This window comes from Panulirus ornatus, chromosome 3, assembly GCF_036320965.1.
Source record: "Panulirus ornatus isolate Po-2019 chromosome 3, ASM3632096v1, whole genome shotgun sequence".
NCBI classification, from domain to species: Eukaryota; Metazoa; Arthropoda; class Malacostraca; order Decapoda; family Palinuridae; genus Panulirus; species Panulirus ornatus.
Window position 1 is genome coordinate 1,780,553 of NC_092226.1, and position 112,500 is coordinate 1,893,052.

The 112,500-nt window shown below is 47.3% G+C and overlaps 1 protein-coding gene across 1 annotated transcript; it reads right to left on the reverse strand.

Moving 5' to 3' along the window:
- Positions 1–36,731: 36,731 nt before the first annotated feature.
- LOC139763940 (uncharacterized) lies at positions 36,732–90,219 on the reverse strand. The gene is made up of 6 exons (XM_071690419.1): positions 90,029–90,219; positions 72,294–72,488; positions 71,443–71,626; positions 59,133–59,337; positions 45,753–46,004; positions 36,732–40,437 (listed from the first exon to the last, which is right to left on the reverse strand). The coding sequence occupies exons 2-6, from the start codon at positions 72,462–72,464 to the stop codon at positions 40,188–40,190; spliced, it is 1,062 nt and encodes a 353-aa protein (XP_071546520.1). The 5' UTR covers positions 72,465–72,488; positions 90,029–90,219; the 3' UTR covers positions 36,732–40,187.
- Between the last annotated feature and the right edge of the window lie 22,281 nt (positions 90,220–112,500).

The window sequence follows — 112,500 nt, forward strand, 5'->3', positions numbered from 1 at the left end:
GCACGGCGTACGACCACTGAGCAAGGCTTACGACCACTGAACACGGCGTGTGATCACTGCTCACGGCGTGCGACCATTAAATGATCACGTCAGAAATCAGGCCAGTATATCCAGGAGTTGTAACGTCTTACTCAGGGTCGTACACCGTGGTCAAGGGTCGTAGTGTCGTGGTCAAGGGTCGTAGTGTCGTGGTCAAGGGTCGTAGTGTCGTGGTCAAGGGTCGTAGTATCGTGGTCAAGGGTCGTAGTGTCGTGGTCAAGGGTCGTAGTGTCGTGGTCAAGGGTCGTAGTGTCGTGGTCAAGGGTCGTAGTATCGTGGTCAAGGGTCGTAGTGTCGTGGTCAAGGGGTTAACAACCCAAGCTATGCTGCCTGTTCCATAATTCCAGGGTTTTCACGGTTCCATAATTCCAAGGTTATCAAGGTTACATAATTTCAGGATTATCAACGTTAAACCATGACTAAGGTTTACTCTGGTTACTTTGTTATGATGGGAAGGTGTTTAAAGATTATTAGAATAAGTAATTACAAAGATTATTTTGAAAATAATAATAATAATAATAATAATAATGATAATAATAATAATAATAATAATAATAATAATAATGATAATAATAATAATTATAATAATAGTAATAATAATAATAATAATGATAATAATGATAATAATAATAATAACAACAATAATAACAATATAATAATAATAATAATAATAATGATAATAGTAATATTAATAATAACGATAATGATAGTAATGATAATAATGATAATAATAATAATGATAATAATAATAATAATAATAATAATAATAATGATAACAAGACAGATTACTTTACTAGTTGCAGGAGACAATGAGGTGGAGAATGTGTCTCGTGAAGCAGTCATGAAGCAGTGTTGGTGGTGCAGTAATACAGGTTCTGGTGATGACGTATGGCGGCAGTGAGGGAGATGCATGACCACACATCGTTCCCAGCCAACCAGCTAGCCAGCCAGCGGCAAAACCACACTCAAAACTGTGAAGGTTGGATGATTCGAGGTCTCACTCGGGAATGAACCATACAGTGAGACACCACCTGCTTCTTCTTATAGTCAGAGCTCAAACCAGTAATGTACATATATTAGTACACGTCTCTTGCGTACTATATGTGGTGTACTACACATGGTGTACTATACATGGTGTACTATAATGTACAGAACGGTGTTTGTACTCGCTCGATTACCTGTACCCGACTGGGATGGTGGTTATCACTGTGTTAACCCGAGCCATGGTAGGCTGAGGACCGTTAGCGGCGACGCTCCGTCCAGACACAATGTTGACGTCGGTCATGATGATGGCGGACGCCAGGGTCGCCCCTCATGATGACTGGGTCCAGTACTCTGGGAATGGTGCCGACTCTGAGGCCTCTCTCTCTCTCTCTCTCTCTCTCTCTCTCTCTCTCTCTCTCTCTCTCTCTCTCTCTCTCTCTCTCTGAAAATACTACAAGGAAGAGAAATGGACACTTTTTCTAGACTGATTCAGCGTTTCACAAAATAGAGTACAAGTGTTTATTATGATCAGTAATCAACAGTCTTTATCAAACTGGGAAAATAGATGAAATGGTTTGTAACTTACATGAAACTCAAAGTTGTGGGTAAGAGAAGCATGTGTGAGGTGGAGACGCTCCCTCTCAAGAGAGAGGAGTACCACAAGGAACATTATTATCCACAATGGCTCAGGTGGCAGAAGGTATTGATCAGTACGTGACGCCAGAGTCAGGAAAATGATAAGAAAACAAACGAAATTACAGGAGGACCAGATCATAGCTGACGAATGTCTGCAAGAGAACCTGACGGAGACGATGAAGAAAACTCCAGGGAAACACATCATGGTGGCTGTTACCTGTGGCCGCTGACACACGACCAACAGGGAATGACCCAGGAAGTCAAGACAATCCTCTAATGTTACCGTGAGTAATAACAAACATGAAGCAAGGAACACATCCTTACGACAGTACGATCAAAGCCGTACAATGAGCGGTATGATAATGAGAACTTTCACAACGAGTACAGACAGATGATGATTATGTTCAGTGTGTACATACGATGAATACTAGTGTGTCGCATACCAACCAGTGACACAAATAGAAACAAATAAGTTTGAAGAAAGACTTGAAAGCAGAATAATGCAAGTAAGATGAGGGGAATGGGACGCATGATCCCTTGTGAACGGTTGAAACACCTGCAGGTCTACAACTTGAAAATAATAGAAAGATTGATGATAATCTAACTGCACACTGAGGATGTCACGATCAGTGCACGTTATCTGAAAACATCTCAACATGAAACTAACAGATTTGTTAAGGTCGTGATACTGTCTGAAAATATGCAACACGCATCAAACAAAAATAAACGAGACTCCAGCAAAAAAGCTGAAACTATTATCCAGTGTACCACCAGGAGGGACATATACTACACATGGAACTACTAAACAAACTTTTAAAAGAAAACTTTATATGTGGCAGACGACAATTCCAATTGAACGCAGTCAGTAGACACGGAATCAATGATCCAACAAGACGTGTGGTGAGCGCTACGTGCTGGCACTACCTTTCCGCAGAGTGTGGAAGTAGGTACTCGTAGGTAGGTACCCACACCACACACCAGCTCTCACCATCGACAAACTCTGGTACAGGTAGGTAGGCAGGAGGGTGTTCACTCTGACGGGCTGGATATCAACACATTTGAGTTTCATTTCGCGGTTCAAAATCCTTCTCATCTACGGTGATACTTTAGTTGCCTCGGATTTATCGTAAAGACCCAAGACAAAAACATGAAATTACTGTAATTCATCTACGTACATTGTTTACATCACTGCTAATGATACCATTCGTCTAAATATCAAAATTAATTTGCTGCTACATGCGCCCCGTACATCAGCTGGGGAGGGTCTGGCGGGGTGCTCCGGGGTTGACCTCCATTAACCCCGTGAAGATAACATAGATTAAGTGTTTCCTGGCTGGAACCATTACATAGGATAGGATCCCCTAAAAGTATTCATAAAAACTATAATCTTTATGAAAACGGGAATCAAATGAAGCTATCTGGAATAGCAGTTTGGGATAATGAAAGGCATTTGCATTAAGTGTGGGAGAATGGAAGGGTAAGATGATTGGCATAATAACTTTGCCTTGAAGGTGCCGGGAGATGAAGGAATACAGTTACGAGGATTCTCTTACAATCTTCTCAATAATAATAATAGTAATAATAATAATGATAATAATAATAATAATAATAATAATAATAATAATAATAATAATAATAATAATAATAATGATAATAATAATAATAATGATAATAATAATAATAATAATAATAATGATAATAATAATGATAATAATAATAATAATAATAATAATAATAATAATAATAATAATAATAATAATAATGATAATAATAATAATAATAATAATAATAATGATAATAATAATAATAATGATAATAATAATAATAATAATAATGATAATAATAATAATAATAATAATAATAATAATAATAATAATAATAATAATGATGATAATAATAATAATGATAATAATAATAATAATAATAATAATAATGATAATAATAATAATAATAATAATAATGATAATAATAATAATAATAATACAACAGAAATATTTACTAATGATTAGTCAGCCACAAGTGCTACCACTAATACCACAGCTCGACATAATCCATCCTGATTATAGTGGCAGACGATGGCGTGTGATGCTGTGGTGGTGCTGTGGTGGTGCTGTGGTGGTGCTGTGGTAATGCTGTGGTGGTGCTGTGGTGATGCTGTGGCGGTGCTGTGGTAATGCTGTGGTGGTGCTGTGGTGATGCTGTGGCGGTGCTGTGGTAATGCTGTGGTGGTGCTGTGGTGGTGCTGTGGTGATGCTTTTGTAATTCTGTGGTGGTGCTGTGGTGGTGCTGTGGTAATGCTGTGGTGATGCTGTGGCGGTGCTGTGGTAATGCTGTGGTGGTGCTGTGGTGGTGCTGTGGTGATGCTGTGGCGGTGCTGTGGTAATGCTGTGGTGGTGCTGTGGTGGTGCTGTGGTGATGCTTTTGTAATTCTGTGGTGGTGCTGTGGTGGTGCTGCGGTGATGCTGTGGTGGTACTGTGGTGATGCTGTGGTGGTGCTGTGGTGGTGCTGTGATGGTGCTGTGGTAATGCTGTGGTAGTGCTGTGGTGGTGCTGTGGTGATGCTTTTGTAATTCTAATGTGGTGCTGTGGTGGTGCTGTGGTAATGCTGTGGTGGTGCTGTGGTGGTGTTGGGGTGATGCTGTGGTGGTGATGGAATAATGATATGACGATGCTATCTTGTCGCTGTGATAATTTTGTGACGAAGCTGTGGCGTTGCTGTGGTGTAGCTGGGGTGGTGCTGGTCCCATGCTGGGTGTAGATCCGGAAGTGGTGTGTGGTGTTGTGGTGGAGAGAGAGGGAGAGAGGGAGAGGAAGAACACTGCTCGCTGTTGATTGTGTTGCCGTCCTGAGGGAGGTGTGGTGTCCAGCACGGTGCTCCCACACCACTGGCCTCCGGAACCCGAGCCACTTGGCAGACTGAAAGCAAGAGAGGGAGATGCGAGGCACCGTTGCCGGCCGGGCTGCACGTCCCTGGCCCCTCCATCATGTCACGATCGGAGGCAACAGTTGAGCGACGCTGCATCTAACGGGAGACTCTGTAACACAATAATAACAGCATAACATGGAAGGCTACGTAGCACAGCAATAAAAGCAGCACAGCTGAAGGAATACGTCTCGTCACAACAATAACACCAGGGGCAACGTATGTATGGTGACACCTAATGGTAGTGTTGCTTTATCCTGTACAGTGTAATTACGGTATACGTAACTAAGGAAGCACATATAATGTTACACGTGGACCTGAAACGAAATATTTGTCTGGTCTATTCTTAAACATATCTATAGTACTGCTGTCAACCACTTGAATTGATGAATCATTCCATGAGTTAACAATCCTGTTGAAAAAAAAATACTTCACCTCATTCCAGGTAAATCGTTTGGTCACGAGTTTGTATCCATTACTACGAGGAACATACACGAATCTTTCCTCAAGAAGCTTCTTAGATCAAAACTGTTAAAACTTTAAAATTGTTAATAGTTGTATTAAATCACCTCTTAACCTTCTCTTTTCTAAGCTAAGTAAGTTTATTTCGTTGGTTGGTTCAATGAATTTTTCTCAGTACGGAAATCATCCTGATAGCTCGACGCTGCGTTCTCTCCAATTTTTCTGTGTATTCAAAAAAGGTTGACCAAAAGTGAATTCAATGATATTCAAGATGGGAACTCACCACTGAACTGTAAAGAATGGATCACTTTCTTAGACTTACGAATGCCTTACTTACGATTTCTAGAATACTATTTATCAATTTTACGCGTCTATGCGCTGCATATTTGACTTCGGTTCAAGTGAAATGAAGGTGTAGCTTACCCTGTGCGACATTAGTGGTATTGATATCATTCGTCACCTATGAGCCCAGTCCCCAGTCTGTTAGGTTGAAGCTGCAGACGTTAAGTTACAAATATATTTCTCAGCTTAGTATCGCCTGTGAATTTTGACATCTTACAACGCCGTCTGTTATCATTGCCACTGACAAACATGAGGAAGACAACTGGTTGACGGAGTGATCCCTGTGACACACCACTTGTCACCTCTAACCAGTCTCAGGCTGGACCATTAATCTCGTTTTGTTTACGGCCAGTCAACCAGTTTCGAAACCATCGCAGTACAACCCAGTCTACACTATATGATGCGGTTTTTCTTAGTAACATTTGACGTGGAATTCTTTGAAATGCTTTTTGGAAATCTAGATAGATGAAATCAACTATTTTACTTTCATCATACATGATTATATCATAAGAAACACCAAGCAGTAGTTATCAGACATTACCGATTTCGTGGAAAGCCATGTTGAGAATCGTTCATCAAGTGATGGTCCTCTGACTGGTTCACAATCTTGTCTCTAATAAAGATGTCCATATGTTTACCAACTACAGACGTTAAGCTTGTTGGGTACTGTTCCCAGACAGTGACTCATCACAGCATTCACCCCTCAGTTGTCCTACACCTACCTCATAAATTGTTGTCCTGCGTAGTGGACGGGCCCGGCCTCCTGAACGCTGAAATAACACTACAGAAGGTGATCCTCGGGCAGGAAAGAAAACTTTTATATATGGTATTCTAAGGCGTGTTTGTTCTGTTAAGAATACTGCATCATCCCCAATATACAACGAGGTCTTACACTGATTTTGGTTACTTTTATCTACATTTCGTAAAACAGATATCTTAGAACAGATATCTTTTTTGTGAGACACCTTGAGATATCGTCATGCTCTGGTCTACAACACAACAACACCATGAGGAAAACATTTCCTGTCGTGTTGTTTGACAGTAAGACACAATGACTCCCTGGGTGATCGTGTGTTAACGTAGGTGACCCTCTCCTGCTGGTCACACCACACGTGTTCGATGCTCATCACTGACATTGCTAGAATACCCATCAAACATTAGATGTAATGGACACACCAATGGAAAGATCTGTACAGCATACCGTCTTGCGTGATCTGACAACAACATTTGACGTTTTTGGCCAGTAGGATGTAGCCAGCGGTGGCAGGAGACTGGCGTCTGTGTACAGCTTGTCTGCGTCCCTACAGGGAAGGTCTGAGTAATGTAAGGGTAGTCGTTCAATCTTAGTTATGCCAGGGTAGTAAATATATCAAATATTCAACATGGAGAACAAAATATAAAACTAGTGATGGTAAAGACTAACAGACACTGAGGAAAGGAAGCAGAGTAGAAGATAATTCAAGAGAGAAGAAATAATGTCTAAAAATTAGCAAGAAAAAAGGAAAAAAAAGAGGTTATACGTGGTTTACATCTTGTCTTTACATGTGTCGTGAGTTGAGTGTTGTACATCGTGGGCTGACAAGCAGACGTGCACTCTGTCATCGTCCTGAGCCACGGTTCACAACATATCTCTCGTGCATGTCTACACCTCCCTCACGTCATGTCAGCCGTGTGACGGGCAGTCGCATTTACTTCGTGACTCATTTTCGAGACATCTCATATAGCCTCACCAGCACCGCCAGCCGCCAGCACCGCCAGCTTTCAAGTCCTCTCCTGCAGCTTACCAGCATCATCAAGAAGGTCATCTTTCATGTCATCTCGTGGTGCCTGACCGTCGCAACCCTGCAACATGGTAACACATAAGGCGATTCAAGGACTGCAAGACGGTGGTCTGAGGGACGGACTTAGGTGACAGGTCCTCAGTGTCCTTTACTGTGCCTGTCTGACACACACACACACACACACACACACACACACACACAGACACACACACACACCCGTGACCCTCCGCTGGTGCATGCCTGCATGATCTCGCCAGGGTGATTGCTGTGCCTAAAGTGATGAGAGAATAGCATCTCCGTCAGATGATCAAATTGAGGTTAGGTCTTCGTGAGGCGCAAAACGTTGCAGCAAGATAATCATAGAGACTCAGGTGACAGCTCGGGTAATTCCCAGGGTGAGCTGTGATCCTGACTCAATCATTGTTCTTAAACGACCTCATACGTCTCACTGTAGTTATCAGAAAACTATTAACCACTTTGATTAACAATTCCCACCTCAGTCGTGGTCGGGGAAGGTCGTTCACCGTGTTGTGCCTCGCCAGTGTTGCCTGTGTCCACCGCCGCCTCCTGCCCAAGCTGTTCATCACCACCACCGTCTCAGAGGCTCCAGCTGTCGTCCAGCTACTTCCTTCAGCCTCATGACGACAACAGACCCGAGGGAGGAGTGAGAGCACATATCCCTTGGGAGAGCTGGCTGGAGAGCAGACTCTCACCGGCGGACGTCTGACCACAACATGCTCTTCCTCCCACCACTCTACCACCCACAACACGCTCTTCCTCCCACCACTCTGCCACCCACAACATGCTCTTCCTCCCACCACTCTGCCACCCACAACACGCTCTTCCTCCCACCACTCTGCCACCCACAACAGGCTCTTCCTCCCACCACTCTACCACCCACAACAGGCTCTTCCTCCCACCACTCTGCCACCCACAACAGTCAGCATAATTTGTCATTATTTACGTCGATTAATAAAAAGCAATTAAGAAAATTGATGTACCATTAAAAGAACAATGATTGTGAGCCAGTGCGATGATGTACACGACAGTGTCAGACAGGGTTGCTGGGTCAGAGGTCAGAGGTCAGAGGACTTACCTCAACCCTACACCACAACACTCGCATATTCTCACAATATTCTCTCTCTCTCTCTCTCTCTCTCTCTCTCTCTCTCTCTCTCTCTCTCTCTCTCTCTCTCTCTCTCTCTCTCTCTCTCTCTCTCTCTCTCTCTCTCTCTCTCTCTCTCTCTCTCTCTCTCTCTCTCTCTCTCTCTCTCTCTCTCTCCACCACCTGCACACAGTCTTACTTACATTGCTACACCCCTACAACTCAAGCTCCCACACTCCCACACAACCATGCTCCCGCAGCACCACACTCCCACACAACCCACAGCACCACACTCCCACACAACCCGCAGCACCACACTCCCACACAACCCACAGCTCCCACACAACCCACAGCACCACACTCCCACACAACCCACAGCACCACACTCCCACACAACCCGCAGCACCACACTCCCACACAACCCGCAGCACCACACTCCCACACAGCCCACAGCACCACACTCCCACACAACCCACAGCACCACACTCCCACACAACCCACAGCACCACACTCCCACACAACCCACAGCACCACACTCCCACACAACCCGCAGCACCACACTCCCACACAACCCGCAGCACCACACTCCCACACAACCCACAGCACCACACTCCCACACAACCCACAGCACCACACTCCCACACAACCCGCAGCACCACACTCCCACACAACCCGCAGCACCACACTCCCACACAACCCGCAGCACCACACTCCCACACAACCCGCAGCACCACACTCCCACACAACCCACAGCACCACACTCCCACACAACCCACAGCACCACACTCCCACACAACCCGCAGCACCACACTCCACACAACCCACAGCACCACACTCCCACACAACCCACAGCACCACACTCCCACACAACCCGCAGCACCACACTCCCACACAACCCGCAGCACCACACTCCCACACAACCCACAGCACCACACTCCCACACAACCCGCAGCACCACACTCCCACACAACCCACAGCACCACACTCCCACACAACCCACAGCACCACACTCCCACACAACCCGCAGCACCACACTCCCACACAACCCACAGCACCACACTCCCACACAACCCACAGCACCACACTCCCACACAACAGACTTCCGAGGAGCAACCACCATAATAACCAAGCGAAGGACCCAACTCTGCCGTTGTTGCTGCTGTGTTACTGTCGCTGCTGTGTTACTGTTGCTGCTGTGTTACTGTTGCTGCTGTGTTACTGTTGCTGCTGTGTTACTGTTGCTGCTGTGTTACTGTTGCTGCTGTGTTACTGTTGCTGTTCCTCCTGTTGGTAGCTTGAGAATCCTTGCGGATGTCAGACGTCAGAATCTGGTTGTCACCATCTAAGGTGACAACTGGTGGAAACTCGAGTGACTATGTCTCCTTAACTATCTTGGTGTCAGTCCCATGTGCTGTAGCTCGCGTGCAAAAACTAAATCGACAATGCACAGATAGACTCAGAGCTCTTAGAGGTGTTGCAGGGTACAATCCTAATTATAGTGTAAATATCAGAATTGCCAAAATGATGTACTAAGCTTATATTAGGTCTCTGTTTACCACACACCAGTTTTGATTTGATCCTACACAACAGCAAAGGTATCAACAGACCTGAAGTCTTCCCGAATTCCACTAAAGTATTCAACATGCAGAAAGAACTTCATATTCCTAGTAATGAAGACAGAATACTGGAAATCCATCTTATGATACTATGGACTGAGACTTCTGCGTGATGATCCAGATAGTGTTGTCTCTAAAGAAGTGTTAAAGTATATACCACGGCACGCGTGAATCTAAATGGATCCAAATAACAGCTAGCCACATGACAATGTCTGGTGTACATAATTTGTATAGAAATAAGAAGCAGCAGCATTTCCTGCCTTCCTGGCAGATAACGTCATTTGACGTCACTACACCTACTTATCCACCCAAGAATCTAATTACTTGTAACCTTCAACACTTAGCCAAGACCAGTGCTCTTAAACATATACAGAAACTCCAGACTGACACTAACACAGCCCAGTGCATCTATACTGCCGGTTCTCGCGACTCTGCCACTGGGAGGGCAGGCAGTGCTGCCATTGTGATCCAGCCCAATGTTAATAGAGTAGAGAAAAATGTTACAGTAAACAAGTGGGCATCTACTCTACAAACTAAATTGTTCGCCATACTTATCGTTCTTGAGCAGGTAGTAATCACTGCCACAAAGTTTGATTATCTCCGATTCTTTATCTTCACTACTTGCCCTTAACGCCCTGAGATCAGAATGTGACATGCTGGTCTCTGAAGCCAGACACAAATACTCAGACTGTTGTTCAAGGGATTCAAATCAAATTGTTATGGATTCCCTCTCATATAGGCCTCCGTGAGCATGATGCTGAAAACAACGTTGGGTCGTCAATTAGAAGCCTCAAAACTGCAATTAGAAAGAAACTAACTGACCTCTTTAAAGCACGAGGACGAGTTCAGATAAGCATAATTAGAAACATTTTCCATCACAATGAAATGTGTAAAGTAAAACATGCAGATGGAGAAAGTAATAAGATCAGTAGATTACAGGATGTTGTACCTGCTAGACTAAGGCTAGGCTATAGGTTCTATTGGCGCTTTGGCCTTCCTGGAAATGTTAATCGTGTGAATTGTAAATTTTGTGGTCAAAGATTTGGACACAAACTTGAACAGTACGTCTTAGAATGTGGAAAAATAAGTTTTAGGGATAGATCTAAACAATCCCTGTAAGAAATGTCACATTTCATTGTTAATAACAAGATACCTGAAAGTTTAAGTTTGTATCCACTTTTTGCATCTAGTCGGTAAAACTTACCATATGAAACTATGTAATGTATGCACTGAAATACGAATTGTAACATCTCATGTAATATCAACCTACTGGGGTCTGACTAAGACCCTTTGCCACCCCTGTAATCCTTTTGTGCTACTGCTTACGGGATGAGCATGGAGTGCACAATAAATTTGCCGGGGACACCGGCACAGATCAGTACGTGGAAGGTCCCTTTCCTTGGAGCGTAGTGTGTGGAGGACCGGGGTAGACACTACTGCAGGAGGAGGACGGGGTAGACACTGCTGCAGGAGGAGGACGGGGTAGACACTGCTGCAGAAGGGGGAATGCTGATAGGTCACAGGAGGTAGGAAACAGGAGAGAAGCGGAAACAGCAGACAATAGATCTGATGATTGAAACATGGTTCAGTTGTATGGTAGCGTAGACTCTGTGTAGACAAGAGGACAGTGAGACACTAAATATAAACCAGCTCATAAAACGTATGATGAAAAGATACTTACATATCAAGAATTGTGGATACATTAAACAAGCTCACACCACAAACATTAAACATAGCCAGTAAAAAACGAGTTTATAAGAATATGTCACAAGGAAAGTTCCAAAGATATGGCCCTGTGAGTCAAGATCTCCCCCCTCCCACCAACCATACTGTGCATATACGTAATCACACAAACACACACACACACACACACACACACACACACACACACACACACACTGTCCTATCCTGACACTAACATTTCCCCCCAGACTAGTCATATTCCAAACGTCTCGCTTTCCCTCCAGGTGGCTGTCTTACCTGTACAAAGCTCGGCTCGAGAGAGAGAGAGAGAGAGAGAGAGAGAGAGAGAGAGAGAGAGAGAGAGAGAGAGAGAGAGAGAGAGAGAGAGAGAGAGAGAGAGAGAGAGAGAGAGAGAGAGAGAGAGAGAGAGAGAGAGGACGTATAAGAATTCCCCGACAGACAGATAGACAGACATAGAGACGGAGGGAGAGACGGATGTTTAGGTGAGTGGTTACATAGCAGAAGATAGAGACACAATCCCGGGCAAGTGGGTGGTGTGATGTCTGTAAACAACTGGTGTTCACATCTGCTGGTCACAATGTCTGGAAGATCCCACAACCCATCTGCTGGTCACAATGTCTGGAAGATCCCACAACCCATCTGCTGGTCACAATGCCTGGAAGATCCCACAACCCATCTGCTGGTCACAATGCCTGGAAGATCCCACAACCCATCTGCTGGTCACAATGCCTGGAAGATCCCACAACCCATCTGCTGGTCACAGTTTTATGTAACCAAGACAAAGTCTTTCATCTGAAGCTTACGTCAACCGGCACTGGTCACGGCTTCCGCTGCTGCCAAATAATTGTTTTATCGTCTTGTGATAAATCTTGTATGTGAAGGAATTTCTCAAACAGAGTAAGTTTTCGTGATGGGAAAATCGATGAGAATCTCCTAATGTGATAAAAGTGACATTTGTGAGACGTGACCTTACTGCAAGGCTGACGGCCAGGCCGTGTGTGACGTTGGAGGCGCCAGTCACGGACAGATGTCACCATCAAGGACGGAACTTAGAGAGGTCAATGAAAGGGAAAAAGTAAAGACAAGGGAAAGTATCTACGAATTTCGGATGAAATGAAAATAGGTCTTTCAATGTGAACCATGTGATAGTTACTGGGAAAGTCATTGAAAAGTAGTGTTCCAAAGCTTCGATGTGTAGGAAGAAAACACTTACCAAAACTGCCCACCTTGAGAAGCTGATGATGGCCACACAATCATCATGTGACGCAGCAACTTGCCGAGTATTGCGTGGTCTAGCTAGTGGTGGGGGCACACAAACAGCCAGCTCTCGGGAGCAAAAACCCAAGTAATACCTACAGAAGAGGGAAAGTGAACCAACACTGCGGCGTAGGGCAAGAGGTCCAGCTTGGAAGTTAGCCTGGCGGAACAGTCCTTCGTACAAACAGAGCAACTGTTTGGAAGTTAAAATCGACACCTAAACAGGACTTTCGGTTTCATGGAGGCAGACTCAGCTATTTCCGTAATGTGGGTTTCCACGACTGAGTGGTTGTTATAGTAATACCAAGTATGTTCACTGAGTCAGGAGGTGGAATTACAGAACCGTCAAAGGAGAGACGAGTGTTGTGATGTGGGTCTTAGACGTATCAACCTCAAATAAATTTCGTTTATCCCTCTTAGTTATCCTGTCCAAGTCTGAGCTTAATAAAGAAGTCTTGTCGACTTGGGATGCAGATCGAGTGGGAGGAGAAAAATTGAAGGATCCGGAGGAATACAGAATTGAGTCGTCAGCGTATGAGTGCACTTGATTGTTTGTAGAAGAAAGAAAATCGTTGATAAAGAGGACTAAAAGTGTAGGGGACAGGAGAGAACCTTGAGGAACACTGCTATTGATGGAGAAAAAGGGGAAGGCTGATCCGTCAACAGCCACAGAGACTGATCGGCCGGAGAGGAAGCTAGATATGAAGGAGCAAAATGAGGGAGGGAAGCCAAAGAGGGGAGCTTAGAGATGAGACCCCGATGCCACACCCAGTCAAAAGCCTTAGGTATGTCAAGGGCAACTACAATGACTCCCCAAAATCTCTCAAGGATGATGACCCGACATTAATAAGATAGGAATCAATATCACCAGTGGATCTCGCCTTACAGAAGCCATACTGGTGATCACAGAGATGACTGAGATTCAAGATGTTTAAGGATATGGGAGTTGAGGAGGGATTTAAAGACTTTGGGAATGGTCGATGTTAGTTAGAGAGGCTAGAACGGTCACTCTTTGGTGTGTACCAAATTCCAAGAAGGAAAAAATGCTGGTTTTTGAATGTCTTTACGTAGGAATCTGTAATTACCTTCTCGAAATTACGTATTTGTACTGTACGAGGATGGAGCTGTATCCTCGTGAGTCCCCATCTCTTGTCTACCATCAGTCATCATCTTGAACTTCAACGTGGTCACAACTCACCATATAGTTACATGGCTTAATCCAGGCATCAACCTCCCAGCTGTTCAAACAACACTTCCCAATAGCCTTTCTAACTGGCTGCTTTCTTAGCTGACCTCTGTCGACGTCATCATAATTATCTAGAAACCTGAAGACTATGATCAGGTCACCCCTTACTCTTTTCTCCCTCATAGTAGGTAACTGAACGGTCTCCAGCCTCCAGCTACGGTTCAGCTTCCCTAAGTGAGATACCATCTTCGCTGCTCTCTTGTGGATCTTCTAATTTTGGATCTGATGACCAGCCCTCAGAAGCACATTAAAGATCTGGTCTACGTTGTGGACAACTTGCCCAAAAATTTCTTTATCCGTGCGCGAGGACGATCGAGATTCAGTCATGTGTCAGCTGACCGTCTGATTCCTTACCGAGTGTTGTGTACAGGAGCTACGGTCATTACAGTCGCCAGTAACCTTTCATTGAGACTTTCTTCTCATCCTGCCTTGTCTTCATTACTGAACTTCTGCCAAACCAAAAGTAATCAGTAGATACATTTGTCAACATCTTACTTGACTAAATTTTTCTATTTGCGTCACCCCACAACTGGGTCCTTCTGTGTTGCTCGGTCAACCACTTTCTGTAAGATCTTCCTCTGTGCTAACAAGCACAAGCTTTGGTCTTGTATAATCTGCATTTAACCTTTCATCAGCCGAGCCATAACTTTACTTCAGTGCTTCATATCTAACAATACGTATTAGTCTCTCAACAGATTCACTTAACCTCCTGTGTGTCCCCAGGTCTCTGTCCCATTCCAACACTCTTCATGTTCTGCGTCTGACGGTAACGAGAATGACGCAGTAGCTTGTCTCCGAACTGTTGGATGGAGTCCCAGCGATGATGGAAGATGTAAGGAGGACCAGTGAGCTGAGCGGCTCCTGGCAGATTGTGTGGAGGGAACTGAGGTTCAGCTTGCATATCCTGGTCACTCTGGGGGAGTGGAAGACCGAGAGTTTAGAACTAAGCTGAGATGTAGAGAAGATGGCCGGAAGATCTGATGATGGCTGACGTGTTCCTCCAAACTTACCGCAGCCTCCTGGTTGATGCTGAGAGCTTTAGTGGACTGAACAACCTGGAGCAGGCTGGGACCTAGTGAGACAGTAGCGGGTGGGACAGAGCTGGAAGCTTGGTGGACAGGACAACCTGGAGCAGGCTGGGACCTAGTGAGACAGTAGGGGGTGGGACAGGGCTGGAAGCTTGGTGGACAGGACAACCTGGAGCAGGCTGGGACCTAGTGAGACAGTAGGGGGTGGGACAGGGCTGGAAGCTTGGTGGACAGGACAACCTGGAGCAGGCTGGGACCTAGTGAGACAGTAGGGGGTGGGACAGAGCTGGAAGCTTGGTGGACAGGACAACCTGGAGGAGGCTGGGAGCTAGTGAGACAGTAGGGGGTGGGACAGAGCTGGAAGCTTGGTGGACAGGACAACCTGGAGCAGGCTGGGAGCTAGTGAGACAGTAGGGGGTGGACAGAGCTGGAAGCTTGGTGACAGGACAACCTGGAGCAGGCTGGGAGCTAGTGAGACAGTAGGGGGTGGGACAGGGCTGGAAGCTTGGTGGACAGGACAACCTGGAGCAGGCTGGGAGCTAGTGAGACAGTAGGGGGTGGGACAGGGCTGGAAGCTTGGTGGACAGGACAACCTGGAGCAGGCTGGGAGCTAGTGAGACAGTAGGGGGTGGGACAGGGCTGGAAGCTTGGTGGACAGGACAACCTGGAGCAGGCTGGGAGCTAGTGAGACAGTAGGGGGTGGGACAGGGCTGGAAGCTTGGTGGACAGGACAACCTGGAGCAGGCTGGGACCTAGTGAGACAGTAGGGGGTGGGGACAGGGCTGGAAGCTTGGTGGACAGGACAACCTGGAGCAGGCTGGGAGCTAGTGAGACAGTAGGGGGTGGGACAGGGCTGGAAGCTTGGTGGACAGGACAACCTGGAGCAGGCTGGGACCTAGTGAGACAGTAGGGGGTGGGACAGAGCTGGAAGCTTGGTGGACAGGACAACCTGGAGCAGGCTGGGAGCTAGTGAGACAGTAGGGGGTGGGACAGGGCTGGAAGCTTGGTGGACAGGACAACCTGGAGCAGGCTGGGAGCTAGTGAGACAGTAGGGGATGGGGAGAAGATGGCAGGGGAGGCTGAGGTGCATGACTACGGTCTTGGTGGTGTTGATAGGTGAGGTGGTTGGCGGTGGTTAAGGGTGAGCTGGAGGTGGTGTGGTCGGCAGAGCCGTTGTCAACACCAGAGCTGTCAACATCGCGTAAGTGCCACCATCATGGACATGGTCTGCAAGGATGAGAGGCCATGAAGACCCTACCCTCATGGTCTGCTGGGCGCCGCGCGGGGGGGGGTTGCAAGAGGCAGATGATCCCTCGTGCGCGTGCGTCCCGACGGAGCTCACAAGGATGTCTGCAGCCGTGGTCTGGGACTTGCCTGAAGCTTAATGTTGATGGCTTTGTTCATGACTGTACTTCTTGTTGGATTTAATGGCTGCTCAGTGCTGAATGGTCATTAAGCCAGGAATCATGGACGCACGTTAGACATACATGAATGGAAAAAAAACTCTTGATGATTGTGTTCTTCTGGTCTTTGTGTTACAAGAATATGATGTAAATGTTTGGGATATAAGACCAACTGCAGCGCTAATTGTTGACGAATATGTTCAAACAGGTATGCCGACATGATCATCTCATTTTCTATCTTAATTACGTCCATAAAACAGTAAGCATGAACCAGCTGAGAGATAGTTTCAGTCGTGAGCGATGGTTAAGAAGTTTGAGTTGTGAAGGTCGTGTTGCAGACGACCTGCAGGTGGTGGGCGGGTGTGGCAGTCAACCCACCAGTCATTAACCCACCCAAGGCCACGGAACCTTCCTCGTGTGTGTACTCTTGGGTCATGAGGTCACCCCAGCCAGTATGATGACCCCTAGCAGGTCATGAGGTCACCCCAGCCAGTATGATGACCCTCTAGCTGGTCATGAGGTCACCCCAGCCAGTATGGCGGCTCTCTTATTGGTCGTGAGGTCACATCAACCAGTATGATGACGTCCTAGCTGGTCATGAGGTCACATCACAGGGAGTGTGTTTGTGTTGCTTCAGTTCTCCGGAAACAACAGTTGTGAGGGAAACAATAAGTAACTCTGAGGGAACTGTGGGGGTTCGACCCGCCACGGTCCGGCACGCTGGTCGACGGTGGCCAGCATCTCGGGCTTAATGACAAGTGTTACTGACTGTAAACACACTGGTGAGGAGGGTAATTACTCGTGGGTTGTAGATGATAACCCGGAAATGTAATCCGGAGGGAATCTGAGGTTCAGATGTTGGCCTGAGTGATGAACTAATAGATATAACTAACGATATCAATAGTTCACACTGAACTATAGACTTCTATTATCTATAGCACAGATACATTGTATATAGCACAGATACATTGTATATAGTACAGATACAGTGTATATAGTACAGACAATGTATATAGCACTTACATATTCTATGTAGTATAGGAAGTGTGTCTATCATACAGACAATGTATATATTACAAACACTGTGTATATTAGAACAATGTATATAGTACAGACGCAGTGAAAATAGACTTATGATAAACCAATTACATGTAAACCAACATCTTGTAATCATCAATTCCAAATGCAGAATGGAAAGTCTGCAGTTGTGAAGGACAGACAGTTTAACCACAAATACAAAAGCAAGAAAAACCAAACCAGTTCCAGAGGTGGTAGACCACGACCATGTGAAGCATTCCTCTAGTGGAGGGAAGAAATACGGTAAACCAGCTTTCCTGTTATGGCTGTAAACTTTGAGAGTTTACATACGAGTAGATACCAGAGTTCACTCTTCATTGCTGAATCATTAGAGTAAACGAGAGGCAAAAGATGAGTGTACATGCCAACTGCTAACTGGGTGTTCCGTGTTGCCTGAAGTGGTGCATGACGAGCTGTGAGGCCTCATTTAGCACGTCTTGCTGGGCCGCTGATGGCCTGTTGACAGAGCCGCCCTCCCAGGGGCAGCCCTCTGGGCCGGTGGCCCACAACACTGTCTACAGCAGCCATTAAACACGCCCCCTGCTGGTGGTGGTGGTGGTAATGGTGGTGGAGGTACTGCTGGTGGTGGCAGTGGTGGTGGAGGTACTGCTGGTGGTGGTGATGATGATGGTGGTGGTGGTGATGATGATGGTGGTGGTGGTGATGATGGTGGTGGTGGTGGTAACAGTGTTGGTGGTGATGGTGGTGGCCTCTGGATGAGGATGGACCAACATCAGCGTGGCTCTGGGTCGGGTTCATTAAGTGGACATAGTCGAGGGCAGCCTCTTGCTGTGTTCTCCACCTTGAGTGTGTGTTTAGGTGCAGTGGAGTTGAGGAGGGGTTTCCCGTGTGTGTGTGTGTGTGTGTGTGTGTGTGTGTGTGTGGTCTACCAGTGTCCTGGTCTGTGTAGTGAGGGACGGTGCAGACTGATGCAGACAGCCAGCACCAGTCTAGCAGGTGTCATGCTGAACTACTGGAGTTTATAGGCTAAGTGTCTTGCATTCTTCATGACGTATGATGCTGTCATCAGCATAGTCAGTCTTGCTATAGAATAGATATCTATGTCTCGCTGGGTTATATGCTGCTGTTACACTTATCATGTGTTAGACACATTACGTCAGAGTCCATATGTATGGTCTGGCGGGGATGGTGGAGGCGGCTGGCACCATCCAGTGGTCATCAGACGAGGGGACCAGGTCAGAGGATTGCTGGTGTCTGACTCTCGCTGGTGTCTGACTCTCTTGAGGCAGAAAACAGTAATATTTATCCGCCATATCCTGGCACCCGCCTGTACTCCGGGACATATCAACACAATTAGGACAACAAACTCAACTGTTTTAAGCAAGTGTTGACTGATGTTCTCTTTTCTTCGTTTTATTCATCAGAGTCAGTCCGGACCTAGAGAGAAATGTGTACACATCCTCCACTCAGGGAAGAGTCCGGACTCTTCCACCGAGTCACTCGTGACCAGAGGGAGCAGTGAGGTCTTCCCACACACACACAGCCAGAGACCAGGACCTCCGAGCCACCCACCAGCTGCCGGCCAGAGCCTCGTCAGGATCTCGACTCCTGGCCTCATTATTGTGAGGGGAACCAGAACGAGCAACAACTGCCCATCATTAATCATAACACTGAGGCGTGAAGCTGATCTGAACCGTTCATGGCCAGTCTGGCCAACTGCTGGTGCAGGAGTGGGACGTGTGGCCAACTGCTGGTGCAGGAGTGGGACGTGTGGCCAGCTGGTGCAGGAGTGGGACGTGTGGCCAACTGCTGGTGCAGGAGTGGGACATGTGGCCACTGCTGGTGCAGGAGTGGGACATGTGGCCAGCTGGTGCAGGAGTGGGACGTGTGGCCAACTGCTGGTGCAGGGGTGGGACGTGTGGCCAGCTGGTGCTGGAGTGAGACGTGTGGCCAGCTGGTGCAGGAGTGGGACGTGTGGCCAGCTGGTGCAGGAGTGGGACGTGTGGCCAGCTGGGGAATATTACTTACGTTTCACTCCTGAGTCCCGAGGCAGATGTCACATGAGGATGGTGTTTGGGTGATGGGTCGGTAGTGGTGAAGGTAATGGGACGGTATTGATGAAGGTGATGGGAAAGTAGTGGTGAAGGTGATGGGATAACATGATGATGGGAAATATTGATAACATAAGAATAGACTTTCTGTGACGAGTTAACCTGCTGGAGGACAGGAACAGTGAGTGGCCAGAATTCCTACTTGTTGTTGATGGAGACCGTGGAAGGTGCCTTCCCTCCCAACGTTTTCTCCACACATGAGCTGGTAGAAAAACAGGTTTCAAAGACCACAAAATAGTAGAATAAAAGTAGAGTAACATAGTAACAAGGAAATTCTCCAGTGAAGGACAGACGGAAACCACATCTTGATCTAATATGACCATCACACTGTCTGAGGAAGAGGGATTCGAACCTCCATCAGGTAATGCAAACAGATGTCGTAACACCTGCTCATTATGTCGTTATTGTGAGAGAAACTTACTCATGGGCAGTCATGAAGGTGTTTGTGGCGTCGTGTGCATAACGTATTGATGATCCTCCTGCTGAGGACAGTTTGGTCGACACTTGTATGACATTTCCCTCAACACGACGCCGTCATCAGCACTCATCGTGGTTGTGTCTCACGTGAGAGACTTGTTGTGAGTCATGATGTTGAAATCGTTAGGAATTGTGACATCTTGTGTCGGCTGTGGTCAGACTGTGCGGTCGTTGAGGCATGTACAACTCTCCTCTGGTGAACTTTAGCTTAGAACGAAGTCAGTGTTGTTGGTGTAGTGTTTATCACTTCCAAGTTTTCATCGTTTTGGATAAAGTTTGGTGACCAAGACTGAATTGTTTTCTGAGTGAGGTCTGACCTGACCGTTGTAAAGATTACCTTGACATTATCTTTCATCTTACAGTTTATATTTCTGTCTTTAAACCTAACGTTCTGTTCCTTATATGCAGATGAGCAGCGCTTTGCATATTTTGGGTCATCACTCATTATCACTGAAAGATATTTTTCTTCTTGTGTTGATACTTCATCCAAGACTTAACATTCCTGCTTAATGTTACTGCCAATGAAATACATTACTTGCATTATACCTACACTGGACTCCACACCTGGCCAGCTACAGAGGGCAGGGAGGGCCACACCTGGCCAGCCACAGAGGGCAGGGAGGGCCACACCTGGCCAGCCACAGAGGGCAGGGAGGGCCGCGACATACAGGGAGGTGCTGGGCCACACGAGAGCAGAAAAAGCTGTGATTCTGGGCGGGTGTTAGCGGTGTGGCCCCAGGGGGGGGGGGGGGGGGGGGGTACCCCCGTCCGTGGGCCACTGCTGCTCTGATTTAACGGCGACCTTCCCGTTGTTGCATGGTTGAGATGGAGGGGGGGGGGGCAGTGGGTGGAGGTGAACCGTGGATGTTAAGGTGGGGAGGGAGGGGGGGGGCAGGGAGGTGGTGGTGATGTGCAGCAGCTGCCTCTTATGGCTGGAGGGGAGGGGGGGGGGGTGGGGGAGGGGGGAGGGGGGAGTGGAGCACTATGGCCTGGAGGGGGGAGGGTCCCCAGCCACGTGACCAAACAATTGGATTCAAATATCTGGAGGGAAGGGGAGGGGAGGGGGGGGGGGGGGGACGGCTGGGCTAAAGGTTCGTTAGTAATGATGATAATCATGATAATAATGATAATAATGATAATGATGATGATAATTATGATAATAAGATGTCTTTATTGTGACTAGCAGTTCAAATCAAGGTTAAAGATTATAAGAATTATAAAACATAAATGATAAGATATCACATAAAAATACCACATAAAATAACATGTAAAAGTACCACATAAAGTGTCACATAAAGGAATCATGTGTTGTGCCCTGAGACACAACATGCGTGACAGAGGAGGTAGAGCGACCTGAGATGGTTCAGCAGTGGGATGGTTTGTGGTACATGACTACCTCTTGTTGTGCGCTGTCCAGGCACTTCCTCCTGACCTCAGACATACACATACGTCTTGCATGATCACCTGCCTCCTCCACCTTCCTGACACAACATATCTAATGCAACTGATTGATTTGTATGTTTTATTAATGATGATGACGTTAACAATGGATGGCATGACATCTTATGTATATGTTTGTATTTGTGTACATTTGTGTACAATTATCGTCCTATAGACATTAACACAAGAAAAATATTCCAAATATTATATCCGAAAATAGATTCATGAAAATGCAATGTTCCACATCAGATGATCAAGATATCAAGACTTTTGATAAAAGATCATTTAGTAGTAAATGCTGTAAAATAATGGACGGAACAAATGAGATGAAAAAAGATGATGTACAGGATACATCTTTCATGGTCGTTGCCACCAGGAACAGCTTCGTTATCCAGCCGTCACCAGAGGCCACACAATTACTCAAGCAACGTACATCTTGTGGACGGTGAACACTGAGACGTGTGGCTCCTCAACCCCAGATGTTCCATCCACACTTACCACGGGGACCAACCTCCTCACCATCACAACCTCCTCACCATCACAACCTGCTCACCATCACAACCTACTCCACATCATCACAACCTCATCACCATCACAACCTCCTCACCATCACAACCTACTCACCATCACAACCTACTCCACATCATCACAACCTCATCACCATCACAACCTCCTCACCATCACAACCTACTCCACATCATCATATTTTCCTCACCATCACAACCTGCTCACCATCGCAACCTCCTCATTATCACAGTCTCATCATCACAACCTACCGTGCACTACAACTGTAACTTGTGATACAAGGAGAGCCATGGGATGTTATAGTGCTGTAGTCTGGCTGTAGTTACAAGATGTTCAGTGCTGTAGCCTGTATGTTGTGTATCAGGGAAGAACATCACCAGGGACATGTAGAGGGCGGCAGGCAGTCAGGTGTGTGGCAGATGTCCAGTGTGTGACAAGACCTGAGTTGTTGACCGAGGCGGTGTGAGGCTCCGCCACAACCCCTCCTGCACCACGACTGAACATGATAAAGTTAACGATGACAACAGCCATCACACTTAAGGGTTAAGTGACAGTATTCGAGGAGTTAAGATGTCGTGCTCAAGGGGACAAGTCAAGTCACTCAAGGGGTCAAGTCGTGGAATTCAAGGGGTTAAGCCTTCACCCACAAGGGATAAAGTAGTCGTACTCAAAGGGTTTGATGGTCTTACTTGGTTGGTTAGGTCGTTGTACTGATGCTGTTAAAAAGACACAATCATAGACATGCTTCCTGGAGACACTATTAATTCCATTTTGTGTAGCTGATCATTTATACCATCTTCCAGGTCATGTATTTAAGTCATCCATGGTTTTCTTTGATAGAAATGATTACCATTACAGGAATCTGTCTGACTGTGGCTACCTACATACTGACCACCTCACATCTCTGACTGTGGCAACCTACATACTGACCACCTCACATCTCTGACTGTGGCAACCTACATACTGACCACCTCACATCTCTGACTGTGGGTAGCTACATACTGACCACTTCACATCTCTGACTGTGGCAACCTACATACTGACCACCTCACATCTCTGACTGTGGGTAGCTACATACTGACCACCTCACATCTCTGACTGTGGCTACCTACATACTGACCACCTCACATCTCTGACTGTGGGTAGCTACATACTGACCACCTCACATCTCTGACTGTGGGTAGCTACATACTGACCACCTCACATCTCTGACTGTGGGTAGCTACATACTGACCACCTCACATCTCAGCACCTGTGAAGCTTCCTTATATTCCCGTCTACAAAGTTCTCACACAATGGAGGGCAGGCGCAACCCACGTATGTACAGCTATGGTCTGGTTAACCCCAGGTTAGGTCAGGGTGCGTGTGGCTTGTATGTAACTGTTTCACTCTGCACCACACATGCTAGGTCAAGGGTGAACCTGCCTGCACTCTTTATGGGTTCCGTGTGTGTGTGTGTGTGTGTGTGTGTGTGTGTGTGTGTGTGTGTGATGTCACCTATTCTTAGTTAACTGTTTCTACATTCGTTGAGCCTCATGTTCTGAATGTTCTCCATTATCGTGCAACATTTCTAAATGTCTGTCTGCTGACCAGTTTACTATTCCCTAAGTCACTGTTCACTCATTCACCTCTTTATAAAAGAACTTCTTTTGATCTGTCAAGACATTCATCACTTACTATCATGTTATGTCTCTGGTGGTTTTATCCTTATATGTTTGCAACTTTTCACTGTTTACATCATCAATCTGGTTCAAATACTTTAAGATTGTGATCAGTTGCCTCTTACATGTATATGTGCGTGTGTGGTCGTGTATGTATATACATGTGTATGTGGGTGGGTTGGGCCATTCTTTCTTCTGTTTCGTTGCGCTACCTCGCTAACGCGGGAGACAGCGACAAAGAATAATAATAAATATATATATAGGGTGTTTTGGTCGAGGTGGTGTGCAAAGTGAGAGGGTTAGGGAAAATGATTTGGTAAACAGAGAAGAGGTAGTAAAAGCTTTGCGGAAGATGAAAGCCGGCAAGGCAGCAGGTTTGGATGGTATTGCAGTGGAATTTATTAAAAAAGGGGGTGACTGTATTGTTGACTGGTTGGTAAGGTTATTTAATGTATGTATGACTCATGGTGAGGTGCCTGAGGATTGGCGGAATGCGTGCATAGTGCCATTGTACAAAGGCAAAGGGGATAAGAGTGAGTGCTCAAATTACAGAGGTATAAGTTTGTTGAGTATTCCTGGTAAATTATATGGGAGGGTATTGATCGAGAGGGTGAAGGCATGTACAGAGCATCAGATTGGGGAAGAGCAGTGCGGTTTCAGAAGTGGTAGAGGATGTGTGGATCAGGTGTTTGCTTTGAAGAATGTATGTGAGAAATACTTAGAAAAGCAAATGGATTTGTATGTAGCATTTATGGATCTGGAGAAGGCATATGATAGAGTTGATAGAGATGCTCTGTGGAAGGTATTAAGAATATATGGTGTGGGAGGCAAGTTGTTAGAAGCAGTGAAAAGTTTTTATCGAGGATGTAAGGCATGTGTACGTGTAGGAAGAGAGGAAAGTGATTGGTTCTCAGTGAATGTAGGTTTGCGGCAGGGGTGTGTGATGTCTCCATGGTTGTTTAATTTGTTTATGGATGGGGTTGTAAGGGAGGTAAATGCAAGAGTCCTGGAAAGAGGGGCAAGTATGAAGTCTGTTGGGGATGAGAGAGCTTGGGAAGTGAGTCAGTTGTTGTTCGCTGATGATACAGCGCTGGTGGCTGATTCATGTGAGAAACTGCAGAAGCTGGTGACTGAGTTTGGTAAAGTGTGTGGAAGAAGAAAGTTGAGAGTAAATGTGAATAAGAGCAAGGTTATTAGGTACAGTAGGGGTGAGGGTCAAGTCAATTGGGAGGTGAGTTTGAATGGAGAAAAACTGGAGGAAGTGAAGTGTTTTAGATATCTGGGAGTGGATCTGGCAGCGGATGGAACCATGGAAGCGGAAGTGGATCATAGGGTGGGGGAGGGGGCGAAAATTTTGGGAGCCTTGAAAAATGTGTGGAAGTCGAGAACATTATCTCGGAAAGCGAAAATGGGTATGTTTGAGGGAATAGTGGTTCCAACAATGTTGTATGGTTGCGAGGCGTGGGCTATGGATAGAGATGTGCGCAGGAGGATGGATGTGCTGGAAATGAGATGTTTGAGGACAATGTGTGGTGTGAGGTGGTTTGATCGAGTAAGTAACGTAAGGGTAAGAGAGATGTGTGGAAATAAAAAGAGCGTGGTTGAGAGAGCAGAAGAGGGTGTTTTGAAATGGTTTGGGCACATGGAGAGAATGAGTGAGGAGAGATTGACCAAGAGGATATATGTGTCGGAGGTGGAGGGAACGAGGAGAAGAGGGAGACCAAATTGGAGGTGGAAAGATGGAGTGAAAAAGATTTTGTGTGATCGGGGCCTGAACATGCAGGAGGGTGAAAGGAGGGCAAGGAATAGAGTGAATTGGAGTCATGTGGTATACAGGGGTTGACGTGCTGTCAGTGGATTGAATCAAGGCATGTGAAGCGTCTGGGGTAAACCATGGAAAGCTGTGTAGGTATGTATATTTGCGTGTGTGGACGTGTGTATGTACATGTGTATGGGGGGGGGGGCCATTTCTTTCGTCTGTTTCCTTGCGCTACCTCGCAAACGCGGGAGACAGCGACAAAGTATAAAAAGAAAAAAAAAAAAAAAAAAAAATATATATATATATATATATATATATATATATATATATATATGTGTGTGTGTGTGTGTGTGTGTGTACAACGCAGAGGTATATGAATACGAATAAAGTGCATATAAACGCGCACCTTCATAGAACATACAAACCTCCAACAGCCAGGATCGAACCCAGGACCCCTGTGCCACAGGCGGGAGTGCTACCGCTAGGCTATGGGCCTGGCCAATAGGAAATAACTATTCGAATACTATGTACTCGAATACCCTTCGTCTCACGTTGGTGAGCAACGGGGTCCACACAGGTCATTTCCCAACAGGCGCACATAGCCAGCAGATAGCATTTTACCGAACCTAACCGTACAACGCGGAGGTATATGAATACGAACAAAGTGCATAGGAACGTGCACCTTCATACAACATACAACATATATATAGCCTAAACCAGGCACCCTTTTCATCGAACAATCCCGAAGGGTGGATGAGCAGCTAGGTTGTCTGTGGACTGACTGCTACAACAAGGATTTGAACCTATGCTCTCGACCCCAGACGGCCAGTGAATGTATCACGGTCAGGCACGACAACGACCACACCACGGAGTTCCATAGTCTATATCTGGTAATGGGTGTACAGCCAGCTAGACTCGGTCATAACGGGATCCATATACGATGATAGCCAGCTGACCCGCCTGGATTTAGTAACGATGAGAGGAACTGGGCGTCCCCTGGGCACTATGAGGCTTGGTAACCACCACAGTTCACGATGATTTCTATCAACGTTGAGGATCAGTCAGCTGGGGTCAGTGATGCCAGACAGTGAACAGTGAGGAGCAGGTGAGTTCCTTAATGTGTGGTAACGGGCGAGAGACGAGGTAGGCAGACTCACTGCTGTATAATGTAAACAACTGTCAGTCGACTCTCATGCTGCGCAGCCCCACAGACAGACACACAAACAGACATCAACTGTCTACCAGCCGTCAAGGTTATAAAGCCCTTAGAATCAAGTTATAACTCCTAGCCGGAAACCCTAAACAACTGAAGGTGGTGTTCAAGATGATTACATGACCACACGCTAGATAAGACCATACACACTCTCACTGTATGTACGGCCCTGGGGAAGACCATACACACTCTCGTTGTATATACGACGCTTGCATAAGTGGTGTCTGCGTGGTATGAGCCTCCTACGTGAGGTGACTAAATCACTGAGTACGATGAACGTAACCTCTGAGTGCGATGACGAGTTAAACAGGTTGGAGGGAAGACTGCAACAGTGGATGCGACTTGCGGAGGAGGAGGCTGCGACAGTGTTTGCTGCAGGTGGGGGATCAGGCTGCGACAGTGGTTGCGGTAGGTGGAGGAGGAGGCTGCGACAAGTTGTCGTCATACTGCGTCCACCTGACACGTCAGAGTCGTGGTTCGTGACGACTGTATCAAGTGGACGACGCTGGTGTCGTCCATAACATATAGCAGGGAAGAGTCTGAGGTCTGGCATCACCTTAACCGCTGTAGACGTGTGGTACACCTTCATGCTCTCCACCAGCACATGTGCCATAGACGCTCCACATTTTACCCATATGACCTCTCTCAAACTTTCCATATCTTACCCGAGACATGTATATCAAACAGTAACACACTACCAATAATCACAAAGTTTGCAGACCTTAAACAGTAAACGTTCCACAAACTCTACATATTGTATATCGTAGAAACTACATATACTACATATTCTACCTTGTACATATGGCAGAGACTTGGTATATCTTTGTTTTGCAGACGTCCCAAAATCTTACATATTTTACCACGTACGTGTCAGACTTAGCCAGACGCTTGGCCTGCTCTAACTAGACATGCTTATGACGTACATAAAGGTAAACCTTTTACCATATATGCCCGGGGCAGATGGCCGGTTACCGCCCCCTCTGGTGACGTATACTGGGCATGTAAATTGCCAACTTTCTGTGTTATGAAATAACGTGTGTGTGTGTGTGTGTGTGTGTGTGTGTGTGTGTGTGTGTGTGTGTGTGTGTGTGTGTGTGTGTGTGTGTGTCCCTTCAGCTGCCCCAAGGGTACACGAAGGGACTTGTTGTATACCATGTTCCCAGCGGGTTCCATTCTTGCCAGTAGGCCAGCGTCACGGCAGACACTTCCTGGCCACCATCCCAACTAACGTTATGTGGGAAAAAAGATGCTTGGCGGGACGCGACGAGGAGTTTAAGACCAAGAACTTGGCTGCTTCGTGACTGGCCCTGGGGAAGGCACCGGGCCATCTGCCTCACGCCTCACCCCCGCTCGACCCAACTCCAGAGGAACACACACAGGAGAAGATAACGGGGAGCACCTGTGTTGTAAAGTGTTGCATGTTCACCTGTATGAGGAATGGTGCAACTGTGGTGACGGTGACCGGGAGATATTCAAACAAAGCTCAATGGTAAGGGGGAAGAATGGTTTGAAAAGATCCTTGGGAATAAACTCAGGTGTTGGTGAGAGGACAAGTGCTACGGAAGACGAAGCATTACTCCTGAAGCAGGGGTTGTAGGAGTGTGTGATACAGTGTATGGAAGTATATTCTGGATTGACGTCGGTAAAACTGAAAGTGGATGGCGAGTAATGGTTGGTTATAAGAGCTTATGCACCTGGTCATGAGAAGAAAGATCATGAGAGGCAAGTGTTTTGAGAGCATCTAAGAGATTTTTTCAGCTGTTTTGGTGCACGAGACCGGATATCATAGGGTGGGGGAGGGGGCGAAAATTCTGGAGCCTTGAAGAATGTGTGGAAGTCGAGAACATTATCTCGGAAAGCAAAAATGGGTATGTTTGAAGGAATAGTGGTTCCAACAATGTTGTATGGTTGCGAGGCGTGGACTATGGATAGAGTTGTGCGCAGGAGGATGGATGTGCTGGAAATGAGATGTTTGAGGACAATATGTGGTGTGAGGTGGTTTGATCGAGTAAGTAACGTAAGGGTAAGAGAGATGTGTGGAAATAAAAAGAGCGTGGTTGAGAGAGCAGAAGAGGGTGTTTTGAAATGGTTTGGTCACATGGAGAGAATGAGTGAGGAAAGATTGACCAAGAGGATATATGTGTCGGAGGTGGAGGGAACGAGGAGAAGAGGGAGACCAAATTGGAGGTGGAAAGATGGAGTGAAAAAGATTTTGTGTGATCGGGGCCTGAACATGCAGGAGGGTGAAAGGAGGGCAAAGAATAGAGTGAATTGGAGCGATGTGGTATACCGGGGTTGACGTGCTGTCAGAGGATTGAATCAAGGCATGTGTATGGGGGTGGGTTGGGCCATTTCTTTCGTCTGTTTCCTTGCGCTACCTCGCAAACGCGGGAGACAGCGACAAAGCAAAAAAAAAAAAAAAAAAATATATATATATATATATATATATATATATATATATATATATATATATATATATATATATATATTAATAGATAGATAGATAGATAGATGTGTATGTGTGTGTGTGTGTGTGTGTGTATGTGTGTGTGTATATGTGTGTGTGTGTGTATGTATGTGTTTGTATGTGTGTGTGTATGTGTGCGTGTGAGTGTGTGTGTTAGAAATGTATCGGATGTTTGAGTCATAGATCCGGGGATGCGGATTCGTGTGCGGATATCATGCTTACGTAGCTTGAGGATGCGGATGTTTTCAGGATATTTTGTTGAAGGTTCTTATAGATTAAGAATGATTCATTCGTTATAGAACATCAGTAATTTCCCTGTGGCAGCTACTGTCGTCACTGTGTGATTGTAGCTTGTTATTGTTATGACGAGTTTCAGCCACGCAAGTTGTGTGTTGCCAGGATGTGGGACGGGGACCCAACTCGTCCTGCAGCCCTACAATCACAGGCCCCAACCTTCATCCTTCTAAACGTGTTTAACTTAACTCCTAATTCATTATCAACTGTTCTTTCATCATTTAGTCATTCAGTATTCAAAGTTCAAGATAAGCAAGTTTTTCCTTCAAAAACAAATGTTTCTCTGCCTTTTCTGCGAAGAGTCGCTTACGTTTTGCATCATAGATCCAGCCAGCACCACTGAGGACCTGCTCACTAGGGACGATGGTTGGGGGACATCAAAGATCTCGGTGAGTGACCTTCGTCAGATCACGGTAGATTGTCATCTTTTCTTTCCACCATCACAAACTGTCTTCACTTGTTCCATTGACCCACTTTACCTTGTGATACGTACATCTCGGTATCATCCATTACACACTTCCTTGCTTCATGTGTCTCCTCCGTTTCATCATCACTACTGGAAGCAAGAACAGAGGTCATAATTTCATCCAGTGTTCCATAGGTATTGGTCGTGTTGAGTGCTTGTGTTTTGTCGTCTCTTCTTCGCTGTCTGATTGGTTCGTCGTCTTCATTTGCCTTGATGTTCAGCTGAGTCAGCTCCTCACATAGTCTGGCAACTGATGATGTCACATGATCTGTGATGTGAGAAGAGGAAAAGAATTTACTTTTATGTCTTGGATCAACAAATGTTGCAACTCTGTACAAATCTTCACTTTCAGCCCAGGAACATTCTTTTTTCAACATTAGCTGCATTGTTTGTTTCATGATCTTCACCATCTGTATTGGTTTTTTTTATCCTGGAGGACTGAATCATTGATTCGATATGTGGTTCAGAACCTGAAACTAAGTTATCATTACTTCAGAAACTTCCTATGTGTTTGGCTGAAGTGAGGTTTTCAAGACAACTACAAGAGGTATCACATCACCTGCTGTAGATGTTGAGTCAGTCAATGTTTTTGTGATATCTTCATAAAGTTGTGAAGTCATTGCACATTTGGACATTATTAATTATTCAATGGTGCTGAGGTGCTTTATTTTGGAGTTGGTAGCAACATACAAATATAGTGACTCCTTAGTTTCTGTTGTTCTTTTCAGCATGTGCCAGGTGCTGCTGTTCCACCTTGTGGGTGCATCATGGACAACACATAACATGGGTTCTTGCAGTCTGTCCTGAAAATTTTTTAGTTCCTCTTGTGGCATCGCTGAGTGATGAAGGTGAGTAGCGATGCTGCGACATTTCTGAATGATCTTGTCTATTTCATCCTGTGATGATATTCCAGTTATAACAACTTGTTGTATTCCAGTTATAACAAGTTGTATTCCAGTTATAACAACTTGTTGTATTCCAGTTATAACAACTTGTTGTGTTCTATGCACAGCATATTCCAATTTATTTACACCTGACAGCAATAGAGCTTTTTCAGAAACGTGTCACTTCAAGAAATCATCAAACTTTTTAGAAATATATTCTCGTGTGTGCCGCCCTTGTTGTAGTTCAGCGCCTAAAACAAAGTTCATTCTTTCAAAGTCCTTCCTGACAGCACGTACAGTTAGATTCAGCAATGACACACCAGTTGAGGTATCTGACCACACATCAGATGTGAAGGTAATCTTGCTCTCCTGTTTCACTACATCAATCATTCCTTATATTTCACAGAAAACAGATTCATACATGTCATTGTACGTCAACGACGGAGAAAAGTTTCGCTGTTTCAGCCTGTATTGTGGAGCAGCTTCAGCCATCAGTCTCACGATGTCCTCAACATGACTGATGGTAAATCATCCATTACTAACATTTCTGCTACACACTTTTGCAGTTTCTTTAATTTCAAGTTAGAAGCATCCCACAGTTTTCCACTCTGAAAATAATCTTCATCATGTCTATCTTTAGTTTTTCCTCTAACTTCTCTCTTTCTTCTCCTTCTAACTCTTCAAACTGTTATTTGTGTATTAATTTCAAGTGATTTTTCAAAATGTAGTTCTACGTCCCTCTAATTAATAATCTTTTTGGCACATGACAGTGAGTGCGCCACGTTATTTGGTTGTTCCACGAAGTGCTTCCACAGTTGACTGTCTCCTGACGACATTGTACATAAAAGAGTCAGTAATACTTGGTAACCATGATCATGTCACATCAAGCAGTGTGCTCGACTGACACACTGCCCAACCATGAGGCAAGCTGCCCTACACCCCGGCCAGTGTGCAGTGACTCGCGCCACCTCCACCACCACACGTTATCATGGTGTGATAAGAAGCGCTCACCGCTGCCAGTTCTTGTTTTCAATCTTCTTTTGTATATCCGCCACGTCCTCTCTGTGTGTGGTAAGGATTCGGAAGCGGATGATTATTACATCAGAAACGCGGGTGCGGATTTATGCAATGATACGGATGTTCCGCATATGCGGATGCGGATATCCAATACATACAGTGTGTGTGTGTGTGTGTGTGTGAGTGTGTGTGTGTGTGTGTGTGTGTGTGTGTGTGTGTGTGTGTGTGTGTGTGTGTTTGTAGCAGTTCTTGTAAATTTCTTTTAAAATGACCAGATAATTGGTTGTTCATCGGTTTTTGTTCTGTATTGTTCAAGTAGTCTACTATCTCTTTTAACATGGGTGGTGAGGTTGTGCAAGCCTCTCCAGAGGTTGTGTTAGCGTTTCGGTATGATCATATCATCTTCAGGAGCGTGAGGAGAGGTCGGTAGAGTGGCTGCATCTACACAGTCATCCTCTGGTAAGTGATTGTACGTACTACCCGCTTGAGAGCAAGGACAAGACCACGTACCGTCTCATCTGATATCTCTGACGTCGCAAGATGGCAAAGTCTTACGTTTGAGGGGACGGTACAGGATACGGGACCGGCTCTGGAGGTTGCGGTACCGGGTCTTCAGGTTTTGATACCGGCTCTTTAGGCTACGATAAGGTACCGGCTCTTGTGGCTACGATAAGGTACCGGCTCTTGTGGCTACGATACGGTTCTTTATGCTAAGGTTCCTGCTGGTGAGGCTATGGTACCGGTTCTTGAGAGTACGGTACTTGTTCTTGAGGCTTCAGTACCCATTCTCGTGGTTAAGTTACTGGTTCTTGAGGTTCCCTTGTAGTTAAGATATTGATTCTTGAGGTTCCGGTACCGGTTCCTGAGGCCACGGTACCGCTGATTCCTCTGATTACTACTCCCTGATGTGCTCAAGAGACCCCGGCCTCCGCTCTGGCTGCCGATGACAACCTCCCGACTCCCACAGTAATAACTGCTGTACTTCCTCCTGAACATGACCAGTTATCACTACCGGGGGTCCAGTGCCCTCGTGTGCAGCGCTCCAGCCGCTGTGTACCGACACCACACACCTGCGGTAGAGATATGAGGGAACAGAGAACAAAAAAGAGAACTAGAAACAAATACGTATTTATGTATAATACGGGTGACGGTATGGGCTCAGCTGGTGGGAGGGGAAGTCTTGTTGTTAACAGACTTGCACGAAACAAAATCAGACACGGATCTTCCACTTCCACAACCCTGAAGTCCAGGGGTCAGGCCCCACGAGGAGCCTTATTGAGCCTGTACGGTTGTACAGATGGATGCCGGGCTCTGTGAGAAACGTTCTGGAACCACCACACCCCCAGAGCCCGCAGGCCCCACCTCCAGCCTCCCGACACACATCCACACTCTGGTATTTCTCTTCACAGGGAACGCTAATTAAACGCCCTGTGAGCGGTGAGGGACGGGGGGCCGCGTCCAGCAGACCGTAGTGCTGGTCAGGCACCTCAGGGGCGCCTCACGTGACCGTGTAGTGACCGCCTCTTGCCCGGGAACAACTTGTCGACCCAATGGCCTCAAACCTGCTTGGTGCCGAATCTTCTACCGACGTTGCTCGACATTCCTGCAGAAGACGAAGCTCATCTGAACGATCGTTGTGATACATCGGTTTGTGAGACCAGAGACAGGAACTGACTCTTCTTGTACACAGTGATACCCGGATGAACAGACGGTCAACAGATTTTTGAAGAAAAACATGATAATCTTCCGTATGGAATGTAAGATAAGCAACAAAAGTGTGGAAAATAGAAAAGTTTGAGGGAAAGAAAGACCAAAAAGGTGTACCTGGCCAAGAATACGTTTTCTTTCTGATGGTGGACACTTGTTGTCTTACCTGTACACGAGAGAACACAATAGACATGGAAACCTAACCTTACTGACATGTTTTCATTCATGAAGAACCACGACGTGTAGGAGGGTTCCTGCTAGTGTCATCTGTGGCTCTCGGGAATGGCAGACGAGCAGCAAGACATCCTTCACGTTAAACCATAAGCCATTCTTTACTCCTTCTCCGACGAGAAGGTGATCAAAATCCGTCCATCTATTTCTCTGGTAAAGTAAACATCTTGAAATATCAGGGTCTGACAGCCGTGGGTCATGTGTTGTTGTACCTTCATTATGACCTCTGGGTGCCACAGGTCAGCAATGAATGAGTAACAAACAAAAATGCAAGCACACACGCACACACACACACACACACACACACACACACACACACACACACACACACACACACACACACACACACACACACACACACACACACACACACATACATACACACACACACACACACACACACACACACACATACATACACATACATACACACACACACACACACACACACACATACACACACACATACACACACACATACACACACATACATACACATACACACACATACATAGAGATTTTGATGGCCTCAAAACAGCCTTGAAGGCCTTGATGCCGTAACTTGACACTTGGCCCAGATGTTGACGTATGAACATCAGGAGCTTGGCGCCGCCAAGTCTTACGGTTCAGGCGGGAGAGTAACAACGCTTGAGCAAACATGTCCTCCCCAGGTCTTCCCCTCATCCTCCCCAACCTTCCCCAGGTCTTCCCCTCATCCTCCCCAACCTTCCCCAGGTCTTCCCCTCATCCTCCCCAACCTTCCCTAGGTCTTCCCCTCATCCTCCCCTACCTTCCCTAGGTCTTCCCCTCATCCTCCCCTACCTTCCCTAGGTCTTCCCCTCATCCTCCCCTACCTTCCCCAGTTCTAAGATCACTGTCTGTCGAGTTTTCCCATAGTTATATGGAGGAATACAAGGGATGTTTTTATGTATCTGTGACGGCACGGGCAGCTGAGGCCCTAATCAAGGCCATCCCATTAACGCTATATATATACATGAAGGTGAAATCGCAGTTCAGTAGGAGTTCATACAATTTCATTTAACATGTAATTATTCTACACATGAGGCGCGACATATTTCGTGGAGACAATCCACCTCATCATCAGGTGCCAGTACTTAACACAGTTATTTAAATCCCAACATCACACATGGTTCCCGCCGTACAACACCAGTCTTTCTAGACCAACCACTGTCTGCTGTCTGGTCGTAACCCTTGTAAGGGAGAGTGATTAAGGAGGGTCAGGTGGAGGGGGTTGACCTGGGTAGCTTGGGTGTGTCTTGAACAACTTATTTTTTATGTTTTCGTGTTTTGTCAATTCTCTCATAATGATTTCTTTATTACTAGGATCGGCTTCAAAATTGCCTGGGGACAAATCAAAGTTCTTAGTATTAGCAATTAAGACAGATTCAATGACGTTACGTGTGGCATAATCAGCAGAGGGGTATAAAATAACGGGATTTTCAAGATCTAGGGATGACCATTTTCTTGGGATTTCACCTGTCTAGACCCCATTGCTCACCAACTTGAGACGAATGGCATTCGATCACATAGTATTCGAATAGTCACTTCCTTATTAGGGTTGATCCTAGCCTAGCGGTAGAGCTCCCGCCTGCTACGCAAGGGTCCCGGGTTCGATCCTGGGTGTTGGAGGTTTGTATGTTCTATGGAAGTGCACGTTCATATGCACTACATTTGTGTATATATATATATATATATATATATTGTGTTTGTACAAATGGACCTTTACCTCCTCCCCGAGGAACCCTTCTGGGGAGCTTCTGCAGCGCTCAGAGGTGAGGACAGGGCTGTTTAGGAGTGTCTTTTCAGTGTTCTCACAGCAAAAGTTGCATCTATGACAAAAGGTTTGCTAAGATATGTGAGATATGGTGAATCTTCAGCGCAGTCGAGGAAGTGTAGTTTATATTTCTAGGGAGTGTGGTTTCAACAGTGTGAGAGAACCTCTCCAACGTGGTCTGCAAAGGTGATGGAAGGTCATGCAGGCAGACACTTTAAAAGACTGGGGAAAGAACTCCTCCTTTAGAAGCTCCATTGTAAAGTTTAAGGTTGTAGAGGTGAAGCCGTTGTGAGTGAGGCGGCCAACTATGAAATAGGTTAGCCACATTTTGCCGGTGTCTTGGAGAGCAGTGTCGCGTATCATGTGAGTAAAGATTTGTCGGGGGATGGTGTCAAATGCTTTATTAGAGTCTGTTGCCACTAGAATCGTGCGGGACGGGGGTTACGGTTGCTTGAAACTGTCTGGTATATGTTGTGTGAGATTCATGTGTAGTGTCGTAGTGAAGTGTTTGGGTCTGAAGCCATGTTGTGTAGGTGAGAGTAAAATACTTTGCATGATTCTGTTTTGGATTAGTTTTTAGGAATTTAATTACTGATAATAGAAATGATATAAGGCGGAAGAAGGAGGGAGAGTTCGGTGGTCTGGAGAGTTTTAGGATTGACATTTTGTTGGTAAATTTTTAATGTTAGGGATTGTGCTGCGCTGCCAAGAGTCACTCAAGATATCTGTTACCGCTTGGATTACAACTGTGCTAAAGATCTTATCAAAGTTGATGTGTTGTTAAGACCTGTTGATGGAGAGTTATTTTAGGTTGTAATTGCACTGCACGTGTAAGTGAGATTGAAGAGTTGGGTAAGGTTGATTTGCGGTTGAATTTTGAGTCGTGTTTCATAAGTAAGTTTTTGTGTCTTCTTTGGAAGAATGGATGTTATTGAATTGGGTCAGAAATGTTTCAAAGAATGATAACAACACGAGATCCCGTGTACGATATCTGGTTATACCAGTGCTGGTCCAGACCTTCCTATGGCACTGCTAACCTCCCTCGTCTGGCAGTATGGCACTGCTGACCTTAATTAGTATCATAGATAGCTCATCAAGAATGGATAAGGAAAGGGCAATCTTCTTTTATTTGTTTACTTTGGTACAAATTACACTGGACGAACTTACATGCTAGATGCATAATAACAGAGCAAGACGTACGGTACTAATGCCACGGGTAATAACATACTGCACATACTTATGATCGTCTCCTGGTCATAAACATACTCACACTAACTAAAGCTAAACACACATCATACTGGCACTCACTGCAAGCACTAAGCATAGTGAACACACTAGAAGCGCTCCATGCACACTACACACTCACACGGAGGAGCAATCCCCTCAGGCAGACACACACACTAGCACACTAAAGCACGTATAACTAGTCAGAAAATCTTGGCAACTTGGTATGTTTAGAAACAAGATTATGATAGGTCGGTGGAGGGGAGGGGAGGGGAGGGGGGGGGTGAAGGGGGTTGACCAGGAGCTTCCCCCGTCCACGGGGGGGTCAGGCCCCCCTGCTTCACGGGGACTGCCCCGGGACAAACTTTAATTCCTGATTTATTCATGAGAACGTGAACAATATACTGTGTGCAATAAATAAATAAATATATGAATAGATAAATAAATAAGTAACCTAATGTATTAACATATAAATCCAGAATTGTCGACCTTCACCACGGTCCCCCTCTCTATGTGTTAACGTCAGCACAGCCGACTGGCCTGGTGGGAGCTGTGTTCACACCTTCACCTGAGAAGGTTTGGACAACTTAAAGCTTCGGGTCGAGTCATCAACAGCGACTTCGCAATCATAGTCTGAACTTACCTTAAGTTCAAGTTTCTTAATATCAACCTTTAGAAAACGACCTTATGGCAGTTCGTCTCAAGCACAGAACCACTGGACGATGTTATGATGCAATATACACACTTAACCACTACGAGAGAAAGGGTCATTACTGCGTGCAGGCTACGTCCGGTCTAACCACCACGTGATTGTTAGTCAAGCGAAACTAAACTCAACCAAACGTTTGCTATAAGCGAACGTTTACTATAAGGGAACGTTTGTTATAAGCGAACGTTTGTTATAAGCGAACGTTTACTATAAGCAAACGTTTGCTGTAGGCGAATTTGAGGTATAAGCAACTATGATCAAGCAAGCATTGGTTGTGAGCAAATTTTCGTTATTTACAGACCAATATTTGTTAGTAAACAAGCATACATCATGTCTAAACAAGCAAACAATTGTTAGTAAACAAGTACTTATCATATGTAAACAAGCAAACAACTGTTAATAAGCAAGCAGGCATTATTGTCAAGCAAGCATTGTTTTGTTTGAAGCAATAAGTTAATATACATGCATTAATCAGCAAGCAAGCAGTTTATCAATATACATGCGTGGCAAACAAGCAATGCAATCTAGCGAGCATAGGTTTAGTACATGCGAGCAATCATTGTGTTAGTCAGCAAGCACTGATCATTATATGTTAGTTAGCAACTATTAATTACTAATACGCAGGCTTAACAGCAGGCAGAGGAAGCAGTTAGTGGCTTGTTAGATAGACCTCGTTATGTTCATGTGACCCTGAGATGAAAGTAGTTCCTGACTGATCACAGTCATGGGATGTGGAGAGAGAGAGAGAGAGAGAGAGAGAGAGAGAGAGAGAGAGAGAGAGAGAGAGAGAGAGAGAGTCTCCTACATCTTACATCCAAAGTGTTTTAACTCTTTGTTGTTTTCTTTATATGAATATGAGTTAAAGAGACCCAGACGGGTTAGCGAAGCGTTAGTTGTGGGTTAGCAACAAGCTGTACTGTTCTCCCTACAGGTCTGTGCCCCTACAAGCAGAGAGGTGGACACACAGGGTCTATTTGAATTCCTGTAAGCAAAGAAGTGATTACAATGTACAATTCAGCTCTGTACACATACAGATGCTGACACATTCTACAAGGCCATACAAGTCGGCTCCTCTACAAGCGGGAAGTAAGACGCGGACTACAAGCGACACCGACAGTAACTTGAGCAAACACCATATGACTAACGTGAGGCATCAGACGAGCAGCAGCGATCACCTGATGTGCTTAATTTACTTTGTGTTCACCATTGTCTCACACTCGGAACTGAATTTTGTTTCTTACGGAAGGTGTCTCCTACAGCGAGGATCTACAGCGTAGTTGTCCCTACTAAGTTTGTTGCTGTTGTCCCTTATGGCGAGGATGACCCCGCCCCTGTAACTCACCCAGCCAGCTAGTAAGGTCCCGACCAGAAGTCTTGGCTGTAGCTTTCATAGTTATAAAGGAAAAGTGTGTGTCTGTTGTGTCTTTCTTCTTTTAGCTTCTAGCTTTAGTTTAGCTTCCCATGTCCCAGCACCCTTAAGCATGGAGGAGGGCAAGGGGGTGATGCTCTGGTCTACTCGACCAGGCATTATATGGTCGAATCAAAGTGGGAACTGCCCTTGGCGTTGGGCAAGTCCCAGTGGAGACCCAGGGAACATCCTGAGGACGCCGAATCGGAAAAGTCAGAATTAAAATCCCAAAAATCGGAACAGCAGATCACCGGAGCTGAGATGACTGTCAGTAAATATGTTTGTGCTGTCCTGATTCGACCACACGGCCCTGCTGGCGGCGGCTACCCACCCCCTGCCGCTCCCAGAGTCCCCAAAGCACCGTCACCAGTCGCCTGTCAGCTCAGATCTGCAGCAGGACTTGAAGGGAACAGGAGAAGAGTCCTAATGAAGTGTCGTCTACGTGGACACTCACTACTTTGGGTTTCAGGTCGAGATTTTATTAATAGTTTGCCAGTTATCACAATAGGTCACGTCACGCAGCCACTGTCGTCGGTAGTGTAGATACACAAATAGATAACCTTATCGCTAGATAAGCGGAATACGTTACTCCAGTATTAATGCCCTTGAATTAGCCTTTCAGGGTTCCACGATGGATTGAATGCCTCTAATTTAGAGATCACAAAACAAATGCCCTTGTCAGTAATAATGTTCTTGTGGTTTATCCAACTGTTGCTACTGTAGAGGTAGATCTGGAACATGACCAAGAGTTGAACCGGCCTGATAATACTGTCATGTGGGGAGACGCCCGGCCACCTGGTACTGAGCTGCTGGCTTCCCTGCAGCCATGATCATCTTCCTGATGAGATTATTGCACACACTCTCCAGCCGCCATGTTACCGGCGGGCAGCGAGTTCTCAGGACAGTGGTAGAAATTTGCATTAATTTTCCAGTAATTTCCAGTTACTGTCTCTCGTCACATACCGCTCGTAATGTTCCATACCGTTCCTTAAGTCGGGTGGTCGTGCCCTCTGCTCCCGAGATGATGCCGTCCGGTTCTCCTACAGGATCTCTAGAGGATAGAGTGAGTCCTGGCGAACACGAACAGGTTCTTGTCGTGATGGGAGGGCACGAGAGGGTCGGGTGTCCACTTTACGGGTGTCCCTTGCCTCCCTCTCAGCCTCCCTACTGAACGAGACGATGAGGTCGGGGCGAAGGGCGCCTGTGAGTGCGTGGGCGGCGCGAGCGGGCAGGAGCTAAATCCTTCGTGGGTAGCCGGAGTCGTAGAGCTGACGGAGGGACTCGGTGGTGGTGGCGGGGCTCAGAGGCTCCTCTAGCTTGCTCCTGCGGCGGCGGTGCCACACGGCCGTCCATGCCACGATGATGACCAGTTGCGCCACCAGGAAGACTGAGCAGGCCAACACCAGACCCACCATGTTGATGCACACGCCAGACACGTCCTCCTGCAGCACGATGTGGGCGTCTCCCTCATCCTGGGGACAGAACCGACGTCACGTTAGTCATTTCCATAACAAGAGTGACATGAGAACCTGACACAGTTTCTGCATGACAAACTAACTCTGTATAAGACGGAAATCAGTCATGCGTTTGATTTTATGACGGTCTTCCAAATTTTCATACTACTTACATATCAAACTCTATTGTTACATTACTGTACAGTATACGAGGGTGGCAACTGTACAGTATACGAGGGTGGCAACTGTACAGTATACGAGGGTGGCAACTGTACAGTATACGAGGGTGGCAACTGTACAGTATACGAGGGTGGCAACTGTACAGTATACGAGGGTGGCAACTGTACAGTATACGAGGGTGGCAACTGTACAGTATACGAGGGTGGCAACTGTACAGTATACGAGGGTGGCAACTGTACAGTATACGAGGGTGGCAACTGTACAGTATACGAGGGTGGCAACTGTACAGTATACGAGGGTGGCAACTGTACAGTATACGAGGGTGGCAACTGTACAGTATACGAGGGTGGCAACTGTACAGTATACGAGGGTGGCAACTGTACAGTATACGAGGGTGGCAACTGTACAGTATACGAGGGTGGCAACTGTACAGTATACGAGGGTGGCAACTGTACAGTATACGAGGGTGGCAACTGTACAGTATACGAGGGTGGCAACTGTACAGTATACGAGGGTGGCAACTGTACAGTATACGAGGGTGGCAACTGTACAGTATACGAGGGTGGCAACTGTACAGTATACGAGGGTGGCAACTGTACAGTATACGAGGGTGGCAACTGTACAGTATACGAGGGTGGCAACTGTACAGTATACGAGGGTGGCAACTGTACAGTATACGAGGGTGGCAACTGTACAGTATACGAGGGTGGCAACTGTACAGTATACGAGGGTGGCAACTGTACAGTATACGAGGGTGGCAACTGTACAGTATACGAGGGTGGCAACTGTACAGTATACGAGGGTGGCAACTGTACAGTATACGAGGGTGGCAACTGTACAGTATACGAGGGTGGCAACTGTACAGTATACGAGGGTGGCAACTGTACAGTATACGAGGGTGGCAACTGTACAGTATACGAGGGTGGCAACTGTACAGTATACGAGGGTGGCAACTGTACAGTATACGAGGGTGGCAACTGTACAGTATACGAGGGTGGCAACTGTACAGTATACGAGGGTGGCAACTGTACAGTATACGAGGGTGGCAACTGTACAGTATACGAGGGTGGCAACTGTACAGTATACGAGGGTGGCAACTGTACAGTATACGAGGGTGGCAACTGTACAGTATACGAGGGTGGCAACTGTACAGTATACGAGGGTGGCAACTGTACAGTATACGAGGGTGGCAACTGTACAGTATACGAGGGTGGCAACTGTACAGTATACGAGGGTGGCAACTGTACAGTATACGAGGGTGGCAACTGTACAGTATACGAGGGTGGCAACTGTACAGTATACGAGGGTGGCAACTGTACAGTATACGAGGGTGGCAACTGTACAGTATACGAGGGTGGCAACTGTACAGTATACGAGGGTGGCAACTGTACAGTATACGAGGGTGGCAACTGTACAGTATACGAGGGTGGCAACTGTACAGTATACGAGGGTGGCAACTGTACAGTATACGAGGGTGGCAACTGTACAGTATACGAGGGTGGCAACTGTACAGTATACGAGGGTGGCAACTGTACAGTATACGAGGGTGGCAACTGTACAGTATACGAGGGTGGCAACTGTACAGTATACGAGGGTGGCAACTGTACAGTATACGAGGGTGGCAACTGTACAGTATACGAGGGTGGCAACTGTACAGTATACGAGGGTGGCAACTGTACAGTATACGAGGGTGGCAACTGTACAGTATACGAGGGTGGCAACTGTACAGTATACGAGGGTGGCAACTGTACAGTATACGAGGGTGGCAACTGTACAGTATACGAGGGTGGCAACTGTACAGTATACGAGGGTGGCAACTGTACAGTATACGAGGGTGGCAACTGTACAGTATACGAGGGTGGCAACTGTACAGTATACGAGGGTGGCAACTGTACAGTATACGAGGGTGGCAACTGTACAGTATACGAGGGTGGCAACTGTACAGTATACGAGGGTGGCAACTGTACAGTATACGAGGGTGGCAACTGTACAGTATACGAGGGTGGCAACTGTACAGTATACGAGGGTGGCAACTGTACAGTATACGAGGGTGGCAACTGTACAGTATACGAGGGTGGCAACTGTACAGTATACGAGGGTGGCAACTGTACAGTATACGAGGGTGGCAACTGTACAGTATACGAGGGTGGCAACTGTACAGTATACGAGGGTGGCAACTGTACAGTATACGAGGGTGGCAACTGTACAGTATACGAGGGTGGCAACTGTACAGTATACGAGGGTGGCAACTGTACAGTATACGAGGGTGGCAACTGTACAGTATACGAGGGTGGCAACTGTACAGTATACGAGGGTGGCAACTGTACAGTATACGAGGGTGGCAACTGTACAGTATACGAGGGTGGCAACTGTACAGTATACGAGGGTGGCAACTGTACAGTATACGAGGGTGGCAACTGTACAGTATACGAGGGTGGCAACTGTACAGTATACGAGGGTGGCAACTGTACAGTATACGAGGGTGGCAACTGTACAGTATACGAGGGTGGCAACTGTACAGTATACGAGGGTGGCAACTGTACAGTATACGAGGGTGGCAACTGTACAGTATACGAGGGTGGCAACTGTACAGTATACGAGGGTGGCAACTGTACAGTATACGAGGGTGGCAACTGTACAGTATACGAGGGTGGCAACTGTACAGTATACGAGGGTGGCAACTGTACAGTATACGAGGGTGGCAACTGTACAGTATACGAGGGTGGCAACTGTACAGTATACGAGGGTGGCAACTGTACAGTATACGAGGGTGGCAACTGTACAGTATACGAGGGTGGCAACTGTACAGTATACGAGGGTGGCAACTGTACAGTATACGAGGGTGGCAACTGTACAGTATACGAGGGTGGCAACTGTACAGTATACGAGGGTGGCAACTGTACAGTATACGAGGGTGGCAACTGTACAGTATACGAGGGTGGCAACTGTACAGTATACGAGGGTGGCAACTGTACAGTATACGAGGGTGGCAACTGTACAGTATACGAGGGTGGCAACTGTACAGTATACGAGGGTGGCAACTGTACAGTATACGAGGGTGGCAACTGTACAGTATACGAGGGTGGCAACTGTACAGTATACGAGGGTGGCAACTGTACAGTATACGAGGGTGGCAACTGTACAGTATACGAGGGTGGCAACTGTACAGTATACGAGGGTGGCAACTGTACAGTATACGAGGGTGGCAACTGTACAGTATACGAGGGTGGCAACTGTACAGTATACGAGGGTGGCAACTGTACAGTATACGAGGGTGGCAACTGTACAGTATACGAGGGTGGCAACTGTACAGTATACGAGGGTGGCAACTGTACAGTATACGAGGGTGGCAACTGTACAGTATACGAGGGTGGCAACTGTACAGTATACGAGGGTGGCAACTGTACAGTATACGAGGGTGGCAACTGTACAGTATACGAGGGTGGCAACTGTACAGTATACGAGGGTGGCAACTGTACAGTATACGAGGGTGGCAACTGTACAGTATACGAGGGTGGCAACTGTACAGTATACGAGGGTGGCAACTGTACAGTATACGAGGGTGGCAACTGTACAGTATACGAGGGTGGCAACTGTACAGTATACGAGGGTGGCAACTGTACAGTATACGAGGGTGGCAACTGTACAGTATACGAGGGTGGCAACTGTACAGTATACGAGGGTGGCAACTGTACAGTATACGAGGGTGGCAACTGTACAGTATACGAGGGTGGCAACTGTACAGTATACGAGGGTGGCAACTGTACAGTATACGAGGGTGGCAACTGTACAGTATACGAGGGTGGCAACTGTACAGTATACGAGGGTGGCAACTGTACAGTATACGAGGGTGGCAACTGTACAGTATACGAGGGTGGCAACTGTACAGTATACGAGGGTGGCAACTGTACAGTATACGAGGGTGGCAACTGTACAGTATACGAGGGTGGCAACTGTACAGTATACGAGGGTGGCAACTGTACAGTATACGAGGGTGGCAACTGTACAGTATACGAGGGTGGCAACTGTACAGTATACGAGGGTGGCAACTGTACAGTATACGAGGGTGGCAACTGTACAGTATACGAGGGTGGCAACTGTACAGTATACGAGGGTGGCAACTGTACAGTATACGAGGGTGGCAACTGTACAGTATACGAGGGTGGCAACTGTACAGTATACGAGGGTGGCAACTGTACAGTATACGAGGGTGGCAACTGTACAGTATACGAGGGTGGCAACTGTACAGTATACGAGGGTGGCAACTGTACAGTATACGAGGGTGGCAACTGTACAGTATACGAGGGTGGCAACTGTACAGTATACGAGGGTGGCAACTGTACAGTATACGAGGGTGGCAACTGTACAGTATACGAGGGTGGCAACTGTACAGTATACGAGGGTGGCAACTGTACAGTATACGAGGGTGGCAACTGTACAGTATACGAGGGTGGCAACTGTACAGTATACGAGGGTGGCAACTGTACAGTATACGAGGGTGGCAACTGTACAGTATACGAGGGTGGCAACTGTACAGTATACGAGGGTGGCAACTGTACAGTATACGAGGGTGGCAACTGTACAGTATACGAGGGTGGCAACTGTACAGTATACGAGGGTGGCAACTGTACAGTATACGAGGGTGGCAACTGTACAGTATACGAGGGTGGCAACTGTACAGTATACGAGGGTGGCAACTGTACAGTATACGAGGGTGGCAACTGTACAGTATACGAGGGTGGCAACTGTACAGTATACGAGGGTGGCAACTGTACAGTATACGAGGGTGGCAACTGTACAGTATACGAGGGTGGCAACTGTACAGTATACGAGGGTGGCAACTGTACAGTATACGAGGGTGGCAACTGTACAGTATACGAGGGTGGCAACTGTACAGTACACGAGGGTGGCAACTGTACAGTATACGAGGGTGGTAGTAGTAGTAGTAGTAGTAGTAGTATTAGTAGTAAGTAGTAGTAGTAGTAATAGTAGTAGTGGTAGTAGTAGTAGCAGTGGTAGCAGTAGTAGTGGTAGTAGTAGTAGTAGTATAAGTAGAATTCAGTAATAGTTTAAGAATGAAATAAGTAATATAAAAAGAACATGGCAGTGCTTTCGCAGTCAATACGGTACACTATCAAGCCAGACATTACTCTGTGTAGGTCTTACCTGAAGGAGGCGGTGAGGCAGAGTCGCTTGCAGTCCTCGAGACTTGCAACCTCCTGGAATACGGAATCGACGGTCTTCAGGATGCGGCCTTCCATCTTCTGGAACTCACACAACCTGACAGGGTCGTCCACGCAGTTGTTCTCCAGGAACTCGCTGTTTTCTGCGGGCTGGAAGGCGCCAGTGCCAACAGCTGTGTGACGGTCCATGTCAGATATGTCACAGTCACCCGTCGCGTTGTTAAAGTTGGCGGACCTGCCGGAGACGCAGACGCAGGGGTGCTTAGTCTTTTAGCAGTGCTACCAATGACTGTGTGGGAATAAACTCCTAACTAGTCGGAGAAGATTATCTTAAAATGGATTATCTACAGTTGATCCACGAGAATGATAACTAACTATTACTTTATCAAGGAATTTATCGTAGATAATGGTAGCCAATTATCGATCAACCCCATAAAGATGGATAGATAGCTGGGTTGACGTACACCTGCTTCCTAGGAAGATAACCCGAGACTTTTGATTGTTGACTCAAGGTGAGCGACACTAACCACTACACCACGTGGCTCAAACACGCCAAGTGTTTATGTTTATCTCACTGTATGTCGGCCGAGGAGCCGAAGGCTGTTCGTCTATGCCAGATTAGCGTCGCCATTATGGCCGTAAGATGGAGCAAGGGCTTGCTGAGCAGGGTCACCTGGTGGTCTTTGGGGGAGTTCCCCACAGCCCGAGCTGGGCCCAGGCTGCTGGACTGGGTCGTTGGTCGACCAAGCTGTTGGAAGCCGCAACCCTCAGGCCCACATAACCCCCACAGCCTGGCTGGTCTGGTACACCTTGTAGGTACTTGTCCAGTGCACTCTTGAACTTCTCTACTGTGCATCCCAAGCTGTTTCTGATGGTAGATGGCAAGGTGTCTTGGGCCCCGCATGTTTAAGGTGTTCTGTCTTTGTGTGCATATGGCACCTTTGGATCTCAGAGGTGTATTTCACAAAGTCTTCCATGCCTGTCGTGCCAGGAGGAGGTTATTTACCTAAGTTGAGTATGTTAAAGCTAGGGTTAGTAGGGCGGGGCAGGCTCTGGCTAGCGAGGGACAAAAGTAGGGCAAGCAGGGCGGGGAAGACTCGGGCCAGGAGGGCGGGGCAGGGTTCGGATCAGGAGGGCGGGGCAGGGTTCGGACCAGGAGGGCGGGGCAGGGTTCGGACCAAGAGGGCGGGGCAGGGTTCGGGCCAGTGAACAGCCACGAGCAGCTAAGAAAATGAAGGCCATAGTTGGATAGGCCCGTCCCTTCGCCACCCACCGCCACCATCACGGTAGTGGCGCCAAGTCAGCCGGGAATCATAACGATGACACGAGCCTGAAGAACACCTCACACGGTCGAGCACTTGCCGTGCATAAAGCTCTGCTGTTTCTCCTTTCTCCCGGCAGCAGCGGAAGACGTCTCAATTTGTCTGTTCTCAGTCTCTTGTTAATAAAAAAAAAAAAAGTCCTCGCTGGACCGGGCGAGCTGCTCATCATGGGGTGAAGGTGCGAGGTGCCCCAGCATCATCATGAAGGATCGCATTATTTACCTACTCAAAAGCCTGTGAAATTCTGACCAATTACACGACTGGGGCGACGAGACCCAACTTTTTTTTATGCCACTGAATAGGGTCATCAAGGTTCTTCCTGGAAGCTTACATTTGAGCTCCGCATGATACAAAATGGCCCGTTGGCTTCACATTACTTCGTTCTCACCGTCCACAGGAGCGTGTGACGTTGCAAATTCTTGTATAAAGGTTGTACTGTACGAGGACCTGAAATTCCAAGAGTATTAGCCATACCTTCGACCTATGATTATGTTCGTAATCCCAGACACAAAGAGATTTTAACTTGACGCCGAATCATCAGCTCTCAGCCTTCGTCGAAAAAGGGATTTTTTTCACTCAAGAACATGATACTAAACTTTTTGGACCCCCTGTATGAATTTTCAGCTTTAACAGATAGCATATCTTCATGATATTCCATGTAAGGAGACTCATCAGAGAGGATTAGGTAAAGTAGATGCAAGTTGATGTATAGACTCGTTCTCTTAGTTTGTTTATAACCATAGAGCGAGCGAGCCTAGCCCCACTAGACGACGCCCCTGGGTGACACAGATAGCGGCAGGTTAGCTGAAGGCAGAGATAAATTCGATAATGCGTGGAAAGAATCAGGTTGTGGCAGGTCAGCTAAAGGCAAACTTTGATTACTTCTCATAAAAACTTGCCTGAACCTGTCTACTGCTCGAATGAACATAGAGTTAGAAGCCATCTGTCAAACCAAAGCATGAAGTAAGGCACTTCTCACAGACGTTACAAAGGGGTAAAACGTCCTTATAGCCAATATAATGTGATCAAGATCCGACGTAACTGTCTTGAGTTCTCAGACGAAGTAGCATTGTCATTATCATAGTGAGAACATTTGCTGAACCGGATATGACGACCCAGGGTACAAGAAGCAGCAACAGAACGACCTTGATCGAAACGAAAAGTCGTTTGCGGAGTCGCTCAGGGATGTGACCACCTCATCACGAGCATGACCGGTACACCCACACAGGTGGAGTGACGACCCCAACACAAACCGGCTGGAGGCGTGAAACGTTGGGGTCATGTGGACTATAGTAGATGCCTGAGGATGGTTCAGATGTGGGAGTCTTGATCCTGGGGTTTGTCCACTGAAGATGGGTTCTTCCCACACTCATCACAAACGGAAGAGTGAGTGCCACGTCAGGCTGGGGTTAACAACACCAGGAGGAGGAGATAAGCTAAACTCTCCCAGGTCAGACTAGTCTACCTCAGATCAAGCTAAGCTCAGGCAAATCAAGCAATATCTCATCAGGTGAAGTTAGTCGACCATGTTAAGATAGACTCTAACAGGTCAAGATATACTCTACCAGGTCAAGATATACTCTACCAGGTCAAGGTAGAGTAATATAAGGTGTGTTCTGATAATTGTCTTTACTGCTTTCTCTGGCTCCCTCTGTTCCTCTCCCCGTCTGTAGCTCGTCCACAGCCACCCATCAGCAAGCACCCTTCCCTCTGGCGCCTTCACTGCAAGCTAGATAACGACGCCCTTCCTGCAGGTAATGAAGGACCTGTAACCTCTCCAGCGTCTTCCTCTGGTGTTCCCACGAGAGTTGGTCCACAATGCATCATCTGTCGGCATTCTGGGCTGTCGACTCTGTGTCCTCACAATATTTCTGATACCTCATGAACTGAAATTTGTGTCAAGTCATTTTCCATTGTATTCATCTATGAACTTAACTCTTCATAAAATGACTGATTCATTAAGGGGAAACCCAAGTTCCTCTCGCTCTCTCATCAGACATCAACAGACTCCGCCAAGGGTAACAAGTTTCCTGAGATTGTAATCGTAACCGAGGGGAGATCCATGGCCTTAGCTCGGCCAGCAGCCACATCAGCAAGACCCCGAGGTCAAGGCCGGGTGCTGAGTGATCATCTAAATATTCAAGACGACTTGATGGAGACTCGTGTCTCTGTGGCATCTATTGTCATCATGTGATACACTGTTTATCCTGGAGTCTTTACCATGGCCCGTAATCTCATTTTTCAGTTACATTTCAGTTAAGATCTGGCCTTGATGTGGCCTTGATGTGGCCTTGACGTGGCCGTAATGTGGCCTTGACGTGGACTTGATGTGGACTTGATGTGGCCTTGACGTGGCCTTGATGTGGCCTTGACGTGGACTTGATGTGGCCTTGACGTGGACTTGACGTGGACTTGATGTGGACTTTTGTCCGTGACTTGAGACGTCACTTCCCAGCGGTCACAGGATGTTCCTCTCCCTACTTAAGAACAGATCTACATATGATTGCCTACTGATGACCTCATGCTACCGTCATTACTGGTAAGGTCGTATCACAATGTCATACAAGACCAAATCACCAGTTAAAGATGCTCTTCCTCTCTCGTACAACGTCCCAAGGTGAAACAAGGTCACATCCGTCTCTTTGTGCCCTTCTGAACCCGGACACACCGCTGAGGGTAGCACCAGCGGTGTGGTTGCTGACTCAGCAGCACCAATGTCTCACGTTAGCTGGTCAGGTCAGGAAGATCGTGCAGGGAGACACTATCACTCTGAGCATGTAGGACCTGGCTGAGCTGGGGTTGGCTCAAGTAGTAATTTAAAAGAAAGTTTCAGCACAATTAAGACAGACGATTATAACCCAACCAGACGTGTTGCGTCCCATGCCAGCAGTCGAGGACCGAAATGGTAACGTCAGAATCAGTATCCAGTTCAGAACCATATGATGGTATCATGACCTCCGACCTGACCCCTGGCTGGTGGCATAACTCCCGACCCGGACCCTGGCCGGTGGCATGACCTCCGACCCGGCTGCTTTCGAATCTGCCCCAGAGGGTGAAGAGTGGGGGGGGGGGGTAAAGATGACAAGCAATTCATAACTGTCGTGTCGGTGCCGTCAAGTGACAGAGGTTAGACTCCATGACGGATGACGAGCCCCTCAGGTGAAGCGGTCGCTGTGCTACAGGTGGCGGGAAGTGGCATATGACGTCATCTTGTGTGTACACTTCAGATTAGCTCAGCCAGGCAGGGTTTCGTGGGCAGGTGGTTAGTGACTCCCTCGCTCGTCTTACCAGCCGCTGTTGTCTGGTTCTACAGTTTGCCAACATGTACGACCCAGACACATGGGGGAGCCTCCCTACAGGCTCAATGAAACAATCTAGATATCAGTATATATATACTCCTCCCTGAGCAGTTAGAACCTAACTGAGCAGCTAGAATCTTACTGAGCAGCTAGAGCCTAACTAATCTTATTCGTTCACTTGTTTGAATATCCTGTATTCTGCTATCCTGTGTGGCTACCCAGAATGCTTAAGCTAGTATAACACTGTATTTCAGTACCATCATAAGCTGTAGCTTGCCTTACCCCATCCGGCAAGGTGGACTAACTCTCCTGCTTGTATGAACGCGACTTGCTGCTCTCAGACGCTGGCCCGGGCATCAGGGACGCGCCCGGCACCGGCCTGCTGCAGAGGATGTTGTGGAGGATGTCCAGGTGAGGATACAGGGCCGTGAGGGGATTTCCCGGCAGTCTCTCGATGATGCCGTCTGTCGCACTACTCTGGCATTTCTCTCCGTGCTTGAGACTATGCATCATGTCATCCACTTCAGTAATCAAGTCTTGTAAACTGTGACTCTATGTGTCCACATCAGACCTAAATGTGGTGCGCCGCAGACGCGGCTAATGATGGATGATGGACTGGTGTCTCATCCACTGCAACTATTTACGTCCACCTGTATGCGAGGCAGGTGAGCAGGTTATCACCCAGCTACGCCAGGTTCACCAGCCACGTCACCTCCGCCCGTCTAACAGTCACGTCACCAGGAGGGGCAGGTTCACCAGCGCTGCAGACGGGCGGCAGGACCGTGCCACAGATTCGCTCGCGCAACGCACGTCCATCGTGACCCGACTCAGCACGTTCCCCTCCCTCAGGAACTGTTCTAGGAACACCTGGCGTCGTGCGACCAGGGGTACCTGTTGACCTGACCAGAGTGTCGACGACCTGACCCTTCCCACGCAACAGGCCGTTATATGAGGAAGCCGCCAGCGGTGGTGAGTGTTCGTTTCCACAGAAGCGCTGGTGGGCGTAAGGGATGGTGAGGTGTCCTGAGATCAGTGCGAGGAGGGAGGAGACTTCTACTGCCACATGATCCCCCTGTCACCAGCAATAGTTATTAACAGTGCAGCGACGCCTCCGTCACCAGGAATAATCTGTCTCATTTCATTCACTCTGGTCCACATCAAAGCCTGCGGAAGACGCCGCCGGGAGCGAGGGATGAGACGTGTGTCGCCTGTACGTGATCTAACCATTACAGTACAACCCTTGATCATGACAGTACAACCCTTGATCATGACGGTACAACCCTTGATCATGACGGTACAACCCTTGATCATGACGGTACAACCCTTGATCATGACAGTACGACCCTTGATCATGACGGTACAACCCTTGATCATGACAGTACGACCCTTGATCATGACGATACAACCCTTGATCATGACAGTACAACCCTTGATCATGACAGCACAACCCTTGATCATGACGGCACAACCCTTGATCATGACAGTACAACCCTAGATCATGACAGTACAACCCTAGATCATGACAGTACAACCCTAGATCATGACAGCACAACCCTTGATCATGACGGTACGAACCTTGATCATGACGGTACAACCCTTGATCATGACAGTACAACCCTAGATCATGACAGTACAACCCTAGATCATGACAGCACAACCCTTGATCATGACGGCACAACCCTTGATCATTACAGTACGACCCTTGATCATGACGGTACAACCCTTGATCATGACGGTACAACCCTTGATCATGACGGTACAACCCTTGATCATGACGGCACAACCCTTGATCATGACAGTACAACCCTTGATCATGACGGTACAACCCTAGATCATGACAGTACAACCCTTGATCATGACGGTACGAACCTTGATCATGACGGTACAACCCTTGAGACGACAGTACAACCCTTAATCTTGACGGTACGACCCTTGATCATGACGGTACGAGCGCTAGGTACAGCTGCGTCAAGTCCTTGTGTTCTGCTGCGCTGTGGCAACATCTCCAGCGTCATACATTCACTTCATCGTACCAGGAGGAGTAACGGGCTCTGGTAACATCATATTGTGGGTGTTCCTTTATGGAAGTATTGCTTCATTATGTACGCTCTCTCTTCTTCCAGTTTCGTTGAGACATTGTCTTCACAAAGATTCTCGTCGAGATGTAGTCGTTGTGGGGAAAGATGTTACCGCCATGGGGATGTTAACGTGGTACAGCTAACTCCTACATGTTGTGTGGATGGGATAACTTTTCTATATGTTGTCTGGAAGCGCATGAGAGAGCACATGGGAAAATGGGTAACTGGAAACCTGATGATCTATGAGAAGGTTATCTCCTGAAGGACAATAACATTATCCTAGATTCTAGATCTATATAAAGTACAACAAGATAGTAAAGCAGAAGGTTCCTCCTGACCGACCCATCATTATGAGTATGGATGGGGAAGCAGAAGGCTCATCCTCACCCACCACTGTAGATGGAGACAGAATAGTGATGCTTAAGGTTCTCGATGTGTATGTACGTGAGGTAACACAATGCCATGCAGTGTGTGTGTGTGTGTGTGTGTGTGTGTGTGTGTGTGTGTGGTGAGGCTTAACACGTCAGAAACAGTGGGAACTAACGGACCGACCTGCGTCACCAGACCACAGTTACAGCCATAATGTGTGGCGTACCATGGGAACCTTCCTCGCTGGCTCGAGACGGACCGCCCACTCTCGTCCACCACACCTCAACCCACACCACCGTCCCACACCACCGTCCCACACCCCCGTCCTACACCCCCGTCCTACACCCCCGTCCCACACCCCCGTCCTACACCCCCGTCCTACACCCCCGTCCCACACCGCCGTCCAACACGCCGCGATGTAGTACATGTATTGTAGTACATCTGCTGTAGTACACCCAGTGCTTCGTGCCTACTACCGAGGGTGACCTACATCTACTATAGTACATCTGCTGTAGTACATCAAGCACTACCTACATAATACCGGGGTGACCTACGTCTTAAATGAATTTCTTTTCGTGTTGATAACACTATCATTTATATGAAATTAACTACATTAAAAACTAATGTGTTATTACCCTGATACATCATTAGCATACTATAACATTTAATAATTTGAAGGTTGTGTATATTCTTCAGACATATTATAACATTACAACTTGATGGTGTCAGAACCAGGAACCAGAAACACATCAATCGTAGCGTCAGTTCACACCATTATACAGGTCCTCCGCTATCATGGAGCGTACAATCATCCATGATAACTTACCCTCCTGGTGAGTGCCGCCTGCAACCACCTCACGAAACCCACCGATGACAGACACTGAACGAGTAACAGGGGAGGGCATGTCTGGGGGAGTAACAGGGGAGGGCATGTCTGGGGGAGTAACAGGGGAAGGCATGTCTGGGGGAGTAACAGGGGAAGGCATGTCTGGGGGAGTAACAGGGGAGGGCATGTCTGGGGGAGTAACAGGGGAGGGCATGTCTGGGGGAGTAACAGGGGAAGGCATGTCTGGGGGAGTAACAGGGGAAGGCATGTCTGGGGGAGTAACAGGGGAGGGCATGTCTGGGGGAGTAACAGGGGAAGGCATGTCTGGGGGAGTAACAGGGGAGGGCATGTCTGGGGGAGTAACAGGGGAGGGCATGTCTGGGGGAGTAACAGGGGAAGGCATGTCTGGGGGAGTAACAGGGGAAGGCATGTCTGGGGGAGTAACAGGGGAGGGCATGTCTGGGGGAGTAACAGGGGAGGGCATGTCTGGGGGAGTAACAGGGGACGGCATGTCTGGGGGAGTAACAGGGGAAGGCATGTCTGGAGGAGTAACAGGGGAGGGCATGTCTGGGGGAGTAACAGGGGAAGGCATGTCTGGGGGAGTAACAGGGGAAGGCATGTCTGGGGGAGTAACAGGGGAGGGCATGTCTGGGGGAGTAACAGGGGAGGGCATGTCTGGGGGAGTAACAGGGAAGGCATGTCTGGGGGAGTAACAGGGGAGGGCATGTCTGGGGGAGTAACAGGGGAGGGCATGTCTGGGGGAGTAACAGGGGAGGGCATGTCTGGGGGAGTAACAGGGGAGGGCATGTCTGGGAGAGTGACAGGGGAAGGCATGTCTGGGGGAGTAACAGGGGAAGGCATGTCTGGGGGAGTAACAGGGGAGGGCATGTCTGGGGGAGTAACAGGGGGAGGCATGTCTGGGGGAGTAACAGGGGAGGGCATGTCTGGGGGAGTAACAGGGGAGGGCATGTCTGGGGGAGTAACAGGGGAGGGCATGTCTGGGGGAGTAACAGGGGAGGGCATGTCTGGGGGAGTAACAGGGGAAGGCATGTCTGGGGGAGTAACAGGGGAAGGCATGTCTGGGGGAGTTACAGGGGAGGGCATGTCTGGGGGAGTAACAGGGGAGGGCATGTCTGGGGGAGTAACAGGGGAGGGTTTGTCTGGTGGAGTAACAGGGGATGGCATGTCTGGGAGAGTAACAGGGGAGGGCATGTCTGGGGGAGTAACAGGGAGGGCATGTCTGGGGGAGTAACAGGGGAGGGCATGTCTGGGGGAGTAACAGGGGAGGGCATGTCTGGGGGAGTAACAGGGGAGGGCATGTCTCGGGGAGTAACAGGGGAGGGCATGTCTGGGGGAGTAACAGGGGAGGGTTTGTCTGGGGGAGTAACAGGGGAGGGCATGTCTGGGAGAGTGACAGGGGAGGGCATGTCTGGGGGAGTAACAGGGAGGGCATGTCTGGGGGAGTAACAGGGGAGGGTTTGTTTGGAGAGAGAGAAGGAAAGGGTATGCCTAGGGAGAATAACAGGGGATTGTATTTCTGGGGAGAGTAACAGGAAGCATGTCCGGGGAAAGTTACTTGGGGGCATGTCTGGGGAGAGTGGCAGTGGGTATGTCTGGGGAGAGTAAAGGGGTGGAAAATCCTCCAATTGTTGTCTTTCTTTCAGCTTGTTGGAGCTATGTCATTTTGTTTCTGTTCTCTCGTGTTCCACTTTATCTTCACGACCAACAGTTTCCTGCAGAAAAATTATGGTGCGGGGAGGAACCAGCCCATATATAGTGACTCCCCCTCACGTCACATTATTCTCCCCAGCTCCGTGTATTACCTCCCTAGATTCACTTCCTTCACCACCAGGGGATGTGTGGTTAACCTCCCCGTTATCACTAGAGGATCCGTAGATTGCCTCCCTCACCACACTAGCCTCCTGACCTGTCCAGTGGGACGAGGGAAAAGTGGGGACGTGGAGCGAGGTGACGAAAAACATTAATGGTCATCTATTGCTGTGCTGGGGTGAGCCACCGACGTGTCTGCCACTCGTGTCCCTCTGAGTTCCAGAGTCCTCCACCAGGGCAGTGCACGTTCCTGCTGCCTGCGTACAAAGTAGGGAGACCCTTACGATCTGGGGAGTACCGGAGCCTCTGGCGGGGCTGTAGACACTCCTGTTGCCTTCTGATGAACTACAAGTCTCCAGTGGCCTAGAGAGCACTGACGGCCTTCATTAGACGAGCCTTAAGGATACTTATCCTTAATCTGTCTAGGATTCTTCTGCAGGATATAGGAGACAACACACGCCAGCACCAGCGCCCACAGTGTTCGGAGTCGTAACCTCAGACAACCCTCAGGATTCATAATAAATTGTAATGAAGTTGTTGTTGTGGCTATTTGTGAGGCGGAAGAGAAGCTTAAAGTTGAGGTTTACCGACCAGGAAGAAGCGAAGTTCAAAGAATGAACAAGAACGACCCTCAACAATGATATCAAAAGACCTACTGGTGAGCAGGTCTAGTGTGTCTGTGATATGTCCGCTGTTGGAGTGATGAGAGCGTTGTGGAGGTGGTGGTTGCAGGGTGAGGTGATCAACCACTTTAGTATCTCCCTATGTTTCGATGTGGTTGGTCAGGTGTGAGCGGACTCAGAGCGTTGCTGTGCTGGGATATGGGAGACCACATGGGCGGGGTAACATCCCTACCGCCTGTCACACCGGATTATCAGAGGTGAACTTAGAGTATATAGCAGATGGAAGAAAGGAACCAGGAGGGTATAGTAGTTACCCTTAGTCGAGTCGGTTGCCAAGCTTCAGAGGGGGGGAGGGTTATATACGAGCATGGGAGTATGGTAGTGTCTCTGGGGCTACCCCGGAGGAGTGAGGGGGAGGCATTGTGTGCATGGTTCATGGTAGAGGAACACAGCACAAAGCAGACGTCACTCCGGGACTGTTGGCTGCTTCTCGCCTCACCGACACGGAGGTTAACGCTTCTCCAGTGGCCACCAGTGTGCTGCTCTCAACCCCGACCTCCTCACACTGCTCCTCCCCCACACCTTCACGCTACACTTCACGCTACACTTCACTCTCTTCCTGTATCTCTCTCTCTCTCTCTCTCTCTCTCTCTCTCTCTCTCTCTCTCTCTCTCTCTCTCTCTCTCTCATATATATATACACCACACTAACGTCACACTGTGTCCTTATTACACTTTCCTTCCCGCTGCCAGCGTCTTCTGCTGGTGTTTACCGCTGGTCATCAATCAAGGACCCTCACCCCTGCTGCACCGCCCGGTGACAGGGAAGGATCTTACCCTTATCAAGGGATCGAGACGCCAGCTGTAGTCCTGGCAGGGAAAGACCTGCCCCTGCTGAGGGACCAGGGTACTGGCCCAAGAGATGCCAGGGAGGACATGACCCCTGACTAGGATCGGGGTACTGGCCTCAGGGTTGGCAAGAGTAACAAAACCAGCGTCCAACTAGGGATGACACAGCTTCAAGGAGTCCAGTGACGCCCCTAGACATATACTGACCTTCACACCTCTGTGGTGACCCCCAGAAAGGTTAGATGTCGCCTCTAGACGCACACTGACCCTTACAGCTGTTGGATGACACCCCCTTGAGAGGTCCCAGTGGTCACCCCGAGAAAGACACTGAACCTTACACCTCAAACTCTTGATTTCACACTTGTTGTCTGAAGACGTTTGGAGAGATCTGTTCAGACTGACCGACCAGTAAACACTTTCCTCGTTCGAATCAGACGATCTTGAGAAGACGAACGAACGAAGGAAAGTTGATCGACACGAGACTGGAGAGGCGCACCAGGGGCGTCGCCTCCCTTGCCTGGGACACGCCGTGCTAGCGAGGTGTCAACACTGACCTTCCACCGTAGAACTTTAAATGAATAATAGATTGTAGTTCTTGTGACTACCATATCCACAAATTAATTCCCAGGAAGTACGACATTCTCTTCTTTCATTAGGTCGTCTGGGATATCATCTCATATTCATAACTGTAATTATGGTCTTGAGGTCATTAAGTTCTGTGTTGTTATGTTATGTTCTTTTGTTGCATACCAGTTGTAGCGTAACGCCTCCGCCCCAGTGTGAGACAGACGCCACTGCTCCTGATGTGTTGTGATGAGTGGCATGTTGGGCAGGAGCAGCGCGCACCTCAAACATGCGTAACGAAGTCATTGAAAAGATTCATCTGCCTGTAGAGTCAAGTGTCACTTGTTCTGTTATTCCTTGCCTGTAAGTACATCAGGACATGTTGTGAGTAAGTCAGTGTATGTTGTGAGTACGTTAGTGAACGTTGTGAGTGCGTGTTGTGAGTCAGTAGGGCAGGCATACCATGTAAACCCCACGATGAGAAGAACGTTTCAGTATGGAACATCAAGTGAACAAAAACACACACGAGAGAGTCTGCTGGGGATCTTGATGTCACCCCAGCAGCCAGTCCCCAGCCACCGTCACCCACCCCAGACAGCTCGTCCCCAGCCACCGTCACCCACACAAGACAGCTCGTCCCCAGCCACCGTCACCCACCCCAGACAGCTCGTCCCCAGCCACCGTCACCCACCCCAGATAGCTCGTCAGACGGGGAGGAAGGCCGCTACACCTGCTCCCTCATCCATCTGTCAACTCGACGCTGCCACGGGAGATGTGGACGAGGTGCTCGTGAACCTTGCCTGGGAGGACGTGATACCCACCTTCCTCGTGTCACGTGATCCTCTCTAAAGGTTAACCTTCATTATGTTTTCAAGTGTTCGCACGAGAGACACACTGGAACGTGACCCGCTCACAGAGGTGGTGACGCTCCCGGGGCTGCCGACCCATCATCCACTCTGCTGTGGTGGTGGCGGTGTCTGGTTCGGTCACCGACGTAAACTGTTGATTCTGAAGCCGCCGCGTTGTTTACAAGGTCAACACTGACAAACGGGAGATTGTCAGCAGATGCTCTTTGTTATTTTTGTTCTTCCTGACCTCTAATGGATGATGTTCATATACCATGTCATTATGTACTCGTAAGTTGCTTCTGTGTAAATAAATTAAATCCTCAACTGAAGGCCTCTCAGGCTTTCATACGTACAAAATGCATATTGAAATATTTTTCCAGGCAGCGAAAGACGATGTTACCCTCACATACGATGCAACCAAAGAAGAGAAAGAGGTGCCGTGCCCACCCTTCCACCAACCTCCTCTCTCTCTCTCCCACACACACACACACCTGCTCTGTATCCCGCACACCCTCGTCACGGGAGGCGCCTTACCCTACCTGAGGCGTTATCAGACCTCAACAAGCCAATGCGACACTCCAGTCACGTTTGACGGCCGGCCATCTTGACTTATGAACAACACAAAACCGAAAGATGTATATAAGAACACACTAGATGTCTGCTTGATGTATAGACAGTGTGTTCTGTACGTTGAACATCCAGGAAATAAGAACTTTGGAAAGATACAAGAAACCAGAGTCTTGCAACGAAACCTACCTGCAGGGGAAGTCTGTCTCCAGGAGGCACTGCACCTCGCACTCCTGACGGCTGCTGACGCGACTGTTCTTCCTGGAGTAGCTCCCCAGCTTGAAGCCCATGACCCTCTCGAAGCTCCAGGCTCGGTCGCACGGGGGAGAGTCACTCAGGCAGTTCTTCTGGACGTAGAGCGTGAACACGGGGAACTGGGACGATGTGAGGGATCCTGACGGAGGAGAGAGGAAGACAGCGGTCGTCAGGTGTGGTGGACGCTGGCTGAGTCTGGCTTGTGTGTCACACATGTATCAAGGGAGGTTATCTCAGACTTACAATAATCTTAAACTGTGGTAAGTGAGGGAAAGTCAGCAGGTAACAAGAATATCTTAATGAATCATATACTGGTATGCTCATGATAGATTGCTAGTGGCATATCATATTAGTAGTCATAATATCAGTAATGGTTAAATCCATGAGGGTAGAGGTATGTTACTGGAGTCTAACATCTTCAGTGAACAAGATAAAGTAATATACTTGGGTGTACCGAGACATGGAGGACGTAGTGTCATCTTATGAATATTTTTACTGAGCAGATGGAAAGCGAGAAATTTATGAAGGTATTTTCCCTGACAAGGCCCAACTCCCACGAGAGGTGAGCCCCACCAATGGGATTCACATCTCACATAAATCCCATATCTAGGGATATACAACAAGCCAGCATGCAAGACACAGATCCCCTGATAAACAGTATTGTCCTCCACAACTTTTGTTTCTGTCATGACCAAGATGACGGGAAGTGCGTATCCTCCCGCAGGTCTTAGGTTTATATTTCTGAGAGGATTGGTTCATGTGACTCATACCTTCCCCCTGCCCGTCTCGTCGCCTGGCCTCATACTGACGTTGATGCAGCCTTGCCGAAGTGACTTTTTAGAGAGAGAGAGAGAGAGAGAGAGAGAGAGAGAGAGAGAGAAGATTTTTTTTGGGCAGAAGGACTCCTCCAGTACAGGTAACCACGGGAGAGTAAGTAGATGAAGGCATCGTGAATAACGTAAGGGATTTCCTGGACCAGAGAACGTCCTGAGGCCGCGTCTGTGGTCACGTGTGACCTTGATGACGGGGCATGCGTGGCCTCGTACGTTAGGCAGCTGCGACACCTGAGGGTGTTATCGTACAGCACTTCTGCTACTAACCTTTGTTTACTATTCAGGACAAGGTTTTGCAGATGGGCGTTTGTTGAGCCTCGCGTTATCATATAACGATTTCGAGTCGACAGTAACAGACACTTACTTACAATCCCCATACCAGATAGGGAGAGATAAAGTATCTGTCTACTTTGATTACCTCATCTATCATCTGTACATACACTTCATTTAAACTTAGTGGGGAAATAATCATCCGTAGCAGGTGGGATCAACCAGCGGTCTCCACACAGATAACACGAGCCTTGGTAACGTCTCCCGCTAGGGTCGTCAACCACAGAGAACACATCACGCCCCTGGGGACGCAGGGCCTCCTGTCCGTCACGTGCGATGAAGTGTCAGCACAGGAGAATGGTGACAGTACTGCAACATACGCACATCTCCATGCACCCTCCCCACACACCACGCACCCTCCCCACACACCACGCACCCTCCCCACACACCATGCACCCTCCCAACACACACCGTGCACCCTCCCACACACCATGCACCCTCCCCACACACACCACGCACCCTCCCCACACACACCACGCACCCTCCCCACACACACCACGCACTCTCCCCACACACCACGCACTCTCCCCACACACACCACGCACCCTCCCCACACACCATGCAACTTCTCCACACACAACGCACCCTACCCACACACACCACGCACCCTCTAGACACACCACACACCTTACCCACACACACACACACACACACACCACGCACCCTCCCGCACCCTCCAGACACAACACGCACCTTACCCACACACACACACACCACGCACCCTACCCCCCCAACACACACACACCACGCACCCTCCCGCACCCGGCCACACACTCGTCTCGGTTCATGCTCCCTCCAAGCCTTGGGTAACCTTGCACGGAATGCCGCGGGTCGCTCCTCCTCCTCCTCCCTCACCATCCCACACGCCTTCCCCTCTTCCTCTTGCTTCCCATTCCCCATCTTCCCACTTCTGTTCTTGACCCATAACTACGCACTACTACCCATCATTTCCAGCCACCTCCAACTACCCTGCCTGCGACTCCTACCACCTCCTCCTGACGCGGCTCCAGGCACCTATCCTCACCCACCTCCTCCCGTGACCACAGGAAACATGGTTTGAGGAATCTTCAGTATCTGGAGGCGTTTGACGATGTTGAAGTGTGACAGCATGATGTAACGTTGTGAAGGTGTGACGATGTGTAGGTGTGACGGTGTAGAAGTGTGACGGCGTGATGTAACGTTCTGAAGGTGTGACGATGCTGAAGTGTGACGGTGTGGACGTGTGCAGGTGTGACGATGTTATGTACCTGTGTGGAAGGTTACAGTGTGGAGGGGCAACTGTGGGATAAGAAGGTGTGACGCTGTGACGCTATGGAAGATCTGAAGTGATAAATGACCCACGATGTCCTGGCGGAACTGACCTGGCCTGGGTCACGGGCAGGAGACCTTCAGGAACAATTAAGATAATCAACGACAAAAACACACCAGCGTCGCTAATCCGAAATCCAACTTGTGGTTAACGCGTCCGTATTAGTCATGCTCGACCCACAAAAACTGGTGCAGTATTTTCGCGGTTTAAGACGTGTGGTATCGCATTGTTGTGGCGCAGATGTGCGTAACAGTAGTAATGTGTGGTAATCAGGACTGTTTTACATAACTGTACTGTTGTTGTTTTCATATCTTTACCCATTCTTCTGTATAGGAAGAAAGGTTTAATGTCACCTGGTAACCACCATATGTTGCTCCTCCCTCACTCCCTCCCTCTCAGTCTCCGGAAGTGTAAATCTTGTCTCTGAGGAGCCCGGCAGCCCGGCAGGAATGTTGCCATCCGTGAGAGCGCTCGGATCGCCTCTTGTCTTGCCTCACGTGAACATTAGGGACTCCAGGTTTTTGCTTGAAATCACCGGATGTTAACGGCCGGCGCAGAGTTTATGGTGCACGTATGTGGGTACACAGGAAATCTCTCCTGCCTCTGCGGCTTAAAAGCTGTTCATCTAGTGGTACTTGTTCTTTTTCCACGTAGGATGGATGGGTTCGAAATGTTCATTCACATTCTCGAGAGATTTGTAAACAAGATGCAAACTATCCGACTCTGTCTGTGTATCTAACTGTTATCATTACTCCGTCCAGCCAGTTTGATGTGGACCACATACGTACAGCCTCATCTCCTTCTAAACTCTGGACAACTGGAAGGGTTACTGTCTTACAGACATGAACGATGATACCTGGAAGGAGATGGTCTTGATGGCGCTCACCCATCACTGTTTGACATCTATATTCTGTTCCTCAAGTGGTCACTAAAACTCGTCATTACTGTGTATAATGGGTATAAGATTGGCAGACAACGGTCAGTCAGGTAGCAGTGAGGGCGGGAAGAGCCGTGGAGTGTCATGGTGGTTGTGGGAAGAGGCTCCACCTTGATCCAGCCCGGCCCGGCCCGGCCCGGCCCGCACCACAGGCAGGGCGCCGACCGCTTAGATAACTACTTACTGCCGCGTTGGTCTCACCAGAAACATATTTGTTTGTCGTGTGTGTGTGTGTGTGTGTGTGTGTGTGTGTGTGTGGCTCGTCTGACCATCTATAAGTTTTTGTGCACATTTGACTTTGATCTTTTTTGGTAAAATGAAATGAATTTAAGAAGAGCTGTTTGCTTTGTTCGGCATTTCTCTGGTAACTCAGAATTACATGTTCCAGATAAATGTTTTAAATGTGTACAGAAAATATTTATCTTATTCGCCAAAGTTTTGGATAACTAGACATATTTGTCCACTCTTGATGCTGGATGCATTAGACTCATCCTGGAATGATAACATCATCTGGTCGTAACGTCAGACGTAATGAGATAATAACACGACAAGTTGTGGTTGATGATTCCCTCATTGCTGCTCACTTGGCTCTGCAACACCGGCTACAATGATACCAAGTTTCTGTTGAGTCATGCCTGCTGACCAGCCCGACGTGGAAACATGTACAGATAGAACGATGGTCACGTGATTGCCATAACTCCTGTAATGAGAGGCAGACGATGGAGACATGACATAACCACAGGTTGTTCCTCGTACAGGACGCCCTCTGGTGGCATCCAGCTGCTGCCAACACCGCCTCTCCCACCTCATGTCTCACCTGACGCCGTCGCTTTTATCACGGCTCTCCTACCTCACCGGCGACCACAGCCAGAAGCTAAGATCGCTGTATTCAACTCTGAGGTTTTGTTAATGTTGTGTGTTGAAGGTTCTGTGTCGACTACTGGCTGTGTTGAACTAACGATGGCTTACGATAGGTCATTGGCTCTCTGGTCATACTGGAGATCGTTAAGGTAATCTGCCACTGCTAGGTGGGTGTCTTGTGTTATTCTAGAGTAGGTAGTGATACCTTTCCAGCCCATCTACCGTCCCCCGCAGCTAACGATCTGGATGTGATCACTATACACATTCCCTGAATGCCATCATCGTCTGCTAGTCCAACATATTGTCTCAGTTTAACACAACCTTCACATACTCATCATAGCTATGACAATCTATCTTAGATTCTCATAACCACGGTAGACATCCCTTGCCACACCCTGACACAACACAGACTTCACCCCTTCCTGCAGTTGTGGTTGTCTCTGTTATGACAGTACCACAAGTATGTACCGTCCACATGTGTGTACAACATTGCCGCTCTGTTCTCTCCAGCAGGATGTCTGTCTTGTAACATCGTCAGCGGCGACCATGTCTTACCCTGAGTTAAGGTCCTCCGAATGACTGAGCCACTTCGATTCCGGTGAACCCATGTTACGAACAACAGTTGGGTTGGAATACAAAGAAATTCCAGCAGCAACAGACCATTGAGCCTTCATGAATCTGCTTCTAACAGAATGAGCGATCAGACACCCGTGGATCAGGGTAGCAAGAGCAGAAAAACACAGGTTTTTCAAAGAGAAAAAGCTGTAAACTTTCATACAATTAAGGACGATCAAGATGATATCAGTCGAGGACTTCAACAGAATTATTTATCAAGTCTAATTTCAAACATAGTTATGATACTGCTTTTATCCAGTCTGATTGGTATACATTCCATATGTTAACAATCCTGTTGAAGAAAAGATACGTCGCCTCATTCAGGTAAAACGTTTGCCCACGAGTTTGTAACCATTACTACGAGGAACATAGACGAGTCTATCCATGTGTATGTAGTTTGTTATATCGAGATCATCGAAGACTAATGATTTCTAATACTTGTATGAGATCGACTCTTAACCTTTCTAAGCAAAGCGAATTTAAGTCATTTAGTCGCCTGTAATGGGATTTGTTTCTCAGTCGGGAATCATCCATCAAAAGCGAGGATGATTCTCCCAGAAATGGTCTATATCATACAAGTCTCAGGTCGACCATGTAATGGTTGGTGCACGGAGCATCTTGTGTCTGGCTGTGACTACTAGTGAGGTCTGATGACTTACTGATGAGGTATGATGACTTACTGATGAGGTATGACGACTTACTGAAGAGGTATGATGACTTAGAAGAAACCTGATCAATTTCAGTTATTTGTTTCTGTTTACACAGATGATAATTCAGAAGAAACTCTGAACTTTCTTGGTAAGGTTTAGTCACTTGAGAGTAGCGTGAGTGAAGGTCGCACAGTCATGCCTCAGATGGAGATCCTGGTAATGGTGTTGGTGGAGGAGGAGAGAAGTATATAGCCCAGCTGACTGGCAAGAAGTTACCGCTTTAAGAATGGAGTAGAACGCATGGCTGGGTAGGGTGGGGTAGGGTGGGAGGACAGACCTGGGGAGCGGAGTGCGTATTAGTTCAGGATAGGATGGAGCAACACTGACTAGGGCGGGTGTGTGACTGATATAAACACTGTCCTCACATCAACACTGTCCTCACATCAACACTGTCCTCACATCAACACTGTCCTCACATCAATACTGTCCTCACATCAACACTGTCCTCACATCAATACTGTCCTCACATCAACACTGTCCTCACATCAGCACTGTCCTCACATCAACACTGTCCTCACATCAATACTGTCCTCACATCAACACTGTCCTCACATCAATACTGTCCTCACATCAATACTGTCCTCACATCAATACTGTCCTCAACGGAAGAAAAAAACGAACTGAACACGACCCGACCAACGTGTCTTTCGTGTTGACCATATCATAAAGAGCGAGGCATTACGGTGGCATTATGTGCCTCAACGTCCCACCGAGACAATGAAGGCAGCTGTGGTGTGGCACACCCATGGTGGTACAGAAGACTATATTGCTTATTTGTTCCTTGGCATCAGGAGTCGTGTTGGTCACTCTCGCCAGCTTCGTACACGGCCAGAGCAACAACACCCCCCCCCCCCCCATACCTGGTTCAGGTTGTCTTGAGGAGTCGATCGTTTTTGTGGTGATTAGTGAGATGTTACGTTCACGTGTGGCCTGGGCCCCCTGAGCTGTGGCACCTGTTGATCATCGCTGGTAGATCCAGGCGCACAGGATCAGCGGCTGGTGAAGCAGTTCCACACACACGGCTTACATTGTAATGGTCGTCGATCAGAGGCCATGTCCTCTCCTCCCCGCCTGGGAAAAAAGCCTCATCATGATCCCCTTGTTCCATCGGCGTCCGCCTCCCTGCTACCGTCTCACTGCCGTCGTTAATAATCCCCCGCGCTACACCGTCTCGCTCATCTACAGCACAATGTCCCGTATTAGTGGCAGTTCGTGCTTGACTCCGCCAGGTAATGCCACAGACGACTTCCAGCGCTCAGGTCCCCAGGACCGTGACGGATAAGGTGTCGCAGCTGGGGTTCTTCCTGCCGTTGGCGTCGTGATGAAGTAGCACGTGCAGGTGCAGGAGATGACAGATGTTGGTGCAAGTGATGGAGCACAGGATTGAGAGAGAGAGAGAGAGAGAGAGAGAGAGAGAGAGAGAGAGAGAGAGAGAGAGAGAGAGAGAGAGAGAGATGTTAAAGAATACATTGGTATTACATGTCGAGATATAGAGAGATGTGCAAATCAAGGAAGATCACCAGCTTCAGACAGTGGCAATGGCCAGCCCACCTGGTGCCTCACCCGCCACCCCCCAACCCTGGCGGGGATGGACGGAGGCTCCAGGCGGTGGTGGCTGGTCTGCTGGCGGTCATGATGCACACCAACGACTCCTACAAAAATGTCCTATGACGTAAATCAATGCTAAAGAGTAACAGAGAAATGTGTTACACAGAGAGAGTAGATGCAAGACTGGAGGCGGAGCAGCAGGAGAATGCTGGTGGAAGGTCGAGGTGAGAGAAGCAGTGATAACAGCACAAGTTACAGCACCGTCCTGCTGCTGGAACAGACTGTCGCTCAAAATGCTGTAACAACAACAGCAGCTGAAGGATGAGTTGCGGGAGAGGAGGAGGAGGAAGCCAACAGCACTATAGTAGCCAGAGGGTTGGAGGAAGGCTCTATACCCACACCTGCCGCCCCACACTCCACACCTGCCGCCCCACACGCCACACCTGCCGCCCCACACGCCACACCTGCCGCCCCACACTCCACGATCAACAGTGCCAGCCAGGTCACGCCTCCCAGCACCTGCTTCTGTTGACCAGCACTTCTGGACGCTCCGCGGTCCCGCTGGTTCCCGGTGTACCGCTGCCTCGGCCGCACCGCCGTTTGTTTGTGCCATTGTCTGCTACATGGGCGGGTCCGACACTACGGACCAGGTATTGGTTTAACCTGCAGGCAACACTGATGAAGGTCTGTATCTGCGAGAGCAACACTCGGGTGTAACTGCCCAGTGTTGCCAGTACAGATACTCTACAACTACACTGTTTATTGGTCCAGTGTTGCCAGTACAGATGCCTCTCTAAGCAGACAGTGTGTCACAATGAAGGTGTTATAACACGACAGGTAAGTTCATCACACATACTGTCGTGTGCCATTCGTCGGTCTCCCAGCAGAACATAATGGAAAATTCATTATTTTTACAGTAACGTCACCGACAAACATTTGATAAGTGAAATGAATTCTTTTCCTGACACACAATCTGCCTCAGCCTAAGATCAAGCAATTACTTGATTCCCCAGCAAGTATCAGGAGGTGTTCCTCGACCAGGCTTTCAGGTGGTGTTCCTTAGCCAGGCATTCAGGGTGTTCCTCAGCCGGGCTTTGACCAGCTCTCAGCCTCACGGCCTCTGTCCGGTCTCCGCTGGCAGCTCACGTCCTCCAAGCCTTCACTCCATTGTATGAGGTAATTGTCCGTGTATTGGGAGGTGGCGGCCCGCTGGCCAACATTATAACTTTATCTTCCTTTCATCCTTCGTGGTTACCAGAGCTGGTTCATTATGTCGGTAGGGAGGTGCTTCAGGGCACCTTGACCCACGCTTTGTGTCGAGGCGCCTGTTTGAACACCTCCCGCGGGCGTGGTCAACGCACACAGGGAAGGTCGTGTAGGGAAAGCCTCTCCTGGAGAGTCGTATAGAGGGTAGGGACGAGAGTGAAGGGCGAGAGGTTCAGGGAGGACTTGGATGAACACAACTTTATAATGTTGATGTAAATAAAGAGCAAGACTGGTTTATACTATAATGACAAAGGTAGTGCATACCTACTTACCCACCTATCTACTTACCTACCCAACTACCTACCTAATTACCTACTTGCCTATATACCTACCTACTTACCAATCCTAGTACTTTCCTACTTACATACCTACCCACCTACCTTGCTATCTACTTACCAACCTATATACATACATGCGATTACCTAAGACAAGATGTTCCTCATAAGCAGGGCTAACGCTCAGCGCTCAACGCTGGAAAATCTAGAGTTGACAATAACAACGTGTTGTAGAGTGTTGTGTGTGTGTGTGTGTGTGTGTGTGTGTGTGTGTGTGTGTGTGTGTGTTTCTGACTGAATGCTATCTACCGACGTGTATTTGAGGCAAAGATAAAAGACAGCAAACTGGGCTGATGAGGGGAACCTGACAGCCACTGCAGTGTTAGTTCACTGTGCCACCGTGACTAACCCTGACGATAACCTGGCGGTAATACCTCCTTCTCGGTGGCTGTCTGGCACCTGCTGCCGAGAGAGTGACGGACGGACGGACGGACGGACGGATGGACAGACGGACGGACGGAGGGACAGACGGACGGACGGAGGGACAGACAGACGGACGGAGGGGCAGACGGACGGACAGAGGGGCAGACGGACGGACAGACGGACGGACGGACAGACGAACAGACGGACAGACAGACGGACGGGGATGGGGAACATCGGGAGAGAACATGAGGCATTGTATGACTGGAAACAAGAAAGCGTCAGGAACTCATGTGACTGAGATGTGAGGTCATCACGGACGTCCAGTGACCGATCCAGGTCGACACTGGAAGGCGAGGTCATCACAACTGTACAATGGACAAGTCTAGGTCAACACTGAAAGGTGAGGTCATCACAGTCATCCAGGGACCGGTTCCAGGTCGACACTGGAAGTGCTCGGCTGTTGACGTCACCAGCTGCTGACCAACCGTTGATACCTGCAGTGTTGTGGGAGTGAGGTACCACCGTCCTCTGCTGCTGTGGTGACTGATGATACAAACGTTAGAAAGAAGAGATCCCGAGGAAGGAGAGGGAAAATAATGCAAGATTAAATGGAAAGGAAGAAAAACGTGACCCAGAGTCTCAACTACAAATGATGTACAAGATTTCCCCAGTATGATGATGAATGTTAGATGTTCTTATGACTTGAAACGAAAAAATTTTCACGTCGCACTGCAGGTCCTGCCGGCAGGTGAGGGAGGCCATGTGTTGAGAGGGGAGCCTGAGGCGCTGCCGAGGCCCAGCCAAGACCCAGCGTTCACTGCTGAGACAAATAAGGAAGACAAGTTCTGCTGAAGGTGACTCGTCTAACTGCACCGAGTTAACTGTTATCCTGGAGGGTTTCCCCTGCAGTCCCTCCCTGCATGCCCCAGCAGCAGTCTTTCTATTTTGTTACAGTAGTCCTTTTCTTCAAGTTCAGTGGTCCATTTATCATACCCAGCGAGTGGTTTACTCTGTTCCAGTGGTTCCTTTACTCTAGTCCACTGTTCCTTCTTCCCAGGTTCCGTACCCTCCTTACCCCCTCCACCACCACAGTGTCGACACTGCATACACCATCAATCACAACCTGGACTTGTTTACACTTTGCATCAACACTAGGAGTGTACGAAGGCTTTCATGACTTGCTGCTACAACAACAGAGGTTGTGGACGACGATACCCTCATGTGTTGTCATTCTTCCCTCACTCTATATGCACATTCCAGCTTCACCAATTTCAATGATTTTGCTGCAAATCTTTGTAAACTTCGTTTTTGTGAAGTATGTGGTCCTGATCCTCGTTATATAGTATTTTCAGTTCTAATCACATTTCTCTAAACCAAAAATAGTAATTTTCTCCGATGTTTGTCTAGCAAGACGTCTATTTTCGCCGTCGACATAAATTCGATCCTGGGTTCCTGAGTTGCACACGTCATGCACAACCCACCATGCCACGGTGACCCCGGGTCATAATTCGGTCTCGGAAACATTTTCATGCAAATTTTTTTTTTTTTTTTGTGGTGTGTGTGTGTGTGTGTGTGTGTGTGTGTGTGTGTGTGTGTGCAAGTGAATTGGCAGAATGTGTAGTGATGGTGGTAGATGGTGATAGTGCAAGTTGATGATGGTGGTAGGTGTCAATGGTGATAGATGATGGGTGATGGTGGTAGTATGTGCTAATGCTGATAGATCGTGATACTGGTAGTTAGCGGTGGTAAGTAGTGATGATGGTAAGTGGTGATGGTGGTAGGTGAATGTAGTAGTAGATGGTGATGGGAATCAGTGGGAGAGAGTGTGGTGAAGGCGATACGTAGGGAAGGTCTTGCCTTACTGGCCGACACCACAACAAGTGAACAAAGTCATCCATGTTGACGACGACGCTCACCTGCCAAGAACTGTGCAGGAAATGTTCTGGACGTAGGCAGGTAGAGATGACCTCTCTGTTGAATGTCAAAAGATAAAGAGAATATATATGTATATATATATATATATATATATATATATATATATATATATATATATATATATATATATATATATATATATATGTATATATATATATATATATATTAGAAAGATGCAAATGATTTGGACACCTGACTGCATAAGGGTTGAGGTGGTTGAGAGAGACAGACAGAGACGGTTGAACAGACGGAGAGACACAGAGTCAGAAAGAGACAGCGGAAGAGATTTACATAGAAATAAGGAGATATTGTGTCCGTAATCAAGGTTAAAGTGTAACATGACTCGTCAATAAACATGTAGTGTAGAGCGAGAGATGTACACATGATCAACAGTGAGGCTGATGAGCGACCAAGCTCCGGTCCAGAGCTGATGATCAACACTTTCAGTAAACTCAACATAAAGCAATACAAAGGTAACGCGACTTACCAAAGGAAAGCATGGGAAGTTCAGGTTTAGAATGCTTGTGTGACTGTGTGGCTTTGCTGCGTCCCTAAGCTTAAGCTAACTGGCAAGTCAAACATACGAGTAATCTCAGTGCGTCTGAGGAGAAATATAGTATCTAACAAAACCAGTAATCAGAAACTATCGCCAGAATTAGATACGAACGCTATCTATGAACATGAGACAAGTTACAGATGCCATCGATGAGCATGAGACAAGAGTCAATCAAACGAGTCATCCCACCAAATATGACGAAGACCCATCAAGGACCAACAGAGTCGGTGACCACAACACTGCTACAGGCAGACACACTTGACATGACGTTCGCGAGCAACAGTTTGGCTCCATCGTTGCACGTGAGACAAACCTCGCTAAGATGAGCTAATCTCACAATGATGAAGCAGAATCTAACATGAGTGAGACTGATGGTCGCTACTTACGTATACTGATGGTTGCGTGTTACGTACTGATGGTCGCGAGTTACGTACTAACGGTTGTGAGTTACGTACTGATGATCGCGAGTTACGCACAGATTGGAAGAAAGGTGTAAGACAGAGCAGACTAACACAATGTGAGGGTAAGAATCCCACGAAATGTAGAACTTCAGGAACTCTGATAACTACTGTCAGAAATGTGTCCCTAAAGAAGATGCACAACAGCAGACTCGCGGGAAGACAAGTGAGGATCAACTTGTACTGACCTGGATACATGTCGGCGTGGGAAGAGAAGAGAACACACAATCCGGTTTCGTAGTTGACAGACAAGCAGGAGCGGTTGTTCCTGCACATGTCGATACAGTCCGTCAGCATGAGCGTCCCCGGCTGTGAGTCCAACATGTCGGCCGGCGCCGAGTACACATACCCCGTCACCAGCTCAAAGGACACCTGAAGCAGGAGAAGGAGGAGTTAGAGTGGTTGTGCATCACTGAGGGAAGTGGTTAGGGGACGTGCGCTAGATATATAAGGAGCCAGGCAACGTACAGTTGCTGGAAGAGATGAAATGAGGAAAGGAACGTCCGGTGTTGAGGACTGTGTTTGAAGGGAAGCTGGAGGAGGGAACGGAAGGTCGTAGAGTGGCTGAAAATTCTTAGGAAGGAGACGTCAAATGGTACACTGGATGGAAAAGTTGTAGGTTAGTGAAGGGGCGATCTGTACCACGCTCGGAGAAGCAAAGAAAAGAGATAAAGTACCACACAGGCAGGGGAAGATGTTGGCTCATGGTGCAATAAAGTGTGATGCCTGAGAAACATTAGGAAAGAACAAGGGATCTTATATATAATTGGGAGGTCGAGAAGAAGAGGAAGGGTGCCTGTCTCTGGCAGAGAGGAACAGGAAAGATCTCAGTAAAAGGACAGATGACGACAAAGGATGAACGAATGTAAATTCCTCCGGCAAGTTTGATAATGTGATGGGCACATAACTAAGCCAGAGGCTGTCTGTACAAAGATACTCAGAGCAAAAACAACAGTTGTTCAAACGTCAGGTTCTGTAGGTGAGGAGGGAGGGTATGAGGCAAAGGAGGAGGGGAAGAGCCAGCCTTCCAGCACCTCACCTTCTCAGGAGCACAGTCAGTAACTTCAGGGTTGACGGACTCGAAGTTGATGTCGGCGAAGACAGGGACGGGCTGGGAGACGGGCGGCTGGATAGTCTCCTGGGCCAGCGCTCCAACGCACACGACCAGCACTCCTGCCACGACGTACGGCGACACACGGACAGACAACATCCTCACCACGACGAACGTACGCACCTGAGAACGACAAGAGAAGGACATGTTAGAAAACGGAAACTTTGATGTTTCATACCTACTCACTAGTAATACTCAATATCAACAACAGTTGAAGATCTGAACTTTCTCAGAATTATATGAAGGAAAATGGTAGTAATGTGGCTCTTCTCATATATGTCTATAAACAGGAATACAGTAGTGTATAAATGATACAGTCATTCGCACGACGCATGGTAAAGTGAATTAGTGTTAGAACAGAGGGATGGTTACGTGCATCGTCATCATGTAGAGCAAACACCTCATAACACAAGACGTGACAACATCTACCACACATCATGGTATCCATCAATTCGCTTAGCAAATATAAAATCAATTCCCAGTAAAGACGGTGTCAGGTTATCGTGATAATATGATGCTGGGAGAGAGATCAATTCATCACGTACAAACAGTTCCCACGGATCTCAGTAAAGTACTAGCGTCGTGAAGTTAGTGTCTGGAAAACACTTTGTCTCCGTCGTCCAGTGGGAGAGGAACCAACGCCCCCGTAACGGGGATCTCCTACTGCCTGGGAAGATAGCCACTGGGAATGCGGATGTTGGCAAAACCTCTCGTGATACAGAAAAGTTCTTCCTCTTAGGTGTCAGGAACAAGGAGCAGTAACCTCTCTGGAGCATCACGCTGTTGTTCCTTGAGTCGAAAATGTTTTTCTGCTGCCACAGTAAGTGAGTGTGACCAGGTAAGACACAAGTCTGCTGCGTTTGGCACTGAAGGATCTCATGTCTTACTGAAAAATATTGCTGATAAACAAATAGTCTTCAGTAGAATGGAACCCTAAAGCTCACAGCTGGTTCACTGAAGCTCACCTCGAGCTTCACCAAGGTTCACTTGGTGGTTCACCAAGATTCACACGCTGATTTAACAAGGCTCAGCTGGTGGTTCAACAAGCCTTACCTGGTGGTTCACTAGGGCTCACCTGGTGGCTCACAACAGAAGTTCACCAACACGGTCACCATCTTGAGTATCATCTCCACCACCTACACCAACACGGTCACCATCTTGAGTATCATCTCCACCACCTACACCAACCTGGGCCTCACTCCCAGTACAACCTCCCCAGCAGCCATCCTCACGTACCGACCGGTCCAGCAACTTCTTCATTAGAATCAGGCGTGAACGTACACCCCGAGAGCAGCCTGCAGTGTGACCAAGGTCCTCTACACCCTCCAGACACACTACCAGTGTGACGGGTATACTGCCACTGTTGTGTAAGCAGCTCGGGTTCCAGTCAGTGGTCACCGTAATCATGAATCAAACGATCCTTGAGGCAGATCATGTTGTGGCGGTTACGTCCTTCCTCTCAACGTTTAGCACCGTGGTAGGTATCCACACAGCGCCCGTCATTACCTTTTCTGAGAGTCTCTTGCTGGCCTGTCAGTCTGTCTTCACTGTGTCTGGCGTGAGTTGTGTGCAGGAGAGAGAAGCTCTGTGAAGATGGTTGAGTGTCGTTCCGGACGTCAGCAGCCTGGGGCAAGAAAGACTCCACAAGGAACCACTCACAAAAACTAGCGCTTCTCCTCTGTAGGCAACCAGTTTAGAGAGAACCACAAAAACACACGAAAGAGGAATGATCGCTACCCCTTGTTCACTGAACCTGTCGCTTGTCTTAATGAATATATATATATATATATATATATATATATATATATTTTTTTTTTTTTTTTTTCTTTTTTTTTTTCATACTATTCGCCATTTCCCGCGATAGCGAGGTAGCGTTAAGAACAGAGGACTGGGCCTTTGAGGGAATATATATATATATATGTGTGTGTGTGTGTGTGTGTGTATGTGTGTGTATTCCACCAGGAGCAGTTGGTGGGATATCTGATCCCTTCCTTAGTGGAGGCGAGTATGAAAAGTGGCGTTTAAGAAAGGAGAAAACGACAGGGACGGGAAGAGGATAGTGAGAGTGAGTGAGCTTGGGGCTGTGTGCACACTTACCAAGATATACTGGATGACGACTGCTTACGGTGAGAGTAGATGAAGCAAGGGGAGTGGCAGAAGAATACAAAGTATTCAGGGAAGCATTGCTGACGTGTGTGGGCGAAGTGTGCGCTGTGCGGAAGTTAGGGTATGAGCGTTTGAAAACGGGTAGGATGAGGAAGTTATCAGTAAAAGGGAAAAGAGAGATATGTGAGCATTGGTTAAGGGGATGGAGTACGAGCCACTGGGAGACATATAAAGGAAAACGTCAGGAGGTGAAGACGAAGGTGCATGAGCTGAAGGAAAGGGCAATTGAGAAATGACACGGGTGAGTGTTTTGAATGGAAACGAGAACATGTCTTGGAAAGTGGATAGTGTGAAGATAACAAGATAACAGATGCTAACAGCTGTGCCTGGAGCAGATAAGGAAAGTGGTAACAGGTAAGGAAGTGGTGATGAGGAGACAAAGTTTTTTGAAGGTCTGTCGGGCAGGTTAGATGATAGGGTGCTTGCGACGTGGAGGTATGCGAAACAAGAGAGTCATGGCGAATAGTTTTGCGAAGAGAAGCGACAAAAGCCTTGCATAAATGAAGAGCAAAGCGGCTAGAATACATTGGATGGCACTGCAGATGGATTTCCCAGGAAGGGAGGTGACGTTGTTTGGTTAGTCAGAACTTTCAAAGTATTAATGGTTTTCTGGGTGATGCCTCTGACGACTAGTGAAATGCTTGTACTGTGCTATTTCAGAACGGCAGAGGAGACAAAAGTGAGTGCACGAATTACAGAGGAATAAATCTGTTAAGTGTACCTGGTAAGGTGTGTGAGAGGGTGAAGTCCAGCACAGAGCATCAGACTGCGGAGGAACATTGTTGTTTCAGGAGTGGTAGAGGATGTATGGAGCAGGAGTTTGCTTTAAAGAATATGTCTGAAAAATACATAGAGAAACAGAAGGATTTGTGTGTGATGATCATGGATCTGGAGAAAGCATATGATAAGGTTGCTGGACGTTCCTTGTGGTAGATGCTACGAATTGATGGTAAAGGAGGAAACTTACTAGAAACATTGAGGAATTCTTATCGAAATAGTTGAAAGCGTGTGCGAGGAGGAGAGGCGAGAAAGCTGAGAGTTGATGTGGGTAACATCAGGGTAATGAGGTTTAGCAGGGGAGAGAATGACAGGTTAGTTTGAGTGTGAGTTTGGATGGGGAGAACCTGGAGAGGATGAAGTGGATTAGATGCCTGAAAGTGGTCATGGCACGAGATGGAACTATCTGAGATGAAGTGAGTCACTGGGAATGTGAGGGAGACAAACGTGCCAGTGTATGGAAGGTGAGGTTAGTATGTAGGAGTACAATGATGGGTATGTTTGACGGTATAGCAACCCCAACGGTGATGTATGGGTGCGACTCATGGGCTCTAAACATAAAAGAAGAAGAGGGGAGTAAAATTTGGTAGAAGGTGCAATCTGACTGAGAGAGATGAAGAGGTTGTGCTGAAATGGTTCGGTCATATGGAGAGGATGAGTGACGAGAGGATGACTAAGACATTGTACACTTCAGAAATTAAGGGAACATGGAAAAAGGGGAACCAAGATGGAAGTGGTAGGGTGAAGTGAAAGAGGTTTTGAGATATGGCGGCCTAAACTTTGAAAAGGATGAGAGGTGTGCATTGGACTGAATGGATTAAATCTAATTGGTGTATGGGGGGCGACGTACATCAATGACTGAAACATGAAGTAAAACAGTCAAGGTAAACAGTGGTATAGTGTGTGCGGCTTGGCTGTGGAAAGTGACATCGAGATAAGACTGTGGTCAGAAGACACTAAGGTAGACAGAAATAATATCTGCATCGTGGGAACGTTGGCAGGTGATAACGACTGCGTGAAGATTATAGAAATAGTTGTGATGATCTGAACTCATGTCAGATGTTTAGTTATTTGTTCCAGACCGTTAAGAAGGAAGAAAGAAAGGCCATCGATTCTACCAAGATCATCCCAAGTACAACCGAATTTTGTGATGCACATGAGAGATCCCGTGTATAGAGGATCGCAACATGTGATGATGAAGATAGCAATGCATCAGAGCAGGAAGTCGAATGGTTGAAGAGTTGTAGAGAAGTGGAGATGATTTAGGAGGAAAAATGCGAAATGAATGTAAAGATACAGAGGACAGCGAAATGTTGAGCCATGTGACTGCAGTAGATGTTCAGGTTCTGCAGGAACCACAAACATCTCTCGTGGAGAAAAACCATGATTATAGATGAAGGTTTGACACTGTGGAGGAGAGGCAGCCATGAACCCCCGGGTTGGAGAAAGATCAGGTGAACAAGTAGACAGATGTTGTTCTACAAAAATCCAACAATGTTGAAGGAACAACCAGGGACAGGGCCAGGCCTAGAGGCACCGTCGGTGCAGCTGAGGTGAGGCAACTCTCTTGTTGAGGCTGAGGAGGCCTGGGAGCCGTCCAGCCCTCCGTGACCAGTGATTCCCTCCCTACTGGCAGTCAGAGGATCAGTAAACAAGCCCCCCCCCCCCCCCACCCGTCCTGGTCATGACGTGATGTGAGGAAATATAAAGTTAACATCAAAGAGTCGTTTAGGTTGTGCGCTGTCAAGCGTTGAGAACATTTGAGTTCGTGGACTGATGTCAAACACATATGTGATGGTGAAGTAATGAGTCAGGGAGGGAAACTTATCAGCCACTACGTATAGTGGTGGTTCACAGCGCTGCCATCACTATCATTTCTACCTGGTTGGTGGTTGCCTGTTACCTCTGTCTACCCAGGCGCTGCTGGTGTTGTGTTCCCAGGATGTGCTCCGCCGTCCACATGTATAAACTCAGTTTCGGTTGTCGTGATCCTGTACAGTCCCGGCCAGTGACAGTCGTCCTGGGAAACCACAAACCCACAGCTACGTTTAGCGGTCTATCGTCCCGGGTAATTGCCATATTCGCCTTTATTTTTCCCCGCCACAGGGTCGAGTTACCCCTGCCTCCAGGCAAGAATCTTTGCGAACGTAAACCATCGGGAAAAAATGTATATTTCATGTTGAGGACCATGACGGGTGGCCGGCGGAGGTGTCATACTGGCTAGGAATTACGTTTGTGGTTCATTATATGGATGATTCTTGTCTTGATCTGCCGGCCATCAAACTGACGACAGCACCACGGGAGATTCTTCTCTATACATCATATCCTTACGGGCCAATATACAAAACCCCATTTTTTTTCTGTCTTTGCTTCGGCAGAAGAAATGACAACAGTTGGAGCAGCTGGTGAGGAGGAGTGGTGTTGACGTGACGTGCAGCTGAACACATGCTACTCCTGCTGTGACTCACACCATATAACAGTAGAGAACACATACAACAGTAGAGAACACATACAACAGTAGAGAACACATAAAACAGTAGAGAACACATACAACAGTAGAGAACACATACAACAGTAGAGAAAACATACAACAGTAGAGAACACATATAATAGTTGAGAACACATCGCATAATTTCTTTCTTCAGGTTTTCCTCTTCCATAATCTCTCATATCGTTACAGACACATCCTGACGACAGTGAACGTGGAAGCCTTCAAAGTTCAGCTCAGTGATGGATGATTAACTTCTATATCACATCTGTTAACAAGTGATACGCGCTCCACATCCTCACAAACACCAGGAGAAACATGTATTTCCACATATCAGTCGTGAGTGATGGTTCCTCAGTGTGTATACAACACGTGGCAGACGACGAGAAACTCTGGAAAGAAATGAAGGAGAGGATGGACGGTCCCTCCCAGGAGCTCCTGACGCAAGCTTGGATGTCGAGGAAGCTTCACGTGTACCCTGATGACAGCACGTTGCTGGCGTCCTGGTACAAAGATTCAGGACACAACACCATCATCAGTGATCGAGGAAATGCCGAATCACAACCACGAGAGCCACTTACTAACAGAATATCAAAACAACGGGAGGCGGGTGAGTGAGTGGCTGGCCGGGAGGAGGAGGCGGAAGCACCTGCGCCCGCGCGTGTGGTGATGAGCGAGGGCAAGGACAAGGACGAGGACGAGGGCAAGGGCAAGGGCAAGGACGAGGACGAGAAAGGTCAGGGACATGAACATTCCCGGGCGAGGTAAATGAGCTTCCGGAATCGAACTTCCCAGATGACTCGAGCAAACCGACTTGTTCCTCCCCCGTCCTCCCCACCCCTCTCCTCCCCCGTCCTCCCCTCTCCTCCCACCCACTGCACTCCCCCATAACGAAACAGCTCGTCATCAACATAGCTGGCGGTGGAGGGGTGGGGTGGCGTCCGACGGACGACCCTGGCGAGGTTGTGGTGGTGCGGAAGAGGAACCGGTGGAAGACAGTTGGAGCTGCTGATGCTTCCTCCTTCCAGCCGTCAGCATTGCCAACCACGAGGAGGGAGGCGAACTCTCGTTACTGTTTGCCTGGTTCCTGTTATTCTCGCGGCAAATTATAGTAGTTTCCAGGCAGGATGAGCGGGAAGGAGGTGTTCCTTTAAGACGAGAAATTGGCTGTCGCTCGACGTAAAACAGGAAAGAAAAACTTGTAAAATTACCCCAGCGTCCGTCAGACGACCGTGACTGTCCCGCAACACGGGATAACAACTATAATTCCTCCGGTAATCCTTTAGTGAGCATTGTATTGGCGGAGAAGATTATGACGAGGGTTGTGCAGGTGGTGGAGGCTTGAACACCAGGGGAGAACGACCTCATGATAGCGTCCGGGACCACAGACAATAATTGTTCACGTGTAATGCCATCCACTGGCTATGAAAGACGGAACAGTGAGGAGTTGCACGAGACATGAATGTGATTTGAAGTGACTGGTGTCAGAGGTGACCACTTCCTGGGAATTTACTCCACCTCATGCCATCAAAAATTCTTCCTGTACGTCGGAGCCAGCGTTAACAACACATGAGAGGCCGTCTCATGACACAAGCATGAGGCAACACATCAGGACTGGTGGCAGGAAGTAATCAACGAAGCTCACGTCATGCAGGAATCATGCAGCTGAGGCAGGGCACGAAACACTGATCTCATAAAGCAACATAAACTGCCTAACGATACATGTATCATCTTCCTCGTCGTGTTAACCACTGAACTTGCCCGCAGCGTCAACGACCGCAGGGACGCGCCTAACGTTGTCAGCTACGCGTCAGCATCAGTGTCAGCTCGACCCGAGCGTCAGCTGGTGTCTCGTCAGCCATCTGTCCCTGGCCATTATAGCAGTGACCGGGGGAGGGTAGGGGGCAGGGGGTAGGATGACCACAGGGATCCACAAGACGTAATTCATCACTATTACTCCAGCTCTCGTCAAGGTTGACCTTGTTAGGATGACCTTGTAAGACACGTGTGAGTCACTTTGAGATGAAGGATTAAGTTTCACTGCAAGGAATTACCTTCATCACTTTCCAGGTTGACCTCCAATGTAACATCAGTGAACAAGAAAACACACACACACACACACACACACACACAAACACGTGTCATATTTCTTTAGTCCGCCTCTGAGGCAAGAAAGACATGGCTCAATACCACCAGGGAATCTTCACCATCACATTCTGCAAAGTGAAAAGATACTGATGTGATGATATGGTGGGTGAGTCAAGGCTGAGTCAAGGATGAGTCGAGGGTGAGTCAAGGATGAGTCAACAGTGAGTCAATGGTACGACAAGGCTGAGTCAAGAGTAAGGCAAGGGTGAGTCAAGTGCGAGTCAAGGGTGAGGCCAGGGTGAGGCAAGGGTGAGTCAAGGGTGAGGCAAGGGTGAGTCAAGGGTGAGGCCAGGGTGAGGCAAGGGTAAGGCGTCATCTGCCTTGTCTCAGACATGATGTTTTCCCTCGTGCATCTGGCTCCATCCAGTTCACTTGTGTTTGTCTCTCATCCTTACAAACATTTTTCATCAACATGTTGGTTGAACGTGATGATGGACTTTACCCGTCCAGATAAAAGCTTCAACCTGAGTCCACTGTCTGTATACACTGACAGATGTTCGGCCTCTCAGGTGTGCAACATGACACGCAGGTAATCGTGTCAACATTTACTAGGGATGTAAATTTAATTGCATTTATTCTTTTCAAATTAGTCTTCAGGAATCTCTCAGACGTTATGCGTAACGAGAACGTCTTTAGTCACTGAAAACGTTACTTGTTTATATTGTATAACTACAGTTACTGTAGTGACGCATGAATCATATGGATAGGTACTCACTAGGTGTGTTAAAGGGACCGTTAATGTTTCACGACGTTGTACACAGCTGAGCGAACGGTGAACGCTACATGACCCGTCATGATCTTACAATCGACTCCCCTCCGTTGGAGCGACACTGCCAGCCAGGTGACATGTCAGGCCAGAAAGACTCTTGTTGATGTGCGTGGCAGGTCGGTGGTGGGGTGTGGAGCTCAGCGTGGCATCTCTGTCTTGTAGTTCTGATTTACATTTACAGATGAGGTCAGCGCCTGGTTAGATTAGCCTGAAATAAGTCATGCTGGGCTAAACTGGTTTTGTTGTGTTAGATGTTTCTTTATTTAAGTTAACACTGGCCCAGCTGGACTGATTCTAGTCAGGTGTGACCGTCAGGCAAGTCAGACAGTGAAAGCTGCTAGGTTTGGACCGGCTGAATTAAGGTGGTTTGCCTTCGATTAGGTTTTTTGAGTTCACGTTGGGTTGTGCTACGTCAGGATGGGTTGAATCAAGTTAGCTTATGCTAGATTAGGTTTGGGTTAAGTTAGATTTGGTGGGTTAGGCGTGCTTAGGTCAGATCTGGTCTCGCCCTATAACCTCATCTACTTCATTATAACCTCACAACTCTTCGATAAGCGAGAGGATCTAGAATGATGCTCTGCTCAACAATGCTCGTCCGGACCATCTCCACAGGCCATACAAACGCTGCTTCATTTCTGTCCCCAGCGTCAGAAAACCAAGGGCGAGGGGATCACAGTGTGAAGACGTGTATCATTACCACACACACTGTAGTGTGCGGTGCTGGAGGCGACCTGCTCTCGTGTTCCCTCCATCCCTCGTCCTGGTTGCCAGTATTAACACACTGCGTACATGTTACCAGACTCCTGGAACAGCCACTTACTTCATGTTATTTGAAATCACTCAGGAATCACGACCAGTATCTTTTTGTCCTTTTATTAATTTCAAATATGACAATAGATCGATCGAGAGTTTCACAATATGTCATAAAGTCTTAAAATCCGACCTGACTCGGCTATCGCTCTGAAATTGTTATCAAGAATCATCATGATATTCATTATTAGTTTGGGACATTGACTGAGTTCCCTGGTCTCATGGGAGTCTGTGGACACCATGGGGGAGGAGGTGTGGTATATGGGAGAGGGTGGCCGTGGAGGGTGGGTGAACGGTACGTGGGTACAGAGCTATGTCAAAGAATACCTGTGTCTCTCATTTCTCACCCACAATGTCAGCGTCTCTATCAGTGTCAATGTCTCCCTCAGTGTCAGTGTCTCCCTGGTGGGGACGATGCTATGGCACTGGTCTCCCTCCGGCGTCACTGCCTCATCAGGAGACGTGGTCACCGACAACGGGTACTTATATTTCCGGTTATGTTGCTTCCTGACACACCAGTAAACGTTCAAGTCCAGCCTCCAGAATTACCCACACGTCAGAGCCGTGTATGACACTCAGAGAGATAGGAATCGTTGTAATCAAGTACAAAGAGTTGAACCAGTTGAGCCCATCTTCAGCTACCGTCAGAAGGGGTCATTAAAACTAAACCCTAAGATGTTCTGCTCTGTGGAAATCTACGATGCAACGGAGCGGAAGGTCTGCTTCACCTTCATGAGGCCCAAGCCTCTGGTCACAGCTCGTCGCTGTCACCTACACGGGGGAGTCTACAAGACCTGGGTCTGCCAGAGATCTTGCAGCATCACAAGAACTCACAGGACTGGCCAGTCTCAGGGGAATCCTGAAACACAAGTTTTACCTTAAGTAAGACACAAGATCTAGATGTGTGTCTCTTCCCTTCAACATCACACTGGTCTCAGTGTGAAGGTTAGTCTACCGTAGTTTTACGGCCTCACATCGTTGGAAGCCGCAGGACTTGGTTGTGTCAGTGTTGTTCTTTCAGATCCTTGCATTAAAACCTCAAGACCCGGCTGTAGGAGATACATATCCTGTCATTAGACACAAGACCAAGTTGTGAGGATCTTACCTCCTCACAACTGTTAGTTAGAGCCTCATGATTATGCTGTGTGAGAGGACTGATGTCTCAGAGTCCCTGCGTTAGATCCTCAAGATCTAGTTGAGCAAAAAACCTTGCTCTTTCACACCCTCCGTTGCAGCCCTGAGCCCTGGGTGTATCAGGCACACGGGAGGTCCTTCAAAGTGGCCAGGATGTGGTCAGACACCACGGTCAACTGTACACCATCCTCCGACAGCGGACACCGACCGCAGAAAAGTCTGTTTTTGCAGAGATTTTTACCCACATTAAAGGTAACAGATTTGCTATACCACACATCCTGCTCTTCGTACCGAGGCGAATGAGACGATGAACCATTATGAAGCCCATGTAACAACCTCTTATATGTTGACACCCCGCACGGATCATCCCTGCTACCTACTGAAGATTAACAATTGCATAAATGATTTGTTCAAACTCATTCTACTGAAGTTTGTTTTATTCTCGAGGAGATGATTTCCTGTGTCATGCTGCACCGCCCCCCCCCCCCCCCACCCCGTGTGATACGTGTGTTGCCCAGTAAATATACAGTTCGTCATGACTTGGTATGAGAAATGCTAGGATGTTCCTGGACGTCAAGGAGATTAATCTGATAATCCATAATCATGAACAACTAAAGATATGAAGAGGACAAACGAAGGACCAGTCCGAGAGGCAGCGACCAACCCACGTCCAGACGCTGGGGCTACGTCGCTCACCACAGAGATGAGGGGAAGGGGGACCCACTGAGCGGCGGTGGTGGGGGCACTCTACACTGAACCACGCCCATGTTCCTTCCCATCATCCCCTACCTGTTCTCTCCCAGCCTCTCAACCCTTCCTTCCCAGCCTCTCCCTCCCTCTCTCCCTCCCTCCAGTCTACCATCTCCCTACCAACCCTTTCGTTCTTCCTCCATCTCACCGTTTCTTCCTCCCTCTCACTCGTCGCTGCCGTCTCCTACCCACCTTCTGTCCTCTCCTCCACCTAATAACCTCCTCCAACTCCTTCACCTTCCATCCTCCTCCACCTCGTAACCCCTCCTGCTTCCTTAACCCCAGAATCTCCTAATCTTCCTGATTCCCTCACTACCTATCAACTTTCCCTTCCATCTACGTCAAACTCCTTCACCGTAATCCTTCCATCTTTTCCTCCTTCCAGCTTTACCCCTCCACTCACCTCCCCCCCACCCACACCCTAACCCGCTACCCCTCCGCCTGGTCTGCCTCATATACAGCACTTCCTGCCCCCGCAACCCGACGGAAGGGCCACTGACAGCTGGATAATGATGTGATTCCGACCTTGCGTGTTGGCCAAAAGGACGGAGTACAGTTAGCGAGGCGGTGGCCGTGTCCGGCCGCTTGGCTGTGGCGATCAACCATCTGTACATTGTTAACGAGGCCATTAGGTAGTACGGTACTACAGTGGTTAATTAGGAGGGATGGAATTAGCAAGATGAGGAGCGGCCAAGACCTGACGAGTGTGGGAAGCAGATATATCACTTCCGGTACCGAGCTGCTGTAGGCTGAGAGGGACGTGAAGCGATGGTCAAGTTTTATGAATCATTTTTTGCAGGAATCTACTCCTAACCCAACGGTTCCCTACTGTACTATGTGATGGAATTGTTTGACGAGCTGAACTACTCTGGTTTCGCCTCAGTTCTGTAGGATTCATTCAGCTTTAGGTTCGCTGTTCTGAAGCAGCAACACAACGAAGGTGAATCAGTGAACCAAAGCTTCACCGAACCGCTGAGCCCCGACGGCACTACTTGTAAGGAGGAGCTAAATAGATCGGAATCTTACTGTTCTTCCTGGCGTCAATATCCGGCCCACCCTCCCTCCGTCAACCTCAACCAACCGTCGTTAACGTTGCAGCAAATTAGACCACTCGCTTTACCGGAGTTCATGTTGCCAGTTGTCATGGTCGGGCTGGGGGCAGCATAACTGTTTGTTAGAGGGGTGAGTTAGGGAGCTGAGGGCAGCATAGCTGGTGGTTAGAGGGGTGAGATCCCCGGGGAGCTGAGGGCAGCATAGCTGGTGGTTAGAGGGGTGAGTTAGGGAGCTGAGGGCAGCATAGCTGGTGGTTAGAGGAGCGACCGACGTGCGGGGCTGAGGACAGCATAACTGTTAGTGTGAGAGACGACGTGCGAAGCATTGTTATCGACTCAGACGTGGCTGGCATCCTCAGCCATGACCTGATTCTTCTGTCCGCTAAGTACGGCGGTCAGCTACGTTCATTCGGTTAAAATGATCAAATAAAATATGAAGAATACATGACTGGTAACGTTCAGATGATCAAATAAAATATGAAGAATACATGATTGGTAACGTCAGGTGAGAAGGAGAAAAAAAAGATATTAAGAAATCAATGAAATCGTCGAGTGAGAAATCCGTCAGCTTAAGTATACAGTTTAGAAGAAAATTGGGAGTGGTTGAGATGAGGCTAGGTTAGCGTGTCGTGTGAAGCCACACATTACTGCCAGACACGCGAGCCACCAGCGGGCCCTGCCTAACCCTGCCTGACTTGACTCAGACCAGTAATCTGCTCCACCCGGAAGATCCTACTTAAAACGGAAGCCCCGGACGGCCGTGCGTCGGACCCGCGCAAGGGAAGGAGTGCGGCCAGCCTGACCAGGACCTGCCTGCCTGCCGGCAACGGTATGAGGGAGGAAGAGTGACGCCTGCAGGAGCCGCACATTGCTCACGTGAACCCACCCCAGGAAACCTCCTGACGGAGGGCCACCAACCTCCGTCTCCAACCTAACCTCTCAACCTTACCTGAACAGACGTTATATAATATATATATATATATATATATATATATATATATATATATATATATATATATATATATATATTCTTTTTTTTATACTATTCGCCATTTCCCGTGTTAGCGAGGTAACGTTAAGAGCAGAGGACTGAGCCTTTGAGGGAATATCCTCACTTGGCCCCCTTCTCTGTTCCCTCTTTTGGAAAATTAAAAGTATACGAGAGGGGAGGATTTCCAGCCCCCCGCTCCCTCCCCTTTTAGTCGCCTTTTACGACACGCAGGGAATACGTGGGAAGTGTTCTTTCTCCCCTATCCCCAGGGATAATATATAATGTGTGTGTGTGTGTGTGTGTGTGTGTGTGTGTGTGTGTGTGTGTGTGTGCATTACTTTGCTTACAATTTCCAGTTACTTCCAAGAGGGAGGGAGGTGGTGCGTAGTAGGAGTTAGGAGGTGGGCGGTGAGCGAATTGAGGTGGGTGGGGATGAAAGGCTTACAGTCAACTGTTACATGCTCGAGGAAGCTAGAGAGAGAGAGAGAGAGAGAGAGAGAGAGAGAGAGAGAGAGAGAGAGAGAGAGAGAGAGAGAGAGAGAGAGAGAGAGAGAGCTCAGAAGACAAGTTATCTCGAGAGATAACATCAAGGATGATAGACTATCAAGATTACTGTGTAGTACAGTAGTGTATGGTATGATATCATCCAATATGATATGATCTAGTATAGTATTATCTAAGACAACATTGCCTTGCATGATATCGTGAAGTATTTCATCCAGTATGATATGATCTAGTATAGTATGATATCATCCAGTATGATATGATCTAGTATGGTATATCATCCAGTATGATATGATTTAGTATAGCATGATATCATCCAGTATGATATGATCTAGTATAGTATGATATCATCCAGTATGATATGATCTAGTATAGTATTATCTTGTATATCATTACCCTGTACGTTATCATGAAGTGCATCGTGCAGAGTGATATCATCTGGTATAATATGTTATCATTAGGACAAAGTTATCACCGACCATTTACACAACGTAATGATGAGATAGATTTTAGCCACACAATAAATCTGTTTCCGACGCTACAGACTCCAACCGACCATTCCTCTCTTCGTCCTGCTAACGCCTCCAACAGCAACGCCAAGTTAAGATCATCTCTCCAGATCAAATTGACAAGTCACGAGCATAGATATGAAGCATGAACGATCTACTTGGTCGTTAAAAGTGATGACATATAGACAAGCTGGTGTCATTGTGTGCTGCAGTGTGAGAGTTGACCTGCAACAACCATCACCTGCTCCCAGCTGGGGTTGCTGGGAGTCGACATAGTTCTGTGCTTTCGTCTATTACGTCAGTCTACGAGAGACACTGCCACCTCGCTCATCTTTATACAAGAGAAACGAAACAACATAAGGAAGAATTTATGATGAAGTCCGAGGAGAAACATGGCTTATGAAGTATGTTTTGGGCAGGAGACTACAGCACTGAAGTAAACCTGGGGTAGGAGACTACAGCACTGAAGTAAACCTGGGGTAGGAGACTACAGCACTGAAGTAAACCTGGGGTCGGAGACTACAGCACTGAAGTAAACCTGGGGTAGGAGACTACAGCACTGAAGTAAACCTGGGGTAGGAGACTACAGCACTGAAGTAAACCTGGGGTAGGAGACTACAGTACTGAGGCAAACCTAGGGTAGGGGACTACAGTACTGAGGCAAACCAAGGGTAGGAGACTACAGTACTGAGGCAAACCTAGGGTAGGGGACTACAGTACTGAGGTAAACCTGAGGTAGGGGACTACAGCACTAAGGAAAGACTGGGGTAAGGGTTGGGGAAGGCAAGGGGTGTGGGGACAGAGGGAGGGAGATCACTGGTCATGTTGGTCACAGTTCTGCACACTTGAGCAGGCAACCGCATGTTTACCACAGATTCCTGACTCCTCCCGTAGTCCTGACTCTCCCTGACCCTGACTCTCCCTGACCCTGACTCTCCCTGACCCTGACTCTCCCTGACCCTGACTCTCCTTGGCCCTGACTCTCCCTGCCCCTGAATCTCCCTGGCCCTGACTCTCCCTGCCCCTGACTACTCTCAACCCTGACTCACCCTGGCCGTGACTCTTCCTGGCCGTGATTCTCCTCGCCCCTGACTCTCCTCGCCCCTGACTCTCTCTGCCCCTGACTCGCCTTTAGTGACTACTGTCAACCCTGGCTCACCCTGGCCGTGACTCCCCCCTGCCCCTGACTCGCCCTTAGTGACCACCCTCGTTCCTGGCTCTCCGTTGGTATGAGCGTCCCGCTGGTGTGGTCTGGGTCAATGTGGTGAGGCAGACGGGAAGACCCGAGCGGCTCCCCAACCCCGGCTCATGAGCCCAGCTCGAGGGTTGAGCATTTACATTACGTGCTTCCATGTAAAACCTGTTAACGCTCAAACGACCTTCTTAACGACCTAATGGCCCTCACGACCGTCTTAACGACCTGATGGCCCTCACGCCATAGTTTGTCATGAGTGGAATCATGTGTTCACGACAAGCAGTGTTATGTATCAGGTGTAAATATTGACTGATTTCTGTCATGGTTGAGTTGGTTGAAGCGTTCGTTGGAGCAGCAGCAGCAGCAGCTGGTGGTGGTGGTGGTGGGTGTAGCTGTTTCTTGTAACGAGTGAGTGTCCACTGCTGTGTACAGGGAGGAAATTTATGGTTTTCATTGTTGTGAAAATTTTATGACTGTTAGAAATTGTAAATCCAATTGTTAGATGTTTGTATAAATGATTCTCGGTCGTAAGGAAACCCCCAGCTGGGGCAGAGTGTGTCAGTTTTGATTGTTTTTTTGTACGTGAATAACTGTTGATAAGGAGCGTGGTATGTGTCATGGCGGGACACTGCCGGCCTCCATCATGTTAAGACTTCCGTATCAGGAGACCAAATGCGACCCAGGCCCTTCCTGTGGTGGACGCGCCCGCCCTCCTCCTCCCTCTCCCCTCCCCACGTCCCCACTCTCCTCGCTCCCTCCCTCCACTACTGCCATCCCTCCTCCGTCAGCCGTGGGTCAGTACCAGGCTGTTCAGGGGACGGGGCACGCCCCCCGCTGGACCCGCGGGGACATCCTTCCTGCTCCGTTACCTGGCCAGGAGAACTGCACCCTGAGGAGGCGCGGACGGAGGACACGCCCACCTGTAACATCATTAAGGTCGAACTAACGGCGTTTACAAGGGCAGGTGAACACTTGGCTGAGTGGGAGGAAGATTGAGCTGAGGTCAGTGATATGGAACGCGTTTAAATTCCTGGACCATAGTTGACTTCAGACTGTTATCGACCATGGACGTCTCTCAAGGAAGGTAAAACTATGAATTATCAGGCATTCAGGAAAGTCTTTGTGATGGTGAGGCAAAGTGATTCAATATGGCGATGAGAAGCGAAATTTCACGACAGTATTTCTGGCAGGCGTCAACCTGCGTCATAGTGAGAGCCATCAATGCCCCGCGTCACCCGCGCCTGGCGACTACCCAGGACAGGCAGGAGGTGCGATCATGGCCGTGCCAAGCTGTACCTTCTCTTCCCCAGTGTGACCGTCGTGTAATGCTGACCCACATGACTCATGAGCCGAGTTCGTCAACGACCGGTCCCGGGTCGCGAACCTGTCGACCTCGCCTGCTGCTGGCTCGTGCTACCCGGCCTCCGTTGCCCACTGCCCCAGACTCGCCCTGCAACCCCGCTGGACCAACTCACAAACCTGTTTTCGTGCGGTTTTCTGGCCTGCGTTCCCACAGATGCCAACGAACGAACCAACCTGTTGATACGAGATTACCAGACATTTCCCAACGTAATGGTGGAAGTGTGAGTGAGTCCAGCGTCTCTGTGATCATGAGGATCTGTGCCTGACGTACACATTAGGAAAACAAGTTTCGCGCTAGAGCCACATTGGAGGGTCGGGCTCCGCGCCGCATCAAATCTCTCTTATGGGACTACCACAGCTGTGAGGCTGCACTCCACCCGGAAGCAAATTAAAGTGTCCTGTGTTAGGGACGGGAAGTTCCTTGACGATTCTGTACTCCTTTCCGTCCACTGACGATCACATAGCCCAGACGACGGTGACTTTCTCGTGGTGTTACCACTGGCAGGTGCACTCCGGAAACACCAGTAATATATATATATATATATATATATATATATATATATATATATATATATATATATATATATATATATATTACAAGGGGTGAGGGAAGGGCCAAATGACCTCGCCAAAATAAGGGAAAAGACTTTACCTACATCTATAAGGTAGTTGGGAAGATGGCGGGAACACTCTGGTTACATGATGAAGGTCAACGATACCAATACAGATATTTCCGTATATAACCAAATTTTTGTGAAGTAAATGTGGGATGAAGTGATGAAACATATCTTTCTCTATCAGATATTGACCTAAAGAGACGAGGAATTCGCAGTGATCAGTTATGTCGTGAGGTAATACGAGGGGATGTGGGAGTCCGTCTGGAGGGTGGAGAGGGGAGGGAGATACGATCACTAGTTTATGGCGCATCGCAGTCACCACATTACCCGTACTGTCTCCGGTAAAATAGATTGGTAACTGCATCCCAAACGATCGTCACTGTCTTCTTACCTCTCAGATAGCTTGACACTTGGCACTGGTCACCGACACTGTCTTGGCACTGTCTCTCACACGAGTCACTGTTCTTGTCACTGCCAGTGGGGAGGAACAGGTGCAGGAAGGTTACAAGGGAAGCACTGTCAGTGAGGCTTGGGAGTGTGTGCCTGCCTTCCAGTTCCTTCCAGCCCGGCACTGCACACTCAACTGGGAACCACCGCCTCAGGTCTGTGCCTCATAACGTCTCCTGCACCGCCCCCCCTCCACCAACTGACGAACGAACTCACGCCCTAGCCACAACCCCTCCTCCTTCTGCGTGACTACCAGCCACAAGGGCACAACACACCACCTACTGCCCATAGCGTCTAGCAAACTTCCACGCCCTTCATCCTCGGAACTCACCAATACTTGAACTTGATTTCTAAGGTAAGGTTTCAAGTCGTAAGGTTGCTCTCACACGGATGACTGAAGGTATTTTAGACCTTAAGTGTCGTGTATAGCTTGCTGTTCTTAGAGGCGCATTTATACTGGATTGATTCTGGATTTTCGTACTAACGTCTGCAAATGAAGATGGTCCCAGAGAACTCGCAGGTCTAAAGACACTGGGCGTGCATACCGCTACCGATGACGCTCGGCTTCTGGGGCGATTCTGTAACAGGTAGTTAGTCAGTTTTCGCCTTTAGCGCCAGTGAAGACATGTGAGAAGTCGTGAGCACACTTAAGGTTGGTTTTCCCGCTATGTTAGGCTTTAGGATGGCCTCTGTGATGAGCGGCTGGTGTCACGCACGGGCCATTCACCCCAAGAAGGAAGCTAGCGGTCGGGAGGTTCGTCCGCCACACTTGCCACACACCACCACCACCTCCACACACCACCACCACCTCCACACTTTACCCACACTCGTAGTAGTGTTATCTACTTCATCTTTAATTTATCACTTGTACCACACGAGGTTATCTAGCAGTACTGATAAGATGTATAGAGGAAAACTAGGATACATAAGGTGGAAAATTGAATTTAAAATTCCCGACGATGACATGGGATCTGGCCAGGCCCGACCAGAGACGCTCCTCAACACTGCAACACACCAGTCGGTGCTAAGCTGCCGACCCGGCCACTGGCTGGCTCTGGTGGTGTCAACCACTGGCTGGCTCTGGTGGTGTCAACCACTGGCTGGCTCTGGTGGTGTCAACCACTGGCTGGCTCTGGTGGTGTCAACCACTGGCTGGCTCTGGTGGTGTCAACCACTGGCTGGCTCTGGTGGTGTCAACCACTGGCTGGCTCTGGTGGTGTCAACCACTGGCTGGCTCTGGTGGTGTCAACCACTGGCTGGCTCTGGTGGTGTCAACCACTGGCTGGCTCTGGTGGTGTCAACCACTGGCTGGCTCTGGTGGTGTCAACCACTGGCTGGCTCTGGTGGTGTCAACCACTGGCTGGCTCTGGTGGTGTCAACCACTGGCTGGCTCTGGTGGTGTCAACCACTGGCTGGCTCTGGTGGTGTCAACCACTGGCTGGCTCTGGTGGTGTCAACCACTGGCTGGCTCTGGTGGTGTCAACCACTGGCTGGCTCTGGTGGTGTCAACCACTGGCTGGCTCTGGTGGTGTCAACCACTGGCTGGCTCTGGTGGTGTCAACCACTGGCTGGCTCTGGTGGTGTCAACCACTGGCTGGCTCTGGTGGTGTCAACCACTGGCTGGCTCTGGTGGTGTCAACCACTGGCTGGCTCAGGTGGTGTCAACCACTGGCTGGCTCTGGTGGTGTCAACCACTGGCTAGCTCAGGTGGTTTCAACCACTGGCTGGCTCTGGTGGTGTCAACCACTGGCTGGCTCAGGTGGTGTCAACCACTGGCTAGCTCAGGTGGTGTCAACCACTGGCTGGCTCTGGTGGTGTCAACCACTGGCTGACTCTGGTGGTGTCAACCACTGGCTAGCTCAGGTGGTGTCAACCACTGGCTAGCTCAGGTGGTGTCAACCACTGGCTGGCTCTGGTGGTGTCAACCACTGGCTGGCTCTGGTGGTGTCAACCACTGGCTGGCTCTGGTGGTGTCAACCACTGGCTGGCTCTGGTGGTGTCAACCACTGGCTAGCTCAGGTGGTGTCAACCACTGGCTAGCTCAGGTGGTGTCAACCACTGGCTAGCTCAGGTGGTGTCAACCACTGGCTGGCTCAGGTGGTGTCAACCACTGGCTAGCTCTGGTGATGTCAACCACTGGCTGGCTCTGGTGGTGTCAACTAACATAATCGATCACATTTCTCGTACTTGTTGCACAGGAGGATACGGTCTTGGTTATCATACAATATGAAGAAGTAGTCACGGGACACAAGGCGAGGGAGTCACGGGAAACACGGCCAGGGAGTCACGGGACACGAGACGAGGGAGTCACGGGATATAAGGCCAGGGAGTCACGGGACACAAAGGCCAGGGAGTCGCGGGACACACGGGATATATGGCCAAGGAGAGGTATCGGGACTCAGTAGCTCTGGTGTAGCTGGTGTAGCTGGGGCGGGTACAGTGGAACTGGTTACATGAAGCTGGTAGAGCGCCAGAGTCATACTGGGATGACATTATATTCAGAGGAAGCACACTGCCACACTGGTGAGGACGGTGGCAGGACTGAGTGAGCGGTGGCCGGCCGTCAGGTTGGTAGTCGTTCGTTGTGAGTGTAAACACTTGGGATGTAGCAGCCATGTTAACGATCAGTTGGTCAGGATGAATCAGGGGCCTCGAGTTCGACCCCCACCGAAGATAAGCTTTGTTGATGATGGAACAATGACAACAGTCCAGCATTATGGACTGATGTATGGCAGTGATAGAGACGCTTGTGTCCGGTGATCAAACGTTTACAAAGATGCCGGATCTCAGACCATTTGTTTGTTGTGTGGCAGCCAGCCAGAGTGTGCGGGCCAACACACGGCCCAGCGTTGGCCACCTCAGGTGGAGGGACAGGAGAATACAAGACAAAGTGAGGAAATTAATGGCTGGTCCAGCGAAGTGTCTACAGTTGACTCTGAAAGATAGAAATGATATAGTAAGATGGAAGACGAATGAAGCAATGGAATTCATAACGGTCGAGCTTCGTGTAGCCGGTCTCAGTACAGAAACTATGGGAAGCAGCAGCCAGACGCGTGCAAATGGTCCAAGCCTTAGCGTCAGGGACTCACGCAGACAGTGGCCACAATAACACCTGTATAAGAGAGAGAGAGAGCGGCAGCAACGCACTGAGCATGCTGCCAGAGTCAACGACTCGAAAGATTTTCGAAGCGACGCGCTAATACAGAGGGGGAGGATGACCTACACCTGACACGTGAGCATTACTCCACACTGGGAGGAGATGAGATCTATCTGCTCGATGAAAAATGATAACAACACTTATATACCTGGGTCTTGTTGTGTGTTAACAACACCTGTATACCTGGGTCTTGTTGTGTGTTAACAACACCTGCATACCTGGGTCTTGTTGTGTGTTAACAACACCTGCATACCTGGGTCTTGTTGTGTGTTAACAACACCTGCATACCTGGGTCTTGTTGTGTGCTAACAACACCTGCATACCTGTGTCTTGTTGTGTGTTAACAACACCTGTATACCTGGGTCTTGTTGTGTGTTAACAACACCTGCATACCTGGGTCTTGTTGTGTGTTAACAACACCTGCATACCTGGGTCTTGTTGTGTGTTAACAACACCTGCATACCTGTGTCTTGTTGTGTGTTAACAACACCTGTATACCTGGGTCTTGTTGTGTGTTAACAACACCTGCATACCTGGGTCTTGTTGTGTGTTAACAACACCTGCATACCTGGGTCTTGGTGTGTGTTAACAACACCTGCATACCTGGGTCTTGTTGTGTGTTAACAACACCTGCATACCTGGGTCTTGGTGTGTGTTAACAACACCTGTATACCTGGGTCTTGTTGTGTGTTAACAACACCTGCATACCTGTGTCTTGTTGTGTGTTAACAACACCTGCATACCTGGGTCTTGTTGTGTGTTAACAACACCTGCATACCTGTGTCTTGTTGTGTGTTAACAACACCTGTATACCTGGGTCTTGTTGTGTGTTAACAACACCTGCATACCTGGGTCTTGTTGTGTGTTAACAACACCTGCATACCTGGGTCTTGTTGTGTGTTAACAACACCTGTATACCTGGGTCTTGTTGTGTGTTAACAACACCTGCATACCTGGGTCTTGTTGTGTGTTAACAACACCTGCATACCTGGGTCTTGGTGTGTGTTAACAACACCTGCATACCTGGGTCTTGTTGTGTGTTAACAACACCTGCATACCTGTGTCTTGTTGTGTGTTAACAACACCTGTATACCTGGGTCTTGTTGTGTGTTAACAACACCTGTATACCTGTGTCTTGGTGTGTGTTAACAACACCTGTATACCTGGATCTTGTTGTGTGTTAACAACACCTGTATACCTGTGTCTTGGTGTGTGTTAACAACACCTGTATACCTGGATCTTGTTGTGTGTTAACAACACCTGTATACCTATGTCTTGGTGTGTGTTAACAACACCTGTATACCTGGATCTTGTTGTGTGTTAACAACACCTGTATACCTGTGTCTTGGTGTGTGTTAACAACACCTGTATACCTGGATCTTGTTGTGTGTTAACAACACCTGCATACCTGGGTCTTGTTGTGTGTTAACAACACCTGCATACCTGGGTCTTGTTGTGTGTTAACAACACCTGTATACCTGGGTCTCGTGTGTTAACAACACCTGCATACCTGGGTCTTGTTGTGTGTTAACAACACCTGCATACCTGGGTCTCGTGTGTTAACAACACCTGCATACCTGGGTCTTGTTGTGTGTTAACAACACCTGCATACCTGGGTCTTGTTGTGTGTTAACAACACCTGCATACCTGGGTCTTGTTGTGTGTTAACAACACCTGCATACCTGGGTCTTGTTGTGTGTTAACAACACCTGCATACCTGGGTCTTGTTGTGTGTTAACGACAGCTGTATACCTGGGTCTTGTTGTGTGTTAACAACACCTGCATACCTGGGTCTTGTTGTGTGTTAACAACACCTGTATACCTGGGTCTTGTTGTGTGTTAACAACACCTGCATACCTGGGTCTTGTTGTGTGTTAACAACACCTGCATACCTGGGTCTTGTTGTGTGTTAACAACACCTGCATACCTGGGTCTCGTGTGTTAACAACACCTGCATACCTGGGTCTTGTTGTGTGTTAACAACACCTGCATACCTGGGTCTCGTGTGTTAACAACACCTGCATACCTGGGTCTTGTTGTGTGTTAACAACACCTGCATACCTGGGTCTTGTTGTGTGTTAACGACAGCTGTATACCTGGGTCTTGTTGTGTGTTAACAACACCTGCATACCTGGGTCTTGTTGTGTGTTAACAACACCTGTATACCTGGGTCTTGTTGTGTGTTAACAACACCTGCATACCTGGGTCTTGTTGTGTGTTAACAACACCTGCATACCTGGGTCTTGTTGTGTGTTAGCAACACCTGCATACCTGGGTCTTGTTGTGTGTTAACAACACCTGCATACCTGGGTCTCGTGTGTTAACAACAGCTGCATACCTGGGTCTTGTTGTGTGTTAACAACACCTGCATACCTGTGTCTTGTTGTGTGTTAACAACACCTGTATACCTGTGTCTTGGTGTGTGTTAACAACACCTGTATACCTGGATCTTGTTGTGTGTTAACAACACCTGTATACCTGGGTCTTGTTGTGTGTTAACAACACCTGTATATCTGGGTCTTGGTGTGTGTTAACAACACCTGCATACCTGGGTCTCGTGTGTTAACAACAGCTGTATATACCAAGAACTTCACACATGATACGTACACGAGACTCCATCATCGGAGTCCCAGCCTGGGAGGGACCTTTTGATAACAGGAAGGTATTACCCTTCGTATGGTTAACAAATACTCAGGGTTCGCATCCCTTTTTGATGACTTTGAGTCATAACATTTCAGCAAAAGTAATGTAGTCCAGCCGTGTGTGCCCTCATGATGGTATTGTGTACACGAATGTTACCTGTTCTCAACTGTTTGGGGATGAATACTGAAATGTTCATCTGAGGTAGCGCCAGGAACACACGAACACCAACCCCACTGGCTGTCATGATGATAATGATAACAATAATGATGAACATTTCATTATCAGTAATAATAATGATAACAATAATGATGAACATTTCATTATCAGTAATGATAATGATAACAATAATGATGAACATTTCATTATCAGTAATAATAATGATAACAATAATGATGAACATTTCATTATCAGTAATGATAATGATAACAATAATGATGAACATTTCATTATCAGTAATGATAATGATAATAATAACAATAATAATGATAATAAAGATAACAATGATAATAATGATGATAACAATGATGATAATACTAATAATAATAATGATGATAATAATAATAATAATAATGATAATAATAATAATAATAATAATAATAATAATAATAATAATAATAATAATAATAGTGATAATAAAACTGATAATAATGATAATAGTAATGATAGTAACAGTAATAATAATGATAATGGTAATAATGATAATAATGATGATAATAATTATAATGATAATGATAATTATGATAACGATAATCATAATGATAATGATAATAATAATAATAATAATGATAATGATAATAATAATAATAATAATAATAATAATAATGATAATAATAATAATAATAATGATAATAAAGATAATAACAATAATAACAATAATAATAATCATAATAATAATAATGATAATAATGATAATGATAATGATTTTTTTTTTTTTTAATTTTCCAAAAGAAGGAACAGAGAATTGGGCCAGGTGAGGGTATTCCCTCAAAGGCCCACTCCTCTGTTCTTAACGCTACCTCGCTAACGCGGGAAATGGCGAATAGTTTAAAAGAAAAGAAGAAAAGATAATGATAATAATCATAATAATAATGATAATAATGATAACGATAATGATAGCAATAATGATAATAATAATGATAATGATAACAATGATAGTAATAATAATAATAATGATAATAATGATAATGATAATAGTAATGATAATAATGATAATGATAATTATAATAATAATAATGATAATGATGATAATAACCGTAGTAGTAGTAGTAGTAGTAGTAGTAGTAGTAGTAGTAGTAGTAGTAGTAGTAGTAGTAATAATAATAATGATAACAATGTTAATGATAATAACAGTAATAATGATAATTAAATACCGTTATAGCAATGAGAGTGACAGACTATATAAGACAGAACTAGGAATTGTAAAATTACATGTTAAATCTTTATTGAAACTTTACAAGAGCGAACCTCCGTCACGGTCACAGCAAACACGTAACAGCCCGTCACGCCTTACCACAACCTGGCTGGCCTACGCCTGCCAGCAGCCAGGAAGACCAGGGTTTGATCCCCGGCCCAGGCACCCAGGACGCTGCCCCCTGGTGGTCGTACTACACAATATCAACAGTGGAAAGTATAAAGTTAGACACCACTAAAAGTCTTTGTTTATTGTCATAAAGTTTGGCAGAGTAGGTGTCATCAACTAGCACAGATCTTAACTATGATGACCTACGTTGTATTGGTTGTTCAGGTGATACATTCTGATTGTCATCAACACTATCGTAAATCATCACTAACATCTCTCTATATCATCACTAACATCTCTCTATATCATCACTAACATCTCTCTATATCATCACTAACATCTCTCTATATCATCACCAACATCTCTCTATATCATCACTAACATCTCTCTATATCATCACCAACATCTCTCTATATCATCACTAACATCTCTCTATATCATCACCAATATCTCTCTATATCATCACTAACTTCATTGTAAATCATCAGTGACATCACTGTAAATCACCACCCGCATACCTATAAATCAGTACGAGCAACCTTGTAAATCATGACCAACATTGCTGTAAACCCTAACAGTTAACTCACCAATGGTCTTCATCCTCACATGATGATACATCACGAAACAGGACAAATTTTTCCCTGTTACTTGGCTTTAAGTGAAACGTGAGGAGAGACAATGGTTCTGGTAACTTCACATTTCTCTCCCGTCAAGCTAATCATAGCAAAATGTTAGGCCAGATCCTCGTGAGGTAACTGTGGGAAAAAGATTGGAATTATTCCACTAGAAAATGAGCTGTCAGTCTGGAACTTACAGTAGGAATACGTGCTCAGGAAACTAAGAGATGTGATGATGTTAGATTTGTAAATTAACTTGACGACGTGAAAATGTCTCTGTGGAAATTATCTCTTGTCAAGCTCAACTTTTTTCCGTTTCACTGGTGTCTGTCTCCTGGGTTATGGCTGTTATTCTCATTCTCGTATCACTGCAGCAGGAGCTGTACAGACATGGGAGGTGCAGATAATGGTTTAGGTACAAAGTGCTGGAAACAATGATATCTTCTTCTATATCATTAACGATATAATATGATGAGTCTTGACTTTCTTTTTATACAATTTTTATATCAAAAGTAACATTGCAGGGCTACATGATATCCAGAAACATATAAACACGTCATTAAAGTAATCATTCTAAAACCTGTTTACTGTTTCTTACATAGCGAGGAACCAGCAGGAACTCACGAAAAACGGTTTCATTTGCCTTCGCCCACTCACTAGCAGTACCGCATAATGCACAGAAACCAAAGCTCACTGTCCACAGCAAAACCCAAAATTTTTCCTTGGTTTCCCCTGGCGACTTCATATGTCCTTTGAGCCCATTGACAGCATGTCGACCCCTATATACCACATCGTTTTAATTCCCTCTACCCTTTGCATGCTTCATACCTCCCTGCATGTTCAGGACCCGATAACTCAAGACATCTTTCATTCTATCCTTCCACCTCCTTCTCGGTGCCCCCCTCTCCCTTGCTCCAAACATTTCTGGTGCATATCATCCTCTTAGTATCACGTCACACATTATCTCAAACCATCTCAGCACATCCTCTTCAGATCCCTCAGCCATGCTCAGCTTACCACCGTACCTCTGTCTCCCAGTGGCATTCTTCACATACACAACACACCACACACACCACATGTTGTCCTCACACACTTCATTTCCGGCACATCCACCCTCTACCGTTCCTTTGAATCTAGACTTACATCCATACATCACCGTCGGGACTGCTGTACCATCAAATATGACCATCTTTGCCCTCACGGACAGTGACCTGCCTCTCCACACATTCCTCATCGCACCCAGAACATGAACCCCCCCCCCCCATCCCACCCTGTAATTCACTTAAGATCCCATAGTTCCATAATCTGCTGTGTCCACTGCCAGGTGTATGGAACACACCATTTCCTCCAGCTTCTTCACATTCAAACTCACATTCAGATCAAACTCTCTCTCGCCGTCAAATCTGATGAACTCATAACCTGAATCTTGATCACATTTACTCTCACCTTTCTCCTCTCAAACACTCTTTCAAATCTATCGCCAGTTTTAGTAGTTTCTCGCTTGAATCTGCCAACAGATTCATATTATATGCAAACAGCAAGCGACCCATCGCCCATGGCCACCCCACCCCCAGCATACTGTAGAACTCTCCCTCTCACGAAGACACTCGCATTCACTTTTCTCCCCATAGGCAGATTAGACAGCCATGGTGACATCATACATCCCTACCGCAGACCTTTCGCCTGGAACTGCTCACCTTCTACTCTAACTACCTGCGCGCTCGCCTTACCATCTCGGTAAAAACTCCTTACTGCCTCTAATTGCTATCCTCCCAAACCATATATTCATAGCACGTTCCACAAAGCATCTCCATCAACTCTTATCATACCTATTTTCCAGATCAATAAATACCACACACAAATTCTTCTGTTTCACTAAGTATTTCTCACACGAAATCTTTAAAGCCAACATCTTATCCACACATCCTCTCCCTCTCCTGAATCCACAATGTTCCTCCCCAGTCTGATGCTCTACTGTTTTCCAACACACCTGACCAGGGACATTCAACCTTCGTAATTCGCAGTTCACCTGTGTGTCCGATACCTTCGTATAATGGCACTATATAGACATTCCAATACTCCTTCCTTGCATCTTGCGAGGAAGTGTTCACTGTTGACGTAATCAGACTGCTTTAAAAGTTGAAAAGATATGATCGAGTTACCTCTTACTTTTTGTTCTTCCATGATGGACACACAGCAGCCTCACAACTCTCACAGTAAGTCATATCATAATTCTGGTATCATTTTTGTCACCTTCCTCTTGATCGTGTTTGTTAGATCTTTATATTTCTTTAGTTGCGATGATCAACCATGAGGAACGCAGTCTATTCTTGGCTCTATATAGGATGTGAAAAATTACTGAATACATGTTTTATACATGTTCTGATAGTTGCCAGTAGACAATTTGTCTCTTTTGATATTCCCCTAAGGTGGGAACCGGGTTAAAGGTTGAGTACAATGTCCACTCTAAGTCCCTCTCACACACATATTCCTGCAGCTTATATCTTGCTTCATAATACCAATATAGAGGCCTTTCTTTCACCGTGTCCCGTCCTCATCACTTTACATTTACTCAGGTTGAATTTCATCAGACATATATCGGACTGGGTCCCCTTTAAGTCTCTGCAATCCTCCTCACTTTATACCTCCATCATGACCCGGCATCACCCTCAAGCATACTAGGTAGAAATCTAAATCCTCTGGAAAGAGATTTACATAAATCAAGGAGAGCAATATGTCCGGGACAAAATCCTGCGACACCACACTGGCGATCCATTTCCATATCGAGAAGGTTCCTCTGACGGGCGTCCTCTGTTCTCTTCCTCTGACGGGTGTCCTCTGTTCTCTTCCTCTGACGGGTGTCCTCTGTTCTCTTCCTCTGACGGGCGTCCTCTGTTCTCTTCCTCTGACGGGCGTCCTCTGTTCTCTTCCTGTGAGATGTTTGGCCATCCTTGCTCCATGATGATCCACCTTCTCTACCGACCTCTCATGCATCATAGCGTCAGATTCTCTCAGGTGATCCACATACACACAGTCCTCCTAACCTCTCCTGTGTACGTACAACGCAGTTCACTCTTACAGAAACAGTGGTTCGCTACACACGACCCACTTTCCTTGAGTCAGTGTTGTCTCTGACTTTGGCAGTGTCTCCTACGCAAGTGGTCATCTATTTCCCCTCTGATTATCTTTTTCCTTTTTGTACAGACCACAGTCGTCCTTAGTATAGCGCTACTTTCCGGTCTGCCTTCTTATGTTTACATAAGGTATGATATTTGCATTCTTCCACTCCCCAGGCACTCTACCTTCCTCCAGCCACGTCTTCAAGACATTTCCAGTGGCTCGTCTAAACTATCTGCACACTTCTCCAGCACATATGACTATGAGCTTTACATGGGTTCAAACCTTTTGTTATTTAGGTTATGTCTCTTCTAGATATTTCACTGTTTATGTAGACCTGCTCCCGGTTCTGTGTCAGTAGTGTTAGAGCTATGATGTCTTCCACCGTGATAACAATCTTGAACTTGTCATCCACTTCCTCTCACATCCTTCACTCATCCATCTGCAACTTATCACTTCCAATCTACAAATTGATCACCTGATCCATAACTGACAATTTACTCAATGAATTCCTGGAAAAGTTATTGAATTTTTCCCGCTTTGTGCATTACATATCCTGTCTTGTGCATTACATATCCTGCCTTGTGCATTATATTCTGTTCAAGGTTTCTCTGGTCTTCTTGTCTTGTCGTGCTGTACACAATTTTGTTTTCTTGTATCTTTCAAATGTTGACTGACCGTATCGCCGCCTGTATCTTTACACTCCATCACGAAGCTCTAGTTTTCTCACTTTATTAAACGCATCATCTCATGGTTTACTGCCCCACGCTACCTCTCTCTCTCTCTCTCTGTGACCTTACCTCTGTAGAAGAAGCTCAATATACCCACTTTTCTGCTCCTGCAGTGACTGTCTCCCACAACCTCAGCCACCATGACCCGCATCTTGTCTGCTGACCTCCCCAGGTTCTCACAGTAATGGCCAGTTGTGCGTGCTACCACGAGCACTACTCTTCCCTGAGTCTGGCTTTATCTCTGTTTTTCCTATACCCTCCTCTACCATGTGTGTGTGTGTGTGTGTGTGTGTGTGTGTGTGTGTGTGTGTGTGTGTGTGTTGTGGAGATCATCTCGTTTTCCTCTGTGGTGCAAGACATTTAAATATTCCAGTTAGTTACCAGTTAGTAATGCGGTGCTCTAAAGAATTTTAATTATCAGATAACAAAGATGTTTGTGAAGACGCGGTAAAACGTGTGACTCTGTTTTCATAATGTTTCGTGTTTTGCCTCTATCGCTCAGTGATAATCTGTTACACGCGCTGTGAAAAACTAACAAAATAATTTGATAGCAAAGTAAATTCTACGAATATGACATCAACTACCGACTATCGCGAGCATTAAACAAATTGATAAAGAGGGATCAACACGAGCTAAATGTTACACATTGACGTTGGCAGAGACGATATGTACATGAAGGAAATGGGAAGGGGCGACTTGAAGGGAAGGGGAGACTATAGGTTTACTGTAGCCTGCAGCAAAGACAAGATTCCATAGACAGTTAATGTTCTTCGAGACAACGTTCTAGGAGACGTGGACATCCCTCCAGACTCACTGATCAATATCTAACAACTTGATGACCAGCACAATGTGCTACCTGTTGACCTGCAGCTGCTGTGTTATCATCACAGTCATGTCCCCAGGGGCTGTGCTAAATGTCCCCAGGAGCTGTGCTAAATGATATGTCAAATAGAAAATTGATTCTCTCTTAGACTTTATACCTGTGGGTAATGATAAGCAACACTTAAAATGAAACGAAAAATCTAGGAGTGAAGGAGAAGGTACACTTGGCCCAGCTGTGATATGCCGGTTAATTCTTGCACGTCATTGTGTAAAAGTAGACTCCGAAGCCTTTTTCTCTTGTCTTTCATTACGGACATCAAAGCTCCTGGCGTCTCCTGGTAAAATTTGATCGTTGAAATGATTCTTTCATTTCCAGGAATGTCTTGATCATGGTTACAGAAGGTTGAGGTGTCCCAGGAGAGTCAAAGCAACACATGCCGACAGGGTTTCCAGCAAGTAATTAAACCTGAAATGTTTTATTTTTTCCCCAACAAAAGGGGAAACAGTGGAACAAAGGTTTTAAAACTATCTGATGAAGAAAACCAAATTTTCTTCCTTCGGTTTAAAGGACATTGTTTTGGTGGAACGAGTCCAAACTTCTCGTACAGGTTATCACACACACACACACACACGCACACACACACACACGCACACACACACACACACACACGGCTGGCCGCCTCAGCCATGACGTCGGAGTATAGGTAAATAAGTCTGCACACTTAAAACCATATTACGTTTACTACAACATCGCTGAGCTAACATTAATAAGACGTTTTCCAAGGGAACCAAGCGTCCACCTTGACCGTGCTGGGGCAGAGCCGTGTGGCCGTATGTCAGCAAAAACTTTGACACCGTCCAATGGCGTCCTCGCTCGAGCGGTCACGTGACAGGTACTTAATGTAAACAAAGGGGGTGATAAACTAGACGGCGTTGGGTGTACATGATCGTCTCCTGACTTTCCCGAGCCGCTAACTTGCGTGTGAAGAACCATTACGAAAAGGTGGAAGACTATTTCATGGCGTGTTACCAGGGAATTAAATACAACTCCCGGGTGGCCATTAGTGAAGAGTTAAGAACCACTGAGGACCGTATTAGCAGGGGATTAATGAGGCTATCAGCGGATGAAAAGAAAAGGTTAGAAGACCGTTCCAGCCAGGACAACTGCCTGCGATTTTTTCATTAAAACCAAGAACCAAACGCACCACCAGACACACGGACCTCATCCAGGCAACTTCAATCAATGTATCGTTCAGGTGGGTGATCCTTGTGTCCAGGCCAGGTGGATGACCCTATACATCAGGCCAGGTGGATGACCCTATACACCAGCAGGTGAGTGACCCTATATAACAGACCAGGTGGGTGACTCTATACACCAGGCTAGGTGGATGACCCTATACGCCAGCAGGTGAGTGACCCTACACACCAGGCCAGGTGGGTGACCCTGTACACCAGCAGGTGAGTGACCCTATAAACCAGGCCATGTGGGTGACCCCATACACCAGGCCAGGTGGATGACCCTATACACCAGCAGGTGAGTGACCCTATACACCAAACCAGGTGGGTGACCCTGTACACCAGGCCAGGTGGATGATCCTATACACCAGCAGGTGAGTGACCTTATACACCAGACCAGGTGGGTGACCCTATACACCAGACCAGGTGGGTGACCCTATAGATATCATGAAGGAAAGCATCATAACCTCTTAGCTTGAGATAAACCTTGCAACTCTCCCAGCTTACATCTTCTAAAATAAACTTTGTTCACGAAATTAAGAAAAAATCCAACCCTGGTGCTTCCCTGGGGGTCCCTATACTGTGTGTACAAGGTTTCAAGTTTCCAGCTGTCACACACACACACACACACACACACACACACACACACACACACACACACACGTCATGTATCTCCAGGAATACAACACCTCACATGTAAACAATATATCAACATTGTCTCGGCCATAATGGACATTGTCTCCGTTGATTTCTTATCAGGATGATAACACTGGCATATAAATGCCACAGTCATGATCATCCCCGGCCATGACTTGGTCATGTGAGTGGTCAAGGTCTGGCATCATCTGAGGTCGTCCTTCACCTTCTCCCTTCCAGCTCTGGTCCTGAGGTTACCCTTCAGCCTCCTCCAGTACGTGCCCTGTGGTCTTCATTCACCCGTTCCCACGTTCAGTACTGCTGCTGAGGTCGTCCTTCAACTGTTTCTCCCTCCAGTTCTGGTCCTGAGATAATCCTTCACCTGTTGCCTCCTCAAATACTGGTGTAGTCGCATCTATCCATGAACCCACCCACCACCAGGATCCCTCCCTCCACACAGCTCCTCTGCCCTTCCTGAACACTGACCTCAGAACAGGAAAACCTTACTGTGTCACATGCAAGACTGGTGGTCAACGCCTCCCGTCCAGCTTAAACAGATGTGCGTCTCCATCAACCTGCAGTAAATGTCTCTAATCCATCTTGCTGTCGCTTGTGTCGTCGTTGCATTACATCCTCCCAGTCCGCTAGAGAAAAAGCAAATAGTCATCCCCACAACGACTAGTTCGTCTCCAGTCTCGAAGAACCACTCTCTCCAGTCCTCCAGAACCACTCTACCCAGTCCTCCATAACCACTCTACCCAGTCCTCCAGAACCACTCTACCCAGTCCTCCAGAACCACTCTCCTTAGTCCACCAGAACCACTCTCTCCAGTCCTCCAGAACCACTCTACCCAGTCCTCCAGAACCACTCTCCCCAGTCCACCAGAACCACTCTCCCCAGTCCACCAGAACCACTCTCCTTAGTCCGCTAGCACCATTCTCGACAAAATCTCGTCCATCAATAAATGCCTTTGGGGCGGCCTGGTTCTCGCCTACACCTCCAGGTTGGTCCTTCTTATCTCACCCGTTTTTTCCTCGACTGTCGCAGACACAGTTGTAAAGAAGCACGTCCCATTATGCCTCATGTGCTAGACCACTGCTTATTTACCCACTGCTCGAGTGTCTGGCTCCACTGTACTCTTAACATGATGTGCGTTCTGAGATGATCCTTGCTTTCATATCATGTTCTGTGCACCTCACGTCTGTCGGAACATTTCTTTGTACGAACTTTAAATCTTCTACAAAAGAGTCAAAACTTTTAAAACATACAACTTCTAAGCATATCCTGGTCTCACAACTGTCTTTAGTTGTAGGAGAAGCTGCGTCTGGCTCTAGGGCCAAAATGCTAGTACATAAGTGAGGTGTTTCCATCTTAGGACCGCTCAGATAGAGAAGGCAACACATTCACAGTTTGACCCATCGGTATCCACCCCATGCCTGCCGCGTCATGCTTCACCCCACCCTCCCACCACCACAGATAAATGAGGTATGTATGTACTACCACACACAACATCCATGACACGTCCTTAGCAACATCCCTTCTCTGCCAAACTCCAAAATCATTAACACACACACACACACACACACACACACACACACACACACACACAATTACTGTGGAACCCAGACATCCAACATCTCCAACCAAACTAAGTACTGAATACCCCCCCCCCCCACCTCCCTTACACCCCTCCACCACTTTAACCTCAGACATACATGACTCTGGACCTGCACTGCTCTCCTGAGAGGTTAAGGACCCGTTGACCAGAGCTGCTGCTGCCTCCATCAGCCAATACCGACATGAGTTTCAACTAAGCCATAACCCTGCCACTCCGCCCCACGCACCCAGCCGACCCTCACTCAGCACAAGTTCCTCAACATGTTCTGTACAGCAGATCTGTGTGCACGGCCGCCGCTTGCTCGTGGAGACCTGAGGCTCCTCATGTTTACAGACATGTTAAACTGGTGGCAACAACAACAAGATCATCATCATCAACAACAACAACAACAACAGGTTACACGGATGCTATAATTTTCTTGATCATTTCCTTGATTCACAAAGCCAATCAAGCATCGTGTTCTTCCTCACAAAAAATTCTTATTTTCCCAAACCAGTTCCCCTCCTCCTCCCTCCTACTCCCCTCCTCCTCCCCTCCTACTCCTCTCCCTCTCTTTCCTTCCATTTCTCCTTCCTTTCATCCCCTTCCCATTCACTCCCCTCTGTTCCCCTCCTCTGCCCTTCCCCCCGCCCACCTCAGCCAGTGTTGCCAGTCTTCTATGCATGTCTTCAGAAACTTGACTTCAGCCAGAGATGTGAAGGCCTGCAGGAGTCAGCGGTCAGAAATATAGTCAAGTTAACACAGGAATCTTTACAGTCAGGCAGAAGCGTTACGGACGGAGCGCTCATCTTGTAACATGGTTCTGTTTCGGAACAATACCCCTGTCACGGGTTCTGTGACGGAAGATCCACCCTGTCACAAGTTTTGTTACAGAAAACAGTAGTGTCACAGGTTCTGTGACGGTATAGTCACACTTGTTCCATCAGTGACTCATGAATTATCATGAAAGTGTATCATGTTATCATCACCATAAGATTAGGAACATTCATCCACCTGGGGTTCCCATTGTTCAGCAGGTTGTGAACATGTTCTATCCCTGACCTGGATAACGGTGCGGCGCCACACAACTCCCCAGATATAACAGTACAGGGGAGCAGGGGTCAGCCCGCGGCCCGCGTCCCTTGCCTTCCTGTTCCTCACCCACTGCCCACTCCTACATCCATCTCACCCACCGCTTCACACCCCTTCTAGTCCACACCCTTCGGTCGACCCCTCCCCACCTCTGTGATCTACACCCACTACTCGACCCCCTTAAGGTCGACATCCCCTAGTTAATCCCCTGGGGTCTAGACCCATTGGTCGATCACAGGCAGTCTACACCAACAGTTGCTCCCTGTAGTCGGTACCCACCAATCAAACCCCTGTGGTCCACACCCACCAGTCGGCCCCCTGTGGCTGACACCTTTAAGTCGATCACCTGCAGTCGTTACCCAGTATTCGAGTCCCTTCCGGTCAACGTGGCACAGGTCATCCTGCCGTGGTGGGTCAGACCAAGATGGTCACACCACAGCGATGATCCTCTGACCTTCACAGTTACATCACTATAATCACGCCACCAGAAATGTAAGGTTTTGGAATTCCTTATGAGGACATGTTTCTTGTGAGGCATTGTGAGCCTGGCGTACGGCAGACGTAGCCGCCGCCCTGGAGTCGTGGGAACGCTCGCTCTCCCTTGTGAAGGAAACCATTTATCATCATCATCATTCCTGATGAAAGAATATGCATTATGTGAATGTGCAAATTCCCTCATACGTAGAGTCACGGTGGAATATATATATATATATATATATATATATATATATATATATATATATATATATATATATATATATATATATATATATATATATATTCCTATGAGTCCACAGGGAAAATGAAACACGATAAGTTCCCAAGTGCACTTTCATGTAATTATCATATATATATATATATATATATATATATATATATATATATATATATATATATATATATATATATATATATATATATATATATATATATATATATATATGTATATATATATATATATATATATATATATATATATATATATATATATATATATATATATATATATATATATATATATATTTCTTTCTTTCTTTTAAACTATCCGCCATTTCCCGCATTAGCGAGGTAGCGTTAAGAACAGAGGACTGGGCCTTTGTGGAATATCCTCACCTGGCCCCCCCTCTGTTCCTTCTTTTGGAAAATTAAAAAAAAGAAAAAAAAAACGAGAGGGGAGGATTTCCAGCCTCCAGCTCCCTCCCCTTTTAGTCGCCTTCTACGACACGCAGGGAATACGTGGGAAGTATTCTTCATCCCCTATCCCCAGGGATAATATATATATATATATATATATATATATATATATATATATATATATATATATATATATATATATATATATATATTCCGTTCATACCACAGGGAAATGAAACACGATGAGTTCCTAAAAGCACTTTCGTGTAATGATCACAGCTTCAGGTGACCTACAGGGAAGAAATATAACGTAGTCAGTTGATATACAGCGAAAAGACGTAGCTGGGACGCCATTTGATAAACAAGTGATTACCTAAAGGAGATCGGGTGCGTTCAAGTCTGGCAATATGTGCGTCATAAAATTTATCATGTGGACTAGAAAGAGAATTGTTTACAAATTTTATAAACAATAAAGCCATCCAATATATATAGACCTTAAGTAATATTGATGTTAAAATTCTTTGTGTATTTGAGAATAGAAGATTCAGTGATATTTCCCATGGTACATGATTTGAATTGATAACTGAGATGGCATTACTCCAGTCAATACAGTGATCATAATTTTTATATGATTAAACAAGGCAATTGAATCTTTTTCTGTTCGTATACTAAATCTATGTTGCTGAAGTCTATAAGAAAGATCCTTCCCAGTCTGCCAAACGCAAAAGTGATCACAGATTTTACATGGTACTCTATAAACACACCCTGCGGAAATTTCTGGTGACTTCCTGATAAAGATATTCTTTATAGTATTATTGTTGCTGAGGACAACATTTATGTTAAAGAATTTAAGCAACATGGGAAGTAAAGCAAAATCATTACTAAAAAGGAGAACTAAAAGGTTCTTCTTTATTTGGCAAAGAAATCATTCTATAGGGTTAACCTAAACTTCCCCCTTGACACCAAGAACCTTTTAGTTTTCCCCTTTAGTAATTATTTTACTTTACTTCCCCTGTTGCTTGAATCCTTTAATCTAAATGTTGCCTTCAGCAACAACAATACCATAAAGAATATCTTAATCAGGAACTCACCAGAAAGTTCGGCAGGATGTGTTTATAGTGTACCATATAAAATCTGTGGTGTCAGGTTATGCTCATCTAATTCACTTTGACCTTCGTAACCCAGGACCGGATTGGTCAGTGACTCGTTCACCCTGTCCTAAAATGGCAGACTTGGTAGCCTGTGGCGAGTCATTGACGTGCTCCCCCTAGTCTACGTCCTAATGGCGGGCCATCAAAGAGCTGTATGGCGGTGGTCATGTTTGTGTGGGTGTTGATGACAGGTACTTTCTCTCTAATGTGAATCGCTTCCAGTATCTGTTGTCTCCTCCGGTCACTGCACCTAATAATGATTTTGGTGTTATTCACTATAATCTTCTTCGTTAGTCTCGTTCCATGCTTTTGTTCATGATGTTTGATTCCACCTTCTTGTAAGTGGAGCGAGAGGCGGCGGCTCAGGGTGCAGGTTGTATGTCCAATGTGGTTTATGTGGTGGGGCTGACAGTCCCCAATATTGCATCGGTACACATATACCACATTGATACGATTCAGACTTCGAGAGCGACCTACCATATTGTTCATTACGAGCGAACATGTTTCTGGCCACAATATCTCGCACGACCTTCTCGTCATTTCGATATGTTGTGGTAAATGTGTTCCTGTTGTAAATTTTAATGTTGTCACGTTGAGGTTGTCTGCCACGAGATGTTGCTCTAGCAGGTTGTTCACAATGGTATCAAATTCAGTATTTGAATATCTATTGTTGATTAACATTTGCCTGACACGTCGAAGTTCTTGGTGTAGAAGTTGCCAGGTTGAGCACACCTTGATCGCTCTCCTCCCGTATGCACGAATGACACTCCTCTTGTAATTTTGCGTACATTCACTTATTCCATTCATACATTCACCTTGGTTGGTGGGTTTTCTGTAAACGTCGGTGACGAAAGATCCTGTTGTGGCATCACCATTACATCCAAGAAAGGAATCTTACCATTATTATTCAACTCTTATGTAAATCTTAAGCCTCAAGTTTCTTGGAGTCGGTTACGAAGGTTTTCAGTGAGTTTAAGTTATCGACGCAGATAGAAATGTCGTCTATATATCTGTAGTAAATCTAGGGTCTCTCTCTCTCTCTCTCTCTCTCTCTCTCTCTCTCTCTCTCTCTCTCTCTCTCTCTCTCTCTCTCTCTCTCTCTCTCTCTCTCTCTCTCTGAACAGTTGTTATGCTTCTATAAAGAGATGTGCCGTATCCTCGGGCAAGTAGGATGACGTACAACTCAACCAGCTAAAAGAAGCGACAGTAAACGTGGGAGATACAAAGGATGTTTATTACGCCAATCATCTGAGTCTGTCGTGCAATTTCATGCCTGAACCAAACATTAGGTTTAGGTTCGTCATACACTGCACATCTATAGAGATAATCTCAGGTAAAGATGAAAATTAATCAAATCCAACATAATGAATATAATTTTCTTTCGTCTGTCTGATTTGCATTACTGGGTCACGACGGTGAGACATACGCGAGTGAGCCGTGTGGAGGCGGCATGACCTGCGGCGGGCAGGTGTGCGTGAGGGTACGGGAGGAGGAGGAGGTGGCCATGGGCTCCAGTCATCACTGACACACATAACACAGCCAGAGGAACAAGATGATCTACGTCACATTACTAGTCTGGCCAGGTCAGGTCCACGCTACAACACTGGGTACGTTACTGGCCTGGTGAGGATATATCTACCTTACAGTACAGTGTGAGGAGGAGCGCCTCACACGACACGCACCATCTCAGGGCAGACAGTACCTCCCGCGCCACTTGTGAGGAGACAAAAAGAGATGGCGTGATTGCGAGGCTGTGAGGTATGAGACGGTGAGGCGCAGGACCAGTGAGAGATCGGCAGACGTGAGATTCTCAGGGACCGTGACCCACACTCTTCCTGCTGACCCGCTGCCATAAACCATCTGCTGCTCCTGTCCCCAGTGACAGGACCCACCTACTCCTGTCCTCAGCGGTAGGACCCACCTACTCCTGTCCTCAGCGGCAGGACCCACCTACTCCTGTCCTCAGTGGCAGGACCCACCTACTCCTGTCCTCAGTGACAGGACCCACCTACTCCTGTCCTCAGTGACAGGACCCACCTACTCCTGTCCCCAGTGGCAGGACCCACCTACTCCTGTCCTCAGTGGCAGGACCCACCTGCTGCTCTCTTCAGCAGCAGGCGCCACCTGCTGGTTGAGTGGGTTCAGTACAGGTTCTGATCAGGTTTATAGTTTGTTTATCTAATCTTATCTTACTAATGATAATCATGGCCAGATATAACTGGTGTTAAGTATTAGTGTTCCACTGGATTCCTGTCTTTATCTGTTAACATTACTATCATCATTGTCATTATGTTCAGATGAAGGTATGTACTGTGTTGCGTAACCACTAATATTAGTCCCCCGTTTGTATGACACGTCTGTTTTTTCGTTGACATTTATTTGTCTTTATTTATACAACAGTGTACTTAACATTACTATGCCTGGATGTTAATATGTGGGTTTATCTTAGCATGTTACTCTACTATAACATGCTTCATTATGTTCTGGTTGTGGCTGTGTTTGGTTATACCTGGTTGTGGCTGTGTTTGGTTATACCTGGTTGTGGCTGTGCTTGGTTATACCATGATGCAGGTAAACGTGGTTAAGCCAGGGGTGCGGTCGTCAGTGTGGGCTGCAGGGTACCAGGGTCAGGAGCCAGCGGCCCGCGTGGAGGCACTCAACTCATGTGGCTGTTATAATTATCGCTGTTGTCGGAGTTGCTTGCGGGTATGCTCGCTGGTGGGCCTTCGTGCTTGCACTATTGTAGGCTCCGGATGGAGGCACAGACACCCATCGGCGCCACAGGGAGGCCCTTGAGTTCCCACGGCCGAGGAGGCACCTCCCTGACCTGAACGGGTCGCAGACTTCGATGCTCTAAGGAGTTGGGTCATGGTTATGAGTGACACCTCACCACCCTTCCATGCGGCGGTGACTCCGATATATGAGGCCTATCATACCTCACCAGCATCATCATATGTTGGCCTA

What these genes read in the sequence shown, in the direction of transcription:
- LOC139763940 (XM_071690419.1), bottom strand. Translation starts at nt 72,464, where the DNA reads ATGTTGTCTGTCCGTGTGTCGCCGTACGTCGTGGCAGGAGTGCTGGTC. An exon ending in GAGACAGACTTCCCCTGCAG is followed by an intron (nt 46,005 to 59,132) that starts GTAGGTTTCGTT and finishes CGTCTCCGGCAG; the next exon opens with GTCCGCCAACTTTAACAACG. An exon ending in TGCCTCACCGCCTCCTTCAG is followed by an intron (nt 40,438 to 45,752) that starts GTAAGACCTACA and finishes AACGTGACGTCG; the next exon opens with GTTCTGTCCCCAGGATGAGG.